General features: G+C 31.6%; 12 protein-coding genes across 16 annotated transcripts; 4 read left to right on the forward strand and 8 right to left on the reverse strand.

The window, feature by feature from the left end:
- The first annotated feature begins 2884 nt into the window (after positions 1 to 2884).
- On the forward strand, positions 2885 to 4081 carry LOC11414196 (expansin-A23). The gene is made up of 2 exons (XM_003621372.2): positions 2885 to 3026; positions 3462 to 4081. The coding sequence occupies exons 1-2, from the start codon at positions 2885 to 2887 to the stop codon at positions 4079 to 4081; spliced, it is 762 nt and encodes a 253-aa protein (XP_003621420.2).
- A 1399-nt stretch (positions 4082 to 5480) lies between these two features.
- On the reverse strand, positions 5481 to 8221 carry LOC11430303 (F-box protein At5g39250). Of its 3 annotated transcripts, none has more exons than XM_024771421.2 (2): positions 8036 to 8221; positions 5481 to 6494 (listed from the first exon to the last, which is right to left on the reverse strand). In XM_024771421.2, exon 2 carries the CDS (start codon positions 6466 to 6468, stop codon positions 5713 to 5715), a length of 756 nt encoding a protein of 251 aa, XP_024627189.1. In that variant the 5' UTR covers positions 6469 to 6494; positions 8036 to 8221; the 3' UTR covers positions 5481 to 5712. The 3 variants fall into 3 exon arrangements, with proteins under 3 accessions (XP_024627189.1, XP_003621422.1, XP_024627188.1); XM_003621374.4 differs by having other exon boundaries at positions 5481 to 6477; positions 8036 to 8220; XM_024771420.2 differs by having other exon boundaries at positions 5481 to 6518; positions 8036 to 8220.
- A 2808-nt stretch (positions 8222 to 11029) lies between these two features.
- On the forward strand, positions 11030 to 13340 carry LOC11417855 (probable endo-1,3(4)-beta-glucanase ARB_01444). The gene has a single exon (XM_003621375.4). The coding sequence runs from the start codon at positions 11204 to 11206 to the stop codon at positions 13193 to 13195; it is 1992 nt and encodes a 663-aa protein (XP_003621423.1). The 5' UTR covers positions 11030 to 11203; the 3' UTR covers positions 13196 to 13340.
- Positions 13280 to 17589, reverse strand: LOC11430304 (UDP-glycosyltransferase 83A1). Its single transcript, XM_003621376.3, has 2 exons — positions 17010 to 17589; positions 13280 to 14313 (listed from the first exon to the last, which is right to left on the reverse strand). Exons 1-2 carry the CDS (start codon positions 17503 to 17505, stop codon positions 13469 to 13471), a joined length of 1341 nt encoding a protein of 446 aa, XP_003621424.1. The 5' UTR covers positions 17506 to 17589; the 3' UTR covers positions 13280 to 13468.
- Positions 17590 to 25938: 8349 nt separating this feature from the next.
- Positions 25939 to 29568, reverse strand: LOC11437019 (UDP-glycosyltransferase 83A1). The gene is made up of 2 exons (XM_003621377.3): positions 29049 to 29568; positions 25939 to 26958 (listed from the first exon to the last, which is right to left on the reverse strand). The coding sequence occupies exons 1-2, from the start codon at positions 29551 to 29553 to the stop codon at positions 26111 to 26113; spliced, it is 1353 nt and encodes a 450-aa protein (XP_003621425.2). The 5' UTR covers positions 29554 to 29568; the 3' UTR covers positions 25939 to 26110.
- Positions 29569 to 38316: 8748 nt separating this feature from the next.
- Positions 38317 to 42070, reverse strand: LOC11421556 (UDP-glycosyltransferase 83A1). The gene is made up of 2 exons (XM_003621379.4): positions 41450 to 42070; positions 38317 to 39243 (listed from the first exon to the last, which is right to left on the reverse strand). The coding sequence occupies exons 1-2, from the start codon at positions 41955 to 41957 to the stop codon at positions 38396 to 38398; spliced, it is 1356 nt and encodes a 451-aa protein (XP_003621427.1). The 5' UTR covers positions 41958 to 42070; the 3' UTR covers positions 38317 to 38395.
- Positions 42071 to 47375: 5305 nt separating this feature from the next.
- Positions 47376 to 49725, reverse strand: LOC11425095 (UDP-glycosyltransferase 83A1). Its single transcript, XM_003621380.4, has 2 exons — positions 49178 to 49725; positions 47376 to 48313 (listed from the first exon to the last, which is right to left on the reverse strand). The coding sequence occupies exons 1-2, from the start codon at positions 49650 to 49652 to the stop codon at positions 47463 to 47465; spliced, it is 1326 nt and encodes a 441-aa protein (XP_003621428.3). The 5' UTR covers positions 49653 to 49725; the 3' UTR covers positions 47376 to 47462.
- A 6727-nt stretch (positions 49726 to 56452) lies between these two features.
- On the forward strand, positions 56453 to 59679 carry LOC11409174 (UDP-glycosyltransferase 83A1). Its single transcript, XM_003621382.4, has 2 exons — positions 56453 to 57079; positions 58708 to 59679. Exons 1-2 carry the CDS (start codon positions 56605 to 56607, stop codon positions 59559 to 59561), a joined length of 1329 nt encoding a protein of 442 aa, XP_003621430.1. The 5' UTR covers positions 56453 to 56604; the 3' UTR covers positions 59562 to 59679.
- Positions 59680 to 61092: 1413 nt separating this feature from the next.
- Positions 61093 to 78417, reverse strand: LOC11421126 (protein NRT1/ PTR FAMILY 7.1). The gene is made up of 6 exons (XM_024770356.1): positions 77812 to 78417; positions 63550 to 63612; positions 63327 to 63408; positions 63006 to 63223; positions 62100 to 62665; positions 61093 to 61948 (listed from the first exon to the last, which is right to left on the reverse strand). Exons 1-6 carry the CDS (start codon positions 78415 to 78417, stop codon positions 61093 to 61095), a joined length of 2391 nt encoding a protein of 796 aa, XP_024626124.1.
- Positions 78418 to 81600: 3183 nt separating this feature from the next.
- LOC11414836 (uncharacterized) lies at positions 81601 to 96120 on the reverse strand. 3 transcript variants are annotated; one of them, XM_024770256.2, is made up of 16 exons: positions 95876 to 96119; positions 95717 to 95786; positions 94716 to 94841; positions 93332 to 93392; positions 91499 to 92996; positions 91357 to 91388; positions 90412 to 90544; positions 88757 to 88854; positions 88155 to 88199; positions 87396 to 87501; positions 86759 to 86885; positions 86231 to 86346; positions 84293 to 84369; positions 83686 to 83820; positions 82449 to 82517; positions 81601 to 82265 (listed from the first exon to the last, which is right to left on the reverse strand). In XM_024770256.2, exons 3-16 carry the CDS (start codon positions 94832 to 94834, stop codon positions 81993 to 81995), a joined length of 2889 nt encoding a protein of 962 aa, XP_024626024.1. In that variant the 5' UTR covers positions 94835 to 94841; positions 95717 to 95786; positions 95876 to 96119; the 3' UTR covers positions 81601 to 81992. The 3 variants fall into 3 exon arrangements, with proteins under 3 accessions (XP_024626024.1, XP_003621433.2, XP_039683247.1); XM_003621385.4 differs by having other exon boundaries at positions 95717 to 95792; XM_039827313.1 differs by lacking the exon at positions 95717 to 95786 and having other exon boundaries at positions 95876 to 96120.
- A 14928-nt stretch (positions 96121 to 111048) lies between these two features.
- Positions 111049 to 118990, forward strand: LOC11430305 (probable leucine-rich repeat receptor-like protein kinase At1g35710). Its single transcript, XM_024770360.1, has 5 exons — positions 111049 to 111346; positions 111676 to 111881; positions 118592 to 118666; positions 118740 to 118838; positions 118922 to 118990. Exons 1-5 carry the CDS (start codon positions 111049 to 111051, stop codon positions 118988 to 118990), a joined length of 747 nt encoding a protein of 248 aa, XP_024626128.1.
- Positions 118991 to 123379: 4389 nt separating this feature from the next.
- On the reverse strand, positions 123380 to 124550 carry LOC11428127 (paired amphipathic helix protein Sin3-like 1). The gene is made up of 4 exons (XM_024770361.1): positions 124408 to 124550; positions 124044 to 124301; positions 123674 to 123931; positions 123380 to 123542 (listed from the first exon to the last, which is right to left on the reverse strand). Exons 1-4 carry the CDS (start codon positions 124548 to 124550, stop codon positions 123380 to 123382), a joined length of 822 nt encoding a protein of 273 aa, XP_024626129.1.
- Between the last annotated feature and the right edge of the window lie 19629 nt (positions 124551 to 144179).

Consider the following 144179-nt stretch of genomic DNA (forward strand, 5'->3'; position numbering starts at 1 on the left):
AATATGATTCAATAAATTATTTTATTTAGTCAATATGGCGCAAAGTCTAAATATAAATTCTATTTTATTTTATTTTATTCTAAATTATTTATGCACTTAAAATAAATTCAATTTTATACTAATTCAATTTTCATTCTAATTTATTTATTCATTAAATGCAAAATTAGAAAATAAATTCGATTTTATTTATTCAATATTCATTTATTCAATGCATAAGCATTAAACATAAAATAAATGCGAAAAATAAATACAAATAAAAAACAAAATTAATAAAAATAACTCTCATTTTATTAATATGATTCAAACATTACATTATATAATACATATATTTTACCCTCTTCGGTATATGCCAATAGCTCTTGGGGAAAATAATGATCCGTCCTGTTGGGGAAAACAACATCAAGACCCCTTGAGTTAAATTTAAATTTGGTTCATTTTATACCCCCATATTGATTCTTTTTATCCACGGTGAAAAGATTTTCGGAGTAAAAGGAAACAAATCTAATTTTATCTCAAGGGATGATGTCTTTTTCCCCAACTTAACGGACCAATATTTCCCCAAAAAATCATCGGTATTTACCTAAAGGGGTATAAAAAAAGCCTAGAAACTAAAGAAGCAAAGAAGAAGAAGAGAAAGAGGGGGAGAGAGTGGGAGGAGAAAATGTGAGGAAAAGAGGAAGTAAAGGAGGGTTTTTTATAGGTGGTATAAGGTATATGGCATTTAATGAGGTCCAAAAACATGTGAAAAACTTAAGAAAAACGTGTAAAATCTAATCAAAATCATTGACTACCGTCCAAGAAACGTTTGTGCTTCAGTTTTTACCACCGGCCAACTTGCGCAAGTTAACTCACGCATAGGCTCAGTGGTGACTTAAGTCACACAGAGATTATAAAGTGCGCTAGTTAAATCACGCTGCATGACTTAACTGACGCAGGACATTTTTGACACGGCTGCAGGGCGCGAGTAAAATATACAGGATGAAGAGCATAATTCGTTTTTGTATACAGATTGGGCCTAACAAATATGATCATTATTATCTTTTTCTTTTCCACTATTATTATTTATTTTTTTCATGCTTCAAAAATACAATTTTTATTTTGTCTATTATTAATTTAATGTATTGTCACGAGTGTTTTTTATTATTTTGTATGGATTTATGTGTTTCTACTTTTTTAGTTATATAACTTTAAATAAATTACTTACAAATATTAGCACTATATATATTATGTGTTTATTTATCTAAAATCCGGTTTAATCGGTTCTATAATGGTTTAACCGGTTGGACCATTTGAACCAAGAACCGAAGGTCACAACGGTTCGATCTCTGGTCCGGTTTTAAAAACATTGCCCGTGCATGTAACATTGCGATAATTATATAAAAAATAATTATATTGATAATACTGTGAAATGTTAAAAGATATTAAATATAAATATTATATTAATGTTATGTTTCCTATTAATTTTTTTTCTTCTTTTCATTGCAAAAATTCGATAAAAATTTGTGGATAGAAATTTTTATGTACTTGTATGTGAAAGTCGATATAATAAAATTTTGAAAACTCGTGACTATTTTTAAAATATAAACATCAATATAATGTTTCTATTAAATATTTTATTATTTTATATACAAAACACTGTTAATATTAGCACATCAATCGTCTGTTTACCGGTGTTTTTGGTAAACTATGGGGGCCGGTTTTGGTTATTACTAGCAAGATCAAACCAGAAATATTCCTAGGACATGTAGTGCATTTGTTTTTCAAGCGTTCGTCGAGTTCATAGGTTGCTTTACGAACATGACGAGATTATGTGGTGTCTTTCGACAAAAAAAGGGTTTTTTAACAGTAAAGTAAAGGCATTCAAGTTTGAAATTGCAGAATCTTGAAGGAAAAATAAAGTACAAGGCATTAAAAATAAAGGTGGTTCGACAAATCCTTTGTATACATTTTTTATGACTCTTTTCTTCAGCACCGGTACTTCGAGTGTTTTTAGAATTATGTATAGGTGATTTGCGACCCGTTTTCTCTTTGGAAAACTACTATTTATACATAGAAAAATAACTGAAACAAGTATATTCCTATTCAGTGGGTGTGGTTTACACGAATTAGAGACTCGTTTGTTTTTGTCTTGTAGCCTTTTTGGTCAGATTTGGCAGCTTGTTAGGACTTGGCTTGGAGTTCATTCAGTGGATCCATCCAACATTGTAGATCATTTTTATCAGTTTGGTACCTCTTCAGGTTTCGCAAAATCAAGGATTTCTTTCACGCATTTGATCTAGTTTGCTAGCTCTTGGATGATATGGAAGGAAAGAAATGACAGGCTTTTCCGTGGCATACAACATACGCCTATTCGGCTTGTGGAGAATATTAAGCTTCTTTTCTTTTGATGGTTTAAAACTAAATTTGTTGTTTTACATTATAGCTTTCATAATTGGTGCCAAAACCCTTTTTATGTGCGGGTATTGGCTAATTTGTGTTTTACTCTGTTGAACGTTTGCTGTATTTTAAGACTCTCTTCTCTAGTACATCTTGTGTTGGAAAGATAGTATGTTGTTTGTTTATATATATCATTTTGATCTTAAAAAAAAAAAAAAAAATTAATATAGCAGTAGATGTTCTATTGGTAAATTTTTTGTGAAACAAAAGAAAAAACCGCTCATTTTTCTAGTATAACCGCATCTTAGTCTCTTTTTTCCTTCCTTAAAACAAAAATTATTTACGTTTCATAACGTAATATTTTGACTTAATTGACTTAAAACATCTTTATGTTATTTCTAGTTTCCTTAATGGTACATTCCCATGTTTTAAATACCACCATTCATCATGCATCAACCACTCAAACCTACAATTCCATCTCTTTCTGTGTTGTTTTTTTACATCTACCATGGCTATGTCTCACTCTTTTGTTCCTATCATCTTTTTCATGATGTTCCTCATACAAGTCATGTCAACTAGCAGCATTGACTTAAAATGGTACGATGCTCATGCAACCTTCTATGGTGACGCAGCTGGTGGTGAAACCATGAGTAAGTTATAAAACTAATCTTCCTTTTTTCTTTACAAGTTATTTTTTAATGATATATCATACACATTTAATTTAGACTCTTACCATAACAATATACAATCACAAATCCAGTTTTTAAATGAAGATCAGATTACTTATATAATTCATAATGTATTTTTATGTAGATATGATGAAATTATGCAATGCATACGATTATCACATTTTTTCTTTGAAACCTATATCCTATACACCAATATAAAAAGTTCATATTCAATAATTTCATTGTTTTTTATACAATATTTAAAAATTGTTTTTTAATGATAGATCAAATGGCATATATATTTCATAATATTTGAAGTACATATGATAAAATTACTATGTCCGTACACAAATATAAAAAATTAATATTCAATTATTATTTTGTTGTTTTTATATAATATGGTATTTAATTATGCAGAGGGAGCTTGTGGTTATGGTGATCTCTTCAAACAAGGATATGGTCTTGCAACCGCAGCACTAAGCACAGCTCTATTCAATAATGGACTTACTTGTGGTGCATGTTTTCAAATATTTTGTGTCAATGACCCTAAATGGTGCATAAAGGGTGCACACCCAATCACGATAACCGCAACAAATTTTTGTCCTCCAGATTACTCTAAGACTCATGATGTTTGGTGTAATCCTCCGCAAAAACACTTCGATTTAAGCTATAAAATGTTCACCTCTATTGCCTATTACAAAGCAGGTATCGTCCCGGTTAAATATCGACGTGTTCCATGCATCAAAAGTGGTGGTGTTAGATTCGAGCTCAAAGGAAACCCTAATTTCTTTCTAGTTTTGGTGCACAATGTTGCCAATGCTGGTGATGTTTCTCGTGTGAGTATTAAAGGGTCCAAGACAAGTTGGATTTCTATGTCACGTAATTGGGGACAAAATTGGCATCCTGGATCTAATTTTGTAGGACAAGCTTTGTCATTTCAAGTTAGTACAAGTGATGGAAAAACTTTAACGTTTGATTCCGTTGTTCCTTCCAACTGGCAATTTGGACAGACTTATCAGGCCAAGGGAAATTTTTAGATAAGTAGATTTTAGTTGAGAAATAACTCTAGTCACAAAATTATTAGGAGTGTTGAGCCAAAGAATGATTATTAGGAGTATCAAGTAATTTCAATTCTAGATTTTTCATCAATGCATTTTGGTTTCTTTGTTTTAAAATTGGTTTCTGGTACAACCTTATCTATATGATACTTTGTGTTGAAATGATTTTTTCTTTAATTCCTTTAAGAATTTTATTTTTCCCGTCACTAAAACAATAAAGAATGATACTTTCTTATTTGATATTTTTTATGCATTTGTTTGAAATAGAAATTTGTAGAAAAACAAATAATGCATTTGAAGTGAGGTGAATACAAATATGTGTTCTTTAAACTCAAAACTCATCATTGTATTAGATTAAGTGTGTCATCCACTCGCTCTAAATCTGTTGTTATAAATAAAAAAGAATGAAATTTTAAAGTTTTTAATCTCGCTATGGTAGTTAAGTAAGGATAGAGTTATTTTTGTCTAAACCTGAATCCCTGATTGCTAGAGTTTTTAAATCGAGGTACTTTTCCCGTGTTCATTTTTTGGTGCTAAACTCGGTTATAACCCTAGCTTTGCTTGGCGGAGTATTTGGAATTCGCGTCAGTTACTTTTATATTGTTGTAGGTGGACAATTGGACATGGTCATGTCAGCGTGATGAATGATCCATGGATTCTAGCTAGGTGTCCACGGTAGCTGGATTCAATCCCCACAAAGTCAAGGTGTGCATAGTTTGCGTGTGTCTGATTTGATAGCTGACGAGGAACGAGTTTGAGACATTGATAAGATTGAATCTTTGTTTTCAGATGATATGGTGCAAGCTATTCTCGACACACCATTGTTTGTGGAAGTTCAGAATGATAGAATATCATGGATGATGGAACGTAACGGGAGGTATACTGTTAAGACTGCTTACAAACTGGCTATGATGGAGGAGGAGGAGAGAGTGAGGAGGAGAGAATGCGAGATGATTGTGAGAAATGATGAAGGTTGGAAGGGTATTTATAGGGGGGAATGACTTACATAGGTTATAACTACACTAAATGCAGTCAAAAAACGTGTAAAAACTTTTTAAAAAAAAAGTGTAAAATCAATTAAGAACAACTGACCACCGTCCAAAAAACGTGTTCTTTGAGTTTAGACCACCGGCCAAACTTGCGTGAGTTAACTCACGCCACCGGCCAAAGGTGTGTGAGTTAAGTCACGCCACCATCCAAAGGTGCGTGAGTTAACTCACGCCACAGACATAAGGTTCGTGAGGTGCGTGAATTAACTCACGCAGAAGCATTATGGTCATTTCAGTTGGGAATGAACGTTTTTTGTTGGAAGTAGAGCAGATTTCTATGGTGGGATGCAGAAGCAATATGATGGGATACATAAATGTCCATCAGTGTATGCAAAAAACAGAAGTATTTATTGGTGACCATGAAAAAATAAAGTATTTACATACCTAAACATTTGAGTATTATTTTATTTTTTTGACACGTACAAATTCGTGCTGATAGTAAGATGACAAAACCTTGTAAATTTATGATGTACCCATAACAATATATAAATAACAAATTAACATAAAACCACAATTTCCAACTATTTTTGACGAAATGCTAGGACATCAAACTTTTAACATTCACTTCCAATCTAGCATGTCCAATAGCCACAAGACTTCTTCCTTAGAATTTGCCACATCACAGAAATCCATTTGGATCCCAAATACATCCATAAGATCTTCACTTCCTTCTTCCATGAATAGCAAAGATATCCATGCCCGGATGCCGGGCAAAAAGGGGTAGCCAGGGGATATGTCTAGGTAATCATATGCCAACGCTCTATATGATGACCGTTCAATATAATCGAACATGGACTTGTTTATGATGCATGCAACCTTATTTGTATCCTTCCGCCCAACCATCACAGAGACACTAACATTCTGATTTTGTCCTGAAGGGATAGTAAACCTAGGTTCAACCGGAAAAGTCATCTTGTATTCAGAACTCTCAAGGTGATATTTGAGCAAGTCACAAACTCCAGAAGCTGGACTTCTAAAACCTGATTGCAGGACAGAGCCAGACACCGCTTCCGAGAAGAGAAGAATATCTTCAGCCCAAATGTCAATGAAAAACTCCAAATCATCAAAGGAAATTCTCGGAGGGAGAAGAGTTCTACGTTGCTGGCGTTTATGGAAGGTTTTATATAACTTGTAGTAGGTTTCAGTCAGAGGATTAGGTCGCTTGCAGATTGACGGCCATCTATTGGCACACATACATTTCCAAAAGAAATCGTCTTTAGCTATGTCATTCCACTGCTTACATACAGCCATACAAGAAGCAAGATCAACACCCTCCAGTAAAGGGAAAACAGCCTTCAAAACTTCTTCAGATTCCATTTGATGGCCCTGAGTTGCAATCAAAACTGAAATGAATTATTGATCATAAACTGCAATGATCAAAAAATGTAAACATCAGAAGAATTCGAAGAGAGTGCAAATCAAAACAAACACGTCTTAATCAATATTTTGCCTCTCTCTTTCAAAATCCTTATGGATGATTTTGGCAAACTACAATGATCAATTCCCAACTGAATTAAGTTTATACAAGCTCCAGAAATCTGTAAAAATAATTAATTTAAAAGTTTGTTTGAAACTAGTTTAGTTTAATAAAACTAAAGTATTTGGTGAGTCGTAGTGGATCATTCTTTAAATTCCAAATTAATCAGATGATAGATCTAGTGCCTATCATCATTATAAAGAGGAGAAAATACGGGTACAGAGGAATCAATAGCAAAATTATTTTTAAATGGTGTTAAACTTGCACACTAAAAGTTAATGACTGCAATTACATGGTTTCCTATCAGCATAAATGTCAGATGTTGTCTATTGCACTAAGCAATCCTCACTCCAAATAACACTCTGGTTAATGCAAGATGAAATGGACATGCCCATAGACATGGAAATTACAGCATAAGTCTACAAAAAACAAGCGAAATTACACATCTCAATCTCTAAAAACCAGGGGGAAAATTGAAAATTACTTTGCAGACAAAAATTACTACTCCAAATAGCAGTGTGTGGCTAACTCGCTGCATAATGCCACTATGATTTTTGTCACAAATTAGTCCCTCAACAATCAAAACATCACCAAATTCATTCCCGGTAATCTCGACTCTGATCACCTTGATGAATACTAAGTGCTTATTTGGATTCACTTTTGGGAGAGCCAAAAGTGATTCCAAAGCACTGAAATTGAATTTGAGGTATGTTTGGAGGTTTCTGATTATAATCGATACTAACATGCAGTTAGCATTTGAAGATCTTGCCTCAAAACATGATATATACAATTACAATTTTACTTGAATGTATTCAAACATAAATCATTTTACCTAAACTCATTTTTTGATGGGCTCGTTTGGTTTTTTCAAAAACAAAAGAAAAATCAATTTTGCTGAAACTATTCCACCTATTGAAATTTTTATGTCAATCATAATTGATTTTAGTTGTGTAAAAATTTCATCACCAGTTTCCATACACTGGACAGATCACAGAAGAATTTAAGGTTGATCAAACCTATGAATCACATACACAAACACTGACACGGACACATCCACATAGATAATAATTTAAAAAATGACATAATTCAATGCAATCAGATGTGTCAGCATTCGATATGTATCGGTGCTTGAGAGGATCAAACATCTAAAATAACTAAACTAAGATCCATCAATATAAAACAACAAACATGCAATGAAAAACATGTTGGGTGTGTTTCAATTTAACATGATTCGGATCAGATAATATATCACTTTACAAATATTCATTCATTCATAAAGCTTCAATTAATCGCACAGCAACATCATGAACAATATTTGACATTCTAAATTAGAAAAAAAAAAATCCCAAATCGAAATCAACATGTGAATAACACAAAATTAGTTAGAGAGAGAGAGAAATGAATCACCATTGATAATAGAGATCTGGAGGTAGTAAGCGATTTGATGATGATGATGATGATTGGTTTGGGGGTGGAATTGGGTGATGAACGATGAGGGATGTATCTTCTTCTACCAGTGAGCGAAGGGAAAACCAGAATTGAAGGAATGATAGAAATAAGGGACTGATAAGGAGGATCAAGAAATACAATAAATTAGGGGAAAAATAATAATAAATGTTGCATTAATATGATCAAAAAATAATAAATTAGTTTTACCACAACGGTTGACCTCCTTTTACCCCAGGTCGATCAGCCTATTTTTATCCATCGATTGGTCTATTTTTATCCCTTGATTGACCTCTTTTTACACCAAAATAAAGACTTAAAAAAAAAAAAAAAAGGAAAAGAAGGAGATTTATAGGGGGAGAGAGTGAGGAGGAAAAAATGTGAGATGGTGTGAGGAAAAAATGTGAGATGTGGTTTTGGTTTCAAAATGCTCGTGAAGCTGAAATTCCTAGCTTCTATGATAGGGAAAACATGATTCAACCTTTAATTTCTCAAAGTGGTAGGTACTTTACCTAATTACCTATAAATTTAAGCCTTCAATTTCTCTTTCTCACAATTTTTCTTTGTTTCGTTACTTCACATCACTTCAACCTTAAATTTTCTTGTGAAGATTTTGCATATCCAAGCTTTCGATTTCCTTCAGCTTTTCCCTTATTTTTGCAAATTTCGTGGTAATCCCATTACTCATAGTAGATGTGTTAGTTGGGTGATATTATTGCATATTACTCTATATTTATATATGATGCTTATGAGCTACTTGTGAGAAACAATCCATTACTCTGCCAAAGTCTGAAGGTGAATACATATTCATATATGTTTTTCTTTGCTTTGATTACTTGTTTCAATATTGTTAATTTCTATTTCTATTTGCTCTAATTGTTACAAGTTTTACCTTCATTTTTTCATCCTACATCAATGCATTGTACGTGATTGGAACCAATAAAATCCATGTATGATAAGTTGAAATAATTATCTAATGAGAATGAAATTTATTTTTAATACAATTAAAAGGATAGTTTGGTCATTACACATTAAAATTAATTTTGATTTAAACTATCCAAACAACATCAATTCATAAGATTCAATTATATTAAAGTGTATCCAAACATAAATCAATTCACATCCAACTCACTTTTAACCAAAATCAATTCTCTCAAACTCAATTTTATTAAAATCTATTCTCTCAAACTTAATTTTAACCAAATACACACTTAATAGAACAAAAAAATATAAAAGATGAATTGGCATGAATTTTAAGAGCATGCATGAATTCGCGTGACAAAAACATGAGGAAACATTTCTTAAAATAAGGAAACATTTTTTTGACCTATAAACTACAACTACTCCAACTCAAACTCACGAGAATGGTTAAAACACCACCCAAATTTCCACCCAAAATATATTTTACCCAATTAATAATTTACTGGCGATACAATGAACAAAGTAAGATTAATTACAATCTTATTTTTTTGACAAAGATTAATTACTATCTATTTATGTGATTTGAAATTATGAAGCCCGGATACGGATACGATACGGATACATGATTTTTTTTTTAAATTTAGGATACGATACAACTAGGATACATTAACAAATATTTTATATATGTATGTAAAATACTTGAAGAAAATAATCATTGATTATTCTTCATTATTATATTATTATAAAAGTCACAATTTTAAGAAAAAATACATGTAATCAAAATAAAAAAATGAAAAGTTTTTTTATCAACCATATTATATTTTCATATATGTTAGGAAATTGAGAGAAGCATCATTAAAAACACTCAACATAAATTTTATTTAATGTTGATTAACTGAATCACCTCTCTCGTTACCTTCATTCACAAGAAGTATAATTTTAAGTGATTCATCGAGAAACAATTTTATTGATGCATATCTAAAATTGAATCATATACATCTCTACTAAGTTTTCACAACATTGTCTCACTTTTTTTACCCTGCATCTTTTTTAAGATATGTATATGTGAAGTATCTTAAAAGTATTTTTGTGTATCTCTGCAGTAACATATAAGTATCTGATAAAATAATTTTTAACAATTGAAATAATTAACTCCGATACGTCGTGGGTACGTATCCACGAATATCCGTGGAGTATCGATATCCGATACGGGTACGTCTCCGTTTTGGAGTATGCGAGGCTTGATAGAAAATTTATATCTTACCATTAAAATTTGTAACCAAGCAAGCAAATTAGTTGATTGGACCCCATTGTTTCTTCGTGCATGATTGATATTTATTTGTTTATTTCAAAATAGTAAAAATCATAATTTTGACTAACATACAGTGGCATCAAATAATAGACAGTTATCAATTGTTTTTTATTGCTGACAGAAAACCTTTTGCTACAATAATAAACAACATTTACACAATCATTCTCTAAGCATTTGAAAGCACAGTTACATATAGATTTGACAAACACAATCATTCTCTAGCTATAGTTTCAACAATCTTTTGGTCATCTGTGATAGATAAGAATTTAGATTATGGAAGGGACACCAATGTAAGTATTTTATCTTTCGGTCCTCTAGTAATTGTTGAACGGAATAGTTAACCTTAAAACATCTAAGTGCCAAAACATCCACACATATATTAACCCCTAAGATCATTTCCAATGGAGGAAGCTTTTCTACATATGTTATGACATCTAATAGGTACTTCTATAATAGAAAAATAAAAATTGTGTTAATGAGAAGAGTGACTTTGTTAAGCTCTCTTTATTTTAATGTTAAAATATTGAAATATAATGATATTAAACTATTTTTATATGATATAAAATTGTCTATAAGTCTGTACAAGAAATTTGTGTGACGTGCAAAGTTAGAGATATTGAATGTTTATAAAGTTATATATGAGTGATACGTAGTTCTGAATGCCGATTTAATGTCAAAATAAGTAGACTTTTTTTGAAGGAGAATAAGTAGCCCTTATCATTTCACCTAAAAAAATATTCTTGTGAATATCTTTTTTAAGAACCTTTATTTTAAAGTAAGGTTTATATGCTCAACAATGTCACCTTAGCTCTTATATAAACAAGGAAAGGAAAACAAGCACTAACCAACACAAACATTGTAACAACATCACTCTCATCCACCAAAACACAATAACAATGTCTTCATCATCTTCTCTTCCTTTCCTATTTCCTCAAACTCATTCAACAGTCCTCCCAAACCCTTCAAACTTCTTCTCACAAAACCTACTATCCACACCCCTCCCTACAAACTCTTTCTTCCAAAACTTTGTTCTCCACAATGGTGACACACCTGAATACATTCACCCTTACCTCATCAAATCCTCAAACTTTTCCCTCTCTATTTCCTACCCTCTTCTCCTCTTTTCAGCAACAATGTTGTACCAAGTTTTTTCACCAGATCTCACAATTTCATCCTCACAAAAATCTCACACAAACACAACAAAAAACCATGTTATCTCATCATATAGTGATCTTGGTGTGACTCTTGACATTCCCTCTTCAAATCTAAGATTCTTTTTAGTTAGAGGAAGCCCTTTTATAACTGCTTCAGTTACAAAACCAACCTCACTTTCAATCACAACACTTCATAACATAGTTTCTTTGTCTTCTTTCGACGACAAAAACACCAAACATACCCTTCAACTTAATAACACTCAGAAATGGATCATATACACTTCTTCACCAATAAAATTCAACCATGATGGTTCTGAGATTGTATCCAATCCATTTTCCGGTATAATCCGTATCATAGTCATTCCTAATACCAAATTTGAGAAAATTCTTGATAAATTCAGCTCTTGTTACCCTGTCTCTGGTGATGCAAACATCAAGAATAAATTTCATTTGGAGTATAAATGGCAAAAGAAATGTTCTGGTGATTTACTCATGCTAGCTCACCCTCTTCATGTTAAGCTTCTATCACAAAGTAATAATGTTAATGTTACTGTTTTGCATGATTTGAAGTATACAAGTGTCGATGGTGATCTCGTTGGTGTTATCGGAGATTCATGGATATTGGAAACTGATCCTGTTAATGTAACATGGTATTCTAGTAAAGGTGTTACAAAAGAATCACATGATGAGATTGTTTCGGCTCTTGTTAAAGATGTGAAGGAGCTGAATTCTTCAGCAATAACAACAAATGGATCTTATTTTTATGGTAAGATTGTTTCAAGAGCTGCAAGGTTTGCATTGATAGCTGAAGAAGTATCTTACCCTAAAGTGATTCCAATTATCAAGAATTTTTTGAAGGAAACTATTGAGCCATGGTTGAATGGAACTTTCAAAGGGAATGGTTTCTTGTATGAAAAAAAATGGGGTGGATTAGTTACTAAACAAGGGGTTAATAATTCAGTTGTTGATTTTGGTTTTGGAATTTATAATGATCATCATTATCATTTAGGTTATTTTCTTTATGGAATTGCTGTTCTTGCAAAGATTGATCCATTTTGGGGACAAAAGTATAAACCACAAGCTTATTCACTTTTGCAAGATTTTATGAACTTGGGCCAAAGGGATAACAAAAACTATCCAACTTTAAGGTGTTTTGATTTTTTCAAGTTGCATTCTTGGGCTGCAGGAGTGACTGAATATGAAAATGGAAGGAATCAAGAAAGTTCAAGTGAAGCAGTGAATGCATATTATTCAGCAGCATTGATAGGTCTAGCATATGGCGACAAAGATCTTGTCGCCATTGGATCAACGCTTTTAGCGTTGGAAATCAATGCTACACAAACTTGGTGGCATGTGAAAGTTGAAAATAATTTGTATGGAGAAGAGTTTGCAAAAGAAAATAGGATTGTTGGTATTTTGTGGGCTAATAAGAGAGATAGTAAACTTTGGTGGGCTCCTTCTGAATGTAGAGGGTGTAGGGTTAGTATCCAAGTTATGCCTTTGTTGCCTATTACTGAGTCTTTGTTTAATGATGGTGTTTATGCTAAGGAGCTAGTGGAATGGACACTCCCTTCTTTGAAGAATGACACAAATGATGATAGATGGAAAGGGTTTATCTATTCTTTGCAAGGAATTTATGATAAAGAAAATGCATTGAAGAAGATTAGAATGTTGGAAGGTTTTGCTAATGGAAACTCATTCAGTAATCTCTTATGGTGGATCCATAGCAGATGAGGAATGTTGCACAAAATCAATATGTACGGGTCATGCGACGCTTTTTATCATTTTCAAAATGAGCCTAATATCAAGATCCAAGGCTATGTGGCCGACAATCTATGTAAATAAAAAATACGAATAAACAGACGAGTATTTCGGTGAACAAGTGAAACAAATGATCCATGACGGACCATGTCTGACTAAGTAGCGATTAAAACTCAATATGTTATCTACCATTTAGACTATTTCGTGAAATTGGAAGTAAAAACAAGACCACAAGTTTGAATATTCCTATTCCTTTGCCCAATTGATAAACTTGTTTAAATTCTTACCCCCTTTGGCTTTGTTCTCCGCCACCATTTCCATTAATTTTGAAGATCTTTCTTTAATTCCTTCATCTTCAAGTAATTCATCCACCTTCTTCTTTATCTCTCCCTTTGTTATTAATCCATTTTCATCCTTTTCAAATCCCAATCCAACCTTCCAAACATCACAAATATATGTCTTGTTCATAAGTTGATCACTAAAAAATGGCAAACACAACAAAGGTACCCCATTACACACACTTTCTATAGTAGAATTCCAACCACAATGTGTAATGAAACATACTATTGAAGGGTGGGTCAAAATCTTCTTTTGTGGTGACCAACCTACAATTTTACCTTGACTTCCTTTGAATTCACTTGGGTATGCATATTTTGTTTCATTACCCTTATCTTTACGTACAACCCAAAGAAAAGGCCTTTCAAGAAGATCAAGCCCTAGAGCTAATTCTTTGAATTGATTTGGACCAATTGATATTAAACTACCAAATGAAACATATATGACAGATTTAGGTGGATATTGATCTAACCATTCTATGCATGTTTCATCTTCTTGCCACAAAGATCCCATGTTGTTATGCTCATTTTCCATTAATGGACCAATTGGTAGAAATTTTGGTGATAAGGAAATTGCTTCAGCCTCAAGATCCATACTAGTGTTACAAAGCCACCATTCTCCCAAATTCATATTTTGCATCTCTTTCATCATATGAAGGAAGAAGAAGGCACTATTTAAGTTATACCATGGCATTGCAGCTGCTTCCATCATAGGCAAATTTGTAGAAAGTTGAATTTCTTGTTTCCTTGGAAGACCTGAAATTCCAAAATTCAATTCATAAACAAGTACCTATCCAGTGTCAACAAGAGCGTATACAAATTGTTTGCATGTCTAAATTGTTCGATCTTGACCAAACGGTACAAGCTTTAGCTTCTTGTTTTGGACCTATTTTGCAAAGTTGAGATACAAGTAGCACAATTATGATCAAAGAATTTAAAATGTGTGACTGTGTGGTTATCGCTATATTAGAGAGAATATGGGTTCTAGTGTGATAGGTGTCGAATATCACCAAGCACTAAATAAGGAAATAAAGTACTCAAATTCTTCATTGATTCCTTATGAGGTCATACAACACTTGTATAGGTAAATTCACACGGCAAGTGCACCCTAACATACTCAATATTACTCCCCACATTAGATCCATCTTGATTAAGATACGTACGGAGTCATATTTACTTCTAGAAATAGCCGAGTCACCACATAAGTACTCCTTATTATCCTACCACATATGCAACATAAAAAATAGGTAATTGCTCTTCTCCCATTTGTTTTTGCTCATTCCCGTCAAAATAGTCGAGTGTGAGTTAACTCGTGCAAGTGGATTCTCAGCGTGAGTTAACTCATGTAGGTGTATTTCTTAGCGTGAGTTAGCACACGTAGAGCAGGAATGAGCAAAAACAGGTGGGAGAAGAGCAATTCTCTAAAAAATATATTGAAGTGTTTAAATATAAAACTCTTTTATGTGCATCCAATCATAGACTAATGGAGAGGGTGGCAAGCATGGGCTCCAGCTCATCTGTAAGGGTTCCTAAAAATGGAGAATTTGATTGATGGATAATTGCAAATTGATTATTAAATTAAAGGTAAAAATTGATAGATGAGAATTCAATTAGAGTTGGTGTTCTTAGTACATAAAAAAAATCGAAAGATAGAAGAAGACCTAGTCCTAGGACTTAAGTCATTACTCTACTAAAAATACCAAATAGAGAGGGAGACTTCATCAATATTCTTCACACCAAATGCCAATCATTGTATTGCCTCTTATAGCATGAGGGGAAGGCTTTCCTCTCATCAGCTCCTTCATTTGTTGACACGCTGTAATTATTTTGGTTTAGTTGTACTTTTGGTCTCTCAATTTTATTAATCTCGCATAAATAATCCCTCTTTTCTAAAATCAAATTTTTTGTTTTCTCTATTTTCATATTTGTTGTAATTTTGTTCTCAATCCATATTTTTGCCCTAGAAATGGTCACTTTTGGCAACAAAAAAGATGTATTTTGGTCTAAAAAAAGTGATATTAATTTGTTTTTCGATTATAAAAACATGGGTTAGAACCATAATTGTAACAAATGTAAAAATAGAGGACCAAAAATTTGATTTTGAAAAAAAGAGAAATATTTTCACGAACTTTATAACAGGGAGGCCAAAATACAATTAATCCTATTATTTTTTTATTGAAGTTGCCAGAAACTTGTGCAAAGCAGCAAAGCAAAAATTGGAGGACTTAGCAAATCAAACTCATGTTCTAAGTTTAAAATTAGAAGGCTGGGCCATTGAGCTATAGTGATTATTATGTAAGAAACCCACAAATTTGTTATATATTACTCAGCAGTTTCTAAGCATTTTTTTTATCATAACACTAAAGATATTATTAAAATATGTATTACCTCCTTCAACCTAAAAAAAAAATGTATTACCTCCTTCCTTGAATATAAAATTATTTTGATAAATTTTGATATTAAAATATATATTACCTCCATCACTTGAACCTGCTGTTCTAGGGTCCTAGAACACCACTAATATGTTTACCATGTTAGTATTATTATATTATTGTAAAACACACATTATTTTATAATCACAGAATTTTCTTTAGTAAAATTACTCATATATATTCTTCAACTAATATGTACTCCCTAGTCCCTATTGCTCCTCTCAATAAAAGAAAATACTACCTTATGCTTTAAGTATAAGCAAACAAAGTATATGTATTTCATTTAAATTCTTATTTTTCTTATATTTATTATCGGAGCGATAAATACATAATTTAAATATGCACTAATATTTAGGACAATTTTTTTCCAGCGTAAAACAGGTATTCTCCGCGCGTAACTGATGAGACTATTCCTTTGAGCCTTATGGATACAATGGGTGGCCAACTCTCCCTAAAAGTTTTAACGCTGCTGCATGTGCAATACTGGATTCAAATAAGATCTTAGTTAAGTTAGAAAAGACCCGCATGATCTTATCTAAACGTTTTTTTTTATATTTAGAACTAAATTTTGTTAACCCTGTCTAACACGTTTCTTGATTTGTCCCTGCATCCAACTAAACCATACCATGATATCACTATTATGTTTTTTTAGAAGAGACTTTATTATGACAGTTTCTCAAAACATATTCACAACAAATATCTCTATATGGTCAAACTTGACTGATGATGCATGTATAAAAAGAAAATTGCATACAAATTATATCTTATATTTTATTGAAAGTAAACTATGGAAGCATATGACAAGATAATTAATGCTGGGTTCATTATTGAGGAATCTCCAATAAATGAAATTGGATGAGGTGAAGAATAAACAATTAATGGTTATGAATTTCCCTCAAAAAAAAAAAGAAAAAAAATTAATGGTTATGAATCAAATGGGGTCCATGTTAAGAATTGCTTGTAATATTTTTGTGAAAGGTAGAGAAACTATATATAGTAATTGAGTAAAAAAATTCTTACCACTTTGAGAATCTATAATTCCTTCCTCAACAAAAGTCTCCATAGAGTTAAAAGAAACCAATGAAGTTGCTGAGGCTGGCCAGAAAAGAGCACCTTTAATTCCCAACTGATGAGCAACTTCTAAGGCCCAACCCATATTTTTAGTGACAATTATACAAGAAATCTTGTTGTCACTATCAAGAGCATTTATCTCTTCTATGAGTTTAGGAAGCATTGAGCTCATAGTGGTTCTTGTGGACAAAATAACTTTGGCCACATCTTTTCTATCATCTTGAGGACTCACACCATCTGGGAGAGATACTAAATTTATGTTTGATTCCTTGACTTTTCCTTGCTCACCAATAATTGAAGTTGTCTTCATTTTATTGTAATTTTCATCTGAAGTCAAGAAAGTGATTTTGCATCCATGTTTGGCTAAAACATGAGAGAATTGCATAAGGGGATTCATATGTCCTAGAATTGGGAATGGTATTGCAAGAAAATGTGGGTTTCCCATTATATGGAAGCTGGTAGAAGTGGTGTAAATTATTGGTGTGTTATGCAGAACTCTTAGAACAATTTTTTTATATATGTGTGATTACTATCAATTTTTATTACTAGAGCTTGTGTTGATGTGTTTTTATATCATTATATATAAAATAATTTAATATGGTGAATTTTTATTTTTTTAATTCAGGTCAACCAAATTAACGTGAGCAATAATCAAGTTATTGGACTAAAGTGATTAACGCACATGTTTCATCAAATGTCGAATCGTTTAGGAGAAATCGAATTCAATTATTAAGTGGAACATCAGACTATACTTACTTTACGGTCAAACTCCAATTTACCGTCTCCGTGAATTTAGCTCAATTGGCAAGGACAATCCACAATATACGTAAGGTATGAGATTCGAAACCCAAACACCAGAAAGAAAAAAAAACTCTGATTCACCATATATCTATGCCCTAAGAACCAGGAAAAGAATAATAATAACGTGAGGAACGGGTGATCATTCGGTTCATTTAAATGGTTTTTTTTAGTACAATCTATTATTAATTTATATATTTATCTTTTACAAATGGCCATTAAATAGTTTGTCAACTGAGCTATCTAAAATAGACACATTATAGTATTCACGTGTTATAATATTACTCCATAGTCTCGTATAAATTTATCTGAAATTGAGCCCAGTAAGTTAGAGATAAACTATTTATGAGTTACTTAGATCATGTGCATTCTAGATGTTATTAGAGAATCAATTTATGACTATTGTGCATGGTAGAAAAGTCGTTTAAAAGGGAATAATCTACTTTATGTCTCGTAGATTTTCTACTAAGACTAATCATTGTTAATCAACAATAAAAGATTCACATCAATAGTTAGAAATGCATTATCGTTCCACTCATAATCACGGAACCCATTTTAGTTCCGTCAAAGAGAAAAGCAATTAGTAGTCCCCTTACAAAAGGAAAACTATGGGTTGACACTTTTTTTTCCCCACTCATATACCACTCCATGCATGTGACATTTTTTTATTTTTTTTATTTCTCTTCCTTTTTATCATTCCCCTTCTATCTCCACCAAACATGCCACATGGAGGTGTAGAATAGAGGATTTGCCACATAGGGTGGACAATGTATCACTACTTATTTAATTTTCATTTTAATCAATCAACCCAACCACGCACCGCACATGGAGGATTTACAATGAAGTTAAAACAAAAAGAGAATGTGGGTAACCCACTACGAAACCTGGAAATAGGCGGTTTGACCTAACCCAACCCAATTATAAATGGTGATTCTTGTGATAGATCCAAACCGAAGTTCCCTACATGGTTTAGGTCTTAGTTTTGGCCAAAACCAACCCAACTCGACTCATGTATAACCCTAATAGTTTGAGCCATATAGGGGAACAAAAAACCTCAAAATGGAAAACTATATGTACCACATAGTCACGATATAGGTGTCGGGAAAACCTAAGCAGGCCAACAATTAATTCACGTGAATGTGGATCTTTGATGAATACACACAAGAATATTGTAAAAAGAAATATTTAACATGGTGTGACATATCTTTCATATGTTCACATGAACATATCGAAATAATGTTGAAAGATAATTCAAATAAGATTCTTATGAGTAAAATATTGAAAAGACGATCTGTGTTATTGCAGATGGAGTCCAATGAAAAGATTGTTGAGTACTTCAATATAATCACATAAAGTAGCAACTAGATGAAAGGTTCAGGGAAGCCAGAAGAAAGAACAAGACCAAATGTTCCATCCAAAACCTTAAGGCTTTGCGTTAAGAAAATTGTTTTTCTCACATGTTTTTATTTTTATATTTTATTTTTAAAACACATGGAAATTACCCATTTTTTCCCAATGGTAGTTAACTACTGTTCGATGATGTCAACCATAGTTAACTACCGTTCCCCCAACGATAGTTAACCACATTTGTGATTTTGCCTAAAACCAGTACACCACTACTCCTACCTCCTATTCATCCATCACTTTCCCTAAAAAAAAAAAAAAAAAAAAAACCCAAAAATTAACTTTCCCCTCAAATATTTATATCAAATCATTGAAGAAAGATTTCTACACACATTTGACGTCAAGAAACAGGTAATGCATCTTTTAACACGTTTACATTTGTTGATTTTTCTGCTATTTTTTGTTTGTTTTTGTGACATGCAGCGCAACGGTAGTTAACTATCGATAGCATCAGAATTTCAGGTGTAGTTAACCATTGTTATACCAACGGTAGTTAACCACCGAGGCCTTGAATTTTTCAAATATTTAACAACCCATGCCTATATTTTTTTCAATTTGTTTCCTTTTGAGTTACATATTAATTAAAAGTTTTTGCAATTATATGTTGTTTATTTATAGTTATGGTTGAGAATGCGGATGATGATCCAGTTGAGACAAAATCTAGTTATGTCGATTATTCTGTCGAGATCAAACCACCTAAGGTTGAAGCTTTGGTTGATATAAAAACCAAATACGGATGAAGCTTCTGCCAATGTTGAAGCTTTACATGTTAATTCTGGTGTGTCCGCAATTGGTGTCAACAAAGTGAACACATCTCAATTCTTTTCAAGCCAAGATACATAGAAAGATAATGATGAATTGCTTGGTTGGGTACGTCGACAAGCAAATAGGATGGGATTTACAGTTGTTATAAAAATATCTAGTATAAAGAATTCAATGTTGGAGTTTGTTTATGAAATAAGTGGCAATCACAAAGTACCGAATAAAAATTTGAAGCATGAAGCAACGGGATCAAGAAAATGTGGGTGTTTGTTCAAGTTGCGTGGATATGTTAGTTGAAAATTGAAGGCTTGGAAGTTAACTATTCGTAATGGAATTCACAACCATGAGATGGTGAAAAATATAGAAGAGCACATGCTTGAGGGAAGATTAAGGGAAGATGACAAAAAGATTCTAGGTAACTTGACCAAGAGTTTGATGCAGCCAAAAAATATTTTGATGAATTTGAAGGGAAAAAGACAAGAGTGCATGACAAATGTAAAGAAAGCATACAATGAACGTCATAAATTCAAAAAGGCAATCAGACATGACAAGACGGGGATGCAGTTTCTAGTGTCAAAGTTGGAAGAGTACAAATATGTTTATTTCACAAGAACACAATGTGAGAGTTCTACTATTCAGGACATATTTTGGGCTCATTCCGAATCGGTTAAGTTGTTTAACGATTTCCTGAAAGTTTTGATCATGGACTCCACCTATAAAACCAACTTGTACATGATGCAATTGTTTGAGATAATTGGGTTCACCTCAACCGATATGAAATATTCGGTTGCTTTTGCATTTCTGATAGTTGAGAAGGAGGATAACTTTACTTGGGTTTTACGGATGTTGCTTCAACTTCTTAACTCTAAGAGTGATATACCTAAGTTGGTTGTGACTGAAATGGATATGACTTTGATGAATATCGTAGCAACTGTTCTCCCTGAAACTTGTGCAATACTTTGTTATTTTCTTATTGGTAGAAATGTAAGAGCAAAATGCATCACAGACTGCAGAGTGAACCTGAAGGATGTCAAAGTGGTTGGGAAAGAGAAGGTAGTCAAAGAGGTGAAGTCAAGTGATATAGTTGACACCATAACGAGAGCAAGGGATAAAGTGGTTGAAGCTCCTACACATGATTCATATGCAAGTGAGGTAATGCGCTTTTGAGATGTTTTTAAAAAAATTCCAAAGTTTCTTGACTATATTCAAATTACCATTTTGGATATTGTTAAGGAAAAAAATAGTGGGGGCATGGTCAGACCATGTCTTGCATCTTGGCTGCAGAACCACCAACACAGTTGTAGGGGCTCATGGTAGGTTGAAGAAATATTTGAGCACTAGTGTGGATGACTTGGTACTTGTTGGGATAAAATACATAAGATGTTGGTAATCCAGTTAACTGGGATACATTCATCATTTAGTAGGAGTTGTACTATCTTGGAACATAGATAACATTTTATACTCCGGGTTGGGGGGATGTATCTAGAGTTGCCCCGAGCTATATTTTTTAGGAAGCAAAACGTTCCATGGAAGCTGGCATGGATATGAAAAATTGTCGTTGTGTGATAAGGACATCGTATGGGCTACCTTATGCATGTATCATTGCTATGAAAATCCATCACAACAAGTCTATTCAATTTGACGAGATAGATCATCATTGGGAAAGGTTGTGAATAATTTTTTTTTTCTGTCATGGAGGAATTGAGTGGTATTCAAGAATGTCTCAAAAAAGTTCTTACCAAAGGAAAATACAAATTAAAGAGGCTTTGCGTCAGTTAGCATTTCCAGAAGCCATAATGTTGTCTCCATCACCAAGAAAGGTACTAACCAAAGGAGCTAAGAAAAAAGTGAAATCTATACCAAATAAGGCATCGACTAGTCAAATCTCATCGTTGTGGGAGCGTGTTGATTCCCAATTTTCGGATACTTAATCGTCCCCAACAAAATCATAATTACCTAAAAGAAAGAATGCTCGTATTGACAATCCATCACGTTCCTCGGTTCTAACGCTTACCCGGGTTCCTAAATCAATCTTGTTTCCAACTCCTTATGTTGCCTCGAGTCCTATTCATCATATTACTTTTAAATCTTCTTTTCATAAGTGTTGATTATTATATGTCTAAGAATTTTTCAAAGTGCTCAAAACATAATAAAAGAATTTAAAACTCTTCTTCGAGCTATTCATCATGTGTGCAGCATGGAAACATGCCTAATTCAAACAGTGTTTGTGTTTTATAGCTTAAAAAGAGAACATAAAAGAGGATTTTTTTCTTTCTTAAAGTGGGAATTCGCCAAGAATAAATAGGGGGGGTGGGGGGTATGGAAAATACAAAAGAGGAAATTGTTGGGCTATTTGGGGAACCTCACTATGTTTGATCATCATGTTGGATTAATAGCAATTACAAGTGAATTGACTACCACTTCTTTAGATAAAACCTTAAGATATTAAGTTTACAAGTGATACCGCTTATATGTTGCTCGATTTTATATTTCATTTAATATGAAAGTTTAACTTACATTTGACATATCATAATATTTCTTTCAAATGTAAGACTTTTTACGTCATTGATCCAATATAATGACACTCATTCCCATAGTCCAACATTAAAGGAGGAAAATAGTTAGAGAAGCCAAACACATCATCACTTTCATTTTCGTGATCATCTACAAATCATCTTGAACCCCGTTATGAGACATAAAGTTTTCATTTCTCCAAGGGTTTAAGCTAGGTTGTATGGCTATTGTAAGGGATATGTGAATGAAATTTCACTCTTAATATCAAAGATAGTAATACAAATATATCAGTAAATTATACAATATATTTTTACAAAATCTACTGTATTAATTAAACTTTTTCATTGACGTATAAAAAGAACTAAAGTTAGTTAGATGGATTAGAATTTCTTCCCTGCTAATTTGGAATGATGTAACATAGTCTATTTTGTCCCTCAGCCCAACGTGTTGGAAATTACGGTAACAAGTCATGTCTCTAACAAGTCATATTTGTTTTTATTTTAGATTCCAGCCAAAAATTTAGTTCACTTTAACGTGGAAAATGAGTCGAGTAGACTCGATAAGATCTGACTCAACTTTAAATTCGATCGAAATTTATTTTAAAAGTTCTTTTTAGCTTGAGTTTGATTTATTTAAAAATCACAAATAAATCGATTTCGGTTGTTTGTTTGAATCAAATAATTTGAAAGAAAATAAATTGTTAAGAAAGTCATAGTTTTAGATTATTAATCTTTTATTTATTTTTAAAAAATGCCAAGATTGAATTAAAATAAATTATAGCGATAAATATAGAAAACTAAGTAACACTTTAAAAGAAAAATAAAAAAAAACATCAAAACTAGTGTATCTAAATGAGACAAAAACCAATAAAATTTCATACATAGATTTGAGAGTTCTCAAAATACTCTTCCACATTTAAATACTCATGAATCAAACGAATCAAATAACATAGAATTCAAATTCAATTTATTTAGATAATGAACTTAATATGTATCTTAATTTCAATTCATTTGATTTAGGAATCAAATTAAACGAGTTAGCCCGATTCATTGTTCGCTCTAGATCATCCATCCTATTGGTAAATATAATTTAATAAGGATGATAATTATATTTAAGACAAAATCAAAATTATTGTAAAAAACATAAAAATTTGATTCGAAAATAAAACACTAAGGCTATGTTTGTTTTAAAGGAAAGAAAGTGAGAGGAGAGAAAGGTGAAGGAAAGAAAGTTTTTCTATTGTTTGGAACTCTCCAAAAAGATTAAGGAAAGAAAGAATATACGTGGGTCCCACGTCAGAAATCTTTCCAACCAAATCTGAACGGAAAGCTTGAGAGCACAAGCATATTATTTGAAATGTCCATACTGCCCCAACTTTGATCATTTATTTTACTATTCATTTGCTCTCTAATTTTATTTATCTTTTCAATTCACGGCTTAACCTTTTTTTTTAATAAATAATTCACTACTTAATTTTTTTATTGTTTCTACTCATACGATTCTATGTCACAATTTATTTTCAACCCAACTATAGACAATAGTTTATATATGCTAAACATATTATTTTTGTTTAAGGTTATTTATGTCAACTATTAAATGTAGGTCTTTCTTTCCTTCAACTTTCTATCTCATTTTCTCTTATACTAAACAACCAAAACATTCATCTTACTTTCTATTCATTTTCTTTCCTTAAACAATCTTTCCTTAATCATTCTTTCCTTTCACTTTCTTTGTACATCCAAACAAAGCCTAAAGGTTGAGTCTCATGTACTTCATTCACCTTCTCTATGACTTTTCCTCGATTTTTTTTTGAATAATTGGCCTTCTCCATTATTGTCCAATTATTAAAATATATGCATCACATCTAGTCTAAGCCTAGGGTCCCGTGATCTGAACGTACCATCCTTAGCCAATTGTTTGTTTGCGTACAAGTTGTGACATGAGAGGTTTTCCACGAGTGTATGAGAAAAGACATCAAATCAAATATGTATAATGATACAAAACATCTTGCATTATTTTCGGTATATTTTTCGATCATTTTAATTATGATTTGATCTAAATAAAATGAGTTTTAAATAAGTTGTTTATGGTTTGAGAGATATTGAATAATGTTTTCATATCTAGTCATTTAATTTTAGTTCTTCCTTAAACTAAATTATTCTTGGGTGTTTTTGATGTATTTCCTTGAAAAATAATGTAATTCGACAAAAGAAATCACTTTACATGAAGAATTGAGAAGACATAGAATAAATATTTATGAGGCCTATGAAGACATTACAAGTTTGAGAAATTCTACCCCAAGTCCCAAATTAAGTTTGAAAAGAAAACACTAAAAACATGCTGAAAATACTTTTGTGTGCACATGCGCATGGCGCGCTCGTGCTCCTCTACGGAAAAAAAAACTAACATTTTGTATCCCAATAAATACATAAATGCCACGTGTATCCCATTAAAAAGTAAAAATTAAAATAATTATACAGTCAGCGCACCACGTCATCCGAAAAAGGTGACACAACATGCCACATCAGCAAAAATGCACAGTCAGCTGGCGTAGATGGGTTTTCCAAAACAAATTTTTTTTTACAAGGACCGAATCCAATTTTTTTTACTGTAGGCAAAACCAAAAGCGACCTATATTACAGGGGGTTAGTTGCACCGTAAGGCCGCAAAAATATATTAGCGCGATTTAAATATATTAGATCCCCGTGAGCTTAACTCAGTTGGTAGGGATATTGCATATTATATGCAGGAGCCGGGGTTCGAACCCCGGACACTCCACTTCTCCACAATTAAATTGTGTGAGCTCTAACCACTAGGCTACTTGACCAAAAAATAAATAAATATATTAGCGTCCACACCGCCAAAATAGCGTCCGCTTCGTGATGCCGCATGATTTTTTTTGGGTTGGTTGCACCGCAAGGCCGCAATTTTTTTAACCTATTTTAGCCACACCAAAACATAAATCCTGGGACCGCCCCTATGGCCAACAATAAAGTAAAGGTAGTGCTAAGTTGTGCCTTTATGGCACATGTTAAGAAACCTAAAAGAATAAATATTTTCTAAAATTCGATGTATTTAATTTATTAAAAAGTTAAATATTAAATGTAATGCATATATTCAAATAAATTATTTTTTACATTTGATTCATTAACTTGTATCTTAAAAGCACAAGTTAGTATTTCTCATAAAGTAAAGAGGGAGGAATTTAAGAAGTGGGAAGAGTAATTTTCTTGGCATCGACATAGACATTTTAATTTATGCAATACCAACTTAAAATACTACATATCATCAACTTTGTGTCAAATTATGGGGATGGACATAATTTCATAAACTTTAAAAATAACGTGACCAAAATATTTATATAGAGAAAAATAGGACAATTAACATAAGAACCACAATCTTCACACGACTGCAATATTCCCCGATCTGTTAGCATCCATCTATGACGATTTCAAATTGTCACACTTTATTCATTTATTTTCCAAATATTTTTTATGATTTTGTTACAACTAGAATCAAAATGAAATGTGCTTAAAATGTACTAAAGTCACCAAACAAGTACTAAAGCATTATTACATCGCCCAATTGATAAAGTTTTGGAGATTCTTTGAAGATTTACCATCTTCTACTATGTTCTCCAATGTTAACTCCTTTAGTTTCAATGATCTTTCTTTAATATCTTGATCTTGAAGCAATTGTTCCACCTTCTTCTTTATCTCTTCCTTTAGTACTATCCCATTTTCATCCTTGTCTAATTCAAATCCAACCTTCCACACATCACAAATATATGACTTGTTCGTAAATTGATCAGTTGCAAATGGCCAACATAAGAAAGGTATACCAGAATATACACCTTCTATAGTAGAATTCCAACCACAATGACTAATGAAACAAGCTATAGCAGGATGGTTCAATATCTTCTTCTGCGGTACCCAACTAACGATCTTTCCTTTAGTTCCGAGGAATTCATCAGGGTATGCATAGTTTACCTTGTTGTCATTACTAGGACGAACAACCCAAAGAAAAGGCTTGTCAAGAAGATCAAGTCCTAGGGCTAGTTCATTAAATTGGTTTTGGTCCATTACTGCCAAACTACCGAAGGAAACATATACGACCGATTGTGATGGTTGCTTATCTAGCCAATCTAAGGAAGTCATGTCTTCTTGCCAGAATGAACTTTTGTTGCTATCATTTTCCATCAATGGGCCAATTGGTAGGAACTTTGGTGAGATGGAGAATGTTGCATGCTCTAAATCATAAGTTGTGTTGCAAAGCCACCAATGTCCTAACTTCATGGTTTGCATCTGTTGTGCAAGATGATCAAATATGATCTTGTCAAAGGTCCGCCATGGAACGTTTTTTGTGTCCATCTTTGGCATATTTGGAGAGAGCTGAATTTCTTGATCTTTGGTATAAATTCCTGTAATAGAAAAATTAAATCATTAGAACTCTGATATTTTTACTTTTACTACTAGTAATTAACTGAGACTCCAAGGCGAGTAATGTGAAACTGAATCCTTGATCTCCTGCAAAGAACTATTTTCATGTCTTAACGCATACGATTGAGCTACTCCTTCTGAGACGAAGAATATTCGGTATTTTACACTTGCAATATGCGGGTGGAACAGAAAATTCATGAGCCAACATGTCACTTGGAAGCAAAAGGTGCAATGCGGTAGAGAGAATTCAGCAGGGGCGACCTGAGAACACACGAGATGTGTAGCTTAGACACATATGATAACTTCATGTGGTCTCGGGTCGGCCCTGTGGAACATCTCTACCTCTATATTTGCAGCATTGAATAATTTTGTATATCATGTAATGAATTATGTCGTTTTAAATCAATATATATAGCCTCAAACATGGTACTTGTGTAGGCTTTAGATGTACTACACCCAAGTACTTGTGAGAGTACCATATTGTACATTTGTACTTCCAATTTCAACCAAAATCAAAGGTTAATTAGTTGTACTATTTTGAGTCAAAAAGTTGTACTACAGTTTTCCGTTACCCACACGGCAATACAATTCTACAAATAATACATTGTTAATTTCTTTCAAATGAAATACAATACGTACTCAACAGGAAAAAAAAATCTAACTATAATGATGAACTCCCTTGTAATAAAATCTAAGTAAAATCATTTTTTTAGATAATTAGTTAATCATATTTACTACGTTGATTCAAAACCTTAGTTCGCTACGTTGTGAGGATTAGCATCGTTCGTAACCTAACCCATAATCTTTAATTAATTAGTTAATTTAATATTGTAATTTGAGTTGCTAGAGCTTACGAAAAAGGTTAAACTGTATTTTTGGTCTCCTAAGTTTCACAATATTGCAATTTTGGCCCTATTACAAAAATGAAAAATGTGACTCCCATGTTTAGAGAAATATGCTTTTTTGACCCCTTAACATATGAGAAATATGCTTTTTGATCTCTTATCTTTACAAAAAAGTTGCGATTATGATCCCTTTTCGGGACATGTGGCATCTTCTCAACAATTTTAAAACGAAAGAGGCAAAAATCGCAACATTGTGAAACTTAGGGGGTCAAAATTATAGTTTATCCTTAAAAAGTAAATACTTGTTAGTTGCAATTGTGCGTCATAACAAATCAAAAAATAAATAAGGTATACTCCATCCGTTCCAAAATGCAAGTAAAAATGAGTCAACACAAGTTGATGTATTTAATACAAATTTTAAACTAAATACATTAACTTTTGTATATCAATTTTTATTTATATTTTGAGATGGAGGGAGTACTTAACAAAAAACTTGAGGAAAAAATGTCGAGATCAATTGTCAATATCTACACAATACTTTCCTATTTTTTTTTTTACCAATGGAGATAATCTTGATGACGTATACTTTGGTATTCTAAGCATGAATGTCAAAAGCAACTTCCTCATAAGCTACCCTACATTCAGTCCCCTGTTTGCTAAACCTAACCCCGTGGTTGGTTATTTTAATATTGTCATTTGACATACTAAATCTTATCTTAAATAAAAAAATAAAAAAAAAAGGTTGGCTTTGATGGTTGAGTGGGAGAGTTAAGAATCAATCGTGGTCTAGTCTCGGTTAGATTTTCATTTCGAGCAAAAACTAACAAATTAACAATTAACATGTTAATATTGAAACTCATTTGGAGTATGCTCCTCTCAAGGTTTCAAGATTGATTCATCCTGATATCTATTTCAGTGGGGCCTAAGTCAATATAGAGTTATGCTCTGACTTTAAATTGGGTCCCCACAAATAGGTGGTGGGATTGACTACTCAAATTAATCGACTCTTGGGGCGGAACCAAGCTTTGAAGAAAAAAAATACTAATATTGAATTTTTTTCTGCTGAAGCAGTTTGTGTATATGAAACACTCCAAACTTTACCCAGATGTATAACAACACAGCAGACAGATTTAATTTTTGGCAAATAGTCAAAGTGGTGCACCAACAATGAACAATAAGTTGTACCAAAAAAACAAAACAATGAACAATAAGTAACTCTTAATTACCTGCTGAATCAATTACTCCATCATCAATTAGTTTAGGGATGCTATAACAAAAAGCCAAAGAAGTTGCTGAGCCAGTCCAAAGAAGAACCCCTTTAATTCCTAAGTTGTGTCCAACTTCCAAAGCCCATCCCATATTGAAGGTAACAATAATACAACAAATCTTATTTTCATCATCCAAAGCATTAACTTCTTCTATAAGCTTAGGAAGCAAAGGAGGCATGTTTCTTTTGATTGAGAAGAGAACTTTCTTTTGATCACTTCTATCATCTTCAGGTTCCAAACCATCTGGGAGTGTGACAAAGTTTATTGTTTCTTGACTTTGTTCATTATTGTTGTTGGTTCTTTTGTGGCTGAATTCTGTGTTAAGGAAAGTGATCTTGCAGCCATGTTTGGCTAAAACATGACATAATTGCATGAGGGGATTTATATGACCTGGAATTGGGTATGGAATAACAAGAAAGTGAGGGATACCCATTTGATTGAAAATGGAAGATGCAAATGGCATGGATTGTTTGCTAATTTATAGAGCAGGTCAAAAGACACACTATTAAATTTCCACGACGTGACGAACACTTTGCTCCTCTCAAAATCTCAGGTTCGATTCTTCTGGTGCCAGTTTCGATGTGAAGGTCCAAGTCTTGTTCTGGCTTAAATGGGACCTCCGCAAATGGATGGTGGGATTGGTCTCCTCGAAATAGTTGATTCTTGGATCGAATATCAAGTTTTTTAAAAAAAAAAAAAAAAACTTTGTCTAACATGGACAAGCAAAATCGTATTGCACCTAACACAAACATCTTTTTTATCATTAGATCAATGAATCAAGTCATATTTCATTTTATTTAATATTGAGATTTTATTAATTCAGAGATAAAACTAATTTGTACCTGATACAAAATTTATTTTACTTTTTTTTTTTTTTAAAATCAAAACTTGTTTTACTTGCAAATCATAGAATTTATCTAGACTAGATAATAAAATACATTTGAAAAGAGTGTATTAAAAATGTATACAGAGCTTATAATATAAAATGAAATGTCTAGGATTGAGGTCCATTGCTGCTCACTTTCTAAATATGTCTTCCTTAGCCTTGGTTATCTTTTTTGTTGACTAGTCTAATACGTACGTAGTCTCTGATGTCGTATATTTCAGATCCATTTTATTCTCTCTCTCACACACACACACACATAGTTAGGATCCGTTGATACTTGATGTCTCAACCGTCTATTTTTTTAATCTAAAGGCTCATAATTATTTGTTAATTTTACTCATATGATCTTTTCTCCCTTGATCCCCACCTGTTTTCTGCTGATCTTCTTTAACCTAATCAAGAATAAAAGTATTCTCCTTCTCACGGTTCACAATCAACAAACACAACATAATTCTTGAATTTATTTCCCTCTCTAAGAATTGGCAGCAATCCAATTTAAATGTTTTCCCCTTTACGAATTCATAATAAAAATTGATTTTATCCAATTCATATTTCACGTACTACGTGGGTATTTTCATTGACTATTCAATCATGGTTAAACACCTAAAATTCCATCAATAGAAGCAAACTCATCCAAAATACTCCTATATTCACCACCGTCCTATTCAATTGGGATCCTTATCACAAATTTTGCAAAAATTGTCTTAATATATTGGGATTCATAGAATAAATTTATACCAAGAGGGAAAGAGATGCAAACATATATCAACGGTGTTTACGTGTGGCAGAGCATAACAAATTTTCCAGAAGAAAATGAGGAGTATCACAAGCTGCCATGGTTTTCAATTTGACTTTTTTTCCATTGTTGTTCGATTGAAAAGGAACAAAAAGAAAGAAGAGAGCACGGTACGATGAGAAAGAAAGGCCCATGAGTTGATTTCGTAAACAATTATTAGCCTTTGATTTTAAAAAATAGACGGTTGAGATTTGGTGTCAACGAATACGTTGACACCTGGTGTCAACGGATCCTAACTCATATATATATATAGAGGGCATATCAAATGAGAGGTTTTTTATTGTGAGAGATGAGAGGGTTAGATCCTGACCATTAGATTAATCTTTATTGTGTTCTTTAATTTTAATCAGCACATAAAATTCCTTTCCTCATTTCCTTTCCTTCGTCTTTTTCCTTTCTTCGTTGCCTTTTCCAGTTCTTGCCTAAACTTGTTCATGGAATCAATTCAATTTTTTTTCTTTCTCTGAAACAAAAGAATCAATTCAATTTTTTTTTTCTTACTCAATTCAATTCAATTGAGTAAATTAAAACACAGACTATAAAATCGAAAGAAAATATAAGACTGTAATTTATATTTGTCCTATGCAAAAGCGATGATGACACGGAAAGATAATGATGAGTTTTGTGAGGTCGGAGGCTACGACAGCGTAAACGTTATGCAAAGGCAAAGACGTGGTTCTGCGACATCTTACACCAACGTTTCTGGATTTCTTGATTGAATTCTCCTCCTCGCCGCGTTTTTGGGTTGATTTTTTTGTTTTTAATGAATATATGCATTTTCTATTTTTACTGGAAAAAAAACATCACAGTTAAAAAATAATCGAATTAAAAATTCAATTTTTTTCCTTCTTTTCCTCACTGTTTGTTAGATTGAAAAACCATCGTACTTGCATAATTATATTAACTGGGTTTGCAAAACAATAATCAAATAATGAATTTAGATGGAATAGAGAGGTTGTGGTTTATTCAAAATTCAATTTATTATAGAAAACCAATAATTGAATGATGAAAATTCAATTCTTGTTGGATGGGATGAAGATCTGAGTTTCTGAAATCGAAACAACCAGGAAAATAGAGAAGATGAAAGGTTCTTTTTTGAAAAGAAGAGAAGATGAAGGTCAACAATTTAGAGCACGTGACTTTTAAAATGGAACTTTTAAATCTCAGCCACTTGTTTTGATCTAATGGTTATGTTTGTTCCTCTCACCCTCTCATTAGATACATCCCCTATATATATATATATATATATATATATATATATATATATATATATATATATATTCATAGAATATATATTTGATGGAATGGGGTGAGGTGGGGACGGGTTTTACCTTTCCCGTCCCCATATCCTACTCGCATATACTTACCTGTTACCTTACCCATATCCAGTGGGGATGAGAAATCGAATCTCATCCCTATCCCTGACGGGTTTGGGTATTTCCGCCCCATCCTATCCATGCAATGATTTTTTTTTTTTTTTTTTATAAAAATAAAAGTATTTTGCAGCCTTGAGCACAATGTTGTAATGCATTATCTAGCAAAGAGATAATGACAAACGATGACTATGGTGAAGGAGAAGAGAGAGGCCGAGAGTGTGAGGCATGAAAGGAGAAAAGATAGAACTATGATAAATGGGTGTCATATGAAAGTCTGAAACTCTGACTGTGTGAGTAAAATGATTTTGCGTTTGGGTTCCTAATTATATAAAAGGGGTAATAAATTGATTTTCTAAATTCGGGACGGATTTGAGTATGGGTTCAGGGTGGGTACCTATATCCTCGTTACCCGTCTCGTGCCCATTTTATAAAGTTGGGGAAAACTCAAACCCATAACCCAAACTCAGTCAAAGCAGGAAAAATCCATCAAATTAGGTTTGGTTCGGGTGGTTACCCGCGGATATGGGTTCTGTTGCCATGTTTAGTGAGTATCACTTATCACTTATCAACAATTACATTATTTAGTTAAAAGTTGTTCCGCTAAAAGTTCCTCTATATGTTTGGTGTTTGCTTCTTAACTGCATCTCTACTAAAGACAACTTATACAGTAGGGGGTTCATCATAACAATGATCAAACATGCACAAACGAGTATGGTACGAATGAAGAGATGGATGATTTAGTTTTCATATGTGCTTTTTTATTTGGTAAATTATGGTTTTTGTTGGGAAATTGGTTAGGCTCTGAAATAGTGTGTCAGGGTCATATTTATGAGCACCTTGTCCATTTTGGTACTTTAGTGGCTTCTCGAAAAGGATACGAATGACTTTGAATATTATTTGGCTGTATGTTGCTTGGGTAATTTGGAAAGATTAAATAAGTGTATTTTTCAGCTCAAGAAGGACCAATTGCAAACTTTAAGTGAGAAAATTAAGCTTTAATCTTTTTAGTTGTTGAAAACAAAATATATTGCGTTTAATTTTGATTACCATTATTGAAAACTTAATCATCTTCCTTGCTTCTCTATTGTTACTTAGCTTGTCTCTCCTTTTGTTTTTCTTGTTCTTTTGCGACTTTGTAATGTCTCATTATGGTTCTCTTTTCTTTAAATCGTTTTTTCGATTTTATTAATAATTACATTTTACATTTAAAAAAAAATAAATTAAAGTATCAAAATACCCTTACTTGAAAAATTTCAAACAAAATAAATTTTATTTGATCACCTAATTCATTTAATAAATTTATTGAACACCTTAATTCATATGTCTAGTGTTAGTTCACCTTAACTATTTTTTTTCCTTAACTATTCATATGTCTAGTGTTAATTTATTGAACACCTTAACTATTTTTTTTCCTTTGGAAAATAACCTCCTTCTTCTTGGATAATTTTTGTTCATTCTCTAGATAGATGGCTGCTACACTCTCAATTATTTGCAGATGAATAGCGACAGAAATGGAAAAGTCAAAAGTTTCCAATACCATTAAATTCAAAATCAACCAAATAGAATCTTTTTATTTAAGAATACTATAGTGACTTTGAGTCACCCTTATTATTTTTTAAAATAAAAACATAATAAGATACATGCACCGATGACCGATCGACAACAGTGAAGAATTCATTTTTAAATTTAAAATTTTCTTTGCAATGGAGTTCCATTCTTATCTTGTTTTGACTACAAAAACATATTTTTTTTACATCTTTAAAGACTTTTTCTTATTTGACTGTATTTATCATACTAAGATTTAAGATGTTTAAATTATCATAAGTCTTGACTCGACTAAAAAACAATACTTAAATTATTAGGTTATACCTTGTGATCGAAGTTCAAAAATATGGATTCGTCCATTTCATGTGTCTCCGTCTATCTATTAAAAACATATACCAATTTGAGGAGGTGGCTAAAAAACGGTAAGAACATTCTTGTGCTTCCTAGGGTAAGCTTGAACCATAAACTTCTAAAATATGTACTCCCTCTATCCAAAATTATAAGCCAAAAAAATCGATTTTCTTTATCCTAAATTATAAACAAAAAAGATCAACTTTTATCATACTACCTAGCTCCGTCCCTAATTATAAGACCATTTTAAGAATTTTTTTTTTTCCCTTTTTATAAGACCTCTTTGGTATTTTCAAGTACATTAATATAATTTATTTCTTTACCAATATACCCTTATTTATTTTGTATCTTTTTCTTCAATCAACAATAAATATTATGTTGAAAACATAAATTAACTCTCTCTCTTAAGGATAATATTGTAAAAACAATAGTAATTATATACAAATTTAATACTACAATCAACTTTTTTAATCTCCGTAATTTTTGCAAAAGACTTCTATATTTAGGAACGGGGATAATATTTAATTAGGTTTTTCTAACTTGTGTAAGATTGCATAGGATAAACACTAATTAATGCATCCGTTTCTCCAAATTTTATTAATGACTAAATCTTAAAAATTGATTTTTTTTTCCTTCTCCACTCTATTACTGCTTATTCACGTTTTTTTTTTCTTATTTCTTTTTTTCACGTTTTTTTCTTCTTACGGGTTGTTCTTTTTTTCTTTTACAGTGAAACACAATTTTATTTCACAAAAAACTCACTCCTAGAACACATGCTCCATGCAAAAACACCAATATTTCCAATGTAAAAATTGCTGAACAGCCACCTTATGCTGCAGTGACGGAGCCAGGAAATATATCTGGGGTGGACCAACAAAATTAACTCTAATATATAATAAACATGAAATTTATGTTGTAATAAACGTTAAGCACAAAGTTGTTCAATTAAGAAGTAAATTTTATTCATCTTAGTTACAACCAAATCAAATGCAATCTTAGTTTCTTGAGGTGTAGAAGTTACCACTTCTATTCTTGAAACTTTAAAGGTTAAGATGTATAAGATATTCCTTTTTCATCTCTTTCACTCCCACAAACTTTCCTTTTAAAAAATGATCAATTTTTCAAAAAATCAAATAATTCCACAAGTCAATAACAATCTAAATTAAAGAAATTATGCATTATTAAAAGTTTATAAAAAGGTAAAAAAAGAAACTAACAAGTATAAAGAAAAGCCTTCGTAGTTAAACATAAACTACAATATGCATTAGTTGAAAAGAGAAAAAACAGCCTTGTTATATGCATAAGTTGAACATAAACATAGATTGAAAAATTGAACTAAAGTATGCATAAGTTGAAAAAAAAATATCTTAACTAAACATAGATTGAACTACGGTATATAAAAAAAAGCATTTGCAACAAGCAAGAACAATTCAATAAACACTAATAATAAAATGGCATGACATATGCATAAGTTGAAAAACCCATCTTATATGCTCCTCTAATCCTATTCAATATTCAATTAAGCCAATTCAGCAAATATGATTGCATTGCAGTTTTAAAATTCAATTACGAACCATCAACAAACAATAACAACAAACAAGAGAATGAGAAAATAATGAAAGAGTGAGAAGTTTAGCTATCCAACAGAGGAGGTGAAGAGGTTGGATGGACCAGTTGAAAAAAAAAAAAATCAAACCAAGAGTATTTTTGTAATTTCTCTCTAAAATTTTTTTTTTTTTGGGGGGTTGGACCGTGGCCCACCACAGCCCATGCTTTCCTCCGCCACTATTATGCTGCATAAAGATCAGGTACTTAAATGCAAAAAAAAATCATTCCTCAAATTGATTCAAAATGACGGTGTTCAAATTGACAACAATATAACCAAATTTAAAACGATGGTGTTAAAAACTACGGTATTTAAATTGACAATAATATAACAAAATTCAAAATGATGGTGTTCAAATTGACAACAATATAATCAAATTCAAAATAACGGTGTTTAAATTGACAACAATATAACAAAATTCAAAATGATGGTGTTCAAATCGACCACAATATAACCAAATTCAAAATGACGGTGTTTAAATTGACAATAAAACTAAAACTGGACTCCCTAAACCATATCAGGAAAAAAAGGAAGAAAAAAAAGAGGAACAAGAATAAACGTGAATAAAAGGAACAAAAATAAAACGTGAAAAAGCAGTAACAGAAGAGAGAAGGAAAAAACAAATTAATTTTTAAGATTTGGTCATTATTAAGATTTGGAGAAACCTACAATAGTGGGTGCATTAATTACTGCTTATCCTGTACAGTCTTGCACATGTTAGAAAAACCCTGTTTAATTATATTGTTTCAAAAATTTATCTTTTCCAAAGGAAAATTAAATGAAAAGTGCATTCAATTTGCTTTCTCTTTCATTTTCTCAATAACCAATGATCAATGAAAATTATTTTTATATTTTCCTGGAAAAATTATTTCAAGGATAACACAATAAACTATGTTGCAAACTACTATGTTTTGGTTTTCTTAATAAGTGTAATTTTTTCTTTCTTATAATATGGGACGGAGAGAGTAACATTTAGCACAAATTCCAACTGAAGTTGATCTAAGAATGATGTGTTGGAACAAAATAAGTTTAAACAATACCTCTTGAGTTTTGATTATAACAAGGTATTAAAAGTTCAATTTGATATGTTAATATTTGTTCAAGTGTGCAGGATCACAAATTAAAATTTATGTCTCAATCAAGTATTGGTTCTCAAAGAATAATTTAGAGCAAAAAGAATTTTCAAGAGAAGCCAAGTTGCAAGTCCGAATCTAAAGAAGTCAGAGTCTGAAGTTTATCCAAAAGATGAATGTGTCAGAGTCTGAAGTTCACCCAGAAGATTAATGTCAAACCCTGAGGTTAGCTTTTATGGCTAATTGAAGATACAAAGATGCAGAAGGATTTAGAAGACTAAAGCAATGATAGTTCTGAAGAATTAGAAGGTCTTTAGATGTTATTCTCAGAAAAAGAACAGTGAAGGAAAAATAATACAATTGTACAACTACTACCTCCACTACTCCAACATTCCCTTGTGCACAGTACAAGCTACGACTGTGTGATGCAGTTGGAAGCGTAGGCTGACAAGCACTAAATATAGATTGAAATGAACAAGTTTGCAAGCGAGAAACTTGTGAAAATAGGGTTCCGGAATCCACCAGAAATTGAGAAAAATTAAACTCTCTAAAATATTATTGATTGAATAAAAGTTATTCCTCTTAGACTACAACCGTTAAGCTTAAATAGGGAAATAACAAACTCTAATGGGCCAAAAACAACAAACTGAAAATAAAACAAACAAATAATAAAATTAGGCTGAAATAATAAAATACTACTAAATTACTAAGAAAATCCTCCTACATCATTGTGTCTCTACTGGATTGGAATGGTTAATTCCATATCAAGGAATGATTTTCAAATTATTCCTTCGTATGAGATCAACCAAATCAAGCAACAAATCAATGATGTTTGATCAAGTTTCTCTAACGACTCTTTGATGCACCGACACTCTTCAACGTCTCTTCGCAACCTCTATATAAAGGATTGAAGATGTGAAAAATAAACAAGACTCTGCAATATTTTACATGTGCCAAACTAAACAATTATTTCTTTGTAATTCTTGTTTGTTAGAAGTCTCTTGCTTGTGTGCTTGAGCATAGGAAGTATCTTGCTTGTTTGCTTGAGCAATTGTAATCATGTTTGATTATAGTGAAAAATCTCATGTAAGTGACAGGGGGACTGAACTACTTCTGGATTGTGGAAAGAACCAAGATAATTGTTTGTGTCTCTTTCTTCTCTCTTTATAATCCGTTGCACTTAACTTTGAACATTGCTTCAGACTCTGAACTCTACCAGAGGTTGAACTTTAGACTTAGTTAAATAAAAGAAAAAGCTAACACAATTCAACCCCCTTCTTATGTTTTTCTCACCTTCATAACGTTGCTTTGATGAATATTAACAATAGCCTAATTGATTACTCTATGATCAGACGAAGTATAAGACTGAAATCTAATATTAATTTCTAGAATCCATAGTGCCAGATTATGTGAATGATAGCATCTAAGACCAAATCATGCATTTGGTTGCTCCAATCATTCTTCAAGCAATCAAACAAAGAAATAACAGAAGAATTATCAGTAGTACAACCTATAATAGTTGCTATAGCCAATCCCAAATTTCAGCAGAAAAGGGGCAATGAAGTAAAAGATGGTTAGATATAGAAATAGAAGAAAATAGAAACGTAATTAGATTATAATTCAGAAATTATACAAGAACAGTAACAACAACCATACAACTATTGAATCATAATTACTTTGCCCAGTTGATGAAGTTTATGAGATTTTTCGAAGAGTGACCATTTTCTACTATGTTTTTCAATGTCAAATCCTTTAGTTTCAACGATCTTTCTTTAATGTCTTGATCTCCAAGCAATTGTTCCACCTTAATCCTTATCTCTCTCTTTGGTAGTAACCCATCTTCATCCTTGTCTAGTTCAAGTCCAACCTTCCACACATCACAAACATATGACTTGTTCATAAATTGATCACCGTGAAACGGCCAACACAAGAAAGGTACACCGCTATATACACCTTCTACGGTAGAATTCCATCCGCAATGACTAATGAAACAAGCAATAGCAGGGTGGTTCAATATCTTCTTTTGCGGCGCCCATCCAACAATCTTTCCTTTAGTTCCAAGAAATTCATCAGGGTATGCATAGTTTACCTTATTATCATTGCTCGGACGAACAACCCAAATAAAAGGTTTATCAAGAAGATCAAGTCCTAAAGCTAGTTCGTTAAATTGGTTTTGGTCCATTACGGCCAAACTACCAAAGGAAACATATGCGACGGATTGAGGTGGATATTGATCGAGCCAATCTAAACATGTTGCGTCTTCTTGCCAGAATGAACTTGTGTTGTCTTCGATTGACATGAATGGACCAATTGGTAGAAACTTTGGTGATATGGAAAATGTTGCATGCTCGAGATTATAAGTTGTGTTGCAAAGCCACCAATCTCCAAACTTCATGGCTTGCATCTCTTGTGAAATATAATCAAATAAAATCTTGTCATGGGCTCTCCATGGAAAGTTTGCAGTGTCTATCATAGGCATATTTGGAAAGAGTTGAATTTCTTGTTTTGTTGTAGGAATTCCTGCAATGGATGGCAAAAGGAAATCATGAAAGCTCTCACACTTGTACTTGCTTTTGAAATTAAATAAGATACCAAACTAATTAGAGTAAGAGCAAAAAGACGGGCACGATAGCGTCATTTTTGACGATGATGGTGATAAGGCAAAGTGATGCTTTGCAGGAGGGGCATAAGAGTTGGAGAGTTGAGGATATCATAGATACAACTCCCAAGTAACAAATTAACAACTACTAACAATTATTAGTTTATAAATAAATTAATTAATAGAAAGATGATTCTTTGAACTTTTGTTATACTCCCTTCGTCCTAATTTAAGTGAGCATTTTGCTCATTTCACACATATTGAAAAAAATGTATTAGTAAATGAAAAAGAAAAATGGTTTTAAGTGCTCTCTTAAAGTAATTGGTGCATTTATCATTATTATAAATGCAAAGTATATATTGAATTGGGAGTAATGAAAATATTATTAATTAGAGTTATAATTGAAACAAAGTAATTAATATTGCATTGAAAAGTGAATTTGACCAATTATTTTAGAACAATATTATTTTACAAAAGGCTCACATATTAAGGGATGGAGGGACTAATAGAACTAGAATAAGTATACCACAAAAGGACATGGAATATTTATTTTTATGACATACAATTATAACATAGTTTCTTTTAGAAAATTTAATACACCAAACTTATGAGTAAATCACTAATTAAGAACAGCTAAATTTTACGAATCAACAGAATGAAACTTTCTCAATAAATTTTTTTGAGAGGAAACTTTCTCAATAAATTGTTTCACATGCTAGACACATAAATTTTCTGTTCCATCACCATTGAACTTTTTTAACCACCACATCTATTTATGCATGCTTAATAGCATTGCTCAAATATTATATATATTACAAAACATTTGTTTGTTGTATCTCCTTAAAGCTTGAATTAAACTTAGGAGAATCATGCCAAGTGTAACATATTTTATTCCTTGAAAAAACATTGCGACATATTTATATGTTCTTGTGGAGTGTTGGGAACACTCATCATAACACTCTTTTTCATTTGAGAAATGCTAACAAATACCTTAAATTTAGAATTGATGCATTCAACGTATTGAAATTTAAAAAAGTAAATTTCTTTATATAGAACTTACCTATTATTTCTATTTTATAATCTTTAACAAGTACTTTAAGGGAACTTGTTAGTTAACTAGTCTCTTTACTGTTTTATTGAATGTAATTTATGCAAGTCTATGTTGGTCCGTTTAAAAATATCCCACTCAATGAAAACCCCAGTGCAAAAAGAGATTGTCAGAGGTTGGGATAATGATAGAGGGGAAAAGGATAGGTGGGTGCCATGGTCCCCCACAAATTGTATAACATTGTTTAAAGATTAAATTGGCACAATTAGTAGACATGTTGTACTGAAAACTGTTAAATGTGGGGTATCTAATTAGGTTTGGACATGATATGGAGGGGGAATACCACTCATTTTACATGAAAAGTGACTTAATGATTTTGGTCAATATGATTATTGAAAATTGCAATTTTAGTAGAACGACTCTTACTTTGGTCAGACGTATTTGGGAACTTTTGAGTTTGAGTTGGACCGACAAAATTATTCATATTTGAGGTGAAGGCAACAAAAGTGTAGATTGACTTGCTAATTTCAGCATTTCGATGAATTTTTTAAATTTTCATATTCTGGAGATCCTAATGAACTTCAGAGTCTTACGTTTGATAATATTTCTAGAATTTACATGCCTAAAAACGTTCGTTTAATTTCTTAGTTTTCTTTCTCTTTAAACTTTGCCCTCTTTTGTTTATTAAAAAAAATCATAGAATCTTAGGGATATATATATCATATTAACTCTAGTTTATTCACTATATTGTAATAAAAACAACAATAGTTAACTTTAGAAAAGTTAAATTACTACATCCTAACTAAAAATTTATATATTTACGAATTAAACAATATCTTAAAGACACTAACATTTTTTTATAGTGATGTATTATTTAAACAACTATTTACGTTACAACGTATGGTATAACTATGGATTTACAAAGAAAAATATATATTGACATAAAAATCAAAACAATCAAAAGAAAAAGGTAAAAACGTAGTATAAGTATGAGAAGAAAGTTTTCACAAATTAATCGTATAAATTACAGTTTTGCTTTCATATTTATAATGTTAATTTGAAAAATAAATAATTCTTACCTGCTGAATCCATAACTCCATCATCAATTAGTTTAGGGATGCTATAACAATAAGCCAAAGAAGTTGCTGATGCAGTCCAAAGAAGAACACCTTTAATTCCTAAGCTATGTCCAACTTCCAAAGCCCATCCCATATTGAAAGTAACAATAATACAAGAAATCTTATTCTCAGCATCCATAGCATTAACATCTTCTATGAGATTAGGGAGCAAAGGAGGCATGTTTCTTCTAATTGAGAAAATAACTTTCCTTTGGTCACTTCTGTTGTCTTCATCTTCCAAACCATCTGGGAGTGTAACAAAGTTTATTGTTTCTTGACTTTGTTCATTTTTGAGGTTGTCTTTCTTAGAAATAGAAATATTGTTTTTGTTGGTTCTTTTGTTGCTAAATTCTGTGTTGAGAAAAGTGATTTTGCAGCCATGTTTGGATAAAAGATGAGATAATTGCATAAGAGGATTCACATGACCTGCTATTGGGTATGGAATAACAAGAAAATGAGGGACACCCATTTGCTTGAAAAATGATTTTCAGTGATTGAATTATTAAAGGAACGGAAGATTACACAAATGGGAGTAACCGTTAGCTAGGGAAATATATTATAATCGTCCCAAATTATTTGTCGCTTACAAGAAGAAATTGTTCAAAATCATATCATTTTATAGCATAGTGAAACATTAATGTTATTTTTTTAATTATATTTTTAACTATTTATTATTTTTTCCTTTTTTCAATTCTTTAACTTATTTTTTCTTATACCATTTAGTAAGAACAATTTTATAAAACAACTCAAAATATCTATTTCTCATACAATATTAATTACATTTCTTAATACGTGTAAAATAGTCAAAAGCGTCGTATAATTTGGGATGGAGAGAGTACAAATTAAGAATAAAATACTCTCTTTAAAATCAAGTAAAACCTAAGTTAATTTGATGAATTGTGAGTAATTTACGATGAAAACATTATAAGATTATTTTAATTTTAAATAATGATACATAGACACCCTTAGGTGGCAATACATCTTTTGACACCCACACAAAAATCTGACACGTAGTCACGTGGATCCCGCACAAGCACACTTTCTCTTTTCTCTCCTCTTCTCTCTTCCTAATGCATGGGGTGTACAAGAATGTATGTGAATAAAGGAAGAGTGTATCTAAATAAAGGGTGTTTATGTATCATTACTCTTTCAAATGAGTGGTCCCTACTCCTTTAGTCCTTATCTACTCTCAATAAAATAAAAAAATGTATCCTCCTTCCTTAATCCCTTATTAATCGTAACCCCTTACGTCATCACATACTTTTTTCCAAACAAATTTTCATACACTTTTTTTTAAGAAACAAAAATAGAATATATATATATATATATATATATATATATATATATATATATACACACAGAGACACCTCTTTGGCACGAGGCGTACCAGAGAAGGCTCTCAAAGAAGCAAAGTATCTGTCAAAAAATTACAAACCTAGCGATTAGCCGATACCCAAACAAGTCAAAGGATTCGACCACCACTGCTGACAACTATGAACAAAAATGGCATTATTAGTATACCACTATTGTTAGATAAAGTAAAACCAATTTTAATAAATTATGTTATTTGTAGTTATTTTTTTTCCAATAAAGTTAATAAATTATGATTAAAATAACTGAGTCTCTAAACAAATTTTATTTAAATTTTAAATTTTAGTTATTATTTTAATTGATATTAATAAAACATTATTTTAAAAATATAGGGAGTGCAATCTATCTTCTTGCTCTAGTTAAAACATGCACCGTAAGACACCCCTTTGAATTGTATTTTTCATATATCCTTTGTTTTGTTCTGTCAGCATCACATTCAAATCTACCTAAGCCCCATGTGGAAGGTTGCTGGACTGCATAGATTTTTTTTATTTATTCTTTTATTTTATTGAATTGATTATAGTATGATTGCTATTTATTAATTAATTTATGTTAGGAATAAACTTAGGTTAAGGCTTAATTAGCAGTGCTTATGCTTACACATGCTATCATGCGCATCTTTATGACCTTTGTTGATTCCACATCGCACTCTTAATTTTCTACGGTTAATGTAACATTATGAAAACAGCTTATGGTATTTTTTTATATGTTTTTTCTTAACTTATTTGCATATGCTCTCTAACATATCTTATAAAGACAATATATAACATATACAAAAATATTTTAACGGTATCATATCATTTGCTACAAAAATAAATTATGCAAGTTAGTACATGATCGCTTATCATAATAAGTGCTTGTATTATATACTATAAATAAGTTGTTTATCCAAAAATATCCTATATAGGACCAAACACAAATTAGCCAATACAAATCAAATTGAAAATCTATGTAGACGTGATGCAGGAAAAACAAAAAGAATAAGGAATTCCATTAGAATGAGAATTCCAATTCAAATTGGGATCAGGCGGTGCTTGTCTTAACTTGAGCAAGAAGATAGATTGCATTCTCTGTTTTTTTAAATTTATAATTAACTACTTCCTCCGTTTCAAAATACATATCATAATTTCACAATATGCACTATTCATATAGTTTACTTTGACCATATTTTTTAACTAATATATAAATACAAATGTTAGTATACAGGATGTTGTTTGATTTGTCTAGATAAATATTTTTAAAATATCAAATTTTTATAATCTTTTATTATATATAATTAAAGATATTAATGATCAAAGTTGTGTATTTGTATGAGTGCAATGGTTGACTGCGACATGTATTTTGAAACGGATTAAGTATCTCTTATAAATTTCTACATACTTTTATATATTAGGATATAGTAAGATGTACAATGTAGATAGCTAGTAATCATTGAATTCACATTGGAGTTGGCATTATCGGTGTGTGACTTTGATGCCATTAATTTCAATTCTTAAAGGAAATTTTGGAGGATATTAAGATGATTTTACAACATAAATTCAAGAATCACATTCAAAGGGCAGGATAGTAAAAGGGGTAAAGGTTCTTTCATTATGTTTTATTGAGGTAAAGGTTTAAGGCGACCTAGGTAAATAACTTTGATGTGTTTATTCTTCTATTCTCTTTATCTTTGTCCTTTGATTTGAGTGAGAATTTGCTATACACTTGCGTTACTAGATATGTTCTTGGTTAAATATTGTTACTTGGATCATTTGTTGTTGTTGTTTGTCATTGTTATTTGTTCCACGTATTGTCTTGTTGATTTTGCATAAGGGTTCAAATTCATAACAAGTGGAGCCCAATGTGGGGCAACGAAACAAACTCTTCAAGTGAACATCATGGGTACTAAATTTGACTGTAAGAAATTTGCTGGAAACAATAATTTCGGGTTTTGAAAAGTGAAGACCAGAGCAATATTATTTCAATAAAAATTAATATAATCTTTGAAGGTGATGCATTGGTGCCGATCAACCTAACATAATCACAGAAGATCGAAATGATAGATAAGACAAATAATGAATTTATAATGTGCCTCAAAGATAAAATGTTGAGGGAGGTCGCAAAGGAAAGATCTCAGAGACAGTGTGGACTAAACTCGAAACATTGTATATGACTATGTCATTTACTCATAGGTTATATATGAAACAACAACTTTACTCATTTAAGATGGCATCGTCAAAATCTATAACAAAACAATTGATACAGTTTACCAATATCATTGACAACTTGGTGAACCTTGATAATGAGTATAAGGCTTTACCTACTGAGTTCATTTCCTGGGGGGGGGGGGGGGGGGGGGGAGAGAAGTCTTGAATGTGAGTAGAAAGAAATGAAACTAGAGAGAATAAGGAAGAAAAAAAAAATCAAAGGGTGGTGCCATGTTGAATTGTTTCTATTATCACAAGATCGTTCACTTCAAGAAGATTTATCCCGAGTTGAGGGATCAATGATGATTTCGTAGAAGTTGATGTTGCCTTAGCTTTAAAGGATGATTATGAGACTATGAAGGTAATGGTGAAAAGTTAGGAACCAGAGAAGAGTTGGGTAATGGACCCTTGATTCTCTTATCACAAGTATCCAAGAAAGAAATAATTTGAGACTTTGAAGTTGACGTATGATAAATGTCGGTTTCTTTTGCTTAATGTGAGGTATGTTCCCGAACTTAAACAAAGTTTATTATTAATAAAAATGTTTCATGGATTAGCTTATGCAAAGGAATTAAGAATGGGATATTGGAAATTTCACATGATAAAAAGATGATAGGTAGAGATGTTAAAGTGTGTAATTTGTACATGTTAGATGGTTATACTATTATTGGTCATACAAGGCTATCTAGTTAAGACTCACATGAAATAACTAAGCTGTGAGATTTTGAGTTGGTGCATGCTAGTGACACATGTTTATATAGATTATAGCTAAACAAGCTTTTCTACGTGATAGAACAAAACTAGAAATGTTGGAAACTAAAAATGGCTTAAAGAGTTTGCAAATTATAGTCAACATCAACCTAAAGAGGCGATGATACGAATACTCAATCTCATTTTAGAGAGGTGGTTTTAAGATTACTCAACATCATCCTAGAGAGACACTAGTAATAATATTTATCATTATTCTAGAGGCGGTGCTAAAAGTACTCGGAAGCATTGGTGAGATCATTAAGGATAAATTAATACCATCATTGTTTTGAAGTCAATGGGAAGAATTGAGGTGAAATACTGACTTAAAAACAAGGGTATTTCGTCTATTTATAACTTGTCCATAAATAGTGACAATCTATGCTCGTTGTGCTTTTTGGGATAAGTTCAAGTTTGTTTTTCCATGAATTGGGATACTGCTCTAGGCTCCGATAGTTTTCGTGGGTTATATTTTTCTATTTTTTCAAATCAGCAATGCTATATAACGCGAGTTAAGCTTTCCGAGAATTTCACGATGGTCACATAGTATTGCTTTAGTAGGGAGGCAGGGAGAGAGGGAGGGGTGTATAATTCTGGATTTAGTGGAAAACATGGTGGTCACGTGTTGACCAGCCAATTTCAACAATTCGCTAGCCTTTCGCGAGATGGATTTTTGCTAAGAGTAGTGCTAAATGGTGCGACACACCACATGCACGAAGAGAGCACGAATTAATAAAACACGCTATGTATGAATTTTATTTAGCTTGTGTGAATTTTTTTAAATGAATAAAAAATAAAAATATCGAACAAAAACACAATACATATCCCACTTCCATGATCTCCACTCTGATCTTATCTTTTGTCACCACCACCTCACCGCTTCAGCAAGTGCTACCTATCACCCTAGTGATCTCAATTAATCAATTGCTTCTTTTCTTTCACTATTTAGTTGATTTGCAATCAGAATTGGTTGGATACTTCTATCTTTGCCAATGGATTGATTTTTTGTTTGTTTATATTTTAATAATCATGTGTGAACAGGGTATGGTGGTCTTGGTGATGATATTCTCTACCTCAACATGCCAAAACATCTTATGATAGGTCGTATTATATGTTAAAGTACTGGATGCTATATCACTTGGATCAAAGGCAAGAAGAGAGTATGAAATATTGCATGTTTTTTGTGCCAAAGGCATTCGTGTGTTTTACGCGAATTTTTCTTTCGCACACAAAAGCATTTTCCTTTTGCTATATATACCATTTCCCTTTTCAAATATACCACTATGAATTGGCATTGATGTATATAAGACATTAGTTTGTTGATGCATACAAATATCTCTAATCTTGTGGTATGGTTTCTAAATAAATTTGTATTACATCCAAATTGATTAACTTTTAGATAGTAAAGCATTTGGAGGTAATTTTTTTTCTCAAAATATGCTTGACTATCATAAAAGGAGAATACTACTCTACTAACTAAGTTGAGTTTAGAGGAAGGGTTAAACTTCCAAAATCAAATTAAGATTCAAATCTCGATTAAGAATGGTGTTCACATTAGTGTTCGATAATACTCAAGGAAAAGAGACACCACTAATTGTTTTTCCTTCATCATACATGAATATTTAACACCACTAATTCAAAACAACAAGAAATAATAGATTATAAAAACATTAATAATTCGCCCAACTAATAAACTTTTGAAGATTATGTGATGACTGGCCACCTTCTTCTATATTAGTAATAGTCATTTTCTTCATTTTCAAACACATTTCCTTTATGTCATCATCACCAACTACTTGATCCACCTTCTTCTTTATCTCTTGCCTTGATATAAATCCATCATCATCTTTCTCTAATTCAAGTCCAGTCTTCCACACATCACAAATATACGATTTATTGAGAAATTGATCAGTTAAAAATGGCCAACACAAGAAAGGTACACCGGCATGTACACCTTCAATGGTGGAATTCCATCCACAGTGACTTATGAAGCAAGCAATGGCTGGATGGTTCAATATTTTACTTTGTGGTGCCCAACCAACAATTTTACCTTTACTTCCATGGAAGTCATTAGGGTATGTATAGTTTACCTTATTGTCATTACTAGGACGAACAACCCAAAGAAAAGGCTTGTCAAGAAGATCAAGTCCTAGGGCTAGTTCATTAAATTGGTTTTGGTCCATTACTACCAAGCTACCAAAGGAAACATATATGACAGATTGAGGTGCTTGTTTATCTAACCAATCTAAGCAAGTTGAGTCTTCTTGCCATAATGAACTTTTGTTGTTGTTACTTTCCATCAATGGACCAATTGGTAGGAACTTTGGTGATATGGAAAATACACCAGGCTCAAGATCACAAGTAGTGTTGCAAAGCCACCATTCTCCAAAATTTATAGTTTGTATCTCTTGCACAAAATGATCAAAGAAGATCTTATCTACGCCGCGCCATGGGAAGTTTGTTGTGTTCATCATAGGTATATCAGGGGAGATTTGAATTTCTTGTTTTTTGGTGGGATTTCCTACAATGCGAAAAGGAGATCATGAAGTATTCTATATGTTAATCTCAACCTAAGCTCGAAATTATGTTACATCAGAAATTAGTAACAAAAGAGTATAGAAACATATATCACAAACAATGGAACATGATCAATTCTTTATGCAATTCAGCCACGTGTATGCCTACCACTGCGACTAAAGAGTAGCAGTAGTTCGATATACTACTTGAGTGAGTTAAGGTTTACAATATTACAAGTCATATGTATATATGGTACTACGATCCACGTTTCAACAATAGATCTAAAGTTGAAGGGAGCTTCGCAATGCCATGCTAGATGATCACCTTCCTCTTCCTTCCCCTCTTATGTGTCTATGAGTAGTCATACTCAACAAATTAATTGAAAACAAATTAGAATAATCATAAGCGAGATAAGTTCTAATTGAGATGATGAGTTTATTTTTTCCTTGTTGAGAAATATGACTATTTGCTCCTATTCCTACAATTCTATTGAGATGATGGTCTGTTTTATTTGAAATTTAAATTGTTTAGTATAAAAAAAATATTAACATATGTTATTTAAATTCATATAACTTTTACTTTAAATATTTTTTTATATATTTTGTAATACAAAATTATTCTAATAATATTAAAGTTGATATAACTATCTGGGCTTTGGTGCTCTCTTTCTACCAAAAAAAAAAAGTTGATATAACTATATTCTTAAATTTTTCCAATAATAAAATAAAGTAAAATGTTCATTCCATAAATAAAAAAAGATGATAAATTAAGATAACAACAAAAGCAATGAATAGTAAACTAGATTTATGGAATTTTATTATAAAAATTCTAATTGTGAAATCTATACCAAAACAATAAAAAGTATTACCTTCAGAATCAATAATACCATCTTCAATAAGTTTAGGTATGCAGACAGCACATGCTAAAGTAGTGGAAGAAGCTGGACAAAGTAGAGCCCCTTTGATTCCCAAATTGTGGCCCACTTCCAAGGCCCAACCCATACTAAATGTAACAATAATACAATTGATCTTGTTGTCAACATTCAAAGCATTAACTTCTTCTATAAGTTTTGGAAGTCTAGGAGGCATGGTGCTTTTAATTGATAAAAGAACTTTCTTTATATCACTTCTATCATCTTCAGGTTCCAAACCATCTGGAAGTGTCACCACTTGTATCTTGTCTTGCTCGGAAACACCGGTTTTCGATCGTTCATGGTTAAACTCAGTATGTAGAAAAGTGACTTTGCAACCATGGTTGGCTAGAATTTGTGAGAATTGCATAAGGGGATTCACATGTCCTTGAACTGGATATGGTATAGCAAGAAAATGAGGCAATATAACCATTTGCTTAGTTGCTGGAAAATAATTATATTATTGTGACAAGAATTGAAAATATTTTAGGACAGAAGAACGGCTCTTGGGTGAAATATTTGTACTTTGTATTCATTTTATAGTGGTGTGGTGGCTAAATAAACACATACTCTGGAAAACTATATACAAATCAAAGTCATGGTTGGAAAATTCTACTTACTTTTCAAACTTTTGAAATCAACTATCATTGCAACATGTCAAATTCTTGAGAAAAGGCATAGCAACCATTGGCTGGAGCAATACTCTAATCTATATACTTATATTAAAAGAAATGTCCTATGGATTTACCATTTTGCCCCTATAAGGGGCAATTTGGTAATCTACTTATTGGTTAATTTTTTTTTTGAACTATGACCTATGAATTTCCATTTTTGCCCCTAACCAATTTTTTTAATTATTTTCTAATTTTTATATTTTAAATAACTTTTAATTATTTTCCAATTTTTATATTTTTAACTATTTTTCATTTTTTTCTCCCAAATTCAGTTGCTTCTACATTGCCGTGGTGGGAGATTAAGGTATCGTTTGACCCGACTTTTTTCAAACTTTGCTACATTTTTAAGGAGAAGTTAGGCCAAACACAATATCAATTAGTAAGGAGAAGTTCTTACTAAAAAAAGTACTTTTTTGAACGCATAAAATTGAATGGAATGAGCTTTGACCAGAAATTGTTGAATGTTACTTTAAAAAACTACTTCTCGACAATTTATTTCACAAACACCTCTTTTCAACTCACGCCGCAAAAATCTTTTCTTTATTTTTTAATATTATATTTCAATATATTTTTTTCTTCCATTTAACTTTATTTTTTTCAACCGTTCCATTTAATTTTTTAAGGAGGTTCCATTTAATTTTATCTTTTTTCAAAGAAATTTTATTATCATTTTATCACTTATATATTTAATTTCAATATCGTTTAATCATTACAACCTCACAAATATTTTTATTCACCCTGTCATTTAATGATTCCAAATATTATTATTTCCTTTCTTCAAACCCGCGAATATACACACACATATTAACGTTTAGAGTAATATTTTATGTCCGTCTGTCTGTTTTTTTGTTACTAATGCATATAATTTTTTTAGTGTTGTTTGGTTGAGTGCTACCTCACCAATTATTTATTTTTTTTTTTATCTATTTTCCAATTTTTATATTTTTAAAAACTTTTAACTATTTTATAATTTTTTATTTTTAACTATTTTCCAATTTTTTTCTTCCAAATTCAGTTGCTTCTACATTGCCGTTGCAGGCGAATAAGATACCGTTTGACCCGGTTTTTTTTTCCAACTTTTCTACATTTTTAAAGAGAAGTTAGGCCAAATACAATATCAATTAAGTACTTACTAAAAAATGTACTTTTTTTAATGCATAGAATTGAATGGAATGAGCTTTGGCCAAAAGTTGTTGAATGTTACTTCAAAAATCTACTTCTCGACAATTTATTTCACAAGTATCTCTCTACAATTCACGTTGCGAAGCTTTTCTTTTATTTTTTAATATTATATTTCAATACGTTTTTTCTATCATTTAATTTTTTTTTTGAACCGTTGCATTTAATTTTTTTTTAAGGAGGTCCCATTTAATTTTATTACCTTTTTTTCAAAGGAATTTTATTATCTTTTTATCATTTATATATTTAATTTCAATATTGTTTAATCATCACAACCTCACAAATATTTTTATTCACGTTGTCATTTGATGATACCAAATATTTTTATTTTCTTTCTTCAACCTCACAAATACACAACACACATTAGTGTTTAGAGTAATACTTTATGTGTGTCTGATTTTTTGTTACGCTACTGCGTATAATTTTTTTTTGTGTTGCATAATGCGTATGATTATTTTTATAAAATTTTGAGGTAGCAGTCCTTTGCTGCACCTCTTTTTTGGTTAAAAAAAAGAGTAAAATTGTAGATGTCTTTTCTTCAAAAAAGGTCTAGATCCCTAAAAAAAAAGTAAAATTGTAGATGTCTTTTCTTCAAAATTGTAGATTATTTTTATAAAATTTTGAGGTAACACTCCTTTGCTGCACCTCTTAAGAGTAAATTGGCTTTCTCCATTTCCCTATCCCGTTCTCTCTCTATTGCATAAGCCATAAGTGACTGTTCTTTTTACCTCTTCTGTGTATTTTTCTTCCTTGATTTTTCTCTCTATAGAAAGGATCTCTTCAAGGTTCTTCTGTTCCTTTCTTTCCTCTCCCTCAATTTAGGTTCAATAGAAAGAAAACATAATAAGATTTTGTCAAAGAAAAGAAAGATTATGATAGCTTTGGGAGAGAAATTTTAATTAGTTAGAGTAATTTCGTAGAAGACTAACAAATAATCACAAGCTGATTTGGTTAAGAGTGAAATTATAGTTTAGTTATACTATTGTTCAAATCCAACTTAATTTAACCCTTTTTAAAAAATTTAATCAATTGATAAGAAACGGATCACGAAAATGGAAAATAAAAAAAAAAACATTCAATTGGGGTATGTATGATTTAGGTGGCCATAGAAATCTTCTAACAAAAACAGTAAGCATCGTCATCGCCATCGCCAGCTAAATGGTTATGTACAAGTTGCATTGAGAAGCGTGTGCAGAGGAAACACGAATAGCTGTGTTTTTTTGTTTTAATTGACTAGATAGCTATTGATGAAGTAACATGATTAGTTTAGATCCAATGGTTATTATTAAGTCCTCTCATCTCTCATAATAATCACTCCTCTCATTTGAAATGCTATATATATATATATATTCCACCTTTATATTGTAACAAACTATGCATATCTTTTTCTTATTCAAAAAAACTAAACATATATGTTTCCATGACACCAACAAATATAATATCATATAATATAAATTCCAACATTTATAATAGTAATTTTTTTTAAGAGATCATCGGGCTTTTTCATGAGATTGTCAAGACAATGTCAATTGGGACTAAAAATAAACTGTTTACAAACATAGTGTTGAAAGATAAAAGGTATTATTTTCTAATTTGTCAGCATAAGATGATAGAATTTTGTATAAGTTTGATAATGACTTGAAAGATGTCTTTCCTTATGCAGTGAGAATATAGTTGATGTAACACTATGGGAAAAATATTCCGTAGCTTTATCATTTACCATCTATTTACCTTGAGTTCTTTGCTTCCATTTTGTAGTCAATGACAACTCAAATATATGTAACAATTGGTTCGAGGCTGCTCATCAACCTACATTATCTGGTTGTTGAGAAGTTTAAGACTTAGTAAGTTTGCATTATGATTTCACAATACAGTGTTAGAGTAAATTATTATTTCACAATTTGATTTGATTGTTTTTGACTATGTTTCTTGAATTGTTGTCGTGACCTTAACACTTCTCCAGCTCAGAGTCAAAGCATCAGTCTGAACTTAAGTCAGAGTTCGGCTTCTTCTCAATGTATTCGTACAACGATTTTTTCAATCTGTCTCAGGTTAGGCCAATTGTTGAATTTATAAACTTAGTCAAGGTCTGCTTTTTTTTTTATGCACAAACATGCTTTGAATTTTTTTACACACAAATTAAAAATATATATTGCATTATTCTTTATTTCACGTGCATAATTTGTGTTAGGATACATATTGCATCACTATTTGGAAAGCAACTAAATTCAATCCTAACCAGTTTGGATGATATTATGAGAATTGCACCAAATGTTCGAAGACATCAATGTCAAATGGTGCTAGCTATAGATGCACATGCGAGAGCGGTGCTTAATTTCCATTTGTTTCAACGATATTAGTTGGTCAACGGGGTTCATATAATGCACATGAATGCATTTATCTAGCCTTTTTAGGAAGATAATAGGAAAATAAATTTGAAGTCATAATACATTTTCTTTATCTTAAAATCAGTTATGCTACCTTTATTTTATAAATTATATGTAACTATATTCGCATACGTCTTATCCATGTTAATATGCATTAGACTAATATTGTTCTTATTTCCCTGTTTAGCATTTCTCAAACGAGGTGTCAAGAATAATTCTAAAAGAAAAGCGCAAAGCAATCACTCTCATTGATGACCAGACACAGAGAAAATATAAGTGTCGTCTCATTACCGCCGAAAGAGAAAACTATGAAAAATACTTGGGTGGGCAGTGATTCAATTTCTGCAAAGAACGTGTGATGGAAGAAGGTGGTAAGCTCATCTTTGATTTCGAAAAGTCACCGAAGAACTTGCATTTTCGAGTTGTTCCAAAATAGATCTTTGCTGGTGAACTATTTGAACTTTTACTATTTTGACGCATCACTTTGGACTGTAATCGTAAACTATCTTGACTTTGGGATGCCATTTGTTCTTTTCATTTTATCTGATGTAAATATTAGCAAAAATCCCTTTTTGGTTAGTCTATGACACTTGCAGTCTTTTTTATAAATCTAACTATTATGTAACTTTAATCTGCACATTTATAAAGGACAACAATTTTTCGTAATTTATAAGATTTCTCCTTCAGAACTAAATTTTAAAAAAATACGTTATTCAACCCGTGCTTCGCACGGGTTTGTAACTAGTACTATTTTAAAATGTTTGATTGGATTTGGGTTACGTATTTCATTTTAATTTGAAGTATAAGTTTGATGCTGCACCATTCAAATTCAACACTTCATTTTTTTTTTTTTGGCACAAGAAATTTAACACTTCATTGACAAATGATTATATAATATCTTAACTTTTTTGATTAATATGCCTAGATTTTTTGTATAACTACTGCATCTATGTAAGACCATTTCGCAAATATCAGGAAGAAATTTGATATTTGTAATAAATTTATTTATAATTGCTATTGTTTTTTTTTTTTTTTGTCGGGGTTTGAACACTATTGTTTTTACAATTTTATCTTTTAAAAGAGAGAATTAATTTATGTTTTTAACATATTATTTATTGCTGATGGAAGAAAAAGATGTAAAATAAATAGAGGTATGTATGTAAAGAAATAATTAATGTAATTGGAAATAACAAATTAGACTTACACAAAGGGGACAATTTTTTTTCTTCAAAAGAGGCTTATAATTAGAGACGAAGATAATATATTTTATGAGTTTTTCTATCCTCTGTAAACCTGCACATGTTAAAAAAATCAAAATAATAAGTTTATACCGGATGAAAATTGAGAATCTTTCTAAAAAAATAAAATAAAATAAAAGTATCATAGTTTAGAAATGACACTTATACCACAGAAATGACACTAGTAACCGATAAGCCTAGTTTTTATATAAATTTATGATTTTATTTTATTTTATATGTTCGTGTTTTTATTTGATTTTAGTTTCAATTCACTATGTTTTCTCTCTCTTTCAATTTTAAGGAGAAGAACAAGAAAACAAGAAAACATGAAGAAAATGATGAGAAAACTGCAAATTACCAAGCGTTGAGGATAATGAAATAAATTACGGTACTTGAGCACCAAGTAAATGCAAAAATGTTCGTAATCATTTGTCAATGAAGGTGTTGAATTTTACGGGGTGTATTGAATTAGGATTTTAAAGGACAATTTTTGAGTAAAAAAGTCTCAAAGATTTTAAAAGATTTTGTAGGATTTAAATGACTTTTATGATTTTAAAAGACTATCAGGATTTACAATTTGGATTTCAATGGATTTACATCAGATAATTTTAAAGAATTTGAAATGATTTTATGGATTTATAAGATTTCAAAAGATTTTATGAATTTTTAAAGAATCGTCGAAAAAAAATGATTACAACACACTCTCTACAATAATATTCTCAACACAACTCTTATTTTTTATTTTTTTACGAAAGATAGAGAGAGGGAGAGAGGGGAAGAGAGGGGAGAGAGAGAGAGGGTGAAATTTTAAAAGAAAAACAATCCTAAGAAATCTATGTTTTCTTAAAAGACTTTTTCATGCTAAAATTTCACTAGAAAATCCCATCAAAATCTAATTTATTAAACAATCCTTCAAAATTTTAATGATCTTGAATACCACAAGACTTTTTTTAAGTGATGAAAAGTCTTGATTGAATACCTCAAGACTTTTTTAAAATGACAAAGAGTCTTGATTGAATATCAGATGACTTTTTTTAAATTGCAAAGAGTCTTGATTGAATACCTCAAAACTATTTCATAATTAAAAAGTCTTTTAAAATTCATTAGAATCATAATCTAATACATCCCCCTTATGTTTTCAGGTCCCACATGGAATCTCAAATTGATCTTTGCTACATGATGGTTTTGCATCATTAAACTCAGGTCAAATGCATCTAAAAGTCCTTTAAGTTTTTCGTTTTTTCCAAAGTGGTCCTTTAAGTTTCAAAAGTTCTCAAACAAGTCCTTTTAGTCTCACATTGTAGATAGCATAGTTGATAATTGCTTCCTTGAACTCATCTTTGGTACCAAATCTGGCTCCTAACACCCACTTAAAATCAGTCATCTTTTTAGGCATGTTAAATGGTGGATAATGCTCTTTGTTGCTATCATCTGAATCATCGTGTAAAGGACTTGTTTGAAACGATTCAAAAACTAAAAGGACTTGTTTGAAACTTTTGAAACTTAAAGAACCACTTTAAGAAAAACGATAAACTTAAAGGACCTTTATATACATTTATCCTTAAACTTATACTTCAAATTAAAATGAAAGACGTAACTCAAATGCAATCAAAATTTTAAAAATAGTACTATTAGAGTATTGCTTCACCCAATGGTTGCTAAGACTTTTCTCAAGAATTTGACATGTTGCAATGAAAATTAATTTTAAATATTTAAAATGTCATTAGTAGACATTTCCAAATTCACCAACCATGACTTTGATATGTACATAGTTTTCCAGATTAATATGTGACTATAAAATGAATACAAAGTACAAATATTTCATCCAAGAACCATTCTTCTGTCCTAAAAATATTTGCAATTCTTGTCATAATAATATAATTATTTTCTAGCTAGCAACAAAGCAAATGAGTATATTGCCTCATTTTCTTGTTATACCATTTCCAGTTCAAGGACATGTTAACCCCCTTATGCAATTCTCACAAGTTCTAGCCAAACATGGTTGCAAGGTCACTTTTCTACATACTGAGTTTAACCATAAACGATCGAAAACCGGTGTTTTCGAGCAAGACAAGATACAAGTGATGACACTCCCAGATGGTTTGGAATCTGAAGATGATAGAAGTGATATAAAGAAAGTTATTTTATCTATTAAAAGCACCATGCCTTCTAAACTTCCAAAGCTTATAGAAGAAGTTAATGCTTTGAATGTTGAGAGCAAGATCAATTGTATTGTTGTTACATTTAATATGGGTTGGGCTTTGGAAGTGGGACACAATTTGGGGATCAAAGGAGCTCTACTTTTTCCAGCTTCTGCCACTACTTTGGCTTGTGGTGTTTGCGTACATAAACTTATTGAAGATGGGATTATTGATTCTCAAGGTAATAATTTATTTTATTTTATAAATTTTACAATTTAAAATTTTGGAATATAATTACATAAAGCTAGTTTATTATTCATTCCTTTTGTTGTTATGATAATTATATCAACTTTTCTTATTTATTTATGAAAAATTTTAAGAAAATAAATATACAAATGTTGCGTAAAATATTTTTGATTAGTATTATTAAAATATTTTTATATTACAAAATATAAAAAAAATTAGAGTAAAATTTATATGAATTAAAATGACATATTTAATTTTGTTTTTAAACTAAATAAGTTGTAACAAAAAAAAAACAAATTAAAATTCAAGTAAAACAGACCACAATCCTGAAGTAGGAAGTTGTTCAATAAAATTGTGGGAATGGGAGCCAAAAGACTATTTCTCAACAAAAAAAAAAAGAAAAAACCTATCACCTCAATTATAACTTAATTCACTTATGATTGTTCTTTTTAAAATTAAAAAAAAATGTTGATTATGGTTGATAGACACATAAGATGGGTAGGGGTAAGTGAGTTAAGCTAGGATAGTCTGTTCAATGATATCTTTGTAAACTCCCTAATCTGGATTATAGTACTATATATAGGATCTATAATCAGGGTCATTCTTATGGGTTCGACTCTCATAGTAAATTAGCATTTTCAGTACAATAAAATATAATTTTTTTAAAACTTTATAATCCTTGGAGGCAATTTATAAGGCATAGAGGACTGAAATAAATGTAAAACTTGAAATTTAAGAGTCATATATTAGCATCATATGCCAAAATTATATACCAAAATTTGTCAACATTCAATGTCCAACATATAACAAAAATAGCAATTATATATTTCAACATCCAACATATAACAAAAATTTTCGACATTCAACATATATCAAAATCATATAAACAAAATTTGCAATTATACACTGGCATTTTAAAAACTAAATACTAATAAGCATTCAACAACGTATAAAATTCATGTAGCTAAACTTCATTTAAAAATCAGAATCAGAAGAACTTCTAAACATGAAACGAAATAAAAAAATTAAGTGAAAGAGAGGTGAAATTTACCTAACGGTGTCGTTTGGATTTGCGCTCCTCCATTGTGGGAATTTCTAAAACGAATGGTTTATGCGGAAAAAAATGATTGTTGTGATTCTTTCAATGAAATAGCTTCCAAAATTGGCTTATTAAATGATTATACAATTTGGAGGTGGTTTGAAGCATCAAATTTAATCCAGAAAGGAGAACTAAAATCTAAAAGAAACCCAAACGCGTAATGAAGAAAGAAAAAGAAGAAACCTATGTTTTTATTTATTTGAGGGGGTGGGGGTGGGGGGGGGGGGGGGGGGGTATTAAATTATAATTTTTTTAGGCCCATAGGGTTTTGGAGGCACGACATGGTTGAGCTATTTGCACTCCACCAAGATCGAGTCTAAACCTTAATTTAATCAAGTAATAACGAAACTACAACTACTATTTAATGGACACACTTGGTCGAACTATTTAAACAAACGGTCTTGTTTCATTGTTTATGATTTCTGTCTCTTTAATCTTTTGTTACTAGTTGTTGAGGTAACATAATTTCGAGCTTTGGTTGAGTTCAACATCAAATATTTCATGATCTCGTTTTGGCATTGCAGGAAATCCAACCAAAAAACAAGAAATTCAAATCTCCCCGGATATACCTATGATGGACACAACAAACATCCCATGGCGTGGCGTAGATAAGATCTTATTTGATAATATGGTGCAAGAGATGCAAACTTTAAATAATTTTGGAGAATGGTGGCTTTGCAACACTACTTGTGATCTTGAGCCTGGTGTATTTTCCATATCACCAAAGTTCCTACCAATTGGTCCATTGATGGAAAGTAACAACAACAAAAGTTCATTATGGCAAGAAGACTCAACTTGCTTAGACTGGTTAGATAAACAAGCACCTCAATCAGTCATATATGTTTCCTTTGGTAGCTTGGTAGTAATGGACCAAAACCAATTTAATGAACTAGCCCTAGGACTTGATCTTCTTGACAAGCCTTTTCTTTGGGTTGTTCGTCCTAGTAATGACAATAAGGTAAACTATACATACCCTAATGACTTCCATGGAAGTAAAGGTAAAATTGTTGGTTGGGCACCACAAAGTAAAATATTGAATCATCCAGCCATTGCTTGCTTTATAAGTCATTGTGGATGGAATTCTACCATAGAAGGTGTACATGCTGGTGTACCTTTCTTGTGTTGGCCATTTTCAGTTGATCAATTTCTCAATAAATCGTATATTTGTGATGTGTGGAAGACTGGACTTGAATTAGAGAAAGATGATGATGGTTATATATCAAGGAAAGAGATAAAGAAGAAGGTGTATCAAGTAGTTGGTGATGATGACATAAAGGCAATGTGTTTGAAAATGAAGAAAATGACTATTACTAATATAGAAGAAGGTGGCCAGTCATCACATAATCTCCAAAAGTTTATTACTTGGGCGAATTATTAATGTGTTTATAATCTATTACTTGTTGTTTTGAATTAGTGTTGTTCTCTTTTTTCTCTTTCTATATATGTTCACAGATACTTCTCGAATTAGATGTGTTCTGGTCTCGGACACACGACACCACACTTATGATTACCTTGAATTATGTTATTTTCTTAAATTATTATTTGTGTCGGTGTGTCCCTGTTGTGTTCTGTGTCCATGTGTTTTTGTACTTCATAGACTGAATGTATTATCAAACACTAGTGTCAAAACCATTCTTAATCGGGATTTGAATCTTAATTTATATTTGAGAGTTTAACCATTCCTCTAGACCCAACTTCGTTTCGTTTGTAGAGTAATATTCTCCTTTTATGGAAATCAAACATAATCATCAATACTATTTTGAGAAGAAAAAAAAATTACCTCCGATTGCTTTCCTATCTTATAGATTAATTGATTTGGATGTAATACAAATTGATTTAGAAATTTGCCTCTGTTGAATGAAAAATAATTTTTTGGGCCATTATGGCTGGTATGTCAGTTTCAAGAACCTCGTTGATCCTTGAAATTGGCTAGAGCAATTGGTCCACTATGTCAGTTTCATGAATTTTAGAAACCATAGCAAAACATTAGAGATATTTGTATGCATCAACAAACTAATGTCTTATATACATCAATGCTAATTTCATATTAGTATATTTAAAAAAAGAGGAAAAAAAAAAATAACCCATCAAAACTATCGGTGTCTAGAGCTATATCCTAATTCATGGAAAAACAAACTCTAACTTATCCCAAAAGGATATTTGTTTTAGCAACAATGCAGCCAATACAAATAGCCAACAAACTATAGTTGAGTTATTGCAATATTGATGAAGAAACAATGAAATCTATAATACCTGAAAAGTTTTTCGTTATATATCAAATTGCATTATATGATTTTGAAAAAAGAATATAGGTGGAAATTTGGGTGCAATATGCACTTCATCAACCTGAGTCAACTAGAGGATTTGAAACAGATACCTCACACTTGGCTCAAACCTTAAAAGATTAAGGGCTTGTTTGGATTGGTTTTATTGGAGCTTATCATTTGGCAGTACTTGTAAGACTGTTTTATATAGCTTTTAAAAACAGCTTATAATTTATATGAAAACGATTTGACTTTATTTTACCTTTTATTATAGAAATAGCTTATACAAGCACTTATATTAAGAGCTCTTAATTTATCCGTTTATATCAATAACAATCTTTAGAATGCAGCAAGATCATATAATATTCTAACATATTTTTTCCATTTTTACTCATGGCATAAAAGAAATCAAAACATTTATACAGAGAACTTCAAAACAAGAAAACAAGCAGTCAAAAGACATAGCATTTTGGCCGCATTAACAAATACGCAATAAATTAAATGAGAAAAGAAACTTTAACATCCTAGCTACTCAAAACTAGAAATTTGTCTAAAGGAAAAGAAACTTGTCCAAAACAAAACAAGAAAGCAGATGCTTTGAAACGATTGAACGAAAACACAAAAAATCAAGCTTCTGTGTTTCAATCAAACTTTATTAATTGCTTCATCGTTCTCTTTACAACTGAGATTCACACTACCTTCAACGTTATTGACACCCTTGTACCACCGAGCACAGAACACGTAGACGACAAGGTTAAGAGCACTTAACGCTGCGATGAGGTAGAAAAACCAATCCATGTGCCCATCATTCAAGTTATTCGGTATCCATCCCAGTTCTTCGCCTTTAGTAGTGATTTTCATCACGGATTTCACCATCATGCTGCTAACATAGTTTCCAAGAGAAATTGAAGCCATACAAAGTGAACTTCCAAAGCTTTTTATGCCATCCGGGGCTTGACCATTGAAGAACTCCAACTGACCCACATACACAAAAACTTCTGAAGCCCCAACAAGAACATACTGTGGAATTTGATAGAATATACTCAAAGAACTAGCCTTCTCTTCCGGCTTAACATGTTTAAGCCGTACAAACTCTGTTGCACCAGCTGCGACCATTGCAAACATTCCGATAACTAGGCCAACTCCCATTCTTTGAAGTTCACTTAACCCCTTAGGATTACCGCTTAATTTTCCGGCCAAGGGAACAAGAACTTGGCGATAAAGTCCAGTACATACAAGGACACTACCTATATCAAACACAGACATGGTTGCAGCTGGTAAGTGAAACTTTCGTACCTTGTTGTTCATTGCATCGCCTTGTTCGACAAAAAGAGAAGCCATTTGTGTAAATACAACAGAGTAAATAATAGTGCATAGCCAAACCGGTATCATTCTCAACACACATTTGGCTTCCTCTACTTGAGTTACAGTACAAAGCCGCCATTGGTTCCCGGATTCATTCCCGTCTTTCAATGTCCATGTTGCTGCCTTGTCCATGAATCTGCTCAACTCAACATATATATAAAAGATAAAAAATTAGTTTAAAACTTATATCTTGGGAGTGAAAATGCATACTTTCACTGAAAATGCATAGAATTAAATATATTATATATGTTATACTTGCTAGTTTTCGAATGCAGTAACATATGTACCTTATATCTTGAGAGTGCAGAATCTTTCTGCTTCCTTTGATGGCGGATTCATGGCCGTCAACCTCGTAAAGTTGATCCTCCTTGGCAGGTTCAACATTCCACTTCCTAGCGGCAGCAATGAAGACCTGAATTACTCTTATGACAGGATTCCCACACGCCTTAACATAACGATATCTTCGAGATCCTGCTAAGAATGAAATCAAGGCTATAATAGCAGAGGCTAGCGAGACACCGAAACCCAATGTCCACATACCGGAATCTTCATAATAAACCAAAATGGTGTTGGAAAAGAGTGATCCAACATTGAGTGCAAAGTAAAAGTAACTAAAGAAAGCCTCTCTCAAGTAAGTGTTTTGAATATTTTTATCATCATCATCAAATTGATCAGCTCCAAAGGTTGCTAAGGTAGGTTGATGCCCTCCATATCCAAATGCAACCATATATATTGACAAATAGAATAGGCCTGTTCCCAATGGAGTTGGTTCGTTGCAAACGGTATGTTCATTACCGCAACCTAATGGTTTGATCAATAACAACCATGATGTCAAAGACAACAGCCCTAAACCCTGCATCAAATAATGCATATATCTTCAAAATCCATTCATTCATTAATGGTTCAATTATAAGGTACAAAAACAAAATTAATGCAAGTGATCTTCAATTTTATTCATATTTAATTAATGATATTTGGATAAGCAACTTAATTAAGCTCTTGTAGCAAGCTATTTATATAACAAATTAAAAGATAGAAATCATCTGAAAACAGTTCACAGATAAGTTGTTTTCATAAACTCTCTCAAACAGTCATACAAATAGTAGATAAATTCAAATCAAGTCAATGCAAACAGTCTTGAATTGTTCAATACATGCATATAAAATCAAAAAAGAAACATTATAGTAGCATACCAGAACAAAAAAAAGCTGAAAGATAGTGCAAGTTAAGTATCTTCCCCAATAAGAATCACTAAGGAATGCTCCCAAGAGTGAAAAAATGTAAACAGTTCCAGTCCACTTGCTGACATTGTTAGCAGCCTCGGCACTGTCTTGACGAAGGACTCTTGTTAGGAACAGAACCAAGTTCACTCCAACACCAAAGAATGCCAGTGTTGCCAATGCTTGATTAGCTGCATTCGTTCATTTAATTTCCACTTAGTTCATTTAATTACAATTACCATGTATATATATTGATAATGATGAGTCAAATAATTAATGATTAGTTTACAGTACCTAGCAAGATGTATGCAGTTTTCCATCCTCCTTTTCTCTTCCCAATTGCCATTTTTCCATTAACATGATTTCCTTCTATCACCTATTTTAATTTATTTTTTATAAAACCAAACAGTATATAACCAAACATATATTATTAATATATAATTGACGAATCCTTCACTTGGTTCGAAAATGGCAATGTTAACGACATTCACCAAGAATAACTAACTAACTAACCGACCTCAGCTGCTTCAATCTTGTCAGGATTGACAGTGTAGGAGGCGACTGGTCCTGCTGGTGACATCTGCATACACATACATACATCAAAACCATCCATAAGATAATATTGCATTCATTCAACAGATGTAAGATTCAAAGATTGTTTGTTACCTTATTGTTTCTATACAATAGATGTAGTATGTGACTATCCTAATATTCAAATTCTGATGCAGTCTATTATTATGTCATTTATAGGTTGGGATATATATTACATTTTAAATCAATCAAGAGAAACATTCCCTACTCAAATATTATTTTGTGCCATTCTTTGTGAATTTTTTAGTGACTTCCTATATAATAAATAGTATATGATGCTATAAAACACTTCAGGGAAATTTCGTTTCTAAAAACAATGACATGTGATTATGTATTTTTCTTTTCAATTGTGACATATTTTCAAGAACTTCCATAATACATTAGCTAGTACCTATAAGCATATATAAATAGATTGACACCAATAATGATTTCAGAAAATAAATTAATCGAATGTAATCATATATATTTGCGAACGAATGAATGAACCTTTTGCAAAATTTGGTGACAGATAAAGTGAACTCTCCCGGAATAGTGTCAGATTCTGGTGACGGAGAAGAGAAAGAAGCAGTAACCAAGAACACCAATATTATTTCACAATAAGAACAGCATACACTAGTCTTCGTGTCGACACTTTTTGTCATTTATGGTTCAAACTGTTGCGAAATACAGTAGAATACAATACTCAAACCAAAGACAATAGAATTTGTTGTGTCGTGAAAACCAGTATCCTGAAAGCGAATTCGGCAAGAACTCGGTGCAATTTAAACCAGTATTCTATGAACACATGCACTTGTGGTCTGGGTATGAAAAGCACAGAACAATTTGCCCAAATAATTGATAAGTGAAAGAAAGAAAAAATACTAAGAAGAGAACAGATTCTGCTTATTTTTTTGAAGTATGTGCTCTTTTTTATAAAGTCTAAAGTCAAAACTGCATCCCTATTTTCATGCAACAGAACTATCACAACTCATCACATATTAAAATGAGACCTAATAATAAGGAGTTGCCAAACTGATTGGAAACAAATAATAAGCATTTCGTGCCATCTCTTCCACTTGTTAGCTTCTCAATTCTCAATTGCATTTTAATTTAATTTAATTTAGTTTCTTTATGGTCTAATAATATAATTTTTTCAGCTTATGATCTTGTTACTCATACACAACATGAATAGTGGCAATCCAAATTGTTACAAAAGCAATGGAATCATTGTACATGCATGATTCTCAAATTTTTGTGCTGCATGCAGTTGTCTGGTGCAATTGGTGGTTTGGAATTCTTGGTTATTCGTGGTTGACCTATTTGATTCTTGAGCTTGTAAGATTGGACGACGAGGAATTTAACATGATCAATTTAAACTGATTGTTGAGACTGGATTCACCCACTTTACTAACAATTGTCTTAGGTCAATTTTGAGAAAATGACTCATTCGATAAATGAGATCGTCATGTTGACAACCCAGTTCACACTGTAATGCAATCTTTTGATATTCACTTGTAACGACATCACAAAACAGTGTGTCGAATGAATCTCGTGATATTGCTAATAAAAAAGAATAGCAAAACAAAAATATGGGGGCCGAACCAATCCTAACAAATTAAGTAAAATGATAGTTAGGTATACAAAATTTATCTCAAAATATTTCACAGGACCGCTTTGTTGGAAAGATGGGTTTAACATTCATTTCAAACGCAACATTTTTAGCAAGATCCGTACTTTTTGCGAAACCTACCTTTGGATAGATTTCAAAATAATATAATAACATAGTTTCTATTTGTTTTATGGTAGCGTCGATGCACATAGTTTTTTTTTTTTTTTGAGAGGCTGATGCACATAGATTTCAATTGCAACTTTTTGCTAAACATATTAATAGCAAACAAAACATCTTATCAAGATAATAAATTCATGCAACAAAATATATGAGTCATTTGTTCTTCATGGTTCACATATGCGATACAATAAAAAATTATCAAAAAGTATTTTGCCTCTTTAATGATGTTAACAACTGACCTTCTAACATTGTGACAAAAGAAAAATAAATTTATTTTAAATTTTATGTCCAAGATAATGCTAATGAATTTTATGATTCTGAATGTATTTCCATTATCAAGGGTTTTACGTTTTTCTTTTGTATTTTAATTTTTATTTCACAATTTTGCGTTTAGTCTTTAATTCACAATTATATGTTTTTGCTATTTTGTGTTTTGTAAAGAATAGAATGTGACTTACACATCTATAGTAGAACGTGTTACACAAGTCTGCTTGAAATGCTTCCATGATATGGCTCCTCCATATAAAGTAGAAATATATCAACTGGTGGAATTGATCTCATTATTATCAGTAATCTAATTTGTATTAGAAAATCATTTTAACACATCAATTGATATCTCACGTACTCACTTTTATGCTCTCTTATTGATAACATGCATTCCTTTATGTCGAGGAATTGGAATGTTGTGTTAAGAAAACTCTTGTACAAATCGGCATGCTAAATTGGATGCATCGTTTTCTCATGAGTAGATCACCCAAACTTATCCATCTCTCCTCTTGAGATACTTTTTAGCTCATGTTAGGATAACTTTATTCTACTGTCTTTAGTTTTTTTTTTCCCTCTTTTCTTGTTGCCATTGTAGTCGTCCCATTGATAAAAATAACACATGTTTAGGTTTTCTTTTACAAATACAAACATATGCATTGCATTTTTATATCTAGGCTAAAATATAGTTTTGGTTCCTGCAAATATGTCTCGTTTTGGTTTTAGTTCCTGTAAAAAGAATTTGTTGTTTTTGATCCTTGCAAAATATTTTGTAGGGACCTTTTTAAAAATTAAAAGATTTTGCAGGGACTATTTATCTAATAAATGGGTTCGGTCATCATGTGTCACGTGTGCAAATCATCACAAAAGTGAGGTCAGAGACTAAAACCAAAACGAGACATATTTGCAGGGACCAAAAACAAAAAAAAAAAATTATAGAGACTAAAACCAAAATGAACGGTATTTACAGGGACCAAAACTAAATTGAAGTGAAGAAGCATACGAGAAACACATAAGAAAATGCACCAAAGTTTTGTCCTAAAAATATATATTTTTTTTTAATGACAAATGTTGGCAATTAAGTTGTTAAAATTAGAACAAAAAATATATAAATAAAAACAAGATCAAATGCTTATAATAATAATAATAATAAAATATAATAACACTAATAATAATAAACTTATGAAGAAAAACAATCCTTTATTATAAAAGCTAAACTTGTCAAGCTGGAAGTTAGCCCTAAACACTCTAAGTTTTCCCTCCTTTGCCAGCATTTAATGCGATCATATCTCCTAACTAACCACTAAACTCTGAAGCATTTATCATGACCTTTCATATACCTTTCTGCAATGAATTAATATGAGATTCAAACTACTCAATCAGCATCTTTTATGTACACACATAATTATGATTCAAACTCTCCATTCCAATATATATATATATATATATATATATATATATATATATATATATATATATATATATATATATATGCGCAATGGCACCCTCCTTTGTTTCCGGTTTAGATTCAGCTATAAAGAATTCTCTCGATGCATCATTGAACCTCTAATGGCTTAACTTAGGCAAGTTTCTATATATTTATTTATGCAGCTTGTAATTATGTTTTTTTGTTAACAAAGATTTTGAGCAACACTCAAAGGGTCATCCGCTTGGACATCAATTATGCGATAAGCTTAACGGAACTTGCCATTTACTCATGCAGAGGTCGATTTTTTAGAATTGTTTTTTAGTACTTTTCTTTCTTTCTCTGTGTTGATTCTCATCTGTACACCTATATTGATGTGTTTCTTCTTAATATTTATGTCACAGATGCACTACGGGAGGGATGGCAATTGGATCCAAGCCCAGTGGACATCCGCAAAAAATACCCATGATGGACGGATAAATACCCGCATTGTTGAATATGGGCATGGGCATGGGTAATTATCCACAAATTTAAACGGGTATGGATGCAGGTACGGGCACTCTAGCACCCACCCTGCCCCCTGCCCGAACATTATATATACTATACCAATAATTTTATTTATATTAAATTTAGTTAATTAAAGTATTTGATATTTATTGTAATATGCACTTATTTTTTATATTTTAAATGCTTTTATTTGGCTAAATAATATGATGTGTAATATTTGATATGTTGATTTAGAATATTTCATATCGTATTTTAAGATATTTTTTATTATTTATTATCTTTTTGTTGTGAAAGTGCGGGTAATGGGTTCGGGTACGGGCACTTAAATACCCATCGGGTATGGGGACGGGCACCAATCTTATTGCCCACGAGGGTATGGGCTCGGGTATGAGGATTTTTTTAAAACGCGGGTACGGGGATGGGCACTATAGTACCCTGTCTAATGGGTATCCATTGCCATCCCTATATGCGATTATCATGTAGAAGAAGATCATGTCTATATGCTGCTATTGAAGCTCAAGATAGAATACGGCTCCCATCACAAAAGGGTTCAGATTACATGGTATGTCTTCAAGCTAAGTTTAAGTTTACATATATATATTTTTTTTATAATTGATGTGTTTACATATTTTATTATAGAGGCTTACGTGTGTTTGTTTGTTGTGTAGGGATTCACTTATCCTGAACTATTTAATGATATCATCCACAAAGAATGCAAAAAACTGAGCAATTAAGTTTGGAGGAAATTGGAAGCAGTGTAACAGCTTATTTAGTGTCATAATCTGCACTCTAACATCTTTAATATATCGTTCTATTTCTAAATTGCGGTAACACTATTGCTAGAAATGAATTATGGGTAACAACACGTAAATGAGAAGAAGAAAATAGTTCATTTCATTAATCAATTGAATCCATTAAGCCAAATATAGAATAATTTATCAATTGGTAGTCCAACAACAGCTTATTCAGTATAATTTGCACTGTAACAACTTTTAGATATTGTTCCATTTCTAAGTTGCGGTACAACTATTGTTAAAAATCAATTATGGGTAACAACACGTAAAAAGAGAAGAAAATAGTTTATTTCATTTATCAATTGACACCATTAAGCCAAATATAGCTTATTTAGTGTCGTAATATGCTAGTGCAACAACAACTAGCTTATTTAGTGTCGTAATATGAACTCTAACAACTTTTTAGATATTGTTCTATTTCTAAGTTGCCGTAAAACTAATGCAAAAATTAATAAATTATCTGTAACAACACCTAAATGAGAAGAAAATTGTTCATTTTATTGATCAAACCATTCATAATTCGGTGCACATCCCCCAACAAAAATGAAACGTATACAAAACTTATTTGTTATATCCCATTGATATAAAAATAACACATGTTTATTTTTTATTTTCCAAATACAAACATATGCATTAATATAGGTAAATCTATTTAGATATAGATTTCTAAAATGGATTTGTAGCATAATGATGTAAAACACCTACATAAAAATTTATTTAGAAAATGACTTTGTAGCATATTAATGCAAAAATCCTACGCTTAGCTTTAGAGGTGTGATATATTTTTTTGAAGGAAGTGATTTTGATGGTTGATAAGTAATATTTGTTAAAAAAATATTCATTTTAGGGTCTATTTGTTACAGATTATAAAGAAAGTGATTTTGAACCTTTTAAAAAAATTGATTTTGATATTCAATCATTTATAGATTATTTTGTGAAGATTTTTTAAAAAAACTAGATGTTTTATGTTTGTTTACCAATATGAAAATCACTTCTTTTATGAACTTTTTTTCCACTCTTTTTATGGGATATAAAATAAATTCACATCCAAGAATAAAATTTAATAACCTTATAACAAACATAAGAACACATATATTCTATCCTTCTATTTCCACCGTAAAAAGAATATTTTTATTTTTTGTACAACGACAATTTGAAAAAAAAACACCCCTTAATTTAGTATATATCTTAACAATATATAAAGGGGATACAACATTTTGAGTTGAACAAACTGTTGGAAATGTAGGTCTTAATATAAACAGATTTCATAATACATGTTCAACAATTATGAATCAATAGCGGAAGCAAACAAAACATTGAACATGATTATGATCGGATCTACGACATGTTTGATTTATCAAGGATATTAAGAATTAGGGTATTAGGAATACCTGGATAAAGCTTTCAAGGCAACCCTCTCATCAACAACGATAACAAAAGAGAGAAGATGATCTGAAACACACAATAGAGTTAGCGGCGGCTGATTTGGTTCTTCCTCAACCAGTACCTTTATGCCTCAAGTTCTCTTCAGATGGGGAGAAGAGAGAGTTTGCCGTGTACGGTATATTGGGGACCATAGCCTCTTTTATATTGGATGACCATTAGGGTTTCCCATTATTCCGTTAATGGGCCATCCGGACATCCACTCATTGAGTCCATATCAACTAATTAAATATTTAATTAATTATCCAATTAGAAATCTAATAGCCTTATTACTTAATTTGATCACTAATCAACTAAGGCCCACAATTGATAAATAGCTAATATAATTATTGTTACGATATTTGCCCACATAATGATATATTGGAATATAATAAATAATAAAATATTCCAACAATCTCCCACTTGGGCTACATATCTTAATAATTATATCAGAATTCTTTAGGCGCGCAACTGAATGCTACTTATCTTTAGATTTCAACTTTACAATCTGGTCCACCTCATACATTAATAATGGGACCACCGCGGCTGTCGTCACTGACGTATAACGTGACGGAACCCCGACGACCACCATATCAATGCACTTGATGACATAGATTGATATGGATGAGTGGCATGGAAATTTCATGTAATGTGATCTCCGAATCATGCCTATTTCCATCTGATCCAACTAAAGTCTTTAATGAGATCAAACTGAAGTTTTGCAAATTTAAAATTTGCACAAATGATACAGAAATGGTTATAACAATAATAACCTCATGAATTTTATTTCTGCAGAAAATAATAACATAAATTCTGTATCAATATCAAAACAAAAGTATAGAACATAAAATAAGAGACTCCCACTAATCCAAGACATCCTTAATGACAACAACCACATGAAAGACCTTACGTGTCATGTCTTTGATTAGTGGTATAGCTAGCATAAAGTTTGTCTCTTTGTGTTCTATCATTTAACAACAAAAGGTAATGAACCTTGTAAACTTTGTTATCAAATAAATATACAACTGAATTATGTCACTACATAACTTTAGTGGTCTTTCAATACCTTTAACAATATACAACCAAGTGACATAAATACTTACAGTAATTTCCTGAGTTGGGTGTGTATTATATACAAACATCCAAAAGCAAGAGTCTGACACACAAATGATCTCCAAATTGTCAGATTTCTAATGTGAGTAATAACTCTCTTGTTCTCTTTAATAATCCTTATGGTTGCCTTTTCAACAATTCAAACTTTGAATTGCTCAAGTATCTGCCAAACAATCTTATTATATACATTATTTTCAAATGTGTATAATAAAATCATACATAAAAATCCTATAGGCAAAGTGTAGGAAAATACTTAAATTTCTGAATACATAAATTTCCTAATGGGCAATATTTGAGACTGAAAAGTCTCTCTCGATGATTGAGATCATCCAAAAAATTATGTCATTTTATTTTCAACTTTATTGATATAACTCTTTTGTGATATCCGAATAATACCTTGAGAAGAATCTCTAAGTATTGAAATGCCTAATACAAAAGAGGCGTCCCCAAGATCTTTCATCACTAACTTTTATTAGAGATTTATTGGTTTCACATGACAAACATATATCATCGTTGACTAAATAAAATATAATTTACACATTAAACTTGAAATATAAATTTTCTCCCACTGAGCTTACTAAATCCACAATTCTCCATAATATTATCTCAAAACTAAATGAGACAATTGCTTCATGAGAATTTGTGGTAACACAAAAAAAAAAAACAAATTTCTTAACTTATAAGTGGATTTCATGCCTTTTTAAACCATCTACTTTGTATCAATTGATCCAAAGTTTGATTCAGTTGCACCATATTGCATCATTAATGTCATCATTAAGAAACACTATATTGAAATCCATCTTATGCAGTTCCAAAATTATAACAATCAAACTAGTATCATGACTGTCCTAATAGAGTCTTTCATTTAAACTAAATAGAATTTCTCTTTTCAGTCAATTCTTGATGACACTAGAATCCCTAGTTCTTGAGGGTGTTGAGTTTGATCTATATGAAATATTTTCTTAACTTGATTGAGAGGAAGAACAATAATGTCCTCATGAGGATCCAAAAATACTATAATAATAGTAACTATATGAATTAGTTTAGAACTAATTCTTCCTCATTCAATTTTGTTTTAAAACCATATCTCTCCCCCAAACTCAATATCCTAAAGAAAGCTTAACAATTTATGTCTCAAAAAATTTCTTAATTTGTGGGACGAAAAACTTATTGTATTCAAAATCTTAAACAATATAGAATGTCACAAGTCATAACTGAATTGACTCTAATAATTGAACTTAAAAGACACATTGAATCATCATTTGAAAATAGAACTCAAAATATCTTGACTTATTCAAAGAAAAATAAATAAATAAAATTCAACGATGATTCACCAAATTGTCTTTTAAATACAAAAAAGCTAGTAACAACAATCTAAAATTGGTTCAAAAAAAAAAAAAAGAATAAAGCAATCTTTATCGACTTTGTCCATTCTAAATTGATATATCTTTCAACATCATTGGACATAAGTCAGTCAAGACTACCTTTCTTTATTGGCCTTTATCTTTTGAGGTATTTTCCGAATGAGCACTATTTTATTTTCTCTTGCTTCAGCCTTTCCTTATTTGCACACTTTATGAATTGATCATTTAAATGATCCTTTCTAACTGTAACAGTTATTAACTTAATTGTGCAAAGATAATACTAAATACTGAATTTTCGAACAAGTCATATGATAGTCGAAATTACTGAATTTTCGAACAAGTCATATGATAGTCGAATTTTTAGCATCTTAGCAAGATTAAATGTTTACATAATGTGCTCCTAACATTTTCTTTGCCTAATAATCTTAATAGAATACTCACTCTCCAATGAGAGCTTGTCTTTCTCTGTATTGCTTCAAAAGCACCTTAGTTTAAGCAAAGGAAATATGACAAAAGAAATTTGTCATCTTAAACAACACCTCTAATATATACAATATTTTAGCTTAATGATCACACGTGACCAACGAAATTTGGTGTATACCAACTAGTCAAACTTGATTCTCACATTAGGTACTGAATCTGTGAGAGAATGTGAGTTTCACCACCCTTATCTAAGGTCTAGATCCAAGAACAATATTAATATTATTCTTTAATTCCTAAAAGAACTTTTAAGAGTTAAAATTTAACTCAAATTAACAGATATATAAACTATATTAGTTTAAAGAGAATAAGAGAAGCAAAAGTACTCACCAAAATACCTAGTGCACCATCAATATCAAGTCTTCTGACATTAATATCAATTGCTAGTGGTAGTTTACAACAATGATCAAACAATGACAATTTACTTTGACAAAGAATAAATTCTTATAATTGTCACATGTTTATCGTAATATATGTGAATGTAAACTCTTAAATAATTAAATAAGTTTACACTAACACAACATCAACACACATGTCAGTAAAATATTAATAAATGTGCTTCTTTATTTGTAAATAAAAGACCTTAACAAGATACCAAGTGCACCATTAAAACACAATCTTTGGATTGCTAAGAATTAACTGCAAGCGGTACTCTCAATGTAATGATCAAACATTGATGATAAGTCCTGTCAAATAATAGTCACCTTTGGGCATCCTATTATCCACATGGATAATTACGTTATAATCACCACATATTTACCATCACAGGTATGTAACTATCAGGCCAAGTTGTGCCTTCCTTGGGGCCGACGACAACTCGCATAAATGATTACACACTATCTTTTGTAACTTCAATTAAGTCGAATCTACGCAACAGAGGTTACTTGGGCAACATTATTGTTTCAACCGACTCAACCGCAGTCACTAGATAATCTTAATATATATTAAATGAGGTGATAAGTCCTATCAAATAATAGTTACATTCAGGTATCCTATTATTCACATGGATAATTACTTTATAATCACCATACATTTACTATCATATGTATGTAATTATCCAGTCAAGTTGTGTCTTCCTTGGGGCCGACGACAACTCACATGGATAATTTCATACTACGTCTTTTGCAAGTTCAGTTGAATCAAATCTACGCAACAGAGGTTACTTTGGCAACTTGTTGCTTCAACCAAAACAACCGCAATTACTAGACATTTCACAGCAAATTAAATGGGAATGATATTAAATTTACAAAGCACTACTGACATAGTGTATGCTGAATTAGTCCATTATGTTGTTAAGCAACCATAAGGTCACTCGACAACCCTTAAGTGTGAAGACAAATTCACGAATTTGAAAGAAGATGAAAGTCACAAATCACACCAATGTGTGTATGAGAATACATTTACATATATCGCATAAAAGCAACAACAAACATAGCATGAAATATATTCAAAATGCATGATAAGACAAAATATTATTGTAGAAAACTTAATAACAATAAACTCTAATATGATAATCATGCTATAACCAAATATTCAATTTCAAACTAAAAGAAAATTGAATCTTATATACATCAAAATATTCATTCCTGCCACAATTGATTCACGTACCAAATGATTCTTTAAATAAAATAATGAATAACTCTAGACTCAATTATTTCCTAAATAAGGAAACAAACTTTATATGTTTATAAATAAACAAACATAACTAGAATTAATATTTTTTCCAAATTAGAGAATTCAATCATTATCTTTTGTACTACCATACTATACCACAATATTTTGAGATCCATAAGTAAAAGACGAGAAATCTTCCACAAGTCTATATAATAACCAAATATATATATAACAAATTTATTTGTTAATTTCTCAAAATAAACTGTTAATGCATAATATGTGTCTTGTCAAAAAAAAAAGTACATAATTTATGTGAATCAAAACCAATTTCAAATAGAAATCAAATGGAAGGCTCTAAACAGCAGAACATGGGTAAATTATAGAAAGAATTCTCACCTATATGAAATTTCCAAACACCAACCAATATCCTACTTTTGAAAACTTTATGCAAACCAAATACTCAATGTACAAAGGTCAAACCAAACCAAACAAAATATGCTTACGAGCCCTTTTTCAATTAAAATTCAAACCACCAAAAAATTAAGATTTATATATGAATTAAATCTTCATAACAATTCAATTTGGTCAAACTAAGCAATCACTGCATATCAATTTTCTCAATACAAAGATGGCTGATGCTGAAGGAGCCACAAGCGTATAACATGCTTACCCAATTAAAATTGAATAAAGCTAATACCGGAACTGAATTAAACCCAAATATTGACATAACAAAAAAATGTAGAAAGCCAATACACGATTTTAATTTATAAATATATATCTACCTTTGAAATTGCTGGATCAAGTGAAGGAAAAATTGACAGTATGTCACTATTTAATTTATAAAGGCAAGCTGAATCATCATCGATCCACTATCAACAATCGCAAAATATTTATTTATGATGATAAACTAAATTAATTAATACTGTCCAAGACAAATACGTGTTGGAAAAAAACCAAATACGACGCAAAGCAAATAATTTTCTCAAGTTTTATCGAACACAATCACAATAAACACAGGCACATCAATTCCAAAAGTCAAAGTATGCAAACTCAATATTTAATCAGGATGGACATCGAGGACTGAAATTAAATGCACAAATGTTTGTCACTTCAATATTAAAGAAAACAAAAGCATGGATAAATTAGAGTCAAATAGGCAATCGATGACCAAAGATTTGCAAACGGCACATGGATAAACGAAAATTTACAAACGACATCAATAACCGAAAAACAAATTCACATGTAGGTTTAGAACAAAAAAAACTTCGAAAAACAGAATAGGCATCGATGACTAATAGTCATCGGATACATATATATCAAGCCACAACAAATCAAATCATAATTCCAATAGATCAAACATAAACACCGCTCTGATACCACTTGTTGGAAATTTAGGTCTTAATATAAATAGATTTCATAATACATGTTCAACAATTATGAATCAATAGCGGAAGCAAACAAAACATTGAACATGATTATGATCGGATCTACGACATGTTTGATTTATCAAGGATATTAAGAATTAGGGTATTAGGAATACCTGGATAAAGCTTTCAAGGCAACCCTCTCATCAACAACGATAACCAAAGAGAGAAGATGATCTGAAACACACAATAGAGTTAGCGGCGGCTGATTTGGTTCTTCCTCAACCAGTACCTTTATGCCTCAAGTTCTCTTCAGATGGGGAGAAGAGAGAGTTTGCCGTGTACGGTATATTGGGGACCATAGCCTCTTTTATATTGGATGACCATTAGGGTTTCCCATTATTCCGTTAATGGGCCATCCGGACATCCACTCATTGAGTCCATATCAACTAATTAAATATTTAATTAATTATCCAATTAGAAATCTAATAGCCTTATTACTTAATTTCATCACTAATCAACTAAGGCCCACAATTGATAAATAGCTAATATAATTATTGTTACGATATTTGCCTACATAATGATATTGAAATATAATAAATAATAAAATATTCCAACACAAACCCCTCAACAACAAAAAAAAAACTTTTTGAGTTAATATTTGTTTTCTTCTCATTTTCTACTCATCATTTCAACTATTTTATAATTTTTATAATATTATTTAAATTATTAATTAAAATACTAGTTAAATCCCATTAAAATAGAAACATCCGAAATCAACAGGAGTAATAATTCATAAGTATTATTGGAAACCATAAAAAAACCTTTATTTTGACATTGTATATATGTAAAAATATCAATTAATAAATTGTAGCCTTAAACTATCAAAATGACAATTAAATAAAAACATAAAACTCAAACTCAAACGACAATTAAAAATGAACAAAAAGAGTAATTATATAAATTTTTCTCTATCAATTTACTATTTATAAAATGAAAATTATCTACTAAATTTGACAAAATTTGTACTAAATTAAATATAATTTAAAATGAAATTTAATGTAGGAGAAAACTTAGAAACAAATAAATAGTTAGAATTTAGGACAAAGCTTGTGTGATTTCCTTATGTGTTTTTTGTATGGTTCATAGCTATAAAAATATTTTATGTGACTATAACATACTTTGAAAAAATGGTGGATTCATGAAAAACATGAGTAGTTTAGTTAGGAATCATACGAAAAGCACCTAAGGGCAAAACTTATATGCATTTGATGTGGTTCTTTACATGAAATGTTTATAACTATCCATGATTTCTCAAATCCATAATTTTCTCAATTTTTTCTATAACCACAAAGTTAATTTCATGTGAAGAACCACACTAAAAGCACGTAAGAAAATGCACATCAATTTTATCCTTAAAATAAAAGTTTTTTTTAATGACAAATATTATCAATTAAGTTGTTAAAAGAAAAAGAAAAAAAAACAAGATCAAATGATTATAATAGTACTAATAGACTTATGAAGAAAAACAATAATAGTAATAGTAGCAGTAATTAGGGATGACCAAAACTTTAAACAAAAGTTATACATATGGTATCCGTAGATTAAATCCATCATATTTGTTGATAACTCTGCAACTATCTAGACTTATTGATATGTTATATTCGCTATAAATACGCATATAACAAAATAAAAATTAAAATGAGAAATTGGTGAAATACATTGTGAATATATATTTTTTGACAATAAATCTATTTGTGATTTGATCGACAATAATTAAAAATATATATTCTAAGAAATCATTACTTTGAAAGAAAAGAAAAAGAACAACAAATGCTTGATGAAAAATAAAAATAACATTCCATCATTTAATGGTTAATTGGATGAGTTTGTTAAAATATTTATGCAAATAAAATTTAAAAAAAATTGGTTTGGTTTGTTTATAATTATCATGCATGGAATTTCCAGCAAGGATAATGGCATCTAGATACAATAGAAGCAACGTGAAGGAGTTAGCAGTACTCTTAATAAAAAGATAATGGTCAGAGTATTGAATTGGTAATTAACCTTACTTTGAATCTTCCAAATGGAACCATTAGTATGATCTTTGATTTTATATATCCATATCTACACCCTATTGGTTTCACAGGAGGAGGTAAATCAACAAGTTTCCAAGTGCGAGTTTTCTCAAGAGTTGTAAGTTCAACCTGCATTGCTTGGTTCCAACAATCAAATTTGTTTGCTTCAGCATAGATTTTTGGTTCAATGTGAGTGGTAAGTGACAAACCAAAATGATAATAAGAATTATAGAAATTAGTAAATGACATATACTGAGAAATAGGAATTGGAGTACTATGTGAAGTATTACAAACATAATCATGTAAGTAAGATTGGAAATGTTTGATCCTATAAGATTTTCTAATAGTAATTGTGGTGTCAGGAAGAGGAGGTGGAAGATGAGGATTTTGTGTATGAATGGGGATGACATAATCTATAATGGGAGTTAGAGGTTTAGTAGGAGGGTTGACATGAGAAGAAGGAGTTGGATCAAAAGACTGAAAAGTAAAGTAATCACTATCCTTAGTGACTGAGGAAGAATCACCAACATATGGCAAGATGTTTTCATGGAAACTGACATGTCTAGATACACATATTTCTTGTAAGGTCAAAGAGAACATAACCTTTGTAATCTACCTTGTATCCCAAGAAATTAAAACAAATTTTCTAGCCCTAGGTTGTAGTTTGGCTCTATGATATTGAAGGTTTGAGGCATAGTTAAAGGCAACCAAAGACTCTACATGTTTTTATATCAAGTAAAGTGTCATATAATATTTGATAAGGAGTTTTTGGCATGGTTAGACACCTCATATTTGGATTTAAGAAGAATAATCCAAACATATCTACTATGATCATCAAGAATAGTGAGAAAATATATGTGACCATGAACTGAAGGGATGGATATAGGATCTCAAATATCAAATTGTAAAAGTTCAAAACTAGCATAAACATAAATATTACATAAAGAGTAAGGTAATTGTTTTTGTTGGTAAAAGTGAGATATGTCACAAAGAACTTTATTATCATTACTAAAAGATTGATAAAAAGGATACATTTTATGGTGGCATTTAGGGTGGGTAGGTGAAAGAGTTTCCTACTATAGGAAAGTTTTTTTTTACCAATAGATTAAAGACGCACATAACTTTTAAGATGGTCTACCCACACCATATATTTTTCCATATCATCTTCAACCTCACGAGAAACAGCAAAACTACATAAACATCTACCACATAAACATCAAAAACACTTTTTTTTTAACGTAAACATATGAATAAAGTCAATTTCAGAAAATCCTTCGCAAATTGTTCATCTTCTTCATCATTATTTTCATCTTTACCAAATTAATTACAAATTCAAAAAATTAGAAATGAAAAACCCATAAAATAAAATAAAATAAATACAAAATCATATTAATCTTTGATGAAATTAATCAAATTATCACAAAATGTTTCTCACGCCTCTCGATTGGCCATTTCCATTTCCTTCATTTTCATTTATATCTTTTAACCGAAATAAAACTCATAAAGCTACCGGAATTAACTCATCATTATCTCATTTCCTTCACTTTCATCTATCTCATCCATCAAATTTCTACTCTCCAACGCTTTTTCTAAAATTAACAGTAGTAGAATTTAGTTTCAATTTAATTCAGAGAGCAACTGGCTTGCGAAAATTCTCTATTGTTGTTCATAAGATAACCGCTTGATTTGAAATATTTGAACAAACTTATATGACTCATATCAGTTCATTATTCACTGGACTTTTTCTCAAACATTAACATAAATAGCTTTTTCAAATGATGATTGTGTTTAGGGAGATTAATATCAACATTGGAAAGAAACTTTTGATTTTCTGTGTATCGCTGTGAAAATCATTTGGTACTTGTAGAGAAATAAAACACAACTGAAATGGAGATTGCTACAGGTGGTGGTTGAGTGGGGACATGGAGGAGAGAGAAGATGGAGGTAGAAGATAGTGTGGAAAAACTATCCAATGTGGCGAGTCTATGATAAAGCTATACTCTTTAGTTGATCTCATGGTTAAATACTAATTGGGCCATGGTGGGAAAGTATTCCATTGACCCACCCTAAATGCCACCACATTTTATTCATTCTCTGATGAGATAAATGGACTAACCTAAAGTGCCATAAATCTGAAAGAGCAATGACAGTACTAGAATTACATGAAACATTCACAGAAAACTTACAAGACTTGGGTGAGTATGTAAAGACTATCCACTTGATTAGTCAAACCAATCATCCTCATTGATCTCTTGTCTTGTATCAGACATTTATCAAAAGAGAATTGGTTAGTGCAAGATAAAGAATTGCAAAGTTTGGTAACTGATATAAGGTTCAAGTTAAATAACATTGGTGAGATATAAGTGTGAAGTGAAGGACATATACACAACACAATTCACAATGACACAATTACCATAATTTTATAAAAGGAGCTAAAACTATGTATAGTGGAACAAATATGACCATTGGCACCTGAATCAATAAGCCAAAGATTAGATATAGTATGCAAGGAACATGAAATTGCAATTTGTATACCTGAAGTGGAGGACACAAGATGACATAATGGAGATGCACTGACATGATTGAGCTGAGACAATTTTGGCTAGAATAAACATAATAGCAAAATGTTTGAAACTACTTAAAAGGTGCTTGCAGTCTAGGATTAAAGGATCTAACACGGTAGAAGAGCTAACATTATTCCGATAATCAACAACAGTAAGGTCGTCGGATTGTACCAGGCCTTTGTGAAGTTTCAAATCAACGCCAGTTTCAAATCAAAGTAGTTTCAAATCTCTTAGTTTTGGTTCTGATATGTTTGTTTGGTATGTTTTGTCTTGTTTGTTCATGATTAATTGCTTAGTTAGAATCTACTGTGAAGCACCCTAGTTAGTCTCTATCTCAAAGTCGTCTATCCAAGTTTAATAAAAAAATTCCTTCTCAAAGACTTTGATTCGATTCAATTGATTGCCTTGAATAATTTGAATCAAATCATTTTTGGTGTCGGGTGTTCATGCAAAGTTTCTTGATTCAATTTACAAATTTGCTTTACAGAATTTGAATCGATTCATTATGACCTTCGGGTGTTTGTTTCTTGTTTAATAAATTGTATCAAAAGTTTTTGAATCGTATATGACTTCCAAAAACACTGAATTGATTCAAAGTTTTCTTGATTCGATTCATTCTGCATCCAAAATTGCCTGGAATCGCCTTGAATTCATTCTTCATCCAAAATTGCCTTGAATCGATTCATTGTTCTTGTCTATCAAGTCAATCTTCATGCCAACCCAACATCTTTATTTTGCACTATTAAATTGATTCAAGTTTTCATTGATGCGATTCAAACACTGTTTTAAGTTATATTTTTAGTCTAACATACTCCTATCTCTCTTGCCAATATATAATTGCAAGTGAGACATATTTTAGTTATGTTTTTCAGTTGTTTTACCTGTGTATTGACATATTTGAATATATAAGGAGAATGGTGGTTAGAGAATTAGTGTTACTGATTGATGGGTGTTTGAAGGGAATGACCCTTTATGAAGTAATTACTTTGTGCTTTTGTTTTTTTGAAATCACGGGCCAACTATAGGGGTGGGCTCAAAGCCTCTGCCCAGCCCGCCTAAAATGGTGGGTTTAACGGACCAGGTTGGCGAATCAGAATCGTTTTGCCACCCTAAGTCTTGTGTTTCACACAAGTCGAGTAAAGTTTTTCACAGAGAAACTTCATTTAAACCATTGCATATAATCTTTGGGTACATGTAAATTATAAGTCTCAAAATAATCTAATGTGATGTTGGCTGTTTGTATTTGTTCCACACAACTATCATTTGCCTACACTAGGACTGGAAATGTACCCAAGTTACATAACTTTTTAATGAAGATGCCAATGCACATGGCAAGATGAGTTCACTTCATTTGTTTCTGAGCCTTGCTACAGCAATGTCAAATTTTACGAATATAAATCAACAATGCTAGTGACAATTTCAATTTGCTTATCATAGGCTATATTCTGCAAATTGTTCCTTCAATAAATGTTATATGTTGAAGGTTCTTTTAGTTTTCATCAAAGAAAAGAGCTACAGTTGCATGACAAAATGATTCTCTTTTCCTTCTATGAATGAGCGACATTGAAACTACTTTTAGTTTCCAGCCATGTCTACGGAATTGGCATTAAATTATTGTCTCAACCAAACTTGGTAATCTGATCCTTTGTCAACGAACTTCTGCCAGCTCCCTTCCAAACGGTTCTCCTTTGAAGGATTCCAATCAAACTGCCCAAGCTTCATTACTAGTGAATCACCAACTTGAGCTACGTATCCTTCATTGTTTGCATTGTATATCTTGATAGAGCTCCGACAATGGATCCCAGCCCGTCTCCGTGCCTCAATCAACTCGGTTATTACATCATGGATGCCAAAATCATAGAAATGGTCATAAAATATAACAGGCTGCACAAAATTGAAACACAAAAAAACGTTAAAGAAGAGGCCGACCTTGTTGATTCGGAAAGTTGTGAGGTGACGATAAATACAGTTCAATTACAAAGGAAAATCATTTTGAGTTGCCTTAAACAATAACGAGTGTATCAAGAAGGTATTAGATGTTAATTAATCTGTCTATTCTAAACTTACAGTTCCAGGATGAGTCAAGATATATGCATATCCCTGCATCAGCTTATCTCGTGGGAATGGCCAGTGGCCCTGAAAATAAAATGAAGTGTTAAGTCCATTTTCTTCATTCTCTGATCTAGCAATTTCAGGTAGTAACTTGAAATTTAAAAGAAATAGTATATGCGATAATGCCATTGCTCAAAACTAGAGAGGGAAACATGACCAAGACTTTAGAATCAGTAAAAGAATAGGAATGAAAATTCAAGCCAATTACAAACAAGTTATTGCAATATTGATGAAGAAATAATGAAATATATAATACCTGAAAAAGTTTTGGGTTACAGATCAAATTGCATTATATGTTTTTGAAATTAGAATATATCTAGTGAACTAAGAATCTAGCATTATGAATAATAACTCTGGCAAAGTAGGTTTACCCAGTCAATTATATAGATGCAATTTTGGGTTTAATGAACCACATCAACCAAAATCAACCACAGAATTTGAAACAGAAACCTCACACTTGGCTCAAGTCAACAAGCACAAAGCAATACAGGCTACATCCTATATCTAGTGTTTTTAAGTTTTTATTTGCAAGACACGTCTTATCAGAACCAGTTACCTAGTACCTGTACTGGTGCCATAGGATGCAGATACACTTTATGTTTAAAATTCAGGTAAGATACGGCTTAAATACATTAACAAAGTTTATTAAAAAAATTTATATACACGTAGAATACTTGTAAAGAAAGAGACAAAGATCAATATTCACTAATATAAACTATAATGATCATAATTTACAAAAAATTATACTTGTGATCAAAACTAGTTTAAAAGATATATTTTAACTTTTATTTTAATCTATGAAAAGAAAATTTGTAAACGGTGGTAGTTTTAACTTTTGAAAACCTGATGTTTCACCATCCATATCCAGTTCGTATCCCACCCACTGAAGTTGTATCCCACAATATTGCGTCGTATCCGTGACATATCTCATACGTATCTAATTTTTTAAAAATTAATTACAATACTTCTAGGATATGTATGAGTGTATCCTAGGAGTATCTGTATCCAATATGTGTCTGATACTGGTATCCAATACGTGTCTGATACTGATACTTCCCCCATTTTGGTGTATCCAATATATATAAAGCATACTCTTATACAAGGTGATACTCTGGCATAAATTCCGCTTAATCACAAATGTTGATGTTTAATGCATCTTATTTTGACAGAGAGAAAGAAACATATTACATACTTGTGTGGACCCTGTATCATGGTTCTCTAAGAATGTGACAGCACGAGAAGGCCACCATCCCATAACTCCTGTTGGTTTCCCTTGAGGGTCTATCATTCTCCAATATTCATTGTGCAGAGCGGAATGAAGTATCCCCTGAAAAAGGGTAAGCAACACAATAACAATCTTTCGAATGCAGCAAGATCATAAAATATTCTAACATACTTTCTCTGTTTTTATTACGCTGTCTTCTCGTGGCACAAAAGAAATCAAAACTTTTGTAAAGAGAATTTCAAAACAGGCAGTCAAACAATAGACATTCATACTATCAATTGTAACATGAAAGTATAGAAACAATTTTTGATTATACATTTAAAAATTTAGGCCACTGCCAATTGTAACATCAAAGTATAGAAACAATTTTTTATCATACATTGAAAGATTTTGGCCCAAAAATAGCAGGCTAAGGTTGTATCCTTAGTGTATGCAGTTGTTTGCTTTATAGGATAAAGTTGTTTTTGGTGTTTCTTCCTAGTGCTATGTGTGGCTATTTCAAAGTGTAAGCAAGAAAGTTTCATGACTGGATTAGACATCACCAGGAAACTTAGTGAACATCTCATAAAAGTACCTTTGTAGTGATATCAAATGCAGATGAAGTACCACCGGTCGCATTGATCCAATTAACAATCCGTTGCCGATGAGCATCTGTTTATATAAATGTTAGAAACACCGTTAAAGAGGAAAAAATAGAAATTGGAAATTGTAGAGAAGTTTTATTTTATATTAATAGAACCAAAATATAATAAAAAGCTGTTGTGAATTTGGACTCCGAACTCACACCAATAAACTTGAATGTGTGCAGCAAGGGTCAACGGCAACCAATAAAAGAGGGAAAAAAAAATAGAAATTGGATATGCTAAAGAAATTTTATTATATATTAATCTATTAATAGAACCAAAATATAATAAAGAAGCTGTTGTGAATTCGGACTCAGAACTCACACCAATAAACTTGAATGTGTGGAGCAAGGGTCAGCAGCAACCAATAAATAGTAGTTGCTTAATTGTACCAGTCATATGCAATGTAGTTTCTAAAGGATGCCAAGGTTTGCCAATCTAGTATTACTAACTATGATCGTTCTAAAGCTGAAACTATGCCGTATCCTATGATATCAGATGTGTCAACTGACAACGGCTCAAATCATGTTCCCAACAACAATGTTAAAATGTTTTGGTACCAAGTGGTGGGATGCTAGTCATAAAATTTCTGTTGAACTCCTTCTTTCCCTTCCCACTCTTTATGTTGCATAATACGTCTCCTGACCTTTGAAGTACTGACACAGACACGACACTAACATGTCGACACCGATAACAATTTGTGTCGGTGTTTGACAAGGGATAATTTGTTAATAGGACAAAGATCATGCTCTCATGTCCTATTGGGTTGCTAGTGATACCTAAAACTCCCAACGATGCCTGCACTATTGCATTTTGTATGCATTTTGAAAAATGCTTCACAATTATTAAAAATGACACCAACGTCAATACACGTCCCCAATATAATGTTTAAGAAATGGAAGAGGCAGGAAGGATGCCATATATTTCCCAACTCCAATAAAGAAAAATAGCAAGGAAAAACTAACGGCAAGGACAATTAATGAGCAATACATAGTTAAAGGGATGAAAATACTTTGAAATTGTTTAAAGGGACCACTCATCTAAGAGAAGTCAACAGCAGTCATTGATATTTCTGTATAGGTATTAAATATTTGGTAAATTTAACCTGTCCTCTCTAATTAAAATTTGAATGATCCTTCTCAATATCTCTCTTGTCCCTCTAAATTAAATGCAGTGTACATCACATTATTAACCAGAAACATTTTAAAAGAGATATGATAAATTATAGTTGTGTGTGTGCACTTTTAGTATCTGGAAACCAGCATATAAACCATCGTTGTCAAAATCCCTATCAGAAATCCAAAAACCCGTGATTTTGCAAACTCACTCACCCCTATAGATTCGGATCGTGAATAGAATCCTGAGTTGAGTAAAATCCCTGGGAAATCGCATGAATATGTGAAATCAGCGTGAAATTGTGCGATTCCAGCAATCCTGTCTTTGAGTCGTTTATGTTTAAGCTTCGTGACTAGGTTGTTTTATGTTTAAGATTTAAGACTTCTAGTCGTTTATGTTAACGATTTGAGACTGAGTCTTTTATGTTTTAAGATTTGAGACTTGGTTGTTTTATGTTTGTTTAATATTTGAAACTTTGAGTAGTTTACATATAATATATATTTAGGATTATTTTTATTTTGGCAGGATCATTCGATCTTGGTTGCAATTTTAAGTTTTACGATCTTGCTATCCCCTTTCTATCCTACAAAATTATTTTAGTTGAACCCTTCGATCTTATTTGCGATCTTATGTTTTACGATCTTGCTATCCCCTTTCAATCTGATGCAAGATCTCAATTCAGACAACCTTGATCTACACAGTAAATTTATAAACACAACTCAAACTTTACTTTCCACAATACACTAAGGATAAATATTATCAATAATAATAACCTTGGTTGTAGCATAAACTTCCATGTTCATAAGACAAGCTGTCCCAATATTCTCCAATGGCAAATACAGGATTTGATGCTTCGATATATTCTTTTACATATGTGCCTGAGAAGCCTCTGTTGGAAGCAAATAAGAAGTTATCAAATTTTAGATCATAATTAGCTATGGAACAAGAATATCTTCTAATTGATTACATTTAAAATTAAAGGTCCATAGAATAACAAGACAGAAACCAAGCTATGGAACAAGAATATCTTCTAATTGCTTACATTTAAAATTAAAGGTCCATAGAATAACAAGACAGAAACCACTGAAACATAGAATGCAAAAACAGAGACCACTTAAACATTTTCTCTTTTTAACATATTATCCAGATGTCAGAAAAATTACAACACACACTATACAACATATGTTGAAAAAATATGACCAATTAAATTTTTTCTTCAATAAATAGAGAAATTTAGTAGGGTTTTATGGTTAAAGAAATTGCCATAAGCCCCCCGTATACTTTAGGATCAAAAATATTACTTTACAAAGTCAAGCCGCCATCCATCAAACCCTATATCACTGCGAAGCCAGTTCAACCATTCCTTGATATCTTTTCGGACAAATTCCTGAGAATGATCAATATTTGGTGCAGCATGGAAGATATCCCCTACATATAGCATTAAAATAAGTCTATAAATAAGGAGAAATCCAAAAGCATCAATGTAAAAGCTAGTAAGCATTATATTATTCCCATACTGTGGAAAAGGGGTGCCACACTTTTCGGTGAAATATGACACAAGTGGAACATACTGTATTCAGGACCATGTCAAACTTGGTCCACATGAGGCAAAATAACAGTCTCTTGAGATTTTACTTCACCTTCATTTGAAGGTCCCATTAATTAGTGTCTATGAGGCACGAGTTAAGGAATTAAGAATTGGAAAGTATTTATTGAAAGGTGAAATATTTAATAAATGGGCAACTTTAAAAAATATACCTTTTAATGAATTCTTTCTACTTTAGATTCCTTAACCAATGCCTTGAGCATTTGCCTTCGTTTAATTGGAATTTTATTAATTTGAATGGACAGGAACAGCTCAAAAAATCTCCAACGTAAATTACTTATCAAAAGAATAAGATCTAAATAGCATGTCTCGCAATGTATATATAAACATACCACTTGAAGGATTTCCACGCCCCTGAAAATGCGGATCATCACATACAATTGCTTCAGGTCCCCATGCTAGTTTACCACCGAAAATGTTCCAAACACCATTTGGACTCTGAAACAATTAAAAATTGTTCTTCTTAATTTCTATATAGCCATTTGATAGCACATATTATGAAATGCACCTCTTAAATAGATTTCCCCAACTATAGTTTCCATAAACTATGGTTTGATATTAAAAGTAAATGATACTATGAATCCAGGATCAAAGGAATTACAGGAGAGCCAGCACCTCGAAATACATGCCGCCCATAATTAACAAATTTCTGCAGTTCTCAACGTAATTTCAAACACCCCCCCTCATGTCAGGCCCAATGGGTATGGAGCATGGACAATGCAGGAAACCATACATAGGATTAAGGACAGGCTTTGATCTCATCTTAGACTTTGGAGTTGACCTAAATCATTCTTACAAAATTGGCTTGTAAGGTGAGGTATGTCCATCACAAAGGTCATACCTCTAGGTGATGTTAAACTAAACTACCCCCCTACACCCAGCACAATGAAGGTGTTGGAGATTGCATTGAAGGCAGCCTAGATTTTCCGCAATTAAGAGGGCTAGGGGCAAACTGCATCAAAACAGAATTTCCAACACTCCAAAAACAACCGTAATATCCTTAATGCTTGAACCCTTAATCAATGGCCCAAGAACTCATGTTATAACCTTTCAAAAAGAAGATAAACATGATTTCTGATGAAATAATTTACCTGTTTATGTGCACATCGATGGTTAAGTACAACATCTCCCAAGGCCTATTTACAGAGGAAACATAAAATGTAAATTAGAACCATACCAAACAAAGTGAAAACATAGTAAAATAATATGTAAGCATAAGAAATTAAACAGTAGGAAGAGACGTATAACAATATGTCCCATAGAAATAGTTTAACTATTTAAATCCATTTATGCAACAGGGAAACTGATAAAGAAAAATAGAATCCCTTATATACAAATGAAATCAAGTAAAATCATCAAAACTAATTCCTTGCAGCACTCTGCACTAACTGGAATGTTTGCTTTGTTTTTACACAAAAGAAGGTACTTAACTACCTAAGTCTCATGAAATAAGGCCTTGAAGTCCTCGTGAACTTAGCTCAGTTTGTAGGGACAATGCATAATATATGCAAGGTCCAGGGTTCAAACCCCAGCCACCACAAAAAAAAAAATAAGGCCTTGAATACTTCTCATAAAATAATTCTTCAAACTACTTAAGTCTCATAAAATAAGATTATTGTAAAATTTGAAGAAAATAATTCCTTGAAATACATCTTCAGATATTCACTTTTATGTCATTACCAGCACAACATACCAGCAGATCGTGAGTATGCAATTCCTCTATACAATATTTAAGTTCTTCCACAGAACCATACGATGAATTCAAGTTGTAAAGATCAGAAGGCATGTAACCTGCATATAGTTAATATTGTTCATGAATACATACCACAGTGCAATCATATATTAGCTCATAAAATAGACTTTTTTGGCACTGCATCGAAGAAGATTCCCTCAGGAAGAAAATTAAAAACATCACTCTGTCAGCTCTGTTCTGAAAATAAATCATGCAAAAACATTTATCTTTAAATCCAGAGATTGTGAGAAGTTTAATCTTATAGTTAGTTCAATTGATAGAAGTTATTCAACGCACAAAACTGTCAGTTCTTGGCAAATAATGAGTCCATGAAATATGGTATCTTAGATTATGCATATTATTTATGCTCCTTTTTTCAAAATGTTAACATAAATATAAATTCAAATTCTTTGGATATTATCTTAAATGTAATGATAATATCAATTAATTCAATGGCAATAGTGAATATAAGGTAGCCCATACCATGCAATAATAAAGAAGATGGCTAGATACAACTTGCAAGTGTATACATATAGTAATATAGATAATTATATTACCTATATATCAAAGCTCTGTAACAAGTTTTAAGATATCAGAAACGATAGTAGTCGGATGGTCCATGTAGCCATGTGATAAAAGATTCGGTCGTTGATGAGAATGAGAAGGGATAGTAGTAAAATTAGTTGAACAAATTTTATAGGAAAGACCTGAATGACTTGTTTATGATCTGAATAATTGCAAAAAAAAAAAAAAAAATGTTGTAATGTTGAAAGCTAAAAAAACTGTACTTAGTGCAACTGAAGCATATGTTTATGTTTTATATTCAATAAAGCTAAAATTTATTGTTGTACTTGATACGTTATGTTTTTTCAGTAAATTTTGAAGGTAGGGTTAAAAATGACTACAACACTGTTAACGGCATTTTAATTTTACATCAGATAAACACAATACATATACATATGATCGCAAATTCATATGTATATAGATCATTTGGTTTCCCTGTTAAATAGATCAACAGTTAAAAAATGGAAAAAGTATATTATGGCTGTCTGTTATATGGTTGTAGGGTGTCTCTCTGATTCCCATTGAGTATATAGCTAAAAAAATTGATATTAAGGTATATAAGTATTACAAAAAAGCAAGTTCAGAAATATGAGAAAAAAAAAATGAGTGGGGGGGGACTTTTATGTAATCATGTGAAAGTCAAAGAATTATTCTCTGATGCAGAGATCTGAACTACTCCCTACGGTCTTAAATATAAACAACGAATCTTTTTTCAGATTCATTAAATAACTGATGCATCTGAACTATGTTATAAATTGGATAATTCAATGAATCTGAAAAAGGAATATTTGGTTATATTTGAGACCGGAAGGAGTATATGTAAGATACCCGATGCATCAACATAAAATACAACAACATTGCAGTTCAGTCACTACAAATGAAATTCTGCTGTGACAAACTGTAACAACATACAACTAACAGCAAATTACAAGATCCAAACAGTACACAGCTAACACTCCAATAACAATGCAATGGTAACCAAAGTTTCCTACTAGTGACAAATAAAGCACTGATATTATTATGCTCCCTAGAAAGAAGAAAGCATGTCAAACCTTGAGCGGCAACAGATTCTGTTGGTGGCGGCAGCCACACTGCAGTCACCCCACATTTAGATAAATCAGCAGCTTTAGATGCCAACTCCTGGTACCATTGCCTTCTCCAGCTCTCCCAGTTAAAAGCTTGAAACTGTAGAAAAACAAATTTATCAGAGATATATATTTTTTTCCCCCATTTGATTTTGCCTTGCCTCCACAAGAGATAAACACATGCAATAGATGATCCATGTGACAGATACTTGTAATATCAAAAGCTAATGAACACCAGTGGACACAATCATGCAAATAAAGCAATGCATGTCTTATAGTGAAACACTACTTGATGAAATGAATGGTAAAGTAGTAAAAGCAGTGACAGAAATAGCATATGGTGAACAAGCTCTAAATGCTTCAGTGTTTCTGCATGAACAGTACAATATTTGATTGTCAGGTGTATCAATTCAAAATGTGATTAATCTTTCATATTTTTTACTATCACAGAAATATTTTGTTTCTAGTCTGAGACACGATAAACTACAAACATAACCAACAGATGTCATGCACAAATTTTCAAGCTTGGAAACTCCATAGATGGAACAACACACAGTTCACCAAAAACTTAGTCAAATGAGAAAACAAGTAACGCGGTTTTTTGACTGAAACTGCAAGCCCAAGTTTCAAGCTACAAAGTCCTAATAGAAGTAAAACTTGAAAAACCAATATGAAACAGTGCTCCAGGCATTATGCAAAGATCATATTCTAGACCATTAGAACAATTATATCAGAAGTAGCATAAAGAACATTTAACAAACTTGAATATATAAGTTCAGAAGCATCCCATGCGTATGAATGTGAACCAGTCACACTAATGAATGATGACATCTCATGTACTTAGAAAGTAACATGCAAAAACTAAAATTATGAACAGCATTTAGCGTTCATAATTGGTAAATAGATACTAACCACAATCTCTCGTCCTGTTCCTGTTCCTGGCTCTGCATTTAAGTCGAAGTTTACATGAGATAGGTGGAGAACATTAACAAAATAAATCTTCCAGAAGTAATTTTAAAATTTTATTTCAAAAAATGTAGACACATCACATGACCTAGTATTTTTTGTTCAGGGGCTTTCTCCCACTTTATAGTCTTCCGTTGAAGAGCACGCTCCAAGGCCTTCCGCTTCTTCTCAATTGTTTCTCTTTCGAAAACATGTTCAATTAAAGCATCCCCTTCCTTCGGCTTTTCTCGAGCAATAGACCATACTTCATCGGCTTTAGGCAACTCCAAGGATCTGAACTTCGATGTTAATGCTTCAGCTACATCAGTCTTTTTTGGTGGAAATTTAGGAATGACAGCCTTAATCCTTCTTGCCATCCACTGAGGTATATCTCTACGAGGACCGTCACTCAGTAGTTTCCATTTTTGAGAATCAACATCCGTCAAAAGATCTATCCTCCCACCATTAACAGCATATATTGAATCTTCATCTTCTACGTCTAGTTTTCTTTCTTTCATTAGCCATGCTTCAGCCATTTCAGCTCTCTGTTTCCACATCTTCAGAGCATCTTCTGATGTCATCAATGACCTCTGCAGTGCTGCACATCTTCTGAGGTAGGCATTATCTTTACTGACGACTACTTCTTTTGAAGCTTCAATAGTAGCCTTTATGTTTTTCAAGTCAGTCTTAAAAGCCTTGGAAATTGCCTTCGTCTTGTCTGCCACATCTTTTCTCATTTTCTCCATTAATGACTTCATCTCCTCCTCTTGCTGTAAAGTGGTTTTCCTGTGTGACTCTTGAAGATCAAGCAAAGCTTTCTCCGCATCAATGGCTCTTTGTTCAAATGCCTTCACCTGTTGTCTGGTGTGCTCCAATTCTATGTTCAATCTAGCAACCTCATTTCTCGCAACCATCATCTGAGATTCTAAATCACTTAACATTCCTTGTAACTTGATATTTTCTACCTGGACAGAGGTAATTTCCGTAAATGGAGATGTACCATCAATAAATGTTTCCATGGCTTCCTTTGCATGTTCACCTGCTTCCTCTGCCACAGCTAAAGCCCTTTCTATAGCATGTTTTGACTTCTCCACAATGGACGATATTGTACCCTCAGTCGCATCCTTAATTTGCTTTTCGATCTGATGAGCTGCTTCAGCGGCTGTGGTTTCAGCAGATGAAATTCTGAATTGAGCATCTTGTAGTATATGAGAAGTTGCCTGCTGGAAAGCAGCCTCTGCTAACTTTTCAACCTGCACTGCAAGATCAACAGCATCTGATTTAGCAAGGACCAGCTTAGATTGCAGAGAGAACTTCTCTTCAACAGATTCCTCCAGATTTTTCTGGAAAAGAGATTTGGCAGCCTCAAGCTCTCTTATAGCTACTTCTTTGTCGTGTAAAATGGCGGCGCTGTACTCCTGTTTTCTAGCCTCAGAGCGTGCAAGTTCTTCAAGCAATTGATCTCTCTCCTTCTCTATAGCCTCTTGTCTGTCTTGTGCTTCTGAAAGAGATTTCTTGGCTGCTATTAATTCATCTTCTATTCCCAGAACTTCATTTTTCCCTAAATCTTGATCAACAACTATATCTGTAAACATGTCATCACCATTCTGTCATAGAAATAGAAGAAATATAGGTCACTCACTATTATTAAAATCAGAACATTTCATCATTTAAAGACACGATTTGTTGTCAAAGGGATTGTTAAAAGCAAACAACTAAACAGAATCCCTATGTGAAGTGCCTGTGCCTTTTTAATTAGCTAGTTTCAAGGGGAAAAGGCTATAACTTGATTAAAATTTCCTATTATTATATTGTTCCATAACCTTGTTAATAAACATCCAATAAATTCTTCCTTAGATATAAAACCAAAGGTTCCATTTCAATATTTGTTCGAGGACCACATCCATCTAATCCTAAGAAAAGTACACAAGGAAATCCTTACATTGTGTGAAAAAACTATGTGCGCTGATTTGAAGATCCTCTTGTCAGCAACGGAATAACTTCTGCAATAAGATGAACAAAGAAGATTAAGGGGGTGTTCTTAAGATGTTATTTGGACTTCTTTCATGATAAAACTTTTTTTTTTTTGGAAACTCGGTATCCAGACCAATAACCACAAAGTCTTGTATGGATTGACCCAACACCGATTAGACCTGAGACCTAGAGAGAAGCACACTCCTAAGTCCCAAGCCTTCACCACTAGGCCAACCCCTGGGAGTTATTTCATGATAAAACTTTAAAACACTTGTGAAAGTGTTCACAAAAATAGCTTATGATATACATATGAGTTTATGGAGAAAAGTATGATATACTCCCTCTGTTCCTTTTTAAGTGTTTTTTAAAAAAATTACCATCAAAATAGCGATGTGTATTTTTCCATGATTTCTTCCTATTATATCCTCATTTTAATCCACGAATAAATTCCTATTTTTTTGCACACACTTTATCTTTCCAATAAATTTAATATGTTATCTTTCTCTTGTAACAAACAAATTTCAGTTATTATTTTTTTCTGAAGCAGAGTCTTCCACTTTTTCTTCATTTTGAACATTCATGAAGTCTTTTATTTTTCTTCTCTCAAATCTGTTCTTTAACTTTAGACTTGAAATTTTTAACAATTGCTATTCAACTTATTTATAGAATTTTTAACTCTTAGAACCAGTGTTTGTAACAAAATTTTGTTTAAATTTGAAGATAACAAGAAACAAACTTTGTTTAAAAAACAAACAAACTTTGTTTAAAAAAAACAAACTTTAGTTTTCCAAATAGATAATATTAATTAGTTATTGAAAAAGATAAGAGTGATTGACAGAGGGTATAATTGACAAATCGTACCCTTAAAATACCAAAAAGACAGTTAAATAGGAACGAAAATTCAACCTAAAAAGACACTTAAAAAGGAACGGAGGGAGTAATTATGAGTTATGAGCTACTTGCAGCTTATTTAATAAGATCAATAAGGTAGCTCGTGTAAACAGCTTATACAAAACTTATCTTATATCCACTATTCAATTACGAGAATGCAAACAATTTTTCAACATATACATCCAAACATAAATAGCTTACTGAATTTAAGTGTTCGTCACTACAATTTCTGTTTATTAAATAAGCTAATTGAGTTGTTAACTCAAACTTCCTTAAGACTTTTTTATAAACAAATATTTGCAAGGTTATTCCAGGGTTCAAAACTCTTACTTAAAACTGCAATTGAGCTACCTACTTCGGACAAACGTCCTTAAGACATTGACTTCAATATTTGTACACAAAGTAGGAAGGGGGAAAAACAGTATGCAAAATACCAAATAAGTTCAGTCATGCAAACACACCTGTTTCTTACTGACAAAGTTGAAGATATTCCACGGGTAAAACGGTGCCTTGGAACAAAGGGATAGCGTTTAAGAACTGCTCCCAAAACTGCTGTATCAGGCAACACAGCAGCTCCCATTTTATGCCTGTAAAATGTATTACACAACCATTCTTATAACCTCTTATCATATTGTATCATCATATTGAATAGCAGAACGATAAAGATAAGTGCAGGTTTGGATTGACGGTGAGTTCGGTGGAACCTCGGTGGACCACATTGATTTTACCTTAAACTACGAGGTTCAACAAAATCATGGTGACACTGCAATTTTGCTAAATTCACTGCGGATCCAACATACACTGAGGACCTATTTGGATTGCCTTATTTGAGCTTATCTACTGGCTTAAGCACTTGTGAAACTGTTTGGGAGAACTTATGAAAATAGCTTATGACATTACATAAGCCGTCTTCAACTTATTTTCATTAGCTCTCCAAGATAGCTTATACGAAAATCATTTAACTTGATTTTATCTTGTTATAGAAATAGCTTATACATAAACATTTTTTTGTGATAAACACTTATCATGATAAGCATTTATATTATAAGTTGCAAATTAAGGGTCTGTTTGGTAAGACACATATTTGATCTTATAGCTTATAAGCTCCTATGACTTAAAAAGACCCATATAGTAATGTCATTTCATCACGAGCTTATAGCTTATGTTCATGTTCTTATAGCGTTTTTTCCTAAGCTAATTCAAGTAGCTTAATTATAGCTTATAGCTTTTTATCTCAATTTTACCCCTGCAATCTCAATTTAAAAAATAAAATATTAATTAAATATACCTTCTTTAGTCATTACATATTTATAAGCTACTTCAACGGCTAATTTTACCAAACACTACAAATTATCTAGCTTATCAACTATCGGTTTTTTTTTTTTTTTTTACCAAACAGAGCATAAGTTGTTTATCCAAACAAAACTTAAATGATTAACAGTATAAGCAGAAATCTACATACCGTTTTTTTTTTTCTTTTCTGAATCTCCTTAACTTTGTATTTATGACATCACCGACAATTATCAACAAAGCTGGTACTGAAAAATTAAATTTAGTGATTTGTAATGAAATGCAACTTCAAAAATTAAAAATTAATAAAAGTTTAGAGAATTATGTGTACCTTGTTTGAAATAAGCAGAGAATCTTCGTTTTTATTTACAATTATCGATTTTAGTTTGATTTGGAAAGAGTGAAGTGATTAAATTCGAAATGAATGTTGAATTGGAAATGTTGTTGCAATGGCTCGGCCACGAAGAAAGTTGAATCACGAAAAGTGTATGTGACGATAAAAAGAGAGTAGAGAGATTCACGTTTGCGAGAGTAAAAGTCGTTTTCTGTGGGTTTGTATATGTAAAAGTAAAGTGCTTGTTTGATTCTAATGTAAGAAAGTCTCCAAAAGTTTGCCAAAGGTCAAATACTTGTGTCATTGGCCTTTTGATGTCATGGGTACATTTAATTGATTTTAGATCAGAGTGATGAATGATTAAAATAAAAGGTTTCGTTAACTAATGTTTTTGGGTCATTCTTTAAATAATATAAATTAGATAATTACTCCCTCTGTTCATTTTTAAGTGTTTCTTTTGGAGAAAAAATTTGTTCTTATTTAACTGTCACTTTCAAAGTTTAATGCAACATTAAATATTGTTTTATCAATATTATCTTTAGTTATTTATTGCGGAAAGATAAATATATGAAATGAGATGTTAAATGAATAAGGTCATTATAGTAAAAGTATAACTTATGGCATCAAAAGTAATAACAATTATTGATTGTCTTGATTTGCGTAAAATGTCAAAAAGTGACAATTAAAAAGGAATGGAGATACTCCCTCCATTTTTTAATATAAGCAAATTTTAACTTTTAGGTTCATTCAATCAATGATGTATGTGATTTATATTATAGACCAAATACATTATTGATTGAATGAATCTAAAAGTCAAAATTTGTTTATATTAAAAAACGGAGGGAGTAGTATCCTTTCAAAAAGTCAAATAGTTTAAGTTTCAATGCATTAAATACGCACTTGTTAACATTTCCCTAAAATAAATTATGTAGATGTAGGAGAATGTGTAGGAACAAAGGTTTCAATGACACTAAAAATCATTGACATTTAAAGGAAATTCGTTGAAATATATACAATGGGGTTGTTAATTTACTTCAAACATTAAAAAGTAAGTTAGCAACCCTACTCCCACTTATTTTTTTACCAAAATGTCACAATTCTTTTCACAAAACTTCCTAAATATATGGACATATATGTCATTTATACTTTTAACTAAAAAGTTTTTAGGTCAAACTAAAGAATTGTTCTTTTTGTCTATAAGTATTAGTTTAACTGACAAATGTCAAAATTGCAAGGTCGAACGTCATCATCCGATTCGAAATTACATTAGGTGTTGGGACTAAATTGTCCATTTTTAATGATTTTTAGAGGAAGATATCGAAGGGAAATCGCAAACAAAAACAAAAGATAATAGGAAAAAAATATTAAATTTCTCTTTAGATGGATCAATACGAATAATCATGAACAAGTTTGACATCTTATAGCACAATACCATTGATAATCAACTACTCATTCTACACAAGCAACACTATTATGTCAACAATGGTAGTATGGATGGAAGAAAGCTTTTGAGAGATAGAACAGTTTCATAATGGCTAGGCTTTTCTGAAAAGTGAAGTGAGGTATGCTGATTCTATTTATAGAACCACTTTTGCACATTGTATCTTACGGTGTGTAGTGCATTTTTCCTTAAACACATTGTAAGTTTTATGTTTATAATAAGTTGATCCTTTAAGTTTTTTTTTTTTTTTTGTTATAAATTCGTCTCTTCAGTCCGAAATTATCTGCACTATTATCCTATTTTCATTAAACTCATTAAAAGGTGTTTTATGTGGAGGTTTAATGTTAAGTTGGTAAGTTAAATTTCACCGCTCACAAAAGTAGGGTTTATAGGTTTATTATTCAGCTTTGATTTGAAACAAAATTGATCGATTGCTTGATTTATAATGTTGTTGATGAAATATTTTTCTGTAAAATTAGGCTCGACTTCAAACAACAAGAAGAAAACGTGTGTAAGTAATTATGTTTGGTGTTATAAGCACTTTTGGACTTACCACCCCAATGTTAAATGGTTCATAGACACCTTTTAACGAAGTTGGCTAAAAAAATAAGTAACAGTGAAATTATTCTGAGTTAAAGGATCAATTTGTAAAATAAAATAAAAAACTTAAAATGATCAATTTATAACAAACAAACTTAAAGAATTAACTTATTATAAACATCTAACAAGGCACCGTTTGGCCCAACTTTTTTTTTCCTTCTACTTCTCTGCATTTTCAAGGAGAAGGTAAGCCAAAGACAATATCAACTAAGTACTTACTAAAAATAGTACTTTTTCTAGAATGCGTAAAATTGAATGGAATCAGCTTTAACAAAAGTTGATGAATGCTACGTTAGAACTACTTGTTAGTTTCATCAAAAAAAAAAAAAAAACTACTTGTTAGTAACAAACTAACAAACTATGCATATCTTTTGGACAAGACATATTGTAACAAACTATGCATATTTTTTTCTTATTAAAAAACACTATACATATCTTTTTCAATGGCACCAACAATGTAACAAATATAATATAATTAAATTCTTATCTTTTTGAATGACACCAAAAATATAGTATTCATATAACAAAATTTGTTATAGGGTATAATTGAAAATAAAAAAACCAAATATTAGATTCAAAGTTTTGTACAATATTTTGTCAAACAACTTTTAACTTAAAAATAGCTGTAAAACTAAAAATGATCAAGTAACCAAACAACTTTAACTTCTTTCTTAAAATTCTTTATTTTAACTTTGTTTTAAAGTAGCTTTTAAACTGTAAAAAAGCCATATCAACAATGAGAAATAAATGGGTCAAACTTAGATAACTCCGCCCAGCTGCATTTGATAAAAAAAAAAAAGATACACAATTATGTTCTCATTTCACATACTTGATTTTATATATCTTTCATTCTATTCATTTGTCAATTGAAAAAATCAACCAGGGTTGCATGTTGTTAATTGTTATCTCAAAACACCTCGTCCCATTTTCGTCCCTATTGCTTATAAGTTGAAATTTTCAATTTTGCATCTTATAGCATCTGAATTCCATCAAAAGAACTCTATATTGAAGGTTGATGATGTTTGTTTAAAAAATGTGGAGGTTATCCTTCATGATCACAACCACTTTGTTAAGAATGGAAATCATTTTTTTTGGAATAAAAAGGTTTTTGTTGCGCCCAATTTCAACAAATTTGGTTTATATCGTAGTCCGTCGAAATTATCCAAAGCTGAAAATAAAAAAAACTAGACTTTCCACCCGTGCTGCCGCACGAGTCATATACATTGTAGATATAGTAGACAAAAACAAATCTCAATGCATATCAAAGAGAATGAAATATGTGGTCCCAAATATATGCAGATGTTGGAATTCGAACCTCAGACACCACGCTTATTCACCAAAAAAATATTAATTTTTATCAATCGTGTGTTACTTCATTCTTTTGTTAAAATTATATGTCAATATTATATTATTGATATGTTACTTCATATTTTTCTTTTTTTTTTATGAAAAAATGTTACTTCATTCTTTTGTAAAAATTATATGTTAATGTTATATTATGTACCTAAAAATAGTTCATTCTTAACCTCAACATGTAAAATGTTTTATTTAAATAATTTTCCTTTTATCGAATATTTGGCCTTTACCGTAAATGATACCCTTTAACTGTTTGTTGAAATGTTTCTTCCACCTGTTTATATAGATTGCAAAATTCAGGTGCATTTTGTGGTAAATATTTAACAAAGAGAGTTCAGTTCTAATTTGGATGAAAAGTGTAATATTAACAAAAAAAAATGTTGCTATAATCTTTCAAAACCCTTTTATTCCAATAGGGCGATTTGTTTTGAAGAAATAGGGGAAATAAAGCGATGCCGATTTGCTTTGTTCATAAAAATAGGAGATTAGGTGTGAGCATTAGCGTTGTTCATGAAAATAGAAGATTAGGTGTGAGCATTAGGGTTAAAACGGTAAAATTATGCAACAGGGTTTAGGTTAGAATTAGGGCTCATGAAAATATGAGATTAGGTGTGAGCATTAGGGTTGTTCATGAAAATATAAGATTAGGTGTGAGCATTAGGGTTAAAACGGTAAAATTATGCAACAGGGTTTAGGTTAAAATTAGGGCTCATGAAAATATGAGATTAGGTGTGAGCATTAGGGTTGTTCATGAAAATATAAGATTAGGTGTGAGCATTAGGGTTAAAACGGTAAAATTATGCAACAGGGTTTAGGTTAAAATTAGGGCTCATGAAAATATGAGATTAGGTGTGAGCATTAGGGTTGTTCATGAAAATATAAGATTAGGTGTGAGCATTAGGGTTAAAACGGTAAAATTATGCAATAGGATTTAGGTTAAAATTAGGGCTTACGGGTTACCTTTAATATATAAGAAGATTAGGTGAGAGCAATAGGATTGTTCATGAAAATAGGAGATTAGGTGTGAACATTAGGGTTAAAACAGTAAAATTATGCAATAGGGTTTAGGTTAAAATTAGGGCTTACTTGTTAACTTTAATATATTAGAAGATTAGGAGAGAGCATTAGGATTGTTCATGAAAATAAGAGATTAGGTCTGAACATTAGGGTTAAAACAGTAAAATTATGCAATAGGGTTTAGGTTAAAATTAGGGCTTACATGTTAACTTTAATATATAAGAAGATTGTTCATGAAAATAGGAGATTAGGTGTGAACATTAGGGTTAAAACAGTAAAATTATGCAATAGGGTTTAGGTTAAAATTAGGGCTTACATGTTAACTTTAATATATAAGAAGATTGTTCATGAAAATAGGAGATTAGGTGTGAACATTAGGGTTAAAACAGTAAAATTATGCAATAGGGTTTAGGTTAAAATTAGGGCTTACTTGTTGTTAACTTTAATATATAAGAAGATTAGGAGAGAGCATTAGGATTGCTCATGAAAATAGGAGATTAGGTGTGAACATTAGGGTTTAAACAGTAAAATTATGCAATAGGGTTTAGGTTAAAATTAGGGCTTACTTGTTAACTTTAATATATAAGAAGATAAACTATGTTTTCGAAGGAGAGAAAATGATCAATTCGTTAGAATGCGTATTTTTTTGGTTAAATCGATAGGTCAAATTAAAAAATAAAAGGCTTAAATATGCAAACTGTCCTTGTAATTTCGGCTCATTTTGATTTTTGTTCCTGTAAAAAAAAATAAATTTAATTACATCCCTGTAAAAACAATTTTGTTTTAAAATGTCCCTGGCCCCACTTCGCTGGTGATGTGGCATGGATTTTGCCACGTGGCAGTTGCTGACTGTGCAACTTCTGCCACGTGGCGCTGACGTGGCAGTCCACATAATTAAAAAATTAAAATTATTTTTTTAAATTAAAAAAATATGAAAATAAATTCAAAAATTAATAAAAAAATTGAAAAAAAACTGTTAAAATTAAATTTTCGAGTTTAATTTTAAAATTATATTTTTTTCTTCATATTTTACAAAAATTAAAAAAATCATTTCATTTTTTTGCAGAAATTTCAGATTTTATAATTTAAAAAAAAAATAATTCTTTTTGAAAATTATATGATAAAAATAATTTTAATATTTTTTATGTTTTTCAGATTTTTTAAAATGTTTTTTTTATATTTTTAATATTTTTTAATTAAAAAAATAATTTTTAAAACTTTAAAAATAATTTTAATTTTTTAATTATGTGGACTGCCACGTCAGCGCCACGTGGCATAAGTTGCCTAGTCAGCAACTGCCACGTGGCCCAAAACGTTGCCATATCACCAGCGAAGTGGGGCTAGGGACATTTTTAAAACAAAATTTTTTTTACAGGGATGTAATTAAAATTTTTTTTTTTTACAGGGACGAAAATCAAAATGAGCCCAAATTACAGAGACGGTTTGCATATTTAAGCCAAAATAAAATTATAATAATCATCGGTAGCAGAAAGATAAAATCAAACTACTCAAATAAATATGAATAAATAGTTTAGGTCTTTTTTGAGGCAAATTGATTGAGGTGCATAGAAGAATACAAAATATATTTTGGGTGTTCTGATCAGTCAACATAAAGAGTTTGCAAATATCTATTTAGGTTACAATGAACTACTGAAACTTAAATTAAATTTGTTTCAATACCACTGAATTAGTGTTCCCTAACGCAATATCTATAAATAATATATTATTAGCATCAACAACCACAACAACATGCATGCAACAACCTTGTGATAACATTTCTCAAACTTCATCTTTAGCTATCTTAACTTTTTTGTTTGCAGAATCCTTCTGCTGCTCAATAAATTATGGGATGGTGTCTTGCATAATCTTTTGGGATGAAAAATCAAAATCTGAAGCAGATACACCACTGGGCTCATTGCGGGCTCTCAGTTTTTCACCTGTAGGTGTGATGTAGTAAGAGTCCAACTTAGAATAATCATTTCTAAGCACCAAGGTTCTCTTGAAACCTTGTGGAGTCTTTGAAATGTTAGGCTTGTCAATGACCTATGTCCGAGAAGATCTTGCAAAAAGATAAAATCAAACTCTTCAAATAAATAAAATAGTGTTGATCTATGAAAAACCATATCTTAATTTGTCAAGAAAAATGAAAAACTATATCTTAATAAACAAGAAAACTATATCTATGAAAAACTATAACATAAATGATCTGATACTAAGAAAAACTATCATATCTATATTGAATTATATAATAAATATAAGAATAAATCAGAGAATTTTGTATTGATGATATACCTTTGGTACTTCATCGATTTGATTTTTTAGATCTGAGAAAATTATCATAAGACCATTGTCATCATCACCGTCATTGTCATCTTCATCTAGTGTTATGAAAACTAAGATTAACTTACAGATCTGATTGATTTGATCCAAAGTTGAACACTTTGTTGATTTGTTCAAGTTCATATCATGAAAGCTATCAAATTCCGAACTCACTAGACATTGAGACTTGGGAAGACTAATAAAAGATAAATATACCGAAAATTTGAAAGGAAAAAGAAAATATATACGAAGAAGAAACAATGGAAATAAAGATCTAAAACACAAGAGAAGAGAAATCGGTAACCCTTGGAGAGATGAAATGCGGCGACCACTCGTTTATATAGAATGAACTATAAACTGGACTTTAGGGTTCCATACGATGGGCTTGGCCCATGACAAATGAGCTTCATAAATAAAAGAAGTTTACTCAATAGGCCCTTGTAATTTCTCACAAATCCCTCAAAAGCCAAAAATACCCTTCTTGGAACGTAACTCCCAATCGGTCAAACTCGAGATTTATGATTCGAACAATCTTTGTTACATACAGGAACCCAACTGGTAACCTTCATTTGTGCTTTAGACGACTTTTCCAAGCTTTCTCAAACTCAGACAACATGATTCAAACTCAAACAACAAATAAGTGTATAATTTGTCAAACTCTATACATTCTTTCTCATTTTTTCCGCAAGAGTTTTTTAATTGCTTAATGATAGGTCTGCAAGTGCACGAAAATATCGGTTTTAGTATAAAAGTTGTTGAATCCTGCAAGTATAAAAGATGTCACATTGTTTATCTAAGGCGGTGCTAATTAGTTTGATTGCAAAATTAGGAAATTAACTTGTTTTTAATTACTTTAATGACGACATACCAGAATATAATTCGTGTGGACCATGTATACTTGTTAAGTTATATTTTATTATTATAACTGCAAAATATTTTTACGCGTAAAAGGATATAATTATAGAGGCCTCTCCGCTTTCACGTGTACGACAAGAATTTCAACTTTGTAATCTATTCGACCGCTTTCGCGGGTATGCATTACAACTTCAAAATTATGGTTGAAAAACAATCAATTTTTGAGTGAAAAGTTATTTTTAGTAAAAATTTAATTGAAAGGTTCCATTTGCTTTCGCGTAGCCGAAACCGTATTTTAAACTCACAGACGCCTGCTTTCGCGTGCTCGGGTACAAGTTTAAGATAGTGTTTTTTTAAAATCAATAATTTCTAAGTTAATTGAAAAAAAAAATGTTGTCGCAGTATTTTAAAATTAACTTCTGAATTTTCCATAGAAGATAAAATTTCCACTCTTTCGAGATGAAACCGGTATCACGTTATTCCAGTTTTTCACTGAAAAGTCATTGTTAAAATTATAATTTTCAGACTTAAAAATAATTCCTGTAAAATTTATAAATTATACAACTTAACAAAGCATCTTTGGTATGTCACCAAAAAAAAAGCATCCTTGGTACTATAATCATTTTATTGCGGACTTTGAAAATCTTATGAGACATGGTAATTATAATAACTGAACTGCTATTCATCCTCTTTGAATTAGAGAATTAAAAGAGAATAAAAAAAACGTGAATCTGTTAAGGATGAATACTCTTAATAAAAAGGAAAAAAGGCCACAACAACAACAGTGCAACAACAATATGAAATAACACAGAACAACAACGCAGCAATAAGGATGTAAAATAACAACAACGATCCAAACACAACAACAACAGATCAACTTAATTGAAACCGAATAAGATTCACCGTTTTTCTGGTTTGTGGACTTTCTGGTGACTTTGGAGCTTTCTTCCTTTCTTCACCGTTTTTCATCATTTTGACGTACAAGGACTTTTAATTGACATATACTTGAAATAAGACACACAATATCAGCATTACATTGCAAAAAAACTATAAAATAAAGGTCAAAGCATGTGTAAATTGAGCTAAAATAGTAGTGCATTTTACATGTTATCGCTTAAATAAGATTTTGAGTTTAAATGTTGTTTACTTCTTTTCGTACTTGTTGATAAATTTGAAGGTCGATTTTTTTGGAGAAAATCGCAAAATATTTTTAACTTGATGTTTCAATGATAATCAACTGAAGTGAACATAAAGATCAGAAATATTCTAAATTACAAAACATTGTTGAAATTTTAAAAAAAGAATTGCTATGATAAAAAAACTGCATGTTTGATCTCCTCCGCAAGAGGAAAAACATTGAGCAAGAGATTGTCAACTTAAGTGACCGGAACAGGAATGAGATGATTAGGCAGATCATTAGTAGTATACATATGAGAAGTAGCAAATATTTGGGAAAAATAATTAAGAGCAATAGATTCTATGTCAGAAGTTGTGTTGTAGACCCCATCTTTCAGAAGGCAGATCATGTTCTGCTTTTCCCTAATTTTAGTAGGTCTATGAAAGAAAGCTTTATTTCTGTCTCCATCTATGAATCTTGCATTTCTATCCTTCTCTCTCTGTCTCTGTCTCTGTCTCTCCCTCTCTCTCCCTCTCCAGAAATTACATTCCATCTGAAGTGCTTCATTGTATTTGGCAAGGCAAGCAACCTCCTCTTTAGCTCTTTGAGGATTATGGCCCAATCGATCAATACTAAGTTAGATAGCCTCAAGATTTTCATAAGAAAGAGTGACTTGTTGGTGGGCATCCCTAAACACCTGCTTATTCCAACTTTTGATGAGAGGTTTAAGAGTTTTCAATTTTTGTTGAACACCTTGCATAAAGTTCTAATGAGATCAGTGCTCCAGACATTGGCCACAAATGCTTCACAAATATCACTAGTTGTCCAAGCCTTGAAAAACTTGAATCTAGGTATAATTCTAGTAGGTTCCTTGTACTATTTGCTAGGATAAGTGTTAGCATAAACAACAGCAAGGAAAAAAAAATAGAATTGTCATATTTACAAGAAATAGCAATGCATTGATCAATAGAGAGTAAAATGGTCACTTCAAGCTTAGACTGCCAATTCCCCAAAGGTTAGGCTGATGACTGTCTATAGAATTCACAATGTGAGCAGTTAGGCGGAGCTTGTACCAGAACCAAGAAGGGATAGTCTCAAACGGCACCATTGGTTTAACAACAAAGAGAAAATCTGGGTGATGAGTATTTACAAGCTTTAGAAGATGCATTTGCGAAGCTGAATTCCCCATGCCTCTAATATTCCAGTATAACACCTTTATAACTCAGGGCTGATAGAAGAACCTGTTTTGGAGCGAGTTCTGATGCTCTTAGCAGAAACATTGGGTGCTAGATTGGATTTTTTTTCTTTTATTTCTTCTTCCTTCCTTTAGTTTTAAGAGGTTTCTCCGTATCTTAAGGGTCCTTGCAATATTTTCTAGGACCATGGTCCACAGTTTTGATATCATCAGAAGTAGGATCTTCAGAATCATACTCATAATCTCCCAAATCATTTTCAAAACTTTAACACTTTAATCTATGGCTGCATCAGAGGTAGGCTGATTTAAGGTCAGAAATACATTTTCAGATTTTTTAGCAGTACTGAATTGGCCACCCTCGATAGAAACAGAAGTCACCAAAGCTGTAAGAATTGGATCCATAACTTTACCAGAGGATGCATGGATAACACTGGGAAATGACAGCCTCACAGTGTTTTCATCCTGCAGAGATGAGTCTGAAGGAATGATGGGGGGAATGACAGCCTCCCATCATTCAACTTTAGTTGAGTCTCAATGAATCCACCCATCTGCTCAGAGGGTCTGGCTTCAACAGAAGCAGTTTTCTCTGGCATGATGGGGGACACCACATAAATAGTCTCATCAAGGGTAGCTATGGGAGAGTTTATGGCATCATGAAAACTTCCAACATAAACATCTGGAGCACCCGGTTCCTTAGGTAAATTAAAGCCTCACCTTCTGACTTATCTTCATAACTACAAAGCACTTTAAAAGGGTAGTTGACCACAAGATCTTGATCAGCCAAGGAATCTTGACTCTTAGTAGTGATAAGAATTTCATCCTTAGGGATATGGATAACAAGGCTATCAGGAATGATATCAGACAAATTATCAACAATTTGGTTTAGAGATTCAGTGGTACCTTCCTTCTCTATGTACATATTTTTCCCCTATGTACATATTATGGACAATTTTCTCCATTACTGAAGGAGGTGCATATGTTATTTAGAGGTCGAGTTACCAATTTGCTTCTTGGCAATCTGAGGATGTTTCAACTGCTGCTTCTGTTTACCAAATTCCCTATCTTTCTGATCCTGCTTGGAACCAATTTTCTTACATTGTTGGATGGAATGGCCTAGGAACTTACAATGAGTGCAGGAAGGTGGCTACCTTTCATATTGAACCTCTATCAGGAATACATATCCCTCTCTTTCCACAATAATAAAGTCAAACAATTTACCAGACATATCAATATCCACCAAAATTCTAGCATAGATACCAGACAACCTGGATTTAATAGCATCATCAATGATAAGGGGAGTTCCCACACCAGAAGAAATTTCAAAAAGTGTTTGTTTCCTCCAATATTCTTGAGGCAAGTGCATCCACCTAACCCAAACTTGGGTGTGAGTTTGTATCTGAGAGTGGTGGTTAAAATGTTGCGATCAACAAAAAAATCTTAAGATGCCAGGTTTGAGATTGATAACCCCTTGTGCTAGAATCTTTCTCATATCCTCTAGTGAGTGAAATTGAAACTCAAAACAACCTCTTCCAAGTGGAGTAACAAACCAGCTGCTCAAGTATGGCCAAAGGTTTTGCAGTTTGAGTGATTAAGGGTGCATCGTTTTTTTGCAGAGTGATTCTTCCATGAAGGTTGGCATTACAGTCCCTAATTCTGGCCTCATAATCTTCCTGTGATGGTTTGCTTCTAACAAAGTCACCAATAATAGTTCTAGGAGGAATAGGTTTTACTTGCGATTTTGATGAAGCAGACACCGCCTGAGAAATTTTTTTCCCAAATTCCGCCGTCGCCACAGTCTCCGGCGGATCAAGAAAATTCCACGGCCAAATCGGAGGAGCCATTAGTAGGAGACGAAGAAGAAGCAAGCTGCAGCTAAGGAAATCACAGAACCCAAAGCATCACCGTTAAAGGGAACTTCACCAAAGAGGAGAGACGAAGCAGCACCGCCCTTAGAAGCTAGCATATCCAGATCAAGAGGGAGAAATCGGCGAGAGGGGCTAAGCAGAACACACAAAATTAGAGAAAAATCATCATCGGTGCTTCACCGAAGATTGGTTAGGTCACCGAAACAAAACAGTTACAACCCAGATAGAGAGGATTCCGGCGAGGCATGTTTTCATCGAGATATAAAACATAACGTAAGTATGATAGAGAAAATTGTAGCAAAGTTTATCATAAAATGACTGTACAAATATCATTTCTCTGTTGAATAAATTAGATGTGAAATTATCACATATAAAAAATTAAAGAGAAATATCATAACAAATAAACATGATTAAGGTGGATTCTAGGATGAGGGATCAATCAAATCCCTCACCGGTGGACCAAAAAAATAAGACCGTTAAATTTAATTAATGATCTAGATCTGCTAAGAATAAAAATGAGAGCATATACAATTCTCACACTGTATCACGGAGCCCACATCTACCCTCCTTCTCACGTACATGTTGTGATTCAATGGAAGAAACTTTTCAGATTTTACTGCAAGGTGCTTCAATAGTGCAATTTCTTGAGGGCTCTTGTAAAGTTTACGAGAAAGAATTTAATTGGTGAGTATTAGGAGTTATGTTGGCAGCAATTGCAGTTGCCCTAGCAAGAGCAGTTAACATTTATTATTATGTAGGTGAAGATATGAGGATTTATGTTGGTTGTAGTTGAACTTTGACCCTCTCACTCAACTGTGACTACTTGGTTGGAAAACCAGTACAACGTCTCAACATTCGTTCGACAATAGTTATTGGAGATTTTAGAATTAGAAATTTCAAATTTCCTCCATTGAATTGAATCACTACCATTGGAGAGGTATAGGTTAAGGTAATAGTACCATACAGTGTGGAGATTATATAAACTCTCATTTTAATTTTAACTGAACTAAATCATTAGTTATATAAGCTCAGATCAAATTTTAATCCCTCGACAATGGTTGTGGAAATAACCTGACCCTATAGAGCCATGATTTTAAAAGTGAGAGAAGAAGATATATGTGATCCAGTGTAGACGGTGTACGATATGATATGTATGATTTGATTAATCTCACGCGTCTTAGTAGTGGTCCACCGGTGAGGGATTTAATTGGCCCCTCACCCTAGATTCCACCCATGATTAATAATAAAGTAAAATAAAGCATAAGAAACTTATCAAATTTAGTTGCCGACAGGGCTCCATCAAGTCTTTACAAATCAAATTAGAGGAAACCTGTAAAACAACACACTGTTATGTAATCTGAGGCGTGACATAGTCACTGTCCTTGATGATTTTATACGCCTCATAAGCGCATATCCTCCTATGATACAACGAGTTCTTCCTCGGTATGAATCATACCCAGAGGTGATAGAACAACTCAAATTTATCTCAAAGATAACATGATATTTAATCCAGAAACTCAATAATTTTACGAGCAGAGAAAATAATTATGTACAAAGAAACATGAAGTGAGAGAGTATATAAAGGGCGTACTATGTGCATGTATTTTTTCTATACCGGCGATTACTATGTATTGTGGTAAGTTATGTGACCTTTGATTTTCAAAATAAAGGAAGGATATATCCATGAGAGAGTTGTGGTGAGTTGTTCCTTATATTAAGGAACATGAGGCATAATAATAGGGAATGAGATTTAAGCCTTTGACCATACCGTCAAGCATCAACAATTACAAAAATAATTATAAAATAAATTTGATAAATAAGACTTTGACTAAGTAAATATCACTTGATTAAATCAACAACAAATAATGAACAACATTTAATAACTTTTAAATTATACTTCATCCGTCTCAAAATATATGTCCAATTTTTGCAATGTGCATTCACTTGACTTACTTTGACAATACTTTTTAACTAATGTATAAATACAAATATTAACACGTAAGATATTGTTTGATTTGTCCCGACAAATATTTTCAAAATACTAAATTTTTATAATTTTTTATCTTGAATAATTAAAGATATTAACGGTCAAAATTGTGCATTGGCATATGTGAAGTGGTTGACTTAGACATACATTTTGAAACGGATGGAGTAATATCAACTTAGAAATACAACATTATCTACATAGCGCAAACAATGAGACAAAGTATTTACAAGATTTTTTATTTTTTTTCTAAGTGTTTACATGATAAATGGGTTAACATATAAAAAGTTGGTTGCATTCCACTCTCTTTTTATTGTTATTAAACACACAAGTTGGTCATTCAACACAAGTTAAACAACAGCTCTTCATAATTACTTTATCAAGTGGAAGAAATTGGAAGTGAAAGCTGAAAGATTATGAGTTGATCGTTAGGATGATATCCCAAATTTGATCTTTAACCATACAATTCAAGATTTTTCTTCTTACTTGGGTTTGTTCATGGGGACTCAATTTGCCATAGTGACATCTCAACTTCAAATGGAAGCAAATGCAGTAGTCAATAGTGGATTGTGGAATACATCTGATGCACACTTCAATATCTCCAATCGTTGTAGTTGGTCTAGTATATCTTGCAATGAGGCTGGAAGCATAAAAGAAATCAATATATATTTTGCAATTTCGGTGGGCTAAGTCCATATAGAGCTTGCTCTGGCTTTAAACGGGGCCCCCGCAAGTGGGCGGTGGGATTGATCCCCTCGGATTAGTCGATTCTTGGATCGGATACCGAGTTTTAAAAAAAAAAAATATATATATATATATATTTTGCAACAAGGACATGGGTGATTCAATTTGGAAAACTCAACCTGTCTCTTTTCCACAATTTAGAAAGACTTGCTGTCATTGGAATTGGTCTACGAGGGAGTATCCCAAAAGAAATTGGTCTTCTCTCAAAGCTCGCATATGTCGATTTGAATAGCAATTCTCTTGTAGGTGAGTTACCTTCTTCACTAGGAAATCTTAAAAGATTAGAGTACGTTGATATCTCTTTTAACAATATTCAAGGTTCTATTCCTTCTTCACTAGGAAATCTCACACAACTAAAGTTCTTATACATCTCTAACAACTACATTCAAGGTTTCATTCCTCTTGAGTTAGGGTTCTTGAATATATCTAAAAAAATGAGATCTATCTCATAACCGTCTCGGTAGAAACTTGCCTATTTCCCTTACAAATCTCACACAATTACAATACATTGACATCTCTAACAATTTTCTCAATGGTACACTTCCTTCCGGTTGGTTTCCATTGACAGATTATTATGAAACTTGACCTCAGTGACAACCTCATTAGTGGCAAAATTCCCTCTCAGTTTGGAAATTTTTACAACCTTAATTTAAGCAATATATAATAATCTCTCTGGAATGGTACCCCAATCTCTTTGTGATATCTCTTATTTGGACATTTCCAATAATTGTTTGAAGGGTCCCATTCCACATTGGAGAAAAAGGATTAACATTGTTAAAGGAGTTGCATCTGCTCTATCATATCTTCATCATGATTTCACCTTTCCAATAGTGCATAGAGATGTATCTACTAGCAATATCTTTCTAAACTCGGAATGGCAGCCTAGTGTTTCTGACTTTGGTATAGCTCGACTCCTTCAATGTGATTCATCCAATCGAACAATAGTTGCTGGAACTATTGGATATATAGCTCCTGGTAAATTATTTATTGCATTAACTTTTTATCGTTCTCTTTATTTTATTCCAGATCTTTAAGAGACATAACAAACTATTCATAATCCACACAAATAACATACATGTTCAATAGTTTTTAACACTAACGTCATAAAATTCTACTCCTAATTCCCCCCTAAATATATGGTCTCTTTAAAAATAAATTCTCTTTTTTAATTGTTAAGTATATAAATCCACTGATTATTTTTTATGATATATGTGAAAGAAGAGAAGGGACATTCTACTAATTTTCAACTATTTTAATTTTCTTTACAATCCTTCAACTTGCTCGATGTGATTTGGTCAATGCAGAGCTCGCCTATACTATGGTTGTAAGTGAAAAGTGTGATGTATATAGTTTTGGGGTAATGGCACTTGAAATTTTATTGGGAAGACATCCTGAGGAAATATTGTCATCACTTCAATTAACATCAACTCAAGACATCAAACTACGTGAAGTACTAGACAAACGTCTCCAACGTCCAAATAATGAGATGGTTTCACTTCACATTATTCAGGTTGCTGTCGTAGCATTTGCATGTTTAAACCTAAGCCTGTCCTCTCGACCAACAATGAAATGTGTGTCACAAAGTTTTTCCACTCAGATTATACCATTAAGCATTCCTTTGAGTGAATTTTCAGCGCATCAACACACGAGTCAAGAACTCCAAACATTATTTCATGTAATTTGAGTGTAATATAATTCAATGAAGACACTGTTATTCATAAAATGCCAACTTAATAGTAAGAGTTTGTTGACCTTGTAACTTTAAGGGATGAAATTCAAATTATATTAGGGACAACTATAAAGTTTCTACCTTCCCCAATTGTATTCTAAAAAATAAAGAAAATTGTCAACGTTGTTGTTAAAGGTATCTGAAATGTATGTATGTACTTGAATCAAAATTTAAGGGTTACTGCGTCAATTTTTATACAAATTGGTAGAATGCATCAATTTTTTTCTCATAATGTTTTATAAAGTATTGTCTCCAGAATAAATCAAATTTGAAAGCAGCATGTTTGGTACATTTAGACGATATCAGATTTGCTTAATCAATTTAGCAAGAAACTCCTCTTCAAAAAAAAAAATTTAGCAAGAAACTTGGCATGCACCAATTAATAAGCAACAAAAAAAGATGCACTCATTTAGTTTAGTTAGGACAATGTTGTGATGTTTTGACAGATGAATTGATAGGATTGTGCTGGAGCCTTCAGATGGCCAGTGATAGTAAGGTGTTTACTTGAATTGGATGCTTGTGAAATTCGCTCAGTTCGCTGCTATCATTATCAATTTTTTCTGCCTTCGGACTTTGTAATAGAGGTTGGTCCTCTCAATATAGAGATGTGATTTTTGCTGAAATCCTTAATGTGATTTTTTCTGAAATCCTTAACGTGATTAATATTGTATGGTACAGCTGCAATCTACAGAGGTTTGATGGTAAAACCATGTCTTGGCAAACAGCAGCCAGCAAGATTATCTCGACTGTTTTCTTAACTGATAAAATACACTCATAATTAATCTTAATCGTCTATTCGAGAGTTTGTCATTATCAAGGCTTTTAAAGTTCTTAACTTCTGCGGCATTGACGCTAAGAGAGTTACTATTATGCAAAGGATATTCAACTTGATTGCAAAATAGATGAGAGGGCTTAGATTCGATTAACAGATCTTTATTTCGTAGGTGTTTCTCTGTTAGAACTTTGCTCATTTTGATTTCTTTTTGTAATCTGTTTTAAATCCTAAGCTCATTTAAGGATTTTTTTTTTTTCTTTTCAGAATTCAGAAACTTGCTTTTGTAAGATAAAACTTGAATGTTTTGGATTCAACTGTGAAATAGGGAAATTTTGTCATCAGTCTTAATATATATCCAAATTGACAAATACAATAAATGGTTGTATGCTTTGTATATTTTGTAAATAACTAGTGTGCTGCCCATGCGACGCGCGGGTAAACTTATCATCGGCTATGGAAAACACGGCGCCACCACGACACAAGTGAAAACTAAAACAACGAAAGTTTACCTATTGACTGTCAACCCCACTATTTTTTCAATAAAATCTCTCCATAATTTCTTCTATTATTAAATCTAAATGGTGTGACACCCAACAAGAACAATTCAATTCAACCACTCCGAGATAAGGATCCACAAGATCTAGAGCCTTAAAAAACAACTCTGACATTTTGGTAGTCTTAGCTGAATAATTAAATACTTTGGCTACACACCACCCCGATTTTCAAACCCCCTTCTACATTAACATACGTTCTCTTATACAAATATTTACCTTACTCCACAATAAAGTCACAGTGTTCACTTTCTATTGGAAACAATATTGTTTGAGTAGCCAATGCGGCATGGGAGATCTGGACTTTCAATACTAGTGGGGCAATTATTTTTTTTTCTTTCCAAATAATTAAATAATATTAAATTTAATAAGAAGTTATATTAAAAAATGTTGTAGTAATTCTTCACAATTTTTTTTTTTGTAGCAACCAAAATTATAAAGAAAATAATATATTTTTCATTTGCTGAAAATGAACTAAAATTATATCATTACTAATTGTCCTAAGAACATCTCTTTCTGTATAGGTTACAAGAGATGTCAAATGCTCTAGCAGGATACCCGAGCATACGGATGGGTGAGTGTGTTGCGCTCTTTTTTGGAAGCAAGTCGCAATTGCATAGAAATTATAAAAAAAATCTATGTATTACTATATGAATAAAAATACAAACATGTGTAAATTAAAAAAAAAAATCGGTCCCCGTATTAATATACACATTAAAATATAAACACATGTATAAATTAATAAAAGCAGGTTCGCTTATATGAGTAAAAATATACACACGTGTATAAATTACAAAAAAAAATAATTCTCGTATTAATATATGAGTAACAATATAGACGGATGTATAAACATAAAAAAAATTAGATGTTTGTATTATTATATACTCTTTTATTGGTTTAAATCATTGTAGGTCTGAACTTTGAAAATTGAACCCACATAAAATGATGGTCGACATCCTAACATGTGTCATAACAGTACGTGTTTTAGTTTTCTTAAATGGTAAGTACTTATTAAAAAAAGGTGGTAATTAAAGTTTTTACAAATAAATTGGCGCAATTTTCAATACATTATTTTCATATTTGATAATTTAACATGTATGAGAGTTTTTGACATTTATTTATCAAAATTATTTTTTAATACATTATTTATCAAAATTATTTTTCGATACGTTATTTATCAAAAGTATTTTTTTAACATGTATAATTGGTAACTTTATTACACACGTTTAATAAAATAAAAAATATCATTGTTGTAATTTTTTTTAGGAGAAAAAATATCGTTGTTGTTATTAGTAAACACAATTTTGGACATCGTATTAGAAAATAATATTTAAAAAAATGAATTAAATTAACATCTTCATATATTCAAAAAAAATAGAGAATGGGAAAATAATATTACTAATGGTGTCACTAATTATAATTTTACGACTATTTGATCAAATATTTTACGACTAATAGATTTTAGCTATTTAGAAGTCTCTTGCAAGTGTGCTTGGGAAATTGGAAGACTCTTTGAGCAATTGTAATTTAGTGAGATTATAGTGAAATCTCTTGAAAGTGCAAGGGGATTGGACTACTCTTATGTTGTGGAAGAAATCAGTATAAATTGCTTGTTACTAATCTATTGCAACACAGACTTTATGTTGTGGAAGAAACCAGTATAAATTGCTTGTTACTAATCTATTGCACACAGACTTTGTGTTAGAATCTGAACCCATCACCCCCGCATCTTATAATTATTTTCTTTGAAGGTTTCTCAACTTTTATCAAGGATCACAAGTGGGTAGATGGAAGGATTTGCCAATAAAAGGGAAACAATATAATCACTAACCACTTTTCTTAATATATATGAAAATGTCAGGAATGCTTGTAAAAAGGGATAGAGGGAGTAATCTGTATTATTATTATAGGTAATACCCATATTGCCTTATATTGTATAATTAAACATAGGGGTAATTATGTAAAAGTAATGTATATTTTTTTACAAATTTAATGCTAAAACCACTTTTCATAGTATTTCTAAAGTTTGGAGGGGGTCTTATGTAACGCCCTAGTCGTTATTTATTTATTTTTAGAGTTATTTAGAGTCTTTTATGCATTTTATGAAATTATGTGTGACTTATTTGATGTGTTATTTTATTTTTATGATTTAATTTAATATAAATAGAATAAAATGAATAATAGAGTTATTTAGGAGGTTAGGGATTAATTAGAAATTAATAGAATTTAGGGGAGGTTTAATGTAATAGGAGGAGTTACACTTTAGGAATGAAAAGGAAAGAAAAAGTGAGAAACTGTTTTAACGTGAAAACAAGTGGGAGAAGAAAAAGCTAGGAAAAGGAGAAGACCAAGAGAGAAGAGCTTAGAAATTGGTTTGCTGCACTTTATCTTGCAATTCTAAGGTAAGGGTGGGATCATCTTCAATAATGATAATATATGATTTCTGAAAATTAAGCAATTTAACTGTTTTATGGTAAAATTGGGAAATTAGGGTTAATGGCAATTTTGAAGAAAATGTGTAAGATTTAGGTTTATAATGTTGTATTTGATGATTAATATGATTTCCTACTCTGTATTGTTGATGTTGATTATAATTGGATGAAGGTAGAATATAATAGATGAAGTTTTGAAAGTTCTGAATGAATGTTTGATTTGAATGAATTGTTGTTGTTGATGCTGAATTGCTGGTTCTTTTGATAACTGGTTGTATATAGGACTTGTAAACATTTCTGGAAAACGTTTTGGGTGAATTGGGGATTAAAATTGGGTTTTTGGAGTGATGAGAAGTCTGAAAATCGTAACTGTACCCTGCCCAGATGAGTGGTCGCTTAAGCGAGCCAGCCGTCGCTTAAGCGAACATTCATGTAGCTGCCCAGAAATCAGATTTTACCCGTTCGCCTAAGCGAACAGTGAGCGAACTGGTAAGCGAAAATTAAGTTTGACTCTGCCAAGAATTCGCTTAAGCGAATGGTAAGCGACCTTGTGAGCGAAAAACCATTTTTGATTCTGTTCAAAGTTCGCTCAAGCGAACCGTGAGCGACCCGTAAGCGAACTGAACCCAGACCTACTGTAAGTTGGTCGCTTAAGCGAGCTAGCCGTCGCTTAAGCGAACTGAGTGCTAGTTAGCTTTTTCTGAACCTTGCTTCACACACTAAGGGATCCTTTTGAGTATTTCTAGATGTTCCTTACAGTTTGTATAACCTTTGTATAGACTTAAAGTCCTACTTAAAATCATGATGATAATTAGTTGGTTAATTTTTATGAATTTGAATGTTGGAATGCTTGAATCAATTGGATGAACATGTTGCATTGAAAAGGTGCTGAGTCGTATGAGTACATATGCATTTGTTGTTGAGTTGTATGCAGATATACACAAGTGGAGTCAGTTGCATAAGCATAAAAACGATGAGAACTTCGGTTCTGGAACGCTTTGTCGTTCAAAACGATGGAACACGATGTTGTTCAAAACGATGTTAACGATGAGGACTCATGTCCTGATAAAAGAATGCTTTAACCATTCTATAACGATGAGAGCTTCGGCTCTGATATGGTACCACATGCATAATTGCATTTGTTGAGGAGTCTTAGAAGAGTTGTCATGTCTTGCATGAGTCTTAGAAGTGAAGTCGAGTAGTCGCATGAGTCATTGTTACTGTTGACATTGTTGTTGAATAATGAAGTTGATAATAAATGTTGTATTATGATTGTTGGATGATTATGATGATAGGGTGTTAGATTCATTATGTTATTATATATTATTATTATTGTTGGAGAATCTCACCCCTTCTGCTTGAAAATGTTGCCCTTCCTATGGGTAACTTGCAGGTGATCCTGAGTAGTAGGTGGTGGCTCACAAAGTCTAGGGCTCTGATACATGGGATGGGGTTTTATTATTTGAATTCTTTCCTATGTATCGATTTTGAATTTTAACTGATGTAGTTATTTGGTGGTTGACTTTTATGTTGAAATGGCCTTTATGCCAAGAATAATTATTGTAGACTGAATGATGATGAAAATAATCCGCCGCGAGTTTAATGATAATTTTATAAACGACGTTTGATTAAATAGATTTTATATATCCTCTATTTAGCAATTTTTAAAATGAAGAAATGTAGCATGCTCGTTATGATTACTCTGATTATTTTGTATTATTACTATTTAAGTAATTTTGGGAAACGGGGTGTTACATCTTATATCTAGGGCAGAGCGAGTAATTTTAATTAGACAAATAAAATAACGATTTAATAGGTTCTTAAGATTTTTTTCTTTCAAAAAGTTTTTTTTTTTTCAATGACAAATATTATTAATTAGTTGTTAAGTTAGATTTTTTCCTCCTTCGTTTGAATTTAAACCTCTAACTCTTAACCCATTATTTCAAACTAGTTGAGGTAGCCAACCAATTTTAAAGATATGATCCTATATTATATTTATTGAGGCTCGTAAACATTGTATTGATAAAAAATCTTACATGTTTTAACAATTTTAACTCATTAATTTATGAGTCAAAGAAAAAAACAGTCACATTATTTTATGTACCTTATTTGTTTTTTGACTAGATTATTTTTTTTGACTAAATTATTAATTAATTGACTAAATAAAATATCATAATCAGATTATGTTTGAATTACTAGAAGAACATTTATGGTGAATTCTCCTTCTCACTTATTTATTCTTTATCTCTTTCATTCTGAATCTCAAACTAAGCTCCATCTAACCAATATTTTGTTCCTTTTGATTATTGAAGAATCATAAAGGTTGATAAAACCTGTGATAGATAGAAATTTATTTTTTCGTACTAGTTTTTTTTTCCTTCCCTTTTCATCTTCTATACGATTCTTTGGAATTTAGTAGTTTTGGGACTTTACATACAATCATTCTTTAAATTTTAATTTCAATTCCTTCAAATTTATCATCACATTGGTTTACATTGAAGTATGCAAATTTTTACTCCTTTTTTTTTAATCATACTCCTTTTAGTTTTTCTTGATTCATAATTCTTTCAAGTTAATCTTTAACATTATATGGTTCAAATTCTTTCTTTGCGTTGTTATTTTTTACTTCATTTTTGTTTTTTTATAAAAACTTTATTAAGTCAAGGCTTTTGTTGAATATTTTCTTAATGATTTCTCTGATGGTCTAAATTTTTTATTGACTTGAAAAAACAGAAGATGAAAAGAATATATGCTGACAGGCCAGTGATAGATCATGCATATGTTTCCGAATATATGCACAAGTTGAAGGTAAGTTTTCAATGTTGAATTAATCAACCAAAATTTTAAGTTTTGATGAGTCTAATAGATATTTTCCCTGCAGGATCGATTTCTAAATGCTCCTCATGTGTTTCCATCGTTTATAAACATAGTGAGTAGCTATTTACATGGAGAAAAGAGTTTTGACGTTGTCATTCGAGAGGTAAATATGCTTTATTGTTTATGCCTTTTATTTTTCTTTTCTCTTGTGTGATCCTCATTATAATTATGATTTTACTTCTTCAGGTTGGTTTACTTTTTGAAGGCAATGGTGATGATCTTATCGATGAGCTTAATAATTGGTTTAGTTCTTGAAGGTCATGGTGATGATCTTATCAAGATTAATAATGTTGCAATTTTGTGCAAAGATATATGGTTCCAATATGGAGATTATCTATTGTTTTTAGATACAATTTTTATGTTTGTAATGTGCAAGATTTGATAAACATTCGTTTAAGTGGGGTTTAATCATGTATTTATCCTTTTGTTCCTTAAAAAAGAAATCATTTATCATTTTGTGAAGATTGTGTCGGAAATGATTATTGATTAAACTAATTGCTCAAAAACAATAAGTCTAAAATAAGTCCTTTCTTCCGGTTTCTTAGAAACGGTTTTGTGTCAATTTTTAACTTGAAATCACATCTCTTTATCTTTTTCTCTTTGTTTCAATATAAATAAGTGATTTTCACATAGATCTTGGTTTTTCTTCGTGATTTCATCGTTTAAGTGCGACGCTGTGTTATTTGTTGTCTTGTGCGGCGTTGATTGATTTTTTCGTCTTACTACAGTGTTCATTTGGTTCCTAAAGATTGAATATTCAATCAATGATTTAAGCGTCAACTCAGAAAATCCATAAATATTTCGGTCACTTTAATTTTATCATATTATGTGTAGGCTTTTTGCCATTATATGTTATCAACTTGGATGTTATGAGTTTGTTCACATATTCATAATTTACGTTTTTAGTGATGTTGAATGGGGTACTCTATCAATTTGATCACCATCTCTTGAATACCTGTGACAAATCATCTAAATCCTATAATATATTTGAGTTAGAAGATTTTTCCAATCTGGTCTTAACTTTGAGGGTTTCCAAAGTAACATTTTTTTTTTATGGGTAGATAGACGAAATGGCAAAGCCATTATAAACTCACACACACAAGTGGAGGTACCGGGGTTCGAACCCCGATCATGACATCCGGCCTAACAATTTCGACATTTTGCCAGTTAAACTAGGACTTCTGGATTTTCCAAAGTAACATTTAACTACAACCAACAATATCTTTTAAATAAAATGCACCACAAAGCCACTACCATAAAACAATCAAACAACTGAACAACAAGAATACACATGCAACACGCAAGATACACAAAACAAATTTGTAAATATACCACAACATTTTTTTACAGCAGCAACAACACTTCTACAGCCTACAATAACACTTCTACAACATACAAGAAAATAGAAGAAAAAAAAAACATATAGAAAATAGCAAACTTTAGTGACAGTCAGAAGTAATTATTTTAAACAAAATCCAACATAATCGTTTTTACCAAATCATAATTTTTTTTTTAATAAAGAAAAAGATTATATTAACCACCTTCACTTTGTAAAAATTATTTTAACGTCATTTGCATAAATCCATTTATAAACATCATCATTAAAAGAATAGAGATTTGGATATATATGATAGATATTTGGCAAGTGTACTAGAGTCAATCGAAGTAATAAATAATTTGTATCCACGAGGATTGTTATTAACTTCTACTTAGCAATTTCATTATTAAAAGGATGTATTAAATTCAATGATGCCCTAGGCAGTTCAATTGATTTTTTGTAACATAAACTGATTAAAAACAATAAAAGATTGGTTTTATAAAATTAGAGAGAAGTATGATTAAGACCTTCGAATCCTTCGAAGTTCTCCTATGCACTCCTAATTCAAGAAATGATTATCTAGTTCAACGACAGATTAACAAAGTAATTCTACCCAATCTCTTGACCTAGAATTCTCCCCGCAAGTGACAACCCCTTAATTAATGTCTTAAGTGAATTCAAAACTGTTGGAAGTTTTAACCGTCCTTTAATCCCTATATCATAACCTAATAATTTTCTATCTCTAGCTTAATTACTTAGGTTAAACACACCACCTAGTTCAGAGTTTAAAGCCAGGGTTAGTGGTCAATTAAGTTCTAAGACCAGTCTGCAAATTTATGGGCTAGTAGTCAATAATAAACATACACAAAGCATTAAAAACAAGATGATATAAATAAAAACTAGACTTTCATTGATATTTAAAGGAGTTCAACAAATTAGGGTTCTCATAAGATTACATTAGATTCAACTAAGTCTCAACTACAAAGAGATTAGTTACCCATAGCTAAAGTACAAGATAAGTAATGCAAAACTAAAGATTCTGAAAACGGACTTTTCATTATATAGGCCTGCGAAAATCGGCCCCCGAGCTATAAAAATCGTGCCCGAAACTTGTCAAGTCACAAAAACACGTGCCCAGTCGGATGAAATCGGCGCCCGAATGTGCATATTCGGTGGTCGTAAAATGTCGCAAGCAAAGGCATCCTGTGGCTGGAAAATCGGTGGCCGAATTGATGAATTTGGTGCCCGAATTGAGACTTCCTGAAATTCTGAATTCTGTCCTTCTTATGATAATGACCAAATTTGATTTCAGCGCAACAGAAATTGAGCTCGCACGAGACTATTCAAGTCCTAAAAACTTTTCTAAAGTGACCATCCTTGAAAATAGCATTGAAGGGAATATTGAAACTTACTAATAGCTTCTTAAGGATATCAAAAGTACTTAGTAGATTTGCATTGGATTCAACAATTTTTTAACTTTAAAAAAGTTAAATTCACTATTTTTCATCATTTCCCGATACAATATTTTTATTTTTGTCTTTTTAACCAATGCACTAAGGACATTCTTTAACATTTTCTAAACGATATTGAATACTACTTTCGTAGGGGCATAGGGAATTCCCCAGGTAAGTTTTGCTACCAACAGAAGTAAGAAAGTGAAGTAATTCATGAACTACAAGATTAAGGTTCCTACCAATATATCAAACAGGTACTGCTAGTCTGGTTCAGCAACATGAGGCTGTCCGAAACTACAAGCTCTAATGTTGCCACTTCCTTGTGATTGTACAACCACTGCAGCATCCGTTTGCATACAAGAATTTTGAAGTTTAAATTCAGTTATCACCTGCACACTCCATCTTAAGCTCGTGGCTTCGGCCAAAAATTAGACGGTACCTACAAAGACAGAAGATCTTGTGCCATAATTCTATGGACTTTTCCTGCATGGAAAATTCAGCTACTAGTAACAGAGTCTAATATAAGGAGGATTCAAAGGTATTTCCCAAAAACCACTTATAAGAAGGTATTTAACAGAAAAATCATCGTGTTACTACATACAATCGAATCATACCATTGAATTTCATGCCGAACCTAATATTTTGTTCCTAGGGGAAGCTATGTCGAGTGCACAACTCAGACTTAGATAACCGTGTAGTGATAAATATCATCATCTAGCTTTCTACATTGGCAATGGTATTGTGCTTATAAGGTATCATATCAAATCTTTTACCAAATAACACTAGCCAAATTAGGAAATTTGTAAACCGTTTCTAATCTCGTAAACTTTCCCATTCGAGAAACACTCTTTGAATTAACCCTTGTATTATATTCCCTCTTAATGTCAATTTTGGCTTATTAATTGTTGTTGTTGCAATAATTCATCAATCAAATTTTCTGTAATTAATACTCATATATAAATTACCATGTTTTATTCAAAATATCCAAGATCAATATCGATTAAATCATTTTGATTGTATGGTTTTTCAAAACTCACAAATCACAAACATTAAAACTTTGCCTAAAAAGTCTGAAAATGAAATATCTCCATATCAAATTCTAGCTTTATAATTTATTAAAATATTCTTCAGATTTTATGAACACAAATGTTGTTTTTGTTTTTTTTAACAGCTAATACTTTATTAATAATTCACTCCTGCTCAAGAGGAGAGGAAAGTTGCAAAATGCTACAACAGCAAGAAAAGCCAAGACACAACAAAACAAACTGTGAGAGAAAATAATAGAGATAAAAAAAAAAAAAAAAAAAAAACTCATCACAATGGCCAAACACACCCAATGCATAGCCCCCCAAAACTATTGTCTCAATAAACACTCCCTCAGGTTCCAACACCACTTATGGTACAGTGAAGCCGCCACCTTCAACCAACTTAAACTCCAACGCCAAGGTGAAAAAACCTTTATTACATCGACAATTCCATCAACCTCCTTGACACTATTATTGAATATTCTATAATTTCGCTCCTTCCAAATTTTCCAATGCTGGGTATTGGAGACCTCCTATATATCTTGAGGCATAGAGTTTTGAGCAGTAACTTGAGAAGAAATAGTTTTTTGAAGGAAATGAGTAAACTCGTCAAGAAGGTCGGGATAGCCTTGGAAAAGTGTAGTAACCTGAAGATGTTCAATTATGACAAATCAAGTATCAATATCACTATGTTTGGTTCATCTCAATGACCTTATGATGCAATTTTAGTCTCCAGATTTTGACTATGCACAATTAGATTCAAAACTAAATTGTTTCTTGTACATTAAAAACGAATCTTCATTAAGAGAATCCATCAAACTCAACATCAGTAATACCTTTATCTTTTTCAAGAACTTTTAGCATCTTCCAATTTAACATGAACTTGTTCCTCCTCCAATGGAAGCTTGATTTCATATCCATCAGGTAGGAAGTAGTTTAATCTTGATATTAAATCACTATGACCTTCAAATATTTTCTTCATTTTTATAACCAGATTTGCATCATCAATTCTACAAAATATACCAAATGGATAGACAAATTAATTACAACCAACAAAAATTAATAGAATACATTTCATTCTTTAAAATTAAAAATCCATTTCACAATATAATAAAAAAATAGTGGTCACAAATGATCAAACCTTTGTGTCCTGTAATCCTTCAAGACATTCAGAAAGTTATCATTCTTTTCCCTCTGATTAACTTGAATAAATCTACATTTAACTTCATTCAAAAATTCTTTGGCATTTTTTGCTTCACAATGTTCCAGAGATTGTTCCTCCTCCGATGGAAGCTTGATTGCATATCCATCAGGCATGTAATAGTTCAATCTTAATATAAGATCTCTATGACCTTCAAATAATCCCTTTAATAATTTACTGAGATTCGCAGCATCAATCCTACATAATGTAGCAAAAAGATAGACAAATTAATTACAATCAACAATATTTAATAAAAATCCATTTCAAAATATATTAAAAAAAAATAAATAGTGGTCACAAAAGATCAAACCTTTGTGTCTTGTAATCATTCAAGACATTCAAAAAGTTATCACACTTATCCCTCTGATTAACTTGAATAAATCTACACTTAACATCATTGACAAATTCTTTGGCATTTTTTTCTTCAGAATGTTCTAGAGATTCTTCCTCCTCTTTTGGAAGCTTGATCTTAAATCCATCAGGCATGAAGTAGTTCAATCTTGATATAAGATCTCTATGACCTTCGAATAATCCATTCAATAATTTACTGATAGTTGCATCATCAATCCTACAGAAGGTACCAAAAGGATACACAAATCAATTACAATCAACAATATTTAATAAAACCCATCAAACAATATAATAAACAAAATAGTGGTAAGACATGATCAAACCTTTTTGTCTTGTAATCCTTCAAGACTTTCAGAAAATCATCATACTTATCCCTCCTGTTATCTTGAATAAATCTATGTTTAACTTCATTAAGAAATTCTTTGGCCTTTTTGACTTCACAATGTTTCCGAGAATGTCCTTCCATTATCTCGGGTTGCCCTAGGTTTGACCTTCAATAAAAAAAATCAACAAATGTTACGAAATATTTATGAAACAATTTGAGCACATGGCCAACACAGAAAAATCAAATCAATAGATAAATTAGAAAAACTAAACAAACTATTTAAACTCCCTTGATTTAACAAATATGCATATAAAGAAAAACACGAAGGAGTTTAGATGAACAGTACCTAGAAGAATTCAGATGAAAACAAATGCAGAGAAGAAAAGAAAGAAGAGATCGAGAAAGAACAAAAAGGGGATGGGAAAGAGAGAGTACACAAAGGTCATTTATATGCATAAACATGTATGCTTCTAATATATACGTGATTGCCTAATCAAGAATGATTGTTGAAATGGGGTGAGTCAGCAATTCTATCTAACTACTTTCAGTAAGAAATTAGTTTGATTTCGTTACTGATTTTGTTGAAAGCTTATTAGTTAAGTTTATAAACATCAACGTCACACTCAAATCGGCTAAATCTCATTCGATTCGGTACGTTTCATAAATTCATTTCATTAGTTATGAAATATTTGCTATATGAGACTCATTGGTCAAGGAATGTCAATTTTATGTCCATATGAGTCATACCTATTGTATTGCTTTACTAAACAAACTTTTTAACCTTATATGGTCTAGTAATAATTGTCATTTTCCAGGTCTTATCTTCTTAGTTAAAGTATTCCCAATTGCATACCATATGCCCCAACCTTTGCCTCACAGCACAACCGTAGACTTGTACATGAAAATCATCTAATAATTAATTGATATTTGAAGTCACTCTTTAGAAGTAGAAATCTGAATTGCATGTCGTTGAGCCTTTTCCTTTTGATTTATTTGTTGTTTAAACTTCACATGCCACGTCTTTCGTCTTACATATTGTGTCCTGGTTTCGGTGGGTCGATTACTTTTGCTTCGAGATCGAGAGTCGGGGTCTAGCTACAATCTTTGTTTGACTTGATATGGTTTTTCTCTGGTGTACCGAGGGCGAAGGGTGGCCTGCTAATTTGGTACTAAAATATGGTGGGCTGATCACTTTTGATTCGAGACCGGGAGTCAGTTCTTTGACTCAAGTTGGTTTTTGGGCTTTTGCTTTGTGCTCTTGCGGTGGATCAGAGGTCGCGAGGTTATGGAAACTGCATGATCCTTTGGTCAGGTGCTCTTCGATATGTGGCTCAGCTTGGGTGTTGGAGTATGGAAGTTTTATTTTGAGGGTGTTCTTTGGGGGTGAGTAGTGACGATGGACGGTGGTGGATATCGTGTTTACAGTTGTTTTTGTGAAGGAGTTTGTTTTGGGTGGTGATGTGTTTTGGTGAGTTTATCTTCAGGGGTGTTTTTATGTTGTTATGGTGTACCGTCTATATGTGGCACCATTTGTATCTTGTTTCGTCAATACCTTACGTCTTGCGGGATGAAGTTTAATAATATTTGCCGATAAAAAAAAAAGTAACAATATCCTTGATAATTGAGTTTATATCAAATGAAAGTTTAATCATCTAGATTTTAATTTAAATGGTCATTGGTCATCATCTAGATTTATATTTCTTTTTCATTTGATATAATATAAACTTTTTTTAGTCCCTTACAAAATCAAACCGACACACCTTAGTCTCTGAATTAGTTTCTACCATTTAACATATGATGATGATGATGTGTACGGTTAATTTGGCTATGTGGCATTAACAGGTTAGTTATGAGTCAACGTAGAATTAAAAGAATATTAAGGGGAAAAATTAGATCATCATGAGAAAGCAGATAAAACATAAAAGGGACTCTACCAAAAAATAAAAATAAAACATAAAAGGGTTTAAAACTTTTTTGTCTATTAAAATATAGTTAAAACAGATTCACCATAAGAGAATGATTGCTCGTGTTTGACGAAAAAAATGAATAAATGAATTGCTTAATGCAGAAACGGTAAATGAGTTGAGAAATTCAAAAATCCTAAATGAACATAATTTTATTTCAGTTTCATGCATCTCGTTTTCTGATTTTGTTTTCTCACACACTCTTGCATTTTAGGCGAGTATCAACAACCGTTGTTTCAACCTAACAAGATGAGACATTTGAAGATTAATTAGAATAGACTGACAGTGTAAAACAATTTTGCACTATCAACCAATTAAAATCACCAAATTAAACACATCATCTTAAGTATTAAAAATAGGAAAAATCAAATAAATGGGTCTTCACTCAGATTTATTTATTTTTTAGTATTTATCTATTGCATGTTAAACCGGACAAGTTAGTCTCTCTATCAATTTCTAATACATTTTTTTCATTTTTAAATCGTGAATGGATGAGTCCACGTGTCATATAATGAATGGTCCACGTGTATTTTTAAAAAAAAAATATAAATAAGAAGATATCTATCTCTTGCAACAATTTATTCCAAAACAATAGCTCACAATATTTTCTTTTATCACGAAAGACTCAAGTTTTTTGAAACTAAGCGATCAAATAGTTATTCTCATATTTTGTTAGGGATTAAAATAATACTTTCGTATCATGATGAGGTTTGATTCGTGTGTGGGGAATAGAGAGAACACGTCTATTTGGATTGATCCACGATCAAAAGGCGGTACTTTGTGTTCTAGATTTCGCCGCCTTTTTGAATTATGTAGTAGCATTTTTGTAGCTGAGATAAGGAGGGAAGGTATGGGGTTCGAAGGGAATAGTTGGAGGTTGAGGAGGAGACTTTTTTGCATGGAAGGAAGAATTGATAGTCTAATGTGTTTCTTTGTTAGCTAATTTTGTAATGACGGCATGTGACGAACAAATGGATTTGAAAGTATATATGATCATGATGTTGAGTATCCGGTAAAACATGTTTACCATATTGTACTCATAATGTGCATCATGATCATAATTCTCATTCAAACATTCTATGGAACAAAGTTGTACCTCTCAAAGTTTTTCTATTAGCGTGGAGAACTATCAACAAGAGGATTTCCACAAAAGGCAACTTGATTTGTCATGGAGTGGTTCCTTCAGGTTCTTTGTTGTGTTTATGTGGTTGTGGAAAGGAAAAAAATTGTTAATAATGTTTTTCTCAATTGTAATTTCTTTGGTAGCATTGTCCTTCAATTATGCAATGGTTGGGGATTTCTTGTGTTCATCCGGTTGATGGTTGCTCGCATATATACCTTGCAATTTGATGGTACACAATTTCAAAGGAATGATATTGGTCATTGCCTATAGGTGATTTGGTTGGCTTCATTATGGGTGATTTAGAATGAACATAACTCGCAATTTTTTTTTGCAATAAGGAGCTGAATAGTGATCAGTTAATTTATCGTATTACACTTTTTTTTAGGTGGTTGATTAAATCTCAAAAACCACATTGGTTCTTTTATTTTCATTCTTGGTGGAATAACCCATAAGTTTGTATTGGTTATGCCGTCATGTAATGTTATGTTTGAACTTTTGTTTTTTGGTTTGAATTTTTTTTGGAGGTGTTTTGGTGTTGTATTTTGTGACATTATTTGGAGTCCCTCTTAGGCAGACATTGTGCTTGATTGGGGTCTTTTTTAATATATTTTCTACTAGTATTTTGTGTTTAAAATATGGAGTATAGTTGTTGGATAGAAGATACTTCACTCGTTATAATCAAGGATTATAATAGATTGTCCTTCAGATTGATGGCAAAATCAAACCAGTATAAACATATCTTGTGATTTCTCTCTTTCCTTACTATCTACATTTGTTCATTATGATCTAACTTTCTACTCTTTTTGACAAGTTTTAATTAAAGTTAAATATTTTGATAAAGAACTGGTTCAGTTTTACATTTAAACTGTGTTGGCATCCCAATGTGCCACCAATCCTATACAAACTCTCCAAAATAATTATTATTAATATGAAAAAGGAAAACAAAGGTTGGGGAATAAATCAAACCCACCAAAACAAGATCAACGAAAACGATTAAACTTGAGCAAATGATGCATTAGATGAGTTAAACCAGAGTTATGTTTCATTTTTAATAGTTCAAATTTGTGCTAAAGGGATGACTTGCACTCTTAGTTTCATAGAGTTTCTCTTCAAAAAACAATTTTGCCTAAAATAAATTTCTCGATATATTTACTCCCTAAATGGTTTGTTGGTGGTTCTGGTTATGTTTGTGTATAAGCCTAAAATAAATTATCAATGAATACTAGTCGATACATATGTTTTTGTGTCCCAAAATGAGAGCTCACCTTATGATATAACAACTCTCTTGTAATCTCTCTACTCGAAATTGTTGTGTATATAATTCAAACAAATCACGTCAAGAACTTAGATATGTGGAACAAATATCAAAGACAAACAGTAACCAAACAATATCAAGAATCAAGAATTAGCAACTATGTGTACAGAATACCAACAAACATAATTAAATATCTATATGATAAGAGAGTAGAGGAAGCAACACACCAATAATTGTTTACCTAGTTCAGCCAAAAATAACCTATGTATGGGGGATAGAATATATCTTCAATCCACTATAAAATGAGCGATATAAAGAGGTTACATGAAATTAGGTACGCTTCTCTCAAAGAATTGTTGTTGTTGTGCAAAATTTGAAGTTCAACTGAGGTGATGTGTGATCAGCCGAGTTCATGACAACTTGGTTGATTTATGGTTTCCTTAGTTGAGAAGATGTAGGCTAATTTGCACTGGGACTATATTTCTCAATTGTGGGTTCCTAGACTACTTCAAATAGTGTCTAGTGTATAAGGGTGATAAAAATAAAGCCAAAACATACACAAAAATTGGGTATTTGACGTCTTGAATAATATTTAAAATTGGTTATATTTATAGAATTAGAATAACTAAAAAACATACACTAACATTGCTTGCCATATTTTTAGCCCACTATCGACAATACTACATCATTTAGAGTAACTTATAACATCACTAATGCAAGTGACTATCCTGATAGGCTGAGTTACCGCATAAAATCCCTCCCTTCTAGATGAGTTGTATTAACTATCCCTGTTCTCCATCACCACATTCAACTCACTATGAGATCCTAGGAGAAAACAAAAGGAAAATCTTTATCCTATGTCTAGTCACATCTCAACTATTCAAGTTGTTTGAAAAGAACTTCTCAAGAATCACCACCAAAAATCACTCAACTCTTAGCCTTTTTGTTTTTCTAAAAAATCTCTCTTCTAGTCTCACAACATGATGCAATAATTTATTTTAAGAAAAGCTTAAACAGAGAATCTGCTTCACACACAAAGGAAGAAGCAAAACATTTGAAAATGAATAAATGAGAACAATGGCTAAACACTCCAAATTAATCTTTAAAATTCTCGATAAAACGAGGTCTAAAGGCATGAAGAAAGAACGCAAACTTTCACAAATTTAATTTAGGACTTATGGTATCAAATAATGAAAAATATTCTTTCAAAAGAATCTAAACAACAATAACTTTCTCAATCAATTTCTCTTTACTAATTAATACTCATAAGTCATCATCAAAAAATTTACTCAAAATCTTCATAATCAATATTTTTACTGAAAATCTTCAAAAACTAAATAGATAACCTGCTGGAAAATAAAACTAAAAGAAATAAATCATGTTGCAGCGATTGCTTATCAAGTCTAAAATAAAAAACATTAAATTTCAATCTAAAAATACGAAATTCTCTCCAAACCCTAGTATTGAATAACGAGCTGCATTATGGGAGAAAATGAGTAAACTCATCAATAAGATCCTGGTGGCCTTGAAAAATTGAAATAACCTGCAAAAGTCCAATTATAATTAAAATTAAAATGACATTACCAAAATTAAAAGAAAAGTTTTGTCAAAAAAAAATTAAAAGAAAAGTGATTCATAAGCAAAACACATACAGTTTGGTGGAGCTCCTTAGCACTCTTATGGTCGTTTTTGAACATTTGCATTATGTCTAAAAATGATTCATAAACCTGAGGATTACGTCGAAATCGAGTCTGCATGCAAAGGATCCATTAGAGACATTAAACTAAACATGACTTGAAAATATAAATTTAATTAGCGACAAAAAAATAAAATATCTCTTCATTATCCACACTTTTATAGAGAAATTTTCCGTATTCTCTCTTTAAATTTCACTACTAGAAAAAGCAAAATTAGCGAGGGAAATTAGTGACGGAAAAAATGAAATTCCTCACAAATTCCTTGGTCTCAAAATTTAGTGACGGAATTAGAGAGAGATTTTACGTTTTCCCTCACTAATTTTTGTTTTTTTAGTAGTGTTTGCCTTAGAAAAATGATTTTGTTCCAAAAAATCATTTTTAACTTTAAAATGAAAAGCTAATACAAGGAGCTTAAGTGTAAAAGCTTCAATTTTTAAAAAAATGATTTATATGATAGTAAACACTAAAGATTAGCTTTTATCCATACACAAAAAACAAAAAAAAACTCTAGATTTTTTTTTTAAAGCAAAATCATATTTTTAGGGCAAAACAAACAGATCCTGATTTTACATCGAAAATAAATCTGGATGAAAAGAATCCATCATACAAGTCTACAATACACATACATACCTTCACTTTGCTTATATATTTCAAAGCAAATTCTTTAGTGATCACTTTTGGTTTCTTTGGTGGAAGTGAGATTACAAATCCATCTGGCAAAAAGGTTTGAAATTTCAGTAACAATTCATCATGCCCTTGAAAAAATTCCTTCACTCTTGCCACCACACCCTCCAGATCAATTCTATAAATACATCAAAGTGAAAAAAACAAACCAATTACAATTTACAAATTAAAAAACTTTTCTCCTATTATAATAATAAATAAATAAATCAAACCTTCGTTTCTCGAAATCTTTCAAGACTCTTAAAAATTCATAATACTTATGCTTCTCATCTTTAAAAGCATCCTTTATTTCATTGAGATACATCTTGGCTTCATGATAAGTTATTTTTTTCTTTGCAGCTGATGATCCCCTTGTTCTCTGGGAATGCCAAAAAATATTTAGAGTATTAGAGAAACCAATAAAAAAAATTATTACATCATTATTTTTTTGAATGTCTTTTATCACATTAATTACCAACACACACCATAAGAAAAATCGATATTATTCAACACAACCTTGACTTTATGACCAATATAAATAAAAAACTTACTCATAATAATGAAGATGATTCAAATACAATTGTGGATCCCAATAATACAGTCGATCTCATTTCAAAAATATTTGCAAAATTATATTTTAATCATTTAAATATATTAGAGTCTTTATTTACCTCTCAGCTGACCTATAGGTTAGATAATTCAAAGGTTTAGGGCAACAAAAGTGAACATTTAAAAAATTTCACTACACGTTTTAATTAGATGCTAATTGATTCATCAAGTATAAAAGTTATGTTAAAAAAAAAAAAAATCAAGGAAGAAAAACACAACTCATTTGAACAACAACATATTAGAAAAATTCAGATCTAATTTGAAGAAATCAACATAAAGCAAGAATATGAGTTCTAAGCTTCGTGAAAGAGATCATCAGCTATGAAAGGGATATAAGTGAGTATTAAAACTGCTGAATACAAACTAACGAATAGAAAATGAAAAATTTATATTAAAAACTATCAAGTAAAAAAAATATAATTTGCTTATCTTCAAAATAAAAGGTGTGGATTTTAACCTTTGTCATCTTCAAAAGCTAATAGTGATAACACAGTGGCTTCGATGAGATGGAGTTTTTTTTTTCTTCTGAGTTTCAGATAATAAAAACACAATGAAGAAAATATAAGGGGGATATATAAGAGAATGAGAAAAATAAAAGGTGACATGGGTTAGTTAAATTTGACCCTTTTGCCCAAAGGGGAAAAAGCTTATATAAGGTTTTTTTTACAAAGGGAAAAAGCTTATATATGGTTTAATTATTTTTATTATTTGTAAAAGGAAAATGTTTTTTTTTTTTGAGAGAAAAAGGAAAATGTTTTGTTTACCCATAAAGCTTGATTCAGTGGTAAAAAATAAATTATAGATTTGTGTTAAATTTGAGCTCCGTTTGGTGGTAAATGTAAATGTTTGAATTTTAAGATATATATTTTTTTTTTTATAAACTAAGATATTCTTTATTATTGACTATGATATTATCCTCTCACCCTAAAAAATTTCCATCAAAATAAAAAAATGTTTGATTTACACCTCATAACAGGTATACATCTTGAGAGATAAATAGAGTGATCTTCTAGCCATATGCCCAATGAATTTTTCTATCGGAATATTAGAGGTATTGATACTTGGACATGAGAGTTGTTTTAAAAAATTTATTTTTGTCTCATAAAACTGTATTAATTTTTATTTTGGAACCAATGATAAAATTTTCTCAAATTCCTTCTTGGTATTTGCTTATCCAAAAAAAAAAAAGAAACTTATAGATTGATAAGAGTAACTATATTTGTACAACTTTTAAGACAACCATCTTCTTCTATTTTGGGTTAAATCTCAACTCTTGGAACTAATAAAACAGTTAAGATTATATTGAGTTTTCTGTGCTTATCTCTTTTTAAAATGAGAGAGAATAAGATCATCGTGATAGTATGACAAATAAAGTTGTTTTTAAAATAGTTGTACAAATAAAGATAAAGATAGAGATAAGATACGGTGTTGAAGAATGTTGGAAAAAAAGGTGTCCAAATATAATGGTTGTGTTTTGAAAGAATATCATGGTGGTTTATAAAATAAATTGTTTTTTGTATAAAATAAAATATTTGGTGGAGATCTCATTGAATGTATAAGAGTTGTTTTATTTGAAGAACTATTTAGATGACAACTTTTATGACAGATAGCCATAAATTTAAAAAGAGTACGAGGAATTGACATAAAAATCAAAGCAATTTAGAGAGCAAGTAAAAACATATTGTGAATATGAGAAAGAAAATTGTTATAAAAGTTGTCAAAAATGGATGTTAAAATATCATTTTTCAATGTATAAACCTTGAGAGAGAAATAAATAAGAGATTGATGTGATAGATTGATGACATGATTGTATGATATATACACACACACATGAATGTATATGGGTTTTGCTAGAAGACACATTTTATGAAAGTGTATTTTAGCAAGTTATCCTATAAACATTTGTTAAAAGACCAACTAATTTTATTTTTTTTGAAGGAAAAGACCAACTAATTTTTATGAAGGTTTCTTTTAACAAGTTATAATAAAAAGTTGATAATCACACCTTGAGGTATGGATTGTTAAAAGACACTTTCATGGGTGTCTTCTAACAAAACTATATATATATGGATCATGCTAACATTTGTCATAAGTGCACGCGTTTAAGTTTCTTTAAGTGGTAAGTATTTATAAAAAAAAATAGTAGTACTTAAAGTTTTAAAAATAAATTGGCACAATTTCCTATATATTTTTTTCATCTTTCATAATTTAACATGTATGAGAGTTTTTGACATATATTTATCAAAATTATTTTTTAATACATTATTTATCAAAAGTATTTTTTAACATGTATAATTGGTAAATAAATGTATATTTGGTAACCTTATTAAACACGTTTAATAAAATAAATAAAAAAATCATTGTTTGGTAATTTTTTTTAAGGGAAAAAATATCATTCTTTTTATTGTTAAATACAATTTTGGACATTGTATTAGAATTTCTTCTGCAGTATGTACCTGGCCAGTAGTGTAAAATTTATCGAAAAAGAAAAAAAATATTTTGGGCATTCAATCATATTTGACCAAATACATATAAATGTTAAGAATTAACATAATAACCTTCTAAAAGAAAAAGAATTAACAAAATAAATTAAAAATGTTTTAAAAATAAAATGAATTAAATTAACATCTTCATATATTTTAAAAAAATAGAGAATGGGAAAATAATATTACTAATGGTGATTATGGTATCACTAATTATAATTTTACGACTATTTGATCAAAGATTTAAGCTACCTCTCTAAAAGTTTTGGTCAAAAATTTTTTATTACAAAAACAAAATGATATTCTTTCGTTCAAATTGATAGAATACATCAAATACAATAACATGATCAATATCATTAAAAACGTAAATGATGAATCTGCGAAACAAACACACATCAAGTTTGGTGACAAGGCTAAAGCCCCAATGAAAATTGATGTTGATCCCTTTCAAGTTTCTGATGACATGTACACAGAACCAGTCGACTGCTTAGTGGTTGAAGCAAGTACTAAAGTTTATGACTATTTGGTTGTGAAGGCTACTGAATACCCCAATATTGCCAAGAAAGTGGTTTCTGAGCCACATTATGATGAAAAAAATGAAAGTGGCATACCCGAAATCTGAAGAGGAACTAATTGATTTCCTCAACATGCGCAAACTTAATAACTCTGAGGTGATGTTTATCACCATATGCATTTCATTATTTGACAAAGATGCTACAAAAGGCATTGGCAATTTCAATAACAATTTAAAAAAAAAGGGAAAATGGTCCAACAACAGGTCAAATTTCACTTTTAATAGTAGTGTGGTCTCATATAAGGCCTCACCTTCGACCATGAATCCACATCACAAAAATGGTCGAACCAAATCATTTGTACCAACCTCAAAGGCTCCAGTCGAAAAGTGGGTCCAGTATAGTGGGCAAAATGTTCCTAATAACAAAGGAAACATGTTAAGAGGGGGCAATACCCTATCTAGTCCAAAAGATCAGGGTGAGTCAAAGAAGTATTCCTACAACAACAATTATAAAGGGAAGAATCCAATGACTAGAACCCAATGGCACAAGTTCTAAAGGCAAAAGTAGGTTGTTGCCAAAGAAAATGTTGGAACTATCACTGCTTGAAAAGACAAGCTTAAAGCTGTCGAATTGGCTAGAAGGCCGGTCAAAGAAATGATATTTCCTCCTTTTCTATCAATCAAAGAAAGCATATATGTCAAAGATGAAGAAATGGACTTTGACTTCATATATTCGAAACCAGACTTCAATGTGTTGTGCAATGTAGTGTCAATTCTTCCTGCTCAATATGATGTAATATCTGAAGTGGAAGAGAATGAAGAAGAATTCGACACAGAAAACATGGCTAACCATAAGTCAGTTTTCTATTACGTAATGAATAATGGTTGGGTGGAGGAGCAAGAAGGCTGAAGTCTATCCCAAGAACAAGAAGATATATATGTATTTGACATGTTATAATAGACCTGTGGATCAATACTTAAAAGTTGTAAAAATGTGTCCCTAGTTCATTTGAATATGAGTTTGTTGTTTATGTTGTTTTGGTTTTGTAATGATACTATGAAACTGCTTGATGGCTCTTTTAATGAATGCTAAAGATATATAGTTTTGAGATTATATTTGATGTGACTAGTTTTTTTAATCATCCACAATAAAGAAACCTCTAAAATATATTTGATGTGATTACTTTAGTTTAATCTAGCGTAATAAATTTTGATTACAAATAAAAAATAATTATTGGAAAGGCACACTGTAAGTTATTAAAAAAAAAACTAAAATGCTTGAAGATTACTACGAAATTTCTAGGATCATGTAGCTAGGAATTTATTAGGAAACTATTTAAGCAATATCCTAGCGAAATAGTTACGAATCATAAACTTTGGAACACTATATTGCTACAAATTAGTCTGAAAGCCGCTAGGATTTTATTTTTATTAGTTGCTAATTAGCTAGGGAATATTTTCCTAGATAAGTTGCCGCCCAATATGGCAACTAATTCCCAATAAAACAGTAGCTAAATGAGTTTTACTAGAAATTAACTATGATTTAGCTACTATTAATTTTGTAGCAAATCACTGATTTTCTTGTAGTGTAACTCCTTACTTGTCACAAAAAATAAAAAAACAATAACTCCTTCTGAGTGGAATCATGAAGTGAAGAGATTATTACAGGCAAAATATCATTCTCCCTCAAGTGCACATACTTCAAATAAAGTGGAAGCTACTTAAGCTCTAGAGTTGGTGGTTTTTCAATTGATGGCTGCTGAGTTTTTAAATCATCCCTTGTCAGCTCAAGTGATTCATACTTTCTATCCCAAAGTCTTGGAGATGGATCTAGTTCATTGACCTCAACGAATTCTTCTTCAATATGCTCCAATTCTTCAAGTTGCTCAATTTTAAAGACTGGATCCACACCTTGAAGAAATGCTTATGAACCAAGTGATCTACAATTTTAATCATGGATACCTATTCTATATTTTCATCTGGAAATCTCATGGATCTTGGTATGTTAAACTTAACTTGCTGATTATTTACTCTCATAGGCAGTTCACCCTTGTAAACACTGTGAGAGTTAACTTAAAATCAGATTTCTGCAGAATCGTGGCACGATGGCTGGGCAACGTGGCACGATTGGAGGTTTCAAGTTTGAGGCAAAGCACTGGAAAAATCGTGGCACGATGGGGTCGCATCGTGGCACGATGGTACGCTGGCAGCGAATAACAGAAACGTATTTTGGGTGCAGATTTGTTCCAAATTTTAAGCGATACTTTTACTATAAATTAATATAGACCTTGTATCAGAGCAAACTTTGAGAGATAGAGGGGGCTGAAACAAGGGTTTAGAAAGACAACAACAAAACTAGGGTTTGTATAGAGTTTGTCTCTTTGGAACAAACGCTAGGGCTTGTGGGTTGATTCACCTTGGTAAACACTATTAGGATTGAGTCTCTTGGTTACGGGAAGAGGCTGAGACTTTGGGTAGAATTAGGCGGGAGACTTATTCTTGTAACCCATTGATTTCTCTTTTGTAACGTTACTCATCATATAGTGGATCGGAGGGCTGCTCTCTCCCCCAGACTATGTTAATTTGGACCGAACTGGGTCAACAAATTCTTTTGTGTTCTTCTCTTCTTTGTGTTCTTCTCGCCGTTGTTTTTCTACTTTTGGTTTGTATTTAATTGTTCCATACATTTTGTTTTGGTTGCTTGATTATCTCTTGCTCCACACATCAAGTTATTATTGATGTGATTTCTCATCGAATTCGCAACAAACACCAATCCTTGAAACCTACGAAGCAGCTAGTGGCCCGGCTATAAATTCTCAAAAATCAGTCATTACTTTCGGTCACAACAATTATAGTACCGTCAATGCTAATATTACTACTTTTTTGGGTGGTGGAGACAATAAGACATGCTAAATATCTGCCCTCCCGTCTACCGTAGGTTGCAAAAAAAATCTATATTTTGGTTTATCAAGGACCACATATGGAAAAATATTCAACATTGGAATTCTCGTTCTTTATCAAAGGCATGTTATCGGAGATTTTCTACTTCCAACTACTCTAGGAAAAGGAATTGAGGGCATGATGAATTCCTTTTATTGCGGTACAACGAAAAATGCTGGCCTAAACTTCTGTAACTTTGAAGGTTTTAGCCTTGCTATGTTTTATACTCGTTATGATGGCCTAAAGCATATTTTTTTTTGGAGATTGGCCTGTTCTTTCCATCCTACTCAACTAAATTTACGAAACCAAAACATTAAATGTCAATCTAATTGTGTTAGGTGCTCCCATACTGTTGAAGATGAGATTCATATCTTTCTTGAGTGTGCTTATGTTGTTAACTGTTGAAATGAGGCAAATTTATGGAATACAATAAAAACCGTCTACAAATATATTTCGCATACTTGCAGGGAGCATATGGCTCAGTCGAAAACTTGATTATGAGAGAAAATTCAAGATGATACTTCAATCACTCTCAACCTTTCTTTTGATACACTGTGGTTACATTTGGTGTAATCGTTCTATTGAAAATCCTTGCAAAGCACCGGCCACTCTAGCTTGGAAGAAGCCTAGTATTAACTTGTTAAAATGTAATGTTGATTGTGCCACTTTCTCGATTGAAGGGAAATTCATAGTTGGTATGATTTCGTGATAGATCTTGTGTTGTTCTTGGATTTTTAAATTGTTGTATTTTGATTTCCAAATTCTATTTTCCACCGAATTTGTTACTAGGTTTGAGTCACGATCAGGTCACTTTCTTTAAGACGTTTTGTGACACTGTTCAAAATTTGTGTAAGGAAGACTATCAACCACGCCGCCTCCAGGATAAAAGCCCCACTACAACTATGTGGTTAACTACTGCACTGTAGAAAATCGTTCGAGAATTACACTCTCAAATATGATACTAAGACCACTCTTTAATATTGAAACCACTTTAATATGATACTGTTACCACTCTATTATGGTGCTGAGACCACTCAAATATGGTGTTATCACCATTCTAATTATTAACTTCTCCAACTATGATACTATGATCACTCAATTATGGTTTTACACAATTCTAATGTCTAACTTGTTCAAGAATCGAAGAAGAATATATTTTAAGATCATTCATAAATTTGAAGGGACATTATACTGAAAAAGGGACTATGATCTTATTATTTATTCCAAAGGACATAGATATATCGAAGGGACTATGAACTTAAGACCATTCATAATTTCGAAGGAACATTAAACCGAAAATGGACTATAGTCTTAAGAACACTCTTAATTTCGAAAGGACAAAATATGAGATGAAAAGAGGAAAGAATCGTCAACACAAGTCAAGAAAGAGTTCCCGACAACTCAATGAAACTCTTTGGTGTGTTTTTAGAACTGAGTGGAGTCCTCTATTTATATAGAGATTTTGTAACTATTTTAGCAAAAATTGCGACAGCAGTTACTCTAATGGATACGATCAAAATGGAATTTATCCATTAATCAGTTCAACAACACCTGTGGATAGGATCAAAAGAAACAAATCCACAAAAGTGGAGGAAACAAACTATTGAATTTGAATGAATGAAATATAAGAAATTCAATTAAATTATTATTCTTATCACAACAATCATAAGCTAAATTTATGGGAAGTGATATTCACAAATAAAAATAATAATTACTATTATTTTTATCATTATCAAGTATTTAAAATTAAATATCACAATTTAAGCACTACTAATGATGTGTGTGTTCTATTTTATGTGAGACCCCCACACTCTATTTTTTCAATTCACGCAATATTAGATCAAAGTATAATTACTTGGTATTTAATCTTCCAATTTTTCTTCCAACATCAGATCACTATTCCAACATCTTGCAATCTTGTTCAAGCCAACACAATGTGAAGCTACAACCCTTAAATATTCTCTTCCAAGTAGCGGGTATGAGTGAGTCAATTTTGAGAGCGAATTGTGAGATGGTTATAAATTGTTATTAATTACAAATGGTGGACCTTTTTATAACGAACTAAGTACTTTATTACTATCTTCGTCCCTAAATATAGAAGTCTTTTGTAAAAATTACGGAGATTAAGAAAGTTAGTTGTAGTATTAAATTTGTATATAATTACTATTATTGTTTTTAAAATTTTATCCTTAAGAGAGAGAGTTAATTTATGTTTTCAACATAATATTTATTGTTGATTGAATAAAAAGATGTAAAATAAATAAGGGTATGTTGGTAAAAAAATAATCTATGTACTTGAAAATATCAAAGGAGTCTTATAAAAAGGAACAATTTTTTTTTCAAAAAAATCTTATAATTAGAGACGGAGGTAGTAATTTATATGTCTCTTATTTCTGAAAAATGCTAGCTACAATCTAGTTTTTGTCGGTAGACAAAAAAATAGAGTCGCTCACAACCTTGCAAGATCATCTTTATTATAATCTAACCTCAATGTTTTTATGATCCTCCTCTATCCTTAATTGTAAGATCAAATTTTCTATTACTCCCTTCATTCCTAATTATAAGTCTCCTTTGAAAAAAAAATTGTCCCTAAATGTAAGCCTTTGCAACTAACAAGATACATTTAATATTTTTTTTCCCAAACCTGCCCTATGTTATTAAGACAAGCTTATCTTGATATATAACATTTAAAGTTATAAGACAAAGGGTATTTAGAAAGATTTTCCGATAACAGGGACACATTCACTTCACTAACCACTTTTCTCGATATAGGTTTTTAAGGTTTTTTTTCTTTAAAACAATGATATTTTAGTTTTTTTTCACTAACCGATTAGTTTTTTTCTACCTTCCTTCGCATTTAAACCTTCAACTCTTTATCCCTTTATCCCTTAGTTTAAGTTAATTGAGCTAATCAACCCATTTTAAAGATATGATGCTATATTATATTTATTGACACTCGTAAATATTTTATCAATGAAAAAAAACTCATTAATTTATGAGTCAAAGACAAAAAAAAGTCATTTTATTTTATATTACTTATTTCTTTTTTGACTAAATTATTTTTTTGACTAAATTATTAATTAATTAACTAAAATATTACAAAGAGATCATGTTTTTCTTAATAAACAAAGATATTATGTTTGTAGAAGAGCGTTTATTAAATTAATCTTAAGAAATATAATATTAAGATGCCACTTTGTAATATAATAAAATATATGTAATATAACCCAGTCAAATCATATTAAAAGCTTTTTTTTGGAAATAGAATCATATTAAATGTTATTAGTAAATTATTATATCAATTCATATAATATCTTCTAAAATATTTACGCGATGAATTGACTACACCATTCGGTCACTATTATAAAAAAAATTAACATTTTAGATTCATTCAATTAATGGTGTATTTAATCTTGATTATAGACCACATATATAATTTAATGAATGAATCTAAAATGATATTTTTTTTCTTATAATAGTGATCGGATGGTGTATATATGTTTAAAACAAATTAATTGTCCTTGTACACAAATATTAAATGTTATTAGTAAATTATTATATCAATTCATATAATATTCTAAAATATTTACCCGATGAATTGACTACATGGTTACTATTATAAACAAAAATTAATATTTTAGATTCATTCAATTAATTAATGATGTATTTAGTCTTTATTATAGACCACATACATAATTCAATGAATGAATCTAAAATGTTGATTTTGGTTATAATTGTGACCGGAGAAAGGTGTATATGTGTAAAACAAATTACATTGTCTTTGTATACAAATTAAATATTGACAGGATTTCGATACTACTTAAATTTTTTTCACAATATATATATTTTTTTTTTTATGGTGGCCGGAGTTTAAATCTCAAATCTTGCATATATCATACATTGTTTCTACCAACTGAGGTAAGTTCACGAGTACTTTTCACAGTATATGTATTAAAAAATCATTCGTTGCATTATTTTCCTCATCCTTTTCTTATATAATATATATCATCATATGGTGAATTCCTTCTCCTTTATTTCTTCATTATCTCTTTCATTCTGAATCTCAAACTAAAAATAAGCTCCATCTCGACAAATATTTCGTGTTCTTCCTTTTGATTATTGAAGAACCACAGAGGTTGATAAAAGCAATTTAATTTTTCGTATTAGTTTTTTCTCTTTCCTTTATATCTTCTATATCTTTCTTTGGAATTTAGTGGTTTTGGGACTTTACATAAAATCAAACATTTCAATTTTCATTTCAATTCCTTCAAATTTATCATCTCATTGGTTTACATTGAAGTATGCAATTTTTTACTCTTTTTTTTGGTTTTCTTGATTCATAATTCTTCCAAGTTGATCTTTAACATATGGTTCGAAGCCCTAAAATCTTTAACTGAGTAGTCCTCTCAAAAAACAAAAATTTTAACTGAGTAGTCAAGTTTTTAAATTCTTTTTTATTTTGAAGCCCTAAAATTTTGGTTTTTCTAATCTTTAATTATTATTATTTAAAAAATAATAATTGGGAAATGAGATCAAATGATTCATATATACAATTATGTTTGAATCGTTCTCATCATAAGTTGAATTCTAATTTTTATTGGTTTATTATGTCAAGGCTTTTGTTGAAAATTTTCTCATTGATTTCTCTGATGGTCTAAAAAAAAAAATTGACTTGAAAACACAGAAGATGAAAAGAGTATATGCTGACAGGCCAGTGATTGATCCCGAATCTATTTACAAATATCTGCGCAAGGTGAGGGTAAGTATTCAATGTTATTTTTAATTTTTTTTAGCAAAGATAAAGCTAATTTATTTCATTAAAGAGTAACAAATAGTATAAACGAGACGGTATGTCATAAAATATGGGGACAGGGTGGGACCGTGGGATAAGGAGGCTCTAGCTATGCTACGAGCTATCCTATTTGCTTGTCTCCTGACATTACTCACAATAAAATTATTGTGAGATGACAATAGATCCTTACATCTAGAAATAATATCTCCGAACTCATTATGTGGAGTAGAGTTTGAAGTTAATAGTGTCAACAAGTAACCTACAGTCGGACACGGATATAACAGATGTCATGTGACAATTAATATCAATGTTTATAGCCTCAAATAAGCTTAACATTTCAGCTACTGAAAAAGAGTAGAATTGAAATAAGAATACTTTGAGAAGCCTAACAACAACGCCTCAGAGGATTCTTTAAAGCAGATGCCAAAACCTGTAAAGAGTGTACAATCCACATTACATTTCACCGTGAGATGCAGAGGTTTTTTCCACAAAGTTTATTGATGTGTACCCTGACTCGGTGGCCTTGCTTTTTGCATATACATCCATTCTTGGAGAGAAATTTTAGCACGCTGCACAATAAAATTATGGCTCCATCTCTTTGTTGTTGAACTAGGATCCTGTTAAAGAAATAAAAGAGAAGACTAGTAAAGTTGTTAGCAGTACACAATAAATTACAGACATTGTTGTCCAATTAATTCCCAACACTTCATGGTTGTAGGGCACACTAAAAAAAAGTGTGAATGTGTGTTTTAGCCAATTGTTCACAATGCACACAGGTATTGTCAGTTGAGAGACCCTTCTCTAACAAGCATGAACGTGTAGGAAGACAACTATATATGATCCATACACCATAACATAGACCGGAATCTATGTGGGATTTCTTGTTTCAGTAATGCATTCCAATTACGAGAAGTGGTGACAAAAGATGAGGACACTTCGACTTTCATAGACATGCATAACCTGTAGGCTGATTTGACAGTGTTGTTACCGTTCACAGAGTGATTCCATACGCGAGTATCATGAAAGTTACGCGCATGGAGGGGAAGATCTTTAATGGTCGAAGCATTTGCGGTGGAGAATAACTTGTTGACGACATTGCTACTCCAACAACACAAATTAAATCTGAACTCAACAAGTCACATACCGTCAATGATTCCATACTGGCTGGAGAGGAAATAGGAGGTTTAAGTGTAGGGAGAGGACCAAACATTAATTTGGGAACCATCGTCAATTTCCATCTATAACCCACAGTGATAAGGTTTTGGGAACTCCAAATGCTCCCCCATGTAAATCCTGGATTGTGACCAATATTTGCATCCAAGAAATCCCTCATATGAAAATATTTGGCTTTGAGAATACGAGTAAGCAAGGAGCTAGAATCAATGACGAGTTTCCAACCTTGTTTACCAAGCATATATAAATTGAAAGCTTCCATGCTTTGCAAACCAATCGCCCCTGAACTTTTGTGCATAGTAAGCTTATCCCATCTCATCCAATTAGTTCCTCCACAACCATTCTTCGTAAAACCCTAATATAATGAATTCATTATTCGTTCAATCTCATAACATAAGGTAGAAGGAAGGAGAAAGGCACCCATATAATAAGACGGAATAGCTTGAGAAACAGATTTAATGAGAACTTCTTTACTTTCCCGGAAAGAGATAGAGAGCTCCAGGATTGGCATTTTTTCCAGATTCGATCTTTGAGATAGTTAAATATTGCTTTCTTAC

Source organism: Medicago truncatula, chromosome 7 (genome assembly GCF_003473485.1).
Source record: "Medicago truncatula cultivar Jemalong A17 chromosome 7, MtrunA17r5.0-ANR, whole genome shotgun sequence".
Lineage (NCBI taxonomy): Eukaryota > Viridiplantae > Streptophyta > Magnoliopsida > Fabales > Fabaceae > Medicago > Medicago truncatula.

Excerpts from the sequence above, each read along its gene's own strand:
- LOC11414196 (XM_003621372.2), top strand. The coding sequence starts at position 2,885 with ATGGCTATGTCTCACTCTTTTGTTCCTATCATCTTTTTCATGATGTTC. Across the intron at positions 3,027-3,461 it reads AGCTGGTGGTGAAACCATGA|AGGGAGCTTGTGGTTATGGT; the intron begins GTAAGTTATAAA and ends TTAATTATGCAG.
- LOC11417855 (XM_003621375.4), top strand. The coding sequence starts at position 11,204 with ATGTCTTCATCATCTTCTCTTCCTTTCCTATTTCCTCAAACTCATTCA.
- LOC11430304 (XM_003621376.3), bottom strand. The coding sequence starts at position 17,505 with ATGGGAAACCCACATTTTCTTGCAATACCATTCCCAATTCTAGGACAT. Across the intron at positions 14,314-17,009 it reads AATTATAGATTCTCAAAGTG|GTCTTCCAAGGAAACAAGAA; the intron begins GTAAGAATTTTT and ends TTGGAATTTCAG.
- LOC11437019 (XM_003621377.3), bottom strand. The coding sequence starts at position 29,553 with ATGCCATTTGCATCTTCCATTTTCAATCAAATGGGTATCCCTCACTTT. Across the intron at positions 26,959-29,048 it reads TGGAGTAATTGATTCAGCAG|GAATTTATACCAAAGATCAA; the intron begins GTAATTAAGAGT and ends TTTCTATTACAG.
- LOC11421556 (XM_003621379.4), bottom strand. The coding sequence starts at position 41,957 with ATGGGTGTCCCTCATTTTCTTGTTATTCCATACCCAATAGCAGGTCAT. Across the intron at positions 39,244-41,449 it reads TGGAGTTATGGATTCAGCAG|GAATTCCTACAACAAAACAA; the intron begins GTAAGAATTATT and ends CATCCATTGCAG.
- LOC11425095 (XM_003621380.4), bottom strand. The coding sequence starts at position 49,652 with ATGGTTATATTGCCTCATTTTCTTGCTATACCATATCCAGTTCAAGGA. Across the intron at positions 48,314-49,177 it reads TGGTATTATTGATTCTGAAG|GAAATCCCACCAAAAAACAA; the intron begins GTAATACTTTTT and ends TTCGCATTGTAG.
- LOC11409174 (XM_003621382.4), top strand. The coding sequence starts at position 56,605 with ATGAGTATATTGCCTCATTTTCTTGTTATACCATTTCCAGTTCAAGGA. Across the intron at positions 57,080-58,707 it reads TGGGATTATTGATTCTCAAG|GAAATCCAACCAAAAAACAA; the intron begins GTAATAATTTAT and ends TTGGCATTGCAG.
- LOC11421126 (XM_024770356.1), bottom strand. The coding sequence starts at position 78,417 with ATGTTCTCTTTGACCTTACAAGAAATATGTGTATCTAGACATGTCAGT. Across the intron at positions 63,409-63,549 it reads ACAAGATTGAAGCAGCTGAG|GTGATAGAAGGAAATCATGT; the intron begins GTCGGTTAGTTA and ends AAATTAAAATAG. Across the intron at positions 63,224-63,326 it reads AACTGCATACATCTTGCTAG|CTAATCAAGCATTGGCAACA; the intron begins GTACTGTAAACT and ends GAACGAATGCAG.
- LOC11414836 (XM_039827313.1), bottom strand. The coding sequence starts at position 94,834 with ATGGGAGCTGCTGTGTTGCCTGATACAGCAGTTTTGGGAGCAGTTCTT. Across the intron at positions 82,518-83,685 it reads ATGATACAGGGTCCACACAA|GGCCACTGGCCATTCCCACG; the intron begins GTATGTAATATG and ends TTTTATTTTCAG. Across the intron at positions 82,266-82,448 it reads TCTTGACTCATCCTGGAACT|CCTGTTATATTTTATGACCA; the intron begins GTAAGTTTAGAA and ends AATTTTGTGCAG.
- LOC11430305 (XM_024770360.1), top strand. The coding sequence starts at position 111,049 with ATGGTACCCCAATCTCTTTGTGATATCTCTTATTTGGACATTTCCAAT. Across the intron at positions 118,667-118,739 it reads AATATATGCACAAGTTGAAG|GATCGATTTCTAAATGCTCC; the intron begins GTAAGTTTTCAA and ends TTTTCCCTGCAG. Across the intron at positions 118,839-118,921 it reads TTGACGTTGTCATTCGAGAG|GTTGGTTTACTTTTTGAAGG; the intron begins GTAAATATGCTT and ends TTACTTCTTCAG.
- LOC11428127 (XM_024770361.1), bottom strand. The coding sequence starts at position 124,550 with ATGGAAGGACATTCTCGGAAACATTGTGAAGTCAAAAAGGCCAAAGAA. Across the intron at positions 124,302-124,407 it reads AAGGATTACAAGACAAAAAG|GATTGATGATGCAACTATCA; the intron begins GTTTGATCATGT and ends TACCTTCTGTAG. Across the intron at positions 123,543-123,673 it reads AAGGATTACAGGACACAAAG|AATTGATGATGCAAATCTGG; the intron begins GTTTGATCATTT and ends TATATTTTGTAG.